Source organism: Medicago sativa, chromosome 6, assembly GCF_051527215.1.
Source record: "Medicago sativa cultivar Bolivia chromosome 6, Bolivia_mono, whole genome shotgun sequence".
Classification (NCBI taxonomy): domain Eukaryota; kingdom Viridiplantae; phylum Streptophyta; class Magnoliopsida; order Fabales; family Fabaceae; genus Medicago; species Medicago sativa.
Genome location: NC_140754.1, coordinates 34,194,094 through 34,331,483, shown reverse-complemented (window position 1 = coordinate 34,331,483; position 137,390 = coordinate 34,194,094). Strand labels below are relative to the sequence as shown.

General features: G+C 36.1%; 2 protein-coding genes, 6 long non-coding RNA genes, 2 other non-coding genes and 2 pseudogenes across 11 annotated transcripts; 11 read left to right on the top strand and 1 right to left on the bottom strand.

Moving 5' to 3' along the window:
- Positions 1–2,263: 2,263 nt before the first annotated feature.
- Positions 2,264–3,178, top strand: LOC146914721 (uncharacterized). Its single transcript, XM_085721124.1, has one exon. It carries the CDS (start codon positions 2,264–2,266, stop codon positions 3,176–3,178), a length of 915 nt encoding a protein of 304 aa, XP_085577250.1.
- A 4,957-nt stretch (positions 3,179–8,135) lies between these two features.
- LOC146914720 (uncharacterized) lies at positions 8,136–11,003 on the top strand. The gene is made up of 4 exons (XR_015013138.1): positions 8,136–8,526; positions 8,840–8,905; positions 9,613–9,876; positions 10,731–11,003. It is a non-coding gene; the product is annotated as an uncharacterized LOC146914720 (long non-coding RNA).
- Positions 11,004–39,861: 28,858 nt separating this feature from the next.
- LOC146914719 (uncharacterized) lies at positions 39,862–42,260 on the top strand. The gene is made up of 3 exons (XR_015014372.1): positions 39,862–39,926; positions 40,905–41,007; positions 41,537–42,260. It is a non-coding gene; the product is annotated as an uncharacterized LOC146914719 (long non-coding RNA).
- A 6,823-nt stretch (positions 42,261–49,083) lies between these two features.
- Positions 49,084–49,172, top strand: LOC146914718 (small nucleolar RNA snR60/Z15/Z230/Z193/J17). Its single transcript, XR_015016915.1, has one exon. It is a non-coding gene; the product is annotated as a small nucleolar RNA snR60/Z15/Z230/Z193/J17 (small nucleolar RNA).
- Positions 49,173–53,672: 4,500 nt separating this feature from the next.
- LOC146914717 (uncharacterized) lies at positions 53,673–58,500 on the bottom strand. 2 transcript variants are annotated; one of them, XM_085717482.1, is made up of 3 exons: positions 55,638–58,500; positions 54,100–54,262; positions 53,673–53,996 (listed from the first exon to the last, which is right to left on the bottom strand). In XM_085717482.1, exon 1 carries the CDS (start codon positions 58,491–58,493, stop codon positions 57,573–57,575), a length of 921 nt encoding a protein of 306 aa, XP_085573608.1. In that variant the 5' UTR covers positions 58,494–58,500; the 3' UTR covers positions 53,673–53,996; positions 54,100–54,262; positions 55,638–57,572. The 2 variants fall into 2 exon arrangements, with proteins under 2 accessions (XP_085573608.1, XP_085573607.1); XM_085717481.1 differs by having other exon boundaries at positions 54,100–58,500.
- Positions 58,501–60,920: 2,420 nt separating this feature from the next.
- On the top strand, positions 60,921–64,197 carry LOC146914716 (uncharacterized). Its single transcript, XR_015014371.1, has 4 exons — positions 60,921–61,055; positions 62,122–62,208; positions 62,368–62,605; positions 62,765–64,197. It is a non-coding gene; the product is annotated as an uncharacterized LOC146914716 (long non-coding RNA).
- A 1,247-nt stretch (positions 64,198–65,444) lies between these two features.
- LOC146914715 (uncharacterized) lies at positions 65,445–71,146 on the top strand. The gene is made up of 7 exons (XR_015014370.1): positions 65,445–65,459; positions 66,260–66,868; positions 67,297–67,361; positions 68,274–68,328; positions 69,125–69,316; positions 69,454–70,858; positions 70,964–71,146. It is a non-coding gene; the product is annotated as an uncharacterized LOC146914715 (long non-coding RNA).
- Positions 71,147–71,611: 465 nt separating this feature from the next.
- Positions 71,612–74,262, top strand: LOC146914714 (pentatricopeptide repeat-containing protein At1g11630, mitochondrial-like; annotated as a pseudogene).
- A 426-nt stretch (positions 74,263–74,688) lies between these two features.
- Positions 74,689–90,686, top strand: LOC146914713 (pentatricopeptide repeat-containing protein At1g11630, mitochondrial-like; annotated as a pseudogene).
- Positions 90,687–97,723: 7,037 nt separating this feature from the next.
- Positions 97,724–99,869, top strand: LOC146914712 (uncharacterized). The gene is made up of 2 exons (XR_015013137.1): positions 97,724–97,841; positions 99,646–99,869. It is a non-coding gene; the product is annotated as an uncharacterized LOC146914712 (long non-coding RNA).
- Positions 99,870–103,871: 4,002 nt separating this feature from the next.
- On the top strand, positions 103,872–106,017 carry LOC146914711 (uncharacterized). The gene is made up of 2 exons (XR_015013136.1): positions 103,872–103,989; positions 105,794–106,017. It is a non-coding gene; the product is annotated as an uncharacterized LOC146914711 (long non-coding RNA).
- A 7,481-nt stretch (positions 106,018–113,498) lies between these two features.
- Positions 113,499–113,592, top strand: LOC146914710 (small nucleolar RNA snR60/Z15/Z230/Z193/J17). Its single transcript, XR_015016917.1, has one exon. It is a non-coding gene; the product is annotated as a small nucleolar RNA snR60/Z15/Z230/Z193/J17 (small nucleolar RNA).
- Positions 113,593–137,390: the final 23,798 nt, after the last annotated feature.

The window sequence follows — 137,390 nt, the reverse complement described above, 5'->3', positions numbered from 1 at the left end:
TTGAGATAGATAAAAAAAAATCAAATTTCTTCAATGATCCATTATTATTTTAATTTCCGGGCTTCAATTGTAAGCCATACGAATTGAATTTTGAACATGTTCTCCTGCAGAATGATTTGTCACTCTACTAACCCGCTGGACCATGCATTTTGATTTGTTGATCTATTAAATTCTTTTCATTTTAAAAATTTCTTTTATCAACATCATATATATCCTGTTTTAAGGTGTTTCCAATTGAGTATTAGACAACGGTAATGTTTTGTGAAACTTAATACATGATTATCACTATTGTGAATTGAAACAAGTATCTGTTTTCTGCAGTGTAACTATCGGTTTTACTTCTTCGTAATTAGATGATCGAGATATGCATTTAACCATTTTTCAGCAAGCGGAATTTTGAAAAACTATAACATTTTGCTATTATTCCTGACTCAACAAATACGAATGGAGAACGGCTTCACATAGATAAATTGAATTTCTTTAATGATTCATTCTTAATTGTTTCCACTTTCAAGCTTTTGATTATGAGAAGAATTGAAATGTGAACATGCTTTTTCTGCATATAGAGCCTTGAGTAAATAATAACCTCCTTCAGAGTTTGTCTAAATAATAACCTCCTTCAGAGTATATAGAGCCTTGAGTATTCAATCATTGTGTTATTTTTCGATATAACTATTGATTTAATAATAGATCCATTTATTCATTGTACTGCGTGCAGGGAAGTCTTGATATCTAGATCACTTGAATCAACGGACAAGAACGGGGAATAGCATCTGATAGATAAATGACTTTTCTTCAATGAGTCCTTTCTTAATTTAATTTCTGGTCTTTGATTGCGAGGCATACGAATTGAATTTTGAACATGTTTTTCTGCCAGCACAGTCTGTCAAGCTAATAACTTTCTTCGCAGCATAGAGCCTAGCGTTTTTATTTGGTGATATCTATCATAATCTTTTTGTTTTCAATATTTCTTGATTCGTTACTCTTTGGTGTTGCAGGATCAATTTTTTGTGAACATATGGTTTCTTACGGTTCTATCTAACATTCTCTTGTTTTAACCTCATGTGATCTATTCTTACTCTTTCAAGTTGATTTCTCGATATATTGTTTAGTTTGTTTGGGTCCCAATGGATTGTTCTCTAGACAGATGTTGTTTTGTGTTTATGGTATTGCTATTTGAGTAATAGGTAGTAGTGTTTTGCGGAACCTTGAAAACATAGCTGGAGCTCTAATAGGATTTTTCTGTTTTGGATGTTGCCTATTGAGTCTTAGAAAATGGCAATGTTTTCCAAAACTTGATACATGATAATCATCCCTGATGGAATTGTGAATTATTAAGTGCAATACCAAGGATATATTATTAAATAATATCTTTACTAAGATTTATTTGAATAATATCTTTATTATATATTTCTAATGTAATATCTATACTAATATTTATTTAGGGAATATCTTCTTACTCTCTCTATTGGTACATGTTTATTTTTCCACACACTTCATTTCATGTGTAAATCGTTTTTATGTTGGGATTTGGGATAGAGGGGTCCTCTGATGTTTTTGTCAGGAGTGAGTATGAAGAGTGTAAGAATTCTGGACTGGTTTGGCACTTTAATTTGTTGATTTCTCCCTTCCTCTGCTATAAAAATAAGAATAAGAATTTTTTCTTCAAAATCGGTATTCCTGCTTAATGGAGCTCCGGAATCTGCAATTGGCTGCTGTTTTTAAGCTTTCATTTCCCTTATCTTTTTTGTCGATTTAGTTTTAGTGGATTTCTCGTTCCTTCCCGACTCCCTGTGTTTGTTTCTGGGGTTTTTTGTTGTGAAATTTTCTCAGCTTGTGTTACTGGGGACATGATGTACTGTGATTTTTAAGCTTCATCTAACCTTAATATTGCGAAAATGCAGAGACCCTTGGATATACACTTAATGTAACTTTTCTTGCAAAAAAATTATTTGTCATCTGTCAAGAATATCAAGTTTACTAAAAAGAATGTGCCACTATATGTGTTTGTAAAATCTCAATCATGTTGCAAAATTCTTCACTACATGGTTCTGATGGTAACTTTACTATAAAAAAGTCGGGGAACATCTATAGATTTCTTACGAATACTCTTTTGGTTCAAGAAATTATTATTAGAGTATAGTGAGAAGATAACTTGGAGAGCAAGCAAGTTAGTTAGAGTTAGTTGCTCCAACTCACTCCTATAAATACCTCACTCTTGTACTCATTCATTCATATCTTTTATCAATCTATTGATTCTCCTATGAGTCTCTATGGTTATTTTCCTCATGAATACAACTATGCACTCTTCCTTGCCGATCATTATGACTATTATCCTTGGGATTCTCTGATTCGTAACATGGTATCAGAGCGATACCCTAGGGATGAAGATGATGATGTTGCTTCCGCTTCCGATTCTGACATTGATGAAGATGAAGTTTCAGATGTCGCAGCTTCTGCTTCTGCACTTCCAGAACCTTCAGCTTCTCATGATCGCATCTTTTTCGGTAGTTTCGAGTCTCCAATTGCTCCGGTTTCCAATCCTGTAATCAAACCAGAATTTGATGGATTTTCCATCAAGATTGGGGAGATTTCCTGTGTTCTTGTTCCTTCTTTCAGCAACATCATTGAAGATGAAGATTCTGTGTTCGCTGTTGAGAAAGACGAGAAATTGCAATCTGTTTTCGAACCTGAATTGAAGACTGACGAATCTGTTTTCAGTTTCTCTGAAGCTTCGGAACAATTCATCACACACACTGCTCCGGTGAGATTGAGTAGCGCTGTTTACGGCGTCGCCGCAGCGAGACCTTGTGTCTTGTGGTTGTTCGTCGGAAAACGGTCTGAACAACTTGCTTCTTCCATCAAGATTCAGTTTCAGTTTCTCAAGTTACATGATGAACCAATCATCAATTTCGATCCCGGCGGAAGAATAGATTCGTTCTTACTGTTCTCTGTTTTCACAATTCTCCAACAAATTCGATTACGCTTATGGTGGATACCATGGGATCGAGGCAAGAAAGGTTTGTCCTCATTCAAATCCATTGACGTTCGTCTCCTTCTTCTTCTATACATTGTGAATTCGCTTTCTGTTCTGATATTCCTTGTTTGCGGCTTCATATTGTTATCTGATATCACAAATTCGTGTTTCAATCATCTCCGATTCATCATTCGAGTTTGAAGTAGCACTTTCCGGTAATTGCGTTTTACATAACAGAACCGTGTTTCTTGTTCAGAAGCCTTACATAAGCATTGTTTGAAGAAGTTATTTTGAATCGGATTTTGGACGAACGCGTTTGTTTGAAGTGGTTTTGATTCAGTTCAGAATCGTGTTTGGATAATCACAAGAATCCCAGAAGTGCGTTTCCGAATTTCGTTTTTTGGAAAAGTTGTTTTCAACATCAGTTTGTAGAATCATGTTTTCAGCAGAAACAAGAGAAGTGCTTTTGAGATAAGCTGTTTATGGTTCAAATTGCGTGATTCAATAAGCTGGTTTTTGGGAAAAGCTAGTTGAGGATTTTCTTTAAAGAAGAAGAAGAAGAAGATAGAAACGCGTTTTAGTTTCCAAGTTGCTACACAGATTCTCCAGCTTTCTCAACGCTCTCAACTGGGCTTCCTTAGTTTTGCTGTTTTTTTTTTTTTTTCATTTACTTTACCCCCCCCCCCCCCCCCCCCCCCCCCCTAAATTTACTTAGTTACTTAGTAAGAATAAATGGTAATTTTCATTGTATTTCAAACTCAAATTGGTGAGTTTTCCCACTTTGAGTTTGAGGGGGACTATTAGAGTATAGTGAGAAGATAACTTGGAGAGCAAGCAAGTTAGTTAGAGTTAGTTGCTCCAACTCACTCCTATAAATACCTCACTCTTGTACTCATTCATTCATATCTTTTATCAATCTATTGATTCTCCTATGAGTCTCTATGGTTATTTTCCTCATGAATACAACTATGCACTCTTCCTTGCCGATCATTATGACTATTATCCTTGGGATTCTCTGATTAAAAAACAATTATAATTTACTATATCTGTTTGGCAATAAAATTTTAACCGCTAATATGATAATTTTAGCATCAACGTTAACAATGCTGGTTTGATTGAGCCAAATCGAGTGACTGCATCTGAGGGCTGAGTCTTTTTTTGTTGAATGAAGATATAGTTGCTATTTGACAACCCTTTGTACTAAATCGGAAATTGCAAAACAATAGCGGTTTGTTCAATTTTTGCTATGATATGGCGCTATAGCCACTATTTGACAAATATGATTTCAATTTGACCTATTCCATTCCAGTTAGGAATTTACACCATTCTCTGAATTGATGGTACCATTGTTGGAGAAAGCAGCTTCCCCCGATGCATGTGTTATTACAGTGTCGTTATAACATTTTCTCACTTATATATTTTTAGTCTAGTGTTTGATGATGTGACAAGTGAGATATTTATGTGGCAATTTAATTGGTAAAGTTGTATTGTTTAGGTAGATTCTTACTTACCAACTAACTTTCATTTTATCAGAAGTACATTAATCAGTATCACAAAATCAATCAAATTGATATATAATGAATTCTAACTTAATAACTCGTTTCCATGGCATCAATTCAGTAGTTAGAAAAGTATCTCACCCGTCATAACATTAAAAATCAACCCCTAATGTATAGATAGTGAAGAGTTGTGCCATAGAGGAGATAAACAACATGCTAGAAAAAATGAACAACGAAAATAATGTCGTAGCATTTTCAAAGGTTTGAAACTGCTAAATCTATATTTTCAGAATGTTTTATCTTGGTTTTCGGGTGTCAAACATTGATTACATTTGAACCTTTTTAACCGGTGATATCTTATTTTTTCTTGGGAAGGGAAAAAGTAAGCAAAACCCTTTGAGAATCGAGGTCCGGGAGTTGTTTTCGCTACGGGAAGGTGTTAGACACCCATAACGACTATAGTATCCTATAGGAACCGTCTTTACTTTCTACGCGCGCGCTTTATTTTTAAATGCTATTTTGAAAATGATATTAAGCCTAAAGGTTTTCTAAGTGAAGAATTGGAGGGAGAAGAATGTGTTTTAATTTTTGTTTTATTTGAATTGAAGGAATTTTGTTCCTTGCCTACGTACCCGTTTAAGGGATCAAATCCACCGTAGTTCTCTTCCAAAAATGTTTTTTGTTTTTGTTGGTTGATTTTAAGTTTGAAAATTGGAGTTTGAAGAATGGAGATTGAGAGGCCTTAAAGGCATGAGATTATGAAAAGAGTGGGGTGGAATTAGTTAATTGCAAAAAGGTCTAAGTATGATTAAAATTCTTTAAGATTTTGTTTAAGAAAAGAAAAGGAAAATTCAATGGGATTTTGATCCCAAGGTTTATTAAGAAAAAAATATTTGAGTGATGTTGTTTATATTTTTTTTTGGAAAATTGATTTTTTCTAAGTGTAAATCCTAAGCATTCATCTAAACATACAATCCTAAACATACATCTAAACATGCACATTCTAGCCATATACCTAAAGTGATGTGTGTGCATGTGTTGGTGCTTGTGTCGGTGTACATCATTAGAGTCCATTGTCCTTATTACATCATGCCCTAATTATATTCTATGGTCTTGCAAGAAATTAAAATCGCATGAAAGTAAAGTACAAAAGTTCCTAAGTTTTTACATTCTAATTTTTGCATGAAAGTTAAAGTGTAAGAAAATAAAAGTCAAGAATGTGAGATGGAAGATGAGATGCTTATGGAATGTATGAAATATGAAATGAAAGGGTTAGTATCACAAGATGCAATAGGATAAAGAAATAAGGCAAGAAAGTGTTAAACAAAAGTGGTAAAATCAACAAGAATAAAGTGTTAAAATATACTAAAAGTTTACCATAACTTCTCAATATGCACATGACCTATAATTCTCTCATCATAGCACTTTTCAAGAGACTTTATTGCAGCCACAATGTGGTAATTATAGGCACATATTCAATCCAAGAATTATGACACACTTTTAAGCACATTTCACACTCTATTTTCACAAACAATTATTTACATGGCTTGTAAAACAAGTAACTATCCACAACACATTGACATTCAATAGAGACACATTAAATGCAGGTATAAGCTCATCACAAATTCACATATCGCAAAACAATAGCATGTGCCAAGAATTAGAATCAAGATCATGCAAAAATCTCACAAAAAATTAGCAAAAAGTAACACAAAATCACAAGAAAATTCCACATATATTTTTACCAATTTTTTAACATGCCAAAATGTTATGAGAAACAATTTTCAAGTATCAAAAATAATTGCAAGAGAGTTCACAAGTTTTTGGAAGTTTTTAACAAGATTTTGACAAAAAATGAAAAAAGAATTGAATTAACAAAGAACAAATTATTTCCTCCTAGCTTTGATCGATGTTTAACATGTGAACACATCAAGATTCATCAAAAATATCAAGAAAATCATTGGACAATTTTTAGGAATTTTTTTTGAAAGGCTTTTGGCATCACAGGGGTGTAATTAGCAAGAAATTAACTAAAACGTACAGAAAAGGGGGGTGTAAACAGCATACTGGAAAAAAAGAAGGCATTTTGGGCTGCAGGATGGGACCAAGGAAAGTTGGACCGGTTCAGGAACGGGTCGGTTCAACCGAACCGGTCCAACAAGAATAGCATACCAGCAGCGCTGCTGCTCTCCCTCTCCTTTCATTCATTCTTTTTTTTTTCACCAAAAACATGTTCATGCTCAAAGTTCCCACAACACATAGATCCAAACATTCAAACTCAGCACTTTTGAAAACAAATTCTTGAACGAAAATCACAACAAGGAAAGGATTAACATGGTTACCTCTTACACAAATTGGAGAATACTTCTTGCTTGCTTTGCCGGTTCTTCCTTCTTCTTCGTATGGTCCGATTCGTTCTCCTTCCCCTTTCACGAACAAGAAGCCACGCGAATTCTTTCTTTCCGGTTCGCTTCTCTTCAAATCTGTTCGGACTTGTTGTAGTTGGTATTATTCGAATCCGACGAGTTTGAATCACTACTAGAAAAAAGACATTTAACATCAGAGATTCCACATCAGTGGGCCAATTACTTGATGGCAAAAGCAACACGGTGGCATTTTTGTAATTAAAGTGAATTCTCCAAAGGGTTTTCCCATCAGTTAAGAAATACCTGAAGGGGAAAATAATTATCAATGAATTTTGACATCAGCAGATATAATACCTGATGGGAAATCTATCACACTTTTAACTTAAAACTTTCCCTTTTCTCTTTCTTCAAATCACGTTTCTTCTCTTTCTTCAGATAGCGTACGCTTTCTTCTCTTTCCCTCTTAACCAAAACCCTAAATTCTCCACCACCAAATTCCTTTAATCAGCCACCACCACAAATATCCTTAAACTGAGTTTATTTTCAATTTCGTTTAACAAGGTTAGAATGATCGATTGAGTTCCCTTCCCTCTTGTTGGACCAAAACCCTAGATCTAGAAGGCTTAATCTAATTTGGTCTCAAATCTCTGGTCTTCTCTCAATCTCATTATAATAAGGGGTACATACAAGAATATTGAAATGTTATCGGAAGTTTATTTTTGTTCTTTTCCTTGTGGGTTGTTTTGAAGATGTCGATAGTTAATAGTTTGGATCTATGGCCGCAAGATGTTTTATTCTCTGCAATGGTGAAGGTGCAAGAATCGATTGATACGTACGTTTCTCAATTCCCCTTTTCCACTCACGGTTTCTCTTGAAACCCTTTTAATTTTATTTCATTTTTAGTTTTTTAATGTTTATTTTTTTGTTGTTTCCGATTATAACAAAAAATCTGATGAGAAGAAAAATGAAGACAAAAAAGAGGTTCTGTTTTTCTATTTTTGTTATATATTTTTCTAATTTGTTTGCCTGCAATAATATATACATTTACGCCAAAAAAATATAGTTAGTTCTTCTTTTTTTTTAACATTTAACAAGCTTATAAAAAAACGGTATGATTTAATAATATATATTCTGTTTAAATTTACTTACAGAGGAGCCAAGTACACCATGCAGGAAATGATGTTTCCTGCAAATCAAAAGAAGAACATGTTAATTTGTTAGTTTTTTTAAATAAATAAATTGTTATAAATAAAACTATAGGATATATTAATATATATTATAGGTTGCAAGGTTGAGGTAGTTCAATCTAAGAAAGACAAGGAAGGTGGTGGAGAGAAGGAAGAAACTGAAGGAGGAGGTGGGGGAGGTAAGAAAAAGAATAAGGAGGGTGGAGATAGTAATAACAATGAAGGAGGAGAAGTTAAGATAATGGAGTATATGGTTCAACAACCCTTTGGTTTTGGTTATGGAAATGTAAATGTTGAAGGGTATAATGCACAAGTCTACCAAGAGATGTTAAATATTCATATGCAATCACAACCACCACAAATGTTTACTGATGAGAATCCTAATGCTTGCATTGTCATTTGATGTGTGTGAGTGAGTTGCACAAGTCTACCAAGAGTTGTCACTATGTCGGTGAATTTTGTGTCTAATGATCTTTGGGATTGAACTGATGTTTTAGGTATGTTTGCAGCTTTTTTTATTGTTCAGTGAAACAAATTTGATGTTGTTGCCCTGTCTTAAGCTTTTTTCTATGAAGTTCTCATTTTCCCCTGTTTTCTACGGGACAAAAGAGAAACTAGTTATTAATTTGAATTTATATAGTTTAAAATTGGTTAATAATTAGTTTAGTGTATATGTCTTAGGTAGTTGTTGAACTAATGTGGTTCTTTCTTTTAGAAATAGACTTGAGATTTCTCTAATCTTTGCTTCCTGTCAAATGACTTATGAATGAATGTCTTTCAATTTTATTCTAAATTAATTTTGTATGGTAGTTCACAATATTGGTAGGCAAGACTAAATACTCCACCATGTGATACACGCTTTAGGATAGGTTAGAGGTATGATTCTGGACAATTTTTATTATTATTATTATTATTATTATTATTATTATTATTATTATTATTATTATTATTATTATTATTTTTATTGTTATTGTTATTGTTATTGTTATTGTTATTGTTACAAGTGCCTTTATGGTAGTCATTTTCATAACGTTTGGTTTTCTTAGATTAAATTTTAATGGCCACCCTTATATATATATTTTTTTGCTATGTTAGTACTATCATGTTTGCCTGGTGCTGTACTGCTATAAGGTTTAATTTATCCTGGCTATTAACTCCCTTGAGTTCGTTCTAGCTGTAGACTTAATATTATAGTTATTGTAAGCTATACCTTTGGACTTTGGTAGTATGATTTTGGTGTCGTTGATTGTGTAAAATTGAATAGCAATTGATCAAAAAGTAGCAAGTCAAATGCCTGTGCAGCTTGAGGACCCACTTTGAATTTTATCTTTTGTTTGTTCCTTGCTTGGTGGAGGCCCATGTAGCAGCTTTGCTATATTCCCAACACCACACATGTTCTTTTTTTTTTTATTTTTTATTTGTAGAGTGTGTATTAGTTAGACTTTTCCACGTTGCAGTTATTCCTTGTATGTCTCTGTGGCTTGGGCAAGTAGTGTGTTATCCACTCTTATGCTTCATTTATTGTATGGTTTAAAAGAAAATACTTCCTATAGTCCCATAATATGGTTTTTCATTCTTTTCAGTCCCACGTTCTTTCAATTCTAGATCTTCTTCAGTTAGCAATTGTCTCATCAGAAGCATTTTTTATCCTTGATGGTATTGTGAATTTGGAGACATTACAATGCTTCTCATGTAGTTTGCTCATGGCTACTTGGATATATTAAAAGTTTTTGAGCAATTTGGGGCTGGCCTACTATCACTCACTTCTACACATTTGATGTGGCAGATATGCAGAAAATGATCATGGAAAATGTAGAAATGGCAATTTGGAGGAACCATCACTAAAGGTATGGAACCGTCATGATTGCTATATTTTAAAATTTTAATGTAATAGCAATATTATCAAGTATCAACTGTTTCATCATCTTCTGTTATATGCTATGAAGCAGAACTCCAACATGCATACCTGACACGACATTGATACTGACACATCGACACTGTAAAAAACTTTGGACACCGACACCGCTACACACATTAATTTAATTTATAATAATTAAATAATATTAATACTATTATTTATAAAGGATCTAAATTCAGAATCACTTTGTTAATAACTAGACTCTTTACTTTGTGATTGAATCACTTTGATTTTTTTTTTTAGTTGAAATTATGTTGATCATGTGTAATAATGCTTGTGATTTTGCTTCATTATTTTTGTTGCTTGAGAGTTGTGTGCAGTGATTTGAAGTGTATTGGTTTTAGTGTTGTGTTTGAAGCGGAAGTTCAATTCTAAGATTGGAACTGGCTTTTGAAATTATTGATTTTATTTGAAGTTCAATATATATTTGTGTTTGCGATATCTGAGATTATGAACTAGGAAATAAGAGCAATGGTAGTATAATTGTGATTTGGTGAGATATAGAAAACCATGAGTGAGTAGAGTATTTTTTGTTTTGTGGCTTGTAAAAATTATTTTCGGGATTGTTTCTTTGTTGTTGAATTCAAATCTTGACTTAAGATTGTTGTCTTTGAATTGGAGGCTCAGTTTTAATCTGAATTGGCTTTTGCGGTCATTGATTTTATTGTAAATCCAGTATATGTGCAATATCTTGTAATCGTAATTTGGAGAGATATGGTCTTTGTTTTTGACTGCAGATCTTGACTTGAGAGTTTGATTAGTTGTCTTCCTGTTTTATTTCAGACGATAGTTTGGGATGTCAGTGACGGCACTTAAGGATCTCAATACTACTCTTGCAACTGAGAGGAAGAGTGAGGACTCTGATAAGGTGTGTTTGACGAAGCCTCGTGTTAACAGTGTTAATTAAGAGATTAAAGAATGTCAAAAGAGGAAAAATAGTTCCTCTTTGGTTTCCCAGCATGTTAATGGAAATCAGTTTGTGTCTGCTTATTCTTATGTAGAGATTGGAAGTGTAGAAATAGAATACTTGAATTTCAAAATTATGATATTTGCTGACATTTGTGATATGAACTCATTAGGAGTATTTTTTATTCAACAAAAACTCTTTAGCAGTTTGCATTTGTGAGTGTATGTATATAAGACAATTTTCTTGTTTTTAATTGAATTTATTAAGTTTTTTTGTTATATGAATTTGTCGCATCAGGAAAATGAAGTTAATGAATAAAAATTTATAATTTTTTAAATAAAATGGATTTCACATCGGGTTCAATTAAAGATGATGTGGAATATGTAGATTTCACTTCGGGGATGTCAAATATGCCGTTGTGAAATACATCTTCAGATTTGGAAAAAAAGCGGTTTCGCTTCAGTTGAATCAGAAACTGATGTGGAAAACTACTTTTCACATCGGTTCCTTACCCGATGTTAAATGTCACGTACATACAACCTCACCTTTAGTTACATCGGTTGGGACCCGATGTGAAATGTCGATTTCCACTGATGTGAAATGTCATTTCTGTAGTAGTGAATGAACGTGGTGTGGTGTTTGTGAGAGGAAAACGAAATTGAATTTGTTGTGATTTGAGGTGTTTGAGTGTAAATCTGAGTGTTATTAATCATTTTTGGATTAATTTGTGAATTGGTGATGAATTTGTGGAGGTTTGAGGTTGTGGAGGATGAAGGTTGTGGTGGTTTATGGTTGTTGGAGAGAGGTTGAAGATGAAGTTGAGGTGGTTATGGAGGATGAGAAAGTTTGTTATGGTGGAGGAAGTGGTGGTTATGGATGATGAGAAAGTTTGTTATGGTGGAGGAAGAAGAAGGTTGGTACGGTTAGGGAGAAGAGGGAAAAGGAAGAAATTGATTTTTTTATGATTTTTGTGTAAATGATTGAATGTGTGGACTTTGACCTTGACTTGGACTTATTTATAGATGACATGGTAAGCTTTGGGCCAATTGGAGTGGGACATGTGGCACTGGGACATGTGGCACTGGACTCTAACAAACTTTTGTGGACTAATAGCATTTGGACACGTGGCACTTGGACTTAACACACCTAAAAGGGATTAAAATGCAAATAACAAAAATGCAAGGACAAATATGAAAATTAAAACTAAAATTGAATTGAAAAAGTAAATTGAAAATTAACGTAAAGCGAGACGATTAAAAACAACACAGCAGATTAAAATGAATCAGAAATATTATGTGAAATGACCAAAACGCCCCTAGGGACTAAAATGACTCGAAACGACTCAAATGCAATTTTAAAATGATTTTTTAACAAGGGATTAAAGCAAGAGTTCATACAAGCGAATTAAAAGACTCAGAGACAATTTTTAGAATTAAACAAAGTTTTAACACATGAAAAGACTAAAATGCCCCTAGGGGCTAAACTGACTCAAAATGACTTCGAATGCAATTTTTGAAATGGATTTTGACATGAAATTGAAATGAAGATTTATTCAAACTACTTGAAAGGACTCACACAATTTTTCAAAGATTGAAAGAAATTTTAACATAGGAAATGACTAAAATGCCCTTTTTCATGAATTTTGCAAATAATATTGAAATAAAATGCAGAGAAAAATGCAACTGATCAGAGACATATCAAATGACTTGAAATGCAAGAAAAGAAGAATTGAGCTAGTATTTTTAGGTCCAAAATTAGGGTATAACAGCTGCCCCTATTTAAGTTTCTTTGTCCGGAGAGTCAAGAGACGAGGTCTTTGACCTGACGGGACGAAGATACTTAAATATTAACATTTGCACTGTTTTTGGACATAAAAATACACTCTTAGATTTCCAAAACACGAATGCCATGCAACATTTTGATTATGAATGCAAGACAAGCAACTGGAGTCTAACAGAGCATGTCATATCACCGGGGATTTAGGTAGACATTGACAGGGTAGACAAACCAGGGGACGAAAGATAGGTACAAGCTGTTCTTTGGATCGAACCTGCCACTTGACCGAGAGTTACAAACAAGAGATGGGTACAAGCCGTTCTTTGGATCGAACCTGCCACTTGACCAAGAGATACAAACAAAAGATAGGTACAAGCTGTTCTTTGGATCGAACCTGCCACTTGACCAAGAGATACAAACAAAAGATAGATACAAGCTGTTCTTTGGATCGAACTTGCCACTTGACCAAGAAATACAAACAAGAAATGGATACAAGCTGTTCTTCGGATCGAACTTGCCACTTGATCGGAGATATAGACAAAGGGTAGACACAAGTTGTTCTTTGGATCGAACCTGCCACTTGATCAATACCACAACATGTAAGTAGGTGCAAACTGTTCTTTGGATCGAACTTGCCGTTTGACCGATAACAAAACATAAGCAAAGGGTACAAACTGTTCTTTGGATCGAACTTGCCTTTTGACCGGAAAGATAGGCGTATAAGCAGGTACAAGCTGTTCTTTGGATCGAACTTGCCACTTGACCGATAACAAGATACAAATTGGAAGTTGGATTTAGAAGGATTCAAATTGAGAGTAAGTTGACATTGATTTGATTTGAAAATAGACATGACCATTTTTGTTGGCCCAAAAGCAAATTGAGAGTGAATTGACATTGATTTGAATTGAATTGAAAGTTGACATTGAAAGGGGGATTGGAAATTGAGATTGATAGACATAGACATTGAATTGAGAGTTTTAAATTGAATTGAATTGGAGATTGAAATTGAATTGAGTTAAATTGACATTGAGATTGGATTGAAAGTTGAGATTGAATTGAATTTGACAGTTGAAATTGAAATTGAGATTGGATTGAAAGTTGAGATTGAAATTGAGATTAATCAGAGACATAGACATAGACATTGAATTGAGAGTTGAAATTGAATTGAATTGGAAATTGGAATTAAATTGAGTTAAATTGACATTGAAATTGGATTGAAAGTTGGGGTTGAGTTTGAATTTGACATTTGAATTGAATTGAAATTGAGATTGGATCGAAATTGGTGACTGAGTTGAGTTTGAAAGTGAAGATTGAGTTGAATTGGGAAATTGAAATCGGGAATGCAACATGTTTGTATGGTATAACAAGATTATTGAATGTAGGAGCGTATAAAATGCGTGATTATGCATGTATGAATGCTTGAAATGCATGATTGGTTTGTAGTCTGACAGAGAAATTTCACAGAGGCAGACGAAACATTGGAAGATTGGGCACGTAGTGGCTCGTGCTGCAACATATTCACATAGAAATCCTCTTTGGAGAGATCGACGTTGAGAGACGTATCAAAACCATGGATGAGGGCAATAAAACTTGCAGAGGAGGGAACCTTGGGAGATTCTTGGATACAGGTCGCCGTTGCTAGGCGTGTCAGTGCTGGGTAAACATTGGATGTTCGTATCTGTGGTCAATGCTTTTCAATATTTCATTCTTCCATTCTTTCATTTTTCAATCCCATTTTGCCTGAACCGCCCTTTCGGGTTTTCGATTCATCGGGGAATAAGATTCTTTTCATTGCCCCATTTTTGCCTGAATTGCCTTCATAGGTTGTCAACCAGCGGGGTGCTCATTTTTGCCTAAGCCGCCCTTTCAGGTTTTCAACTTAGCGAGCTTTTATTTTCATTTTCCACTTTTCATTCTGTTTTTTCATTCTTGCCATTGACCACAGATCATCCTGAGGAGTAACCTGCTTGTAACACGTATTGAAATAGACATTGACACTCATTTATTCATGCATGTTTCATTGAAATGTACCCTATTGCTCAGGTTTGCTTTCAAAATAGACAGAAAAAGATTTTTTTTCAATTTTCAAAAAATGTTTGTTTCGTACATTGACATTATCAAATAGAAAGAAACTATTTTGTATATAGCATTGAAAGTAGAAAGAGAGATAGAATTTCAAACAATAGCACAGGCTCAAATTGATGTAGAAGAGTGAAAATTAGCCGAAGGCATAACTCCACGGATTTACAAAGCTTGGAAAATGGTAATTTTATTGGTTGGTGATACATTGAACACGATGGCCGCTACATTTCATAGAAATTTTGAATTCACAAGTACAGAAGCTTCTGATGAAGATGATCATTGACAGTTGTAGATGCCCCAAGGGGTGATGGTGATTTGCCAGATATAGTTACTTGTCTTTTATTGTCAACCTCATTTTTGCATGAACCGCCCTTTCGGGTTTTCGGCTCATCGAGGCGCTCATTCTTGCCTGAGTTGCGTACAATCTCAGCGAGCTTTTTCATATTCATTTTTTGTCCCTAACTTTTGCCTGGATCGCCCTTTCGGGTTTTCGATCCACCGGGAAGCGCATTTTTGCCTAGGCCGCCCTTTCGGGTTTTCGACCTACCACGCTGTTCTTTTCTTTCTAGACAAAGTATTTCTTGACTATATCGGCATTAACAGGATTTGGGAGTTCAACACCATCCATGTGTGTAAGAATCAAAGCACCACCAGAGAAAGCCTTCTTGACAACATAAGGTTCTTCATAATTAGGTGACCACTTGCCCCTTGGGTCGGGTTGCTGACTTATCCTTCTTTTCATGTCCACTTGCCTTCTTGATCAATACAAGTTCGCCTTCCTTGAATTCTCGAGGTCGGACTTTCTTGTCGAAAGCATTCTTCATTCGTACTTGATACAACTGTCCATGAGTCATAGCATCCATACGTTTCTCTTCAATCAGATTCAATTGATCGTACCGACTTTGACACCATTCAGCCTCGGTTAATTTTGCTTCCATGATCACTCGAAGAGATGGAATCTCCACTTCCAGAGGGAGAACTGCTTCCATACCATATACCAAAGAGAAAGGTGTTTCCCCGGTTGAACTGCGCACTGTAGTACGGTAACCATGCAAGGCAAACGGTAACCAGTCTTTGTAAGTAGTGACCATCTTCTGATCAATCTTCTTGATGTTCTTGTTAGCAGCCTCAACTGCACCATTCATCTGAGGTCTATAAGGTGAAGAGTTGTGATGTTCGATCTTGAATTCTTCACATAAAGCTTGCATCATGCTATTGTTCAGATTGGAACCATTGTCAGTGATGATCTTGTTGGGAACACCATATCGACAGATGATGTTATTCTTGATAAACTTCACTACCACTTGCTTAGTCACATTTGCATAGGAAGCGGCTTCAACCCACTTGGTGAAATAATCAATTGCCACTAGAATGAAACGATGTCCATTGGAAGCTTTTGGTTCAATTCTTCTGATCATATCAATGCCCCACATAGAGAAAGGCCATGGGGAAGTCATAACATTGAGAGCATGTGGAGGCACATGAATCTTATCAGCATAAATTTGACACTTGTGACATCTCTTAGCATGTTTGTGGCAGTCACGCTCCATAGTTATCCAGTAATAACCGGCTCTTAACAGCTTTCTTGACATGGTGTGGCCCGAAGCATGGGTCCCAAAAGTACCATCATGTACATCATGCATCAATTTTTCAGCTTCTTGTTTGTCAACACATCTCAACAAGACCATGTCATAGTTCCTCTTGTATAGGATTTCTCCATCTAGAAGGAATTTGCTAGCCCATCTTCTTAAGGTCTTCTTATCCCTGTTGGAAGCACCAGGTGGATATTCATGATTCTGCAAGAATTGTTTGATGTTGTAATACCAAGGCTTTTTATCATTCACATCTTCATCAGCCCGATCTGGTACATTTTCAATGGTAAACACATGAGCGGGTCTATCAAGACGCTGCACTTTGATTACGGGCACATCATTCCAATGGTTCACACGAAACATGGAAGACAGAGTAGCGAGAGCATCAGCCATCTGATTTTCATCCCGAGGGATGTGGTGCAGCTCGACCTTGGTAAAGTATGTCAACAGACGTCTTGCATAGTCACGATAAGGGATCAGCTTCTCATGATGAGTCTCCCATTCGAGCGGTGAAAGGAATGTGGTTCCCCTGTGGAGTTACAATGATGGCTCCAATTCCTTTACCATAAGCATTAACAGCACCATCAAACACCAATCCCCATTTGCTATTGGGGTCCGGCCCTTCATTGATCAGTGGTTCTTCACAATCTTTTGCTTTCAGATACATAATCTCTTCATCAGGGAAATCAAATTTAATTGGCTGGTAATCATCAAGAGGTTGACAAGCAAGATGCTCAGCAAGGACACTTCCTTTGATTGCTTTCTGAGCTTTCTACACAATATCATATTCAGACAACAACATTTGCCACCGTGCAATCTTTCCAGTGACAGCAGGCTTCTCAAAGATGTACTTGATTGGATCCATTCGGGATATCAACCAAGTTGTATGATTCACCATATAATGACACAGGCGTTTGGCAGCCCAAGCTAAAGCACAACAAGTCTTTTCAAGCATTGTATACCGAGTCTCACAGTCGGTGAACTTCTTGCTCAGATAGTAGATAGCATGTTCTTTCTTTCCAGTCTCGTCTTGTTGACCGAGGACACAACCCACAGAATCATCTAACACTGACAGATACATAATCAAAAGCCTTCCTTCCACTGGTGGGACAAGGATAGGTGGTTCCAACAGGTATTCTTTAATGCTATCAAAAGCTTCCTGACATTCATCATTCCATACAACAGGCTGATTCTTTCTGAGCAATTTGAAAATTGGTCCACAGGTAGTAGTCATGTGAGATATGAATATTGAAATATAATTCAGACGTCCGAGGAAACCTCTAACTTGCTTTTCAGTTTGAGGGGCCGACATCTCTCTGATGGCTCGGACTTTGTCAGGATCAACTTCAATGCCTCTTTGGCTGACAATGAAGCCTAACAACTTTCCAGATCGTACACCGAATGTACACTTGTTAGGATTCAACCGCAACTTGTACTTTCTCAGTCTTTAAAACATCTTTTTCAAATACACAACATGCTGCTCTTCATCACTTGACTTCACGTTCATATCATCAACATATACTTCAATTTCTTTGTGGATCATATCATGAAACAGAGTTGTCATACCTCTTTGATAGGTAGCACCAGCATTTATCAAGCCAAACGGCATCACTTTATAACAGAATGTTCCCCACGGAGTGATGAAGGACGTCTTTTCTCTATCTTCAGGTGACATCTGTATCTGGATATAGCCAGAGAAACCATCCATGAAGGAGAACACTTTAGATTGAGCAGTACTGTCAACAAGCACATCAATATGAGGCAATGGGAAGTTATCTTTTGGACTGGCTTTATTCAAATCTCTGTAATCAACACACATTCGAACTTTCCCATCTTTCTTTGGTACGGGTACAATGTTGGCAATCCACTCAGGATATTCAGCTGTCATGAGGAAACCCGCATCAATTTGCTTCTGCACTTCAGCCTTGATCTTAAGAGCCATGTCTGGACGAGACCTTCTCAATTTCTGTTTGACAGGAGGACATTCAGGTCTTGTCGGTATCCGATGTTCCACAATCTTGGGATCTAGACCCGGCATATCTTCATAGGACCATGCAAAGACATCTGGATAATCATGGAGAAGCTGAGTTATCTTCTTTTTCACTTCTGGCTCGAGTGCAGCACCGATCTTGATCTCTCGCTTGTTCTCTTCAGTACCCAGGTTGGTAAGCTCAATCTCTTCCTGGTGGGGCTGAATGGCTCTTCTTTCTTGCTTAAGCAGTCGAGTGATCTCATACGGTATCTCTTCATCATCTTCCTCATCTTCAGCTTCATATACAGGGAATTCAAAATTTGGAGGAACCATAGGGTCACTGTGTTTAACGGGTTTATTGTGGTTCAATCTGCATAATATGATTGGGATGATTTTAGAAAAATGTTTTTTTATGCAGATTTTTGAAATTAATAAGAAAATACAGATGTTTTGGTTTTTTCTGGCATTACCATTATTTCCAAGAAAAAGGCACTAAAAAGTATAAAAAACAAAGAGTCGCGGAAAAGACGACAACTTTTATTGATAACGGCAATGCCGAAACAAACATGCCCTTACAATGATGTCACTTTTGCCTTGGGCAGAGCGATAGGATTGTTATTTTGAAAACAAATAACATGAGCAACAAGACACATTACATGGAAGCATGCATGACTAAAGGAACATCAATAGCCTCCCAATTTCTCACAGTGCCTCCTGGTACAACAAATGTAGGCACATAACTACTCTCTGTAGCATCTTCAGCAATAGCATTGATAAACCCAGCACTGTAGAAAGTTCCTGTTGAAACGCTTGAGGTCGGGGAGAATCCAAGGCCCTCTTTACGCTTGTTTTCCAAAATCCGTATCACTTTGCCCCAACCAACAGCTTGCCCTTCTTGAACAGCCTTCTGGGCGTCTTTCAATGAGGCTATAACAGTACCAGCTCTCCAGGGTTCTGCACCTTCAACAGTCAAGCCTTGAAATGACGTCCCTTCAGCGGACCCTGCTTCAACACAAGAGAAAGATGACACTTGGCTAACCAGGTATGCTTCTTCACCATGCACAGTGACAATCTTACCATTCCTCAAAAACTTGAGCTTCTGATGCAGAGTAGAAGTTACTGCCCCAGCGTCGTGAATCCGTGGTCTCCCGAGGAGACAACTGTAAGAAGCATTGATGTCCATGACTTGGAAAGTAATCTAAAACGTCTCGGAACCAATGGTAATTGGCAAGTCTACTTCCCCAAGAACATCTTTGCGAGATCCGTCGAAAGCCTTAACCAAATAGCTGCTTCCCCTTAGGGAAATTCCATGATGACTCAACTGCCTTAGTGTAGACTCAGGCATTACATTCAAGGATGATCCAGTGTCCACCAGCACATTGGATATCATGTCAGACTTACAGTTCACCGAGATGTGCAGAGCCAAGTTGTGGTGTTTTCCTGCTTCGGGGAGCTCATCATCACCAAATCCCAAGTTATTGCAAGCAGTAATGTTACCCACTATTCCGTTGAACTGATCCACAGAGACTTCATGATCGACATAGGCCTGTTCCAGTATTTTCATTAGCACTTTCCTATGAGCCTCTGAGCTCAGGAGCAAAGATAAGATGGAGATTTTTGATAGAGTTTGCAGCAGCTGGTCAACAATCTTATAGTCACTCTTTTTAATAAGCCTCAGAATTTCGTCCAGATTAGCCTCTTCAATAGATTGGCCTGATGGGCCAGGGTTCTTGTCAACAGGAGGAGCCACCGGTGGAGTCACTGCGGCAATAGGCGTAACCACCTTCTTTTGAAACAAGGGTGGACGGACTTTTCCGCTTCTCAGAGCTGTAATTTCCCCTGCAACATTATCAACCGTAGCTGGAGATACTAGAGGCACTTCCACTCCATTCTCAATCATGGTTGCATTGTACTTGTAAGGGATTGCTTTTGTAGAGGCGTAAGATACTGGACCAGGTAACCTGATCACTAAGGGCTCAACATTCCTTGTCTTAGAGGCACTTTCAGCGGTAGAATCATGAAACACTGGCACAATCACACATACATCACTGGCAATCAAGTACTTGTCATCCATCAGGCTCTGGATATCATCTCGTACCACACAACAGCCCATAGGATTTTGAAGACATTCTGAACAGGAAGCATGATCGTGATTAAACAAAGAAGCCTGGCAAAGTTTGACATGTAGCGGTACCAAGGGAGTAGCAACATTGCGGACATCCAACATGGGAGCCTCTCTAGGAACAGGAACTCTTTCAAAAGCTTCAATCATGTTAACAGCAGCATGGTTTGGAAGTGGATTGTCGAGAACATGAGGAACACTATTCTCAAAGGTCAGCCTTCCTCTGTCTATCAGATCCTTCACAACATATTTCAAAGCATAACAACCTTCAACATCATGGCCTTGAGCGCCCTGATGGAATTCACATGTAAGATCCTGTCGGAACCTAGGAGGCAAAGGATTAGGCGGAGGCCTGCTTGGTCTGGTGACACAATGTCCCTTAGCTCGAGGACCCTGTTGTTGCTGCTGTTGTTGTTGAGCAGGAGGCTGTTGTTGTACTTGTTGAGCAATGGCATTAACGGGCACTGGTGGTTGACCCGGTGGCAAAGGATATTGCTGGTAGAATGGTGCGAAGAAGGGATGTTGAGAGTACTACATATATTGGTAAGGCAGAGGCAACTGAGTAGCATTAGCAGGTGTAGATTGATTACCAGATACCATCCCTACTTCGGATTCTTTCTTCTTATGGTGGCCATTACCATACTTCTTAGGTGCGCTAGTTGAGGATTCACCCTTCTCAAGAACAATAATACCCTCTCTGACAGTCTCCTCTAGACGAGTTCCCATAGTAACCATGTCGGAGAAATTATTTGGAGCAGAGACTATTATTCTTTCAACATATTCCTTCTTCAAAGTCTTCAGGAACGTCTGTGTTAATTCCTCCTCATCAAGCCGAGGAGAAACACGGGCAGCTGCCCCTCTCAACCTCTGAGCATATTCACGGAAGGTTTCATCCGACTTCTGAGACAAGGACTTAAGAGAGTCCCTATTTGGCTTCAAGCGGGTATTGAACTCATAATGACTTTCAAAAGCAGCAGCAAGTTCCTCAAAAGTATGGATATTGTCTTTGCTTAAACCAGTGTACCAATCTGCCGCATCTTCCATCAAGTTATCCTGGAAGCAGTGGATCATCAGCGCATCATTATCTACGTAGTTGGCCATCTTTCGGACGTACCGAATGACGTGGCTATGTGGACAAGAATTTCCATTGTATTTGTCAAAATCCGGCACTTTGAATTTCTTAGGAACCTCAAATCGGGATACCAGGCATAGATCACGAGCCTTAGAAGAAACGCCGTTCCCACGGTTAGCTTTAACCTCACGGAGTTCTCCAGCTAACTCTCTCAACTGTCTTCTCATAGCTTCCATTATAGGGTCTTGTCCACGCGGAGTGTCAACATCAATCACCTGTTGCACAGTGTGTACAACAGGGTCGGTAACAACAGTAGTCACTTGAGGCATAGAAGTACTTGCACCAGCAAAAGTTGTCATAGGAATCTGTCCTTGACCAGCAAAACCAGAGACACCAGCAGCAGTATTAGGAGAATAGAAAGCTGAGAGTCCATAAGGATGCCCATTGGGCATAACAAAACGAGCATCAGTAGCCACAGTAGATAGTGGGATAGTCGGGATCCCTTCAGTAGAAACTGGAGCAGATGTGGCAGGTTGTTCTTGTGCAGCCATCATAGTGGACATAGCGTCATGAGCCTTAGCCAAGTCTTCTTTCATAGCAGCCAATTCGGCACGGAGCTGAGCATTTTCTTCTTCAAAGTTAGCCATGATTCTTCTCTTGTAAAATCTTGTTTGATGAATTCTATCTGGTTGGTAAACTTTACGAGCACGAGCCACCTTTCAGACTGCGGCGGATAAAACCAGGAGGCAATGAGCACGAGAGAAGTCTTTTGTGACCAATGAATGCATATGATGCATGAAATGTGTAAATGCATATGCAAAAAGATTCTTTTTATGTTATCGAAGGGTTTTAGACAAATTGGAGCTCTTGTAAACATTACTAAACAACAATTAACATAAACGGGAAACAAACGACCAACATATAGTTTTACAAGACGATTCCCTTTGAAATGCTAAGCCAAGGGATAGACTTTGAAATGTAAAACAACATAAACAAATGGAAATAACAACAGGAAATGGAGATCCTCAAGCATAGGAAGTGGAAGCATCATCCTCAGACTCAGACTCAGACTCATAAATGCAGTATCGGGCATAGAAGTTACGGGCACCCCTAGCCCTCTTGGAATCCCTCATAAGCAACCTATCTTTTTCTTCAATCTCTCTCCTAGCCTTAGCTAACTCTTTCTTCAGTGTCATCACCTCATGAGTCTTCTGCTCATCCTTTCCATCCAAAGTCATGATCAAGTTCTCAGCCTCATAGTATCTAGTCTTCCACTGATGCTTCTCCCGACTCTCCATAGCTAGATGCTCCTGATACATCTCCTGAGTAGGTGGGAGTAGAGGCAAAGGCATGGTGGGAATAGATGCAGACACATATCTCATAGAGGGGTAAGGCATACCAATCTCCACAGCTTGGTTTATCACCCACTGTGTATAGGCCTCATGAGCAACACCGGACCTTACACCCATGTGCTTCACCTCTTTCTTCCGAAGCTTGGACCAAGCTTCCATGAAATCCTCTCTTATTCCCGTGGGAGCATTGGAGTAGTGGAAGAAGTAAGGAGCTGTAGCAAGATTGATGGGCTTTTCTTTCATCGGGAAACCAAATTGTCGCAAGGCGAGCTCCGGGTTATAGTTGATTCCACCCCGGGTACCAAGAAGAGGTACATTAACAAACTTCCCACCACCAAAGATGATTTCCTTGACTCTTGAAGCTGGAGTGAGCCAAACCACTTCATTAGGAGTGAGAGCCATAATCCTCTGCGAGATAGACCAATTCTCCAGATTGTCGTGGAAAGACTTCGGAAGGTGCGAAATAAACCACCTATAGAGAAGAGGCACACAACAAAGAATGTATCCGCGACCCTTGCCGGATCGATCGTGAATAGCATGGTATGTGTCAGCTAGCAAAGTAGGAACCGGATTCTTGGAGTGGAAGATCATAATAGCATTCATGTCCACGAAGTCATCAAGATTTGGAAAGAGAATAAGCCCATAGATGAGAAGTGCAAGAATAGCCTCAAGAGTGTCCTGACAAGTGGTATTGAGGTTGGCTTTCCCAAGTAGATACTCTGAAGTGAATCCTCGGATACGTGCCTTAGTGACTAGATTCTTGGAGACATCGGTGGTCTTGAGATAGAGATCTTTAGCAATAACCAATGGAGTAGGAGGATTCTCAAGTCCCGCAAAGGGCACCCCCTTAGCAATAGATAGACCCATCAAAGAAGAATAAGCCTCTAGAGTAGGCACCAACTGAAAGTCGGGAAAAGTAAAGCACCGATACTCCTGATCATAGAATTGCACTAGAGTGTGCACAAGCTTCTCATCCACATTAGTCTGGAGAATAGTAAGTAAAGCCCCGTAACGATGTCGGAAACCAGTCGGATCCTCAACCTTGAGTGCCAAATCTCTCAAACTAGCCAAATCCACTTCCTTGAACTTGTAGGACTTAGTCTTCTTCATTCCTACAATGTTTACAAATTCAACTTGTCAAAGCCCTTTGATAACAATGCATGGAAAAAGTTTGTACATGTATGCATGTATGTATGAATGCATGATTATGTTCAAGTTTGGAGAAAACATGGTGGGTTGAAGTTCAAAGTCGAGGAGTCACGGGTGGACACGGTGTCCGGTGAAACTAGGGCTTTAGGATAATAGTAACCGGGTTCTAAAAAAGGTTCCCAAGTTGCAACCTCTCCGACGTATATCATGGTGTCACGAGACAACACTCGCTCCATGATTATACATAAGAAGGTCTAGCTTGAGTGTAGTATCGCGTGACGACTAAATCTCGAGACAACACTCGGTTTAGCCTCCGCACTACATCCTAGAAAATGGCCATGGATGGGTTTGGTTATCTACGGTTCATAGCGTCATAGAACAATTAGAAGTAAAGTGCCTAAAAGCGACAACACGCGCCGACAACATCACCCCTAAAATGTCTCAGCTATGTGGGATTGATCGCGTAATCCAAAACACGAGGCAACCCCCTGAATGAATTGTCGATTATATCCCTCCTAAATCCTAAGTTCACTCAGCTCGGGTGTAGGACTTTTGATATTCTCACCCCACATGTTTCCAAGAAATTAAACATTTATTCACATAGGAAAGCAAGTAAAAGAAACAAGTAAAAAGAGCGCAAGCGTGGAAATAAAGACTAGGCGTAACTCTCGAATTTCCCCAGTGAAGTCGCCAGCTGTTTTATCTTGGTTTTCGGGTGTCAAACATTGATTACGTTTGAACCTTTTTAACCGGTGATATCTTATTTTTTCTTGGGAAGGGAAAAAGTAAGCAAAACCCTTTGAGAATCGAGGTCCGGGAGTTGTTTTCGCTACGGGAAGGTGTTAGGCACCCATAACGACTATAGTATCATATAGGAACCGTCTTTACTTTCTACGCGCGCGCTTTATTTTTAAATGCTATTTTGAAAATGATATTAAGCCTAAAGGTTTTCTAAGTGAAGAATTGGAGGGAGAAGAATGTGTTTGAATTTTTGTTTTATTTGAATTGAAGGAATTTTGTTCCTTGCCTACGTACCCGTTTAAGGGATCAAATCCACCGTAGTTCTCTTCCAAAAATGTTTTTTGTTTTTGTTGGTTGATTTTAAGTTTGAAAATTGGAGTTTGAAGAATGGAGATTGAGAGGCCTTAAAGGCATGAGATTATGAAAAGAGTGGGGTGGAATTAGTTAATTGCAAAAAGGTCTAAGTATGATTAAAATTCTTTAAGATTTTGTTTAAGAAAAGAAAAGGAAAATTCAATGGGATTTTGATCCCAAGGTTTATTAAGAAAAAAATATTTGAGTGATGTTGTTTATATTTTTTTTTGGAAAATTGATTTTTTCTAAGTGTAAATCCTAAGCATTCATCTAAACATACAATCCTAAACATACATCTAAACATGCACATTCTAGCCATATACCTAAAGTGATGTGTGTGCATGTGTTGGTGCTTGTGTCGGTGTACATCATTAGAGTCCATTGTCCTTATTACATCATGCCCTAATTACATTCTATGGTCTTGCAAGAAATTAAAATCGCATGAAAGTAAAGTACAAAAGTTCCTAAGTTTTTACATTCTAATTTTTGCATGAAAGTTAAAGTGTAAGAAAATAAAAGTCAAGAATGTGAGATGGAAGATGAGATGCTTATGGAATGTATGAAATATGAAATGAAAGGGTTAGTATCACAAGATGCAATAGGATAAAGAAATAAGGCAAGAAAGTGTTAAACAAAAGTGGTAAAATCAACAAGAATAAAGTGTTAAAATATACTAAAAGTTTACCATAACTTCTCAATATGCACATGACCTATAATTCTCTCATCATAGCACTTTTCAAGAGACTTTATTGCAGCCACAATGTGGTAATTATAGGCACATATTCAATCCAAGAGTTATGACACACTTTTAAGCACATTTCACACTCTATTTTCACAAACAATTATTTACATGGCTTGTAAAACAAGTAACTATCCACAACACATTGACATTCAGTAGAGACACATTAAATGCAGGTATAAGCTCATCACAAATTCACATATCGCAAAACAATAGCATGTGCCAAGAATTAGAATCAAGATCATGCAAAAATCTCACAAAAAATTAGCAAAAAGTAACACAAAATCACAAGAAAATTCCACATATATTTTTACCAATTTTTTAACATGCCAAAATGTTATGAGAAACAATTTTCAAGTATCAAAAATAATTGCAAGAGAGTTCACAAGTTTTTGGAAGTTTTTAACAAGATTTTGACAAAAAATGAAAAAAGAATTGAATTAACAAAGAACAAATTATTTCCTCATAGCTTTGATCGATGTTTAACATGTGAACACATCAAGATTCATCAAAAATATCAAGAAAATCATTGGACAATTTTTAGGAATTTTTTTTTAAAGGCTTTTGGCATCACAGGGGTGTAATTAGCAAGAAATTAACTAAAACGTACAGAAAAGGGGGGTGTAAACAGCATACTGGAAAAAAAGAAGGCATTTTGGGCTGCAGGATGGGACCAAGGAAAGTTGGACCGGTTCAGGAACGGGTCGGTTCAACCGAACCGGTCCAACAAGAATAGCATACTAGCAGCGCTGCTGCTCTCCCTCTCCTTTCATTCATTCTTTTTTTTTTCACCAAAAACATGTTCATGCTCAAAGTTCCCACAACACATAGATCCAAACATTCAAACTCAGCACTTTTGAAAACAAATTCTTGAACGAAAATCACAACAAGGAAAGGATTAACATGGTTACCTCTTACACAAATTGGAGAATACTTCTTGCTTGCTTTGCCGGTTCTTCCTTCTTCTTCGTATGGTCCGATTCGTTCTCCTTCCCCTTTCATGAACAAGAAGCCACGCGAATTCTTTCTTTCCGGTTCGCTTCTCTTCAAATCTGTTCGGACTTGTTGTAGTTGGTATTATTCGAATCCGACGAGTTTGAATGAACGTGGTGTGGTGTTTGTGAGAGGAAAACGAAATTGAATTTGTTGTGATTTGAGGTGTTTGAGTGTAAATCTGAGTGTTATTAATCGTTTTTGGATTAATTTGTGAATTGGTGATGAATTTGTGGAGGTTTGAGGTTGTGGAGGATGAAGGTTGTGGTGGTTTATGGTTGTTGGAGAGAGGTTGAAGATGAAGTTGAGGTGGTTATGGAGGATGAGAAAGTTTGTTATGGTGGAGGAAGTGGTGGTTATGGATGATGAGAAAGTTTGTTATGGTGGAGGAAGTGGTGGTTATGGATGATGAGAAAGTTTGTTATGGTGGAGGAAGAAGAAGGTTGGTACGGTTAGGGAGAAGAGGGAAAAGGAAGAAATTGATTTTTTTATGATTTTTGTGTAAATGATTGAATGTGTGGACTTTGACCTTGACTTGGACTTATTTATAGATGACATGGTAAGCTTTGGGCCAATTGGAGTGGGACATGTGGCACTGGACTCTAACAAACTTTTGTGGACTAATAGCATTTGGACACGTGACACTTGGACTTAACACACCTAAAAGGGATTAAAATGCAAATAACAAAAATGCAAGGACAAATATGAAAATTAAAACTAAAATTGAATTGAAAAAGTAAATTGAAAATTAACGTAAAGCGAGACGATTAAAAACAACACAGCAGATTATGAATCAGAAATATTATGTGAAATGACCAAAATGCCCCTAGGGACTAAAATGACTCGAAACGACTCAAATGCAATTTTAAAATGATTTTTTAACAAGGGATTAAAGCAAGAGTTCATACAAGCGAATTAAAAGACTCAGAGACAATTTTTAGAATTAAACAGAGTTTTAACACATGAAAAGACTAAAATGCCCCTAGGGGCTAAACTGACTCAAAATGACTTCGAATGCAATTTTTGAAATGGATTTTGACATGAAATTGAAATGAAGACTTATTCAAACTACTTGAAAGGACTCACACAATTTTTCAAAGATTGAAAGAAATTTTAACATAGGAAATGACTAAAATGTCCTTTTTCATGAATTTTGCAAATAATATTGAAATAAAATGCAGAGAAAAATGCAACTGATCAGAGACATATCAAATGACTTGAAATGCAAGAAAAGAAGAATTGAGCTAGTATTTTTAGGTCCAAAATTAGGGTATAACACAAAATTTGTAAAAGAAAATGGTGAGTATCTATTAGATCTATATTTTTTTCATAGTTATTATTTATTTAATTTTTAGAGGGGAAAAAGAGTTGACTCTTCATAGTTATTAGTTGATTGAAAATGAAAACAGAAATCATGAGAATAAACTGGCCCTTATCAATGGTTAACAAAGAGAGAAAAGTAAACAATTTCACACAATCCTAATGATATTTTCCGGTCAGAGCCATCTTTAACACCTATGACAACCACGATAGGTTCCACCAACATAGCTTTGGTTCCACTCGCACTCATTGAGAGAAAAAAGCGACCAGTGCGTCTACCAGGGAACCACTTCCAAGAGGGGAAATGAATCCTATGTAGTAGATGCTCAACCTCAAATGTCTTACTCGCCAAAGTAAGATTATTATGAGCCTTCCAGAGAGTACATAGACGCATGTTAGGGAAATTGCTCTTCTCCCATTTGTTTTTGCTCATCCACTGATCTTAAAGTTTGTTTTTGCTCATCCACTGTTCTTAAAAAGTGTCGGCATGATGTAACTCACGCTATGCTAAATTAAGGGAATGAGCAATTTTGAAAGGGAGAAAAGCAATTTTGGCATGCTAAATTAGAATAAAATAAATAAAACCTACTCATAACCCTCTCACCAAAAATAAATCTAAATAGAAATACTATGGACAAACTATCTGAAACACTCTTTTGATCACCCTATTTATCGTCATCATGTTTTTAAAATCCATTACTGTTATCTTGTACGTTTACACACCTTTTTTTTCCTGAACTAAAATAAAAATTCGCACCGTCAGCAACACATACATACAGAAGTCCACCGTCACCACTTGAAACAGTACGTAGCACAATCTCGTAAGAAAATTTGTGCTCATCATCCTTGTGTCTAACTGCAACAACTGTGATTTATGCGTCGATCCCGATCGACCAAGTCCTAATACCAAAAAATGATACATCACAAACATAAGTGGAGGAGTTGGGGTTCTAACGCTGATCACGTTGTTTGACATATCATTTTCAGCATTATACCCGTTGAACTAGGCATTATTGTTTATAATAGCCATGTTTAAAAGTTGTTTATTTAAAGGAAACGTAGTTCTTGTTTATAATAGTTAAGTTAAAAAGTTGTTTATTTAAAGGAAACGTAGTTCATTTGTTTACATACTTAATTTAAATGATAATATAAATATAAATAAATAATAATTAGATAAAACAATGCGGAGGAAGACTACATAGTAGAAAATAGGAAACACATGTTTTTCATCCCGCTATGAATGGCATGCAATTTTGAAAATTCAAAGTATAACTTCGTTTCCCTATTCCTACGACCATGACACACCACACCACCACTTTCCAGTCCATGATCTAGTCCCACTCATTTAGGAAGGAAGTTAGTGGAAGGGTTGCTCCCTATAAATAACTATCGGTTCCTCTCACACTTAGAAATAGAAATATAAAGCAAACTTTGAAGGAACATGGAAAGCAAAAGTGGTAGATACAAGATGAAAGATTCAATCTTTAGAAGTCACCACCCAAATCCTCAACAAGTAAGTTTATTAACCTTTCAACTCATGATCTTATTATTATATGATGTCAAATTTCAATTGAAACCTCTTCATCAAATAAAATTATGTTTTGAATGTTCTCTAATTTTCTAATGGAATCTTATTTTTAAGACGTGCCATAGCTATTCTCTGTGTATATATCGACACTCTATGAGCTACTATTTGGCTATTCTTACAAAAGCATTTGGTTATGTTTTATGTAAATTATTTTGAATTTGTCAATAGTATTTTTGTTTATTTATAATTATTTAATTTTATATAAAATATGTTTCTAATCTAACACGTTTGGTTCTTATGTTGCAATGAATAGTAGAATTATAATAGTAGAATTTTTTTCTTCTTAGAAGTATAAATTTTTTTTATTGGGAATCTATGATTATTTTTTTTTTTTGACGTTCTATGATTACTTACTAATAATTAAGTAGGAGTTGGTTGAGAATCATATTTTAATCAAATCCAAGCCTAGTGAAGATTTGAAACTAACTTAGTAAATATTAATTGAGAAGGTATAGAGGTAGTGAAACCAAAGGATGAGTTTAAGAACTGCTATTGCAAAGGTAAGGTCATTACTCCATACGCTTTTTGAGTGAAAGCAAGTTTATTTTGTTTGTTTGATTGGTTTTTCCAACAATCATTTTGGACCTATATTGTCTTTATTTCTTATAATTCTGAATTTTGAAAAACTCATAAGATTAAATTTGTGTGTGTAAGAGACCTTAGTATCATGATACTTTGAAATTGAAAACCAAATCTATAGAAACTAAATGCAAATAACTGCTACGTATTTTTCATTAGTCTTAACACGTTTATCGAAATCGAGAATGTAGAGAAGTGGTAGTTTTCTATTAATTGCTTATTGCTTATGGAAAAAGAAATTAGCTTTCACAGTGAGCATTCTTTCTGAAATTTCTATTTCAATGTTGCTAATCAACGTTCAGTATTTGTTGTTATATGCTAATCAATGTTACCCCTATTTGTAGTTTTCATTGATATTATGTCTTTTAATCAATGTATCAATTCTGGAAAATAGTTGTTCTAATTATACTATGCTGATTTAATGTTGCTATGGTGTTATTAATTTTTTTTTTAACAGCAAAATTTAGTAATAACCAATCTCTACTCAAGGTGAATAGAGACGAAAAGCACTTGGGTGACATTGGGTTGGTGACATTGGTGACATTGACCAACCACAATCTCACAAGTGGCTTTATTCTTTCTCTTTCACAAGGTTATTTTGTTCTTTTGTACACTTATGACATTGTGGTTGGTCAATGTCACCAATGCCACCAACCACAATGTCATCCAAGTATTATCCGAATAGAGACTGGCTAATAAAAACAACAAACCAAAGGCGTCGTATATAGGCGGTATTCCCAAATGAAAATTCTTAAAAACAAAAATACAAAGTTAACACCTAAGTCAAATCCACACCCCCACACTTTCTCGTGAAAGACCACATAAAAAACTCAATCACCCATCGTTATAAACCCTCCAAAGAACTGCCTAACCAATCAAACCGCTGCTTACCTCAAGCTCTCATCACCATCGATGAGCCCAATTAAACACCTAGAAACAACCTCCAACACTCCTTCAGGTTCCACCACCACTCGACCCCCAGTCTGGTGGAGAAGACACCAAAACAAGCTATGGTGTTATTTGACAATGCTTTTTCACTAAATCACTTATCGGAAAACAATAGCAGTTTGTTCAAAATCCACTATTACGATAAACATACTTTTAATTTAACCTATTCCATTACAGGTTTGAGTTGAACTTTGATGTCAATGTCCGACGTAATGGTACCATTATTGGAGAAAGCTTCCCTCGATGCACACGTCATTCAAGTTGCTCATTTTGGAATGTATAGCAATCCCTTGAGGAAAGATCAACAGGTTGATTTATGATCATTTCAGCCAAATCACTCACATTTATAATATTTTAGTATAATTAATCTGTTATGTACCGGTATGCGAGAAACTTTAATCGAACTAAACAATATGCTTGAAACAAGCATGTGCGGGTCAGTTACTCAAAATACTTTTTTTTTGTCTTGTATTTTAAAGTAAATTAATCAATTGCAATGCCACAATGATCGAACGAACGGTGATGAAATATCGAGTGTCTTGCCTCACTTTGGGTTGTATCAAATTGCTGAACAACATTGTTAATCTCTTAAATCAAGCCTTAAGAGATTGTTTGATGCTGTATAGACCCTTGCCAAGACAGAAAACTAGCCTCAGAGATCATGCAAAATACGATGTTCCCATAGTTAAAATTCTCTTCTCCATAGTTAAAACTCTTCGGTATTTTCTCTCGTCTTGACTTTATCTCGTCGTCCAAAACTATATTGTCATATGTGATTCTCTATTTTTCCAAATTATCATCCTCTTATATCGGTGATACTATTATTGTTCCTTTGAAGTTGGCATTCAATATCGGGGATATGAAAGTGGAAGAAGGGGAAGGCAGATTTATGAAGAATTATGTCGCATGAGGTTTCTAGGAAACATTGACTCCATTAACCATCTTTATTTTCTTGGTTAATGGAGAGAATGTTATCTGGAACCTTCATGCTTGCATAAATCTTCATAAAACCACCTTCACCATCTTCTGCTCTTACATCCCATATATTGAAAGATAACTTTTGAGGAACAATAACATTGTGAGATATAAGATCAAACCTTTTTCCAACCATAATAATTAAGTTCTTTTTAAACCTCGTGACGACCTGGGCCTGGAACAATCCTTGGCCGGTTGGGATTATACCTTAGGAAATCAAACCACATGGAGTTGGCGGGGCCACTATATAGACTATTGAGAAGGTGTATGTAGTGTTTAAAGAGTAGTGAAGAGAGGAGTTCAAGGTGGTAAAGGTCAATGCATTTTTGGTGGAACTCCCCAATCATATTTAATCATTAGAAGTATTCGTCTATGTTTCATATCAAGATTAGAGGAGATGAAATTACTTCTGCTAACAACCCCACCCCTATTAGTCTATGTTTTGTATCACAATTAGAGGAGATGGAATTAATTCTGCTAACAATACCACCCCTCCCCCTCCCCCAAGTTTCAGCTTGTCTTCAAGTTGAAATTTGGAAATTGGCGTGCTATAAATCCAATGATTCTCAAGTTGTCAAAAGTCCTTCCATTGAATTAATACTTCAGCTTTACCTAAAAAGTTGTTCCAATTTTCTTTCACAACATATGGCTCTACTAGGAATTTCAAATCTTCTGTCAACATTTTTTATAATGGTTGTGGTAGCACTGCCAAAGCTAAAACTTTCTTAAAAAGAGACACATGAAAGACTAGATGCATTCTAGTTTCTTAAAAAAATATCGTCTCGAGTTAAGAGATTGACTTGTTTCATTGTTGATGATATAGTGGTCCCTTTGAGTCACTATGGAGGATTTCTACCGTAGAGGGCCTTGAAGAGTTTTAATTTGGTTGAACTATGATAGTGAGTTCTGTCCACTTGACGCCGCAGTTAATGAACTTATTGCTGAAGATACAAGATCGTGGCATAGGGATTTGGAATTCTAGAAATAATGAGGTCTTCAATATTTAGAAATAATGTTCCTTTGTCCCAACTACGCGTGTTTAGTGTTTGCAGATGAATTTAACAAAATTAATCCGAAGAATCAAAGGACTGTGTGTAGAAACCAAGTGGTCCGGTGGGATCCTCTTGATGCTAATTCACTGAAAATGAATGTTGATGCTGGGTGTTTCGAGGAAGGGGAAACAAGTTGTGGTATGCTTATTCGTAATCATAGAGGGCATGTTTTATTAGCTGCAACAAAGGTTGAAGAAATTCACATTTCTCCAACTTTGGCTGAGGCAATAGGGCTCAAATGGTGTCTTAACTTGACAAAGGAACAAAGGTATGAGAACCTACACATTGAACTTGATGTTGAGGTTGTTGTCAATAGGGCTAAAATAATGTTTTTGATCATTGTCTGTTTTTACTGTGAAACATATGTAGCTAGAGTAAGCTACATAGGTAGAGCTATGAACATAGTTTAACAATTTAACAATTTTAACAATTTTGTAACCATAATTTTCTTCTTTTAAAACGTGTGATGACCTTCGCCATGAACATCTTTCTTGGCTTGCTGGGTTTTTGCAACCATATTTTTTTTTTCTTTTTAAATGTCATGATACCATCTGATACCTAGAGCTTCGGCTAATGCTGGAACAGTTGTCATCATTTCTTTGTCACAGACAGGATTTTGGCACCAGTGGAGTCTTTGAACACACAACCTGCAGTGGTGAATCCACCAGGAGCATAAACCTGAACAATGTAAGGCTTTGGAGGTTGATCTATAGGGGCAGGGCTGTAACTTGATTGTGCTGCAAATGAGGCTTTTTCGAGGCATAACTTCGTTATAGTCACTAACAAATTCCAAAGCTTCTGCAGCAATTATATGAGGGATAACATTCTGCTGTTTAAAAATAGTCAGCTTTAGTCACCTAATAAATTGCAATCAAAGTTTTATACTTATTGGATTTTCGATTTGGATTGCGCAAGACTACACCGTAATTGATTGCTTATGATTTTTTTATTTTTTTTATCTTTCATAAGTAAAAAAGAAACAAATTTTGTTTTTCCCAAATAAATTGAAATGAATTTTGCATACTTGATTGAATTTTGATTTTCTAATGTGCATGCGTAAACCGAAATTTCGTATTTGTATAGTTTTTATCCCTCACTACTGTCTTCAAACTTTCTTTTTTTTTTTCCATCAAGCAAACAAAAGCAATAAAAGCAGGAGACGGCCTGAACCCAATTACAAGAAGGTCAACACATCGCTGTTCGAACAAAAGATCTGCCAAGACTGTCCCTATACAAAAAGGGGATAATAAAAGGAGGGGGTGAGTCCCACCATTGGGAGGAAAAACTAGATAAACCATGACCATTTTTGGCTAAATTATCAGCAACTTGGTTTCCTTCACGGTGAATGTGGGTGCAAACACAGGAGCGCCGGTGAACCAGAGAAAGACAATTGAGCCATCTCGTTCTAAGCCTCCAAGGAACCTGCACAGAAGAGGAGAAAGCATTTATCACAGATGTGGAGTCACATTCCACCCAAATATAACTGTAGTTCAGCTCCACTGCTTTTTCTATCGCAAACATCACAACACAAAACTCGGCATCTAAGCTAGTAGCGTGAACAATATTATGAGAAAAACCTCCAATGAATTGGGCCAGCCAATCTCAGAATACCCCACCGATGGCACCACAAGCTGGCAAGCCAAGGGAGGAGCCATCAACATTAATTTTAACACAATTTTGAGGCGGAGGGAGCCACTGAACCTCGATAGTTCTGCTGATAGGAAAAGGGAGGGGGCTGGTGAGATAGGCCAAAAAATTGCATAATTTTGAATTCTGCCACAGAGTTGTTACTTTTGACCTTCATCAATTTAAAGCTCAGTATGACCTCTGAAATCACTCTGTTAAGAATACGATTTATGGTGCAATCCGTGCCCTGGAAAATTCTGGTGTTTCGTTCCACCCACAAGGCCTAGACCGTGTGCAAAACAGCAGCTGATAAAACCTTGTTAATCAAACTGTTACCATTCCCAACGCAACCGTTCAACAGCGCAGACCAGCTAGAGAGATCAAGGAATTGATCAGTTCCCAGATAAATCTTGTTCCAAAGAGTTACCGAGAACAGACAGGAAAGAAACAGATGAAAATAGCTTTCCCGTTGCTGTCTGCAAAAAGGACAAACCGAGGCTAAGCTACACCCACGCCGCTGTAAGTTTGTCACAAATAATGGCTTGATGCCTTTCTCATTGTTATTCTTGTGTATATATAGAGGTTACAAGGCTATCCATATAATTACACTAAATAATATATAATTACACTAAATAATTACAATTATTGGAAACAAATCAATTTCTGATTTATCTAATAAATATAATAAGGAGAACAGGTCAACTCCTTATTCACATCCCCCCTCAAATTGATGCGGCTGGTCTATGAGCATCAATTTGCCAACAAGAAACTGATGACGTGGGCGCGGAACAGCCTTGGTAAGAATATCTGCAATTTGCAACTGAGTACTGACATGAGGAAGGGATATTAGTCGGTCATTATAGGCGTCACGGATTGAATGACAATCAACTTCGATATGCTTGGTACGATTGGAGACCAGCCATGGAAATCAAATCTGTGGCATACTTGTGTTGATGGAGGAAGATACCCTTGGATGTAGAATGAACCTCAAGACCAAGAAAATAATGCAGGTTACCAAGATCTTTCATATGAAAGGAGGCATGTAACTGATCTATAAGTCTCTGAATGGAAGCATTATCAGAACCAGTAATAACCATATCATCAACATATAAGAGAAGCAGGACAATTCCTGTAGACGTGCTTTGAATAAATAGAGAAGAATCATATTGACTCTGACTAAAAGAGAACCCAAGTAGAGTGGAGCGGAATTTTTCATACCATCAGCAATTCAGTTTCACAGAATACAAGTCAATAACTATAGAAGGAAGACGATTAATCAAGAACACAGCTGTGGAAAACAAGTCAACTCCTTATTCACAAAGTTATCGTCCGTTGGCAGCTTTCCAAGAGCCAAACGCCAAGAAATAAAAGATCTAGAGGGAGGGACAAATTTTTGCCAAAAACCGTACACCAATTAGGCTAAAGAAAAGTTCCCTTAAAATGCTTATAAGCCAGCTTGCTAGATAGAATCCCATCTGTGGAGCTGGTCTCATTGGTTGTTTCCGTTTGTTTATTAAACATTACACACTGTCTCAAATTAAATGTATAAATTGTGTTATTTTGTGATGCTTAACTATTATTATGTTAAATCTTTCAGAAAAACTATTATTATGTTAATATAGGAAAAAGACTAAATGTGTTTCATCTATTAGGGCTGTTGGATTTTGTTTGTTGTAAGTTTCATTCGTCTTATTTAGTAAGCTTCCCTCTCATTGTGTATGCTGACAGATCAACTCCTCATTGGTTTACATAAATATCAGGTTTAATGTTTGAAATGGAATAAGCTAAATTTTGAACTCAGATTGTACTAAGTTCACTTTTTTTCAATTTGCATATTCTCTGTTAAAAGAAGGAGCTTATCAATTGTGATTACCATTAATTTAAGCGTGCATCATCCTTGCTAGTTGCTAGTTCCATTAATTTAGGCGTTTTTCCTATCTCAACAAAAAAGTAGCCCTTTCGACTTTCTCAATAAAGGAGTCTTTTGACTTTTGGCCATATGTAATATCTTTTTTAACTTCCAACATGCTCTTATGAAAATTAAAAGCAATGGTCATGATTAGGAGTAACTCAAAAGACTAACTCCCGGAGTCAACGGATCCTGACAATTTAGAAGACAAAATTCATCATTCCCCCTCAAAGGCCTTGGATTTCTTATAATTAAATGGCATCCCCACTACAAGGTATACTGGTGTCCAAGAAGCACAAAATTTATGATTAAAATGACAAGCAATACTTCCTAAAGTATGAAATATTCAAAGATCATTGCTATTTATCTAGAGAGTTTTTATCAAGAATTTACCAAAAAAATGTCTCACTCAATTAAATTTATTATTTAGCGCAAATCAAGGGAGGTAATGGTGTGTGATTAAGGAAAGGTATTAGCAAATCAATTTTCTTGATAAATTTTGTCACTGTATCTATCATTTCCCATATACAAATTATGTGTACTGGAGAATAATAATGAGACAAAATAATATATTTTGAATTAAAGGCCCAAAAAAATGAAGTAACTGCTACATAAACGTGATAATTGTCATCAAATTAAGCAAGTGTAAATCATAAAGTTTTTGTAAATCATAAACTTCGTTTGTCTTAAGAATTGAACTCAAGTAAAGAAATGTAGGAAAAAAGTGACAAGTTTCAATAGCACCAAGTTACTATGATCTTGGTGTTGTACTTTTAGAGTTATCGACTATTTATATACTATCCAAAAATGAATCTTTTACATGTTTATTTTTTCCACAATTTACCAACCTTGCCCGATTTTTCTCACCTGAAAAACGGTTTTTACCAACCCTTCCTTTTTTTTTTACTACGATCTGTGTATGCAAAACACAAAAAAGAAAACTATTACCTCTTCCAATTTTCCATTCTTGGTTACATCTCTTGTGATCTCTTAGATAAGGAGGAAGTATTTGTTTTTTTTTTAAGGAAGGAAGTATTTGTTATGGACTAAGAGATTTCGAATCAAAATGATTTATCAATCTTTCTATTAAAATTACAAAAACAAACTTTGTTTTTTGTTAGTTATTTGGATTTTTAAATGTGTCTTTAGTTAGTTAATTTAATTTTAAATATATTTGTCACTAATTAATTTGGTCTATACAATGAATAACAAAACAACTATTTGAAGATGTTGTCGTAGTTTTGATAAATAACAAAACAAATATTTTAGTGAAAACGCATCACGCATTTAAAGACCAAACTGACGACTCTAAATTGATATCGACCTCTAAATTAGTATTGTACATTGACGTCTAAATTGTTTACGATGACCCTGCTACAAATTAGAATAGGGTTTCCAAATTATTTAAGATGACGCTGCTACAAATTTAAATATGCATTGTCCCCACTATTCAAAGTTTCTGGCTCCGCCACTGATTATACATACATATAATTTTTGTAAAGGAATTAGGACGATTTTGCTGAACAAATGAAGAGTTTTTTTTCTTAAGACACTAGGATTTTTTTTCTTCAAGTATTGCATTATTTATTTTATTTTATTTGCACTTATCTCAATTCTTGGTTGAATTTATTTAGGTGCATTTGGGTACATCCAATTCATGGTATTGAACAAAATAGGTGCTCAATGGCGACCAAGACATTGTCGAAGATTATATGAATAAGTATTTTTAATAAAATGTTTATTTATTTTATCACATATTAAGCCATAAGATCCGTGTGTCGCACGGGTCGGCAGACTAGTTGGTTAACAAAGAGAGAAAAGTAAACAGTTCACACAATCCTAATGATATTTTTCGGTCAGATCCATCTATGGCACCTATGTCAACCACCAGAGGTTCCACCAACATAGCATTGGTTCCACACACTCTCATTGAGAGAAAAAAATGACCAGTGCGTCTACCGAGGAACCACTTCCAAGAGGGAAATGAATCCTATGCAGTAGATGCTTAACCTCAAATGTATTTCCCGCAAAAATAAGTTTATGATGGGCCTTCCAGAGAGTCCTTACAGACGCATGTTAGGGAAATTCCTCTTCTCCCTTTTGTTTTTGCTCATTCACCGATCTTAAAAAGTACCAGTGCAGGTTAACTCACGCTATGCTAAATTAAGGGATTGAACAATTTTGAAAGGAAGAAAAGCAATTTCCGTAGATTAGAATAAAATAAAGCCTACTCATAAAACCTCTCACCAAAAATAATCCTAAACAGAAACACTGTGGACAAACTATCTGAAACACTCTTTTTGATCACTCTATTTATCACTAGTCTATGTCATCATGTTTTTAAGACCCATTACATGTTAACTTGCTATACTGGTTTACACACATTTTTTTTTGCTCAACTAAAAAAAAAAAAGTCACACCTTCATGGACACCAAATGAAACTTCGCCAATACATAGATGCAGAAGTCCGCGTAGCATAAACTCGTAAGAAAATTTGTGCTCATCATCGTTGTGTCTAACGGCAACAACTGTGATTTATGCGTCGATCCTGATCGACCAAGTCCTAATGCCAAAATATGATAAATAACAAACATAAGTGGAGGAGTTCGGGTTCTATTGCAGATTATGTTGTTTGACATATCATTTTTAGCATTTTACCAGTTGACCTAGATATTATTGTTTAGGGTCTTTTTAACCGGTGCCCGGGGCACTGTTTAAGAAACTAAATATAGAAAGAAAAGACAAATTTGCATTGAAAAAAAAACACATTTTCAACTTTCCAAAGTTATAATACACAATTTCCGAAGTAATATTTGCTTTTATAATTCTTTAATTTTGTCATTCATCTATCTAATATGAAACACATGTTTGGTTACTAGAAAATAGGAAACACATGTTTTTCATCACGCTATGCATGGAATGCAATTTTGAAAATTCAAAGTATAACTTATTTTCCTATTCATACGACCACGACAAACCAATTTCCACATATTTAGGAAGGAAGTTAGTGGGAGGGTAGGGTTGCTCCCTATAAGTAACTACCAGTTCCTCTAGAAAAAGAAATATAAAGCAAACATAGAAGGAACATGGAAAGCAATAGGGGTAGAAGTCACCACCCAAATCCTCAACAGGTAAGTTTATTAACCTTTGAATTCATGATCTTATTACATGATGTCAAATTTCAATTGAAAACTCTATACCTTCAAATAAAATTATGTTTTGAAAGTTCTCTAATTTTCTAATGGATCCTATTTTTAAGACGTGTCATATTATTTTATGTGTGTTAAACCATGAGAACAATTGGTCCAATTAAAGGTCATAGCTATTCTCTGTGTAGTAGCTAATATATCGACACTCTATGAGCTACTATTTGGCTAGTCTTATAAAAGCATTTGGTTATGTTTTATGTAAATTATTTTGAATATCTCAATAGTATATTTTCATTTATTTATAGTTGATTAATTTTATATAAAATAAAAAACTATTTTATTGGGTATAAAACCCAAGCCTAGTGAAGATTTTAAACTAAGTAAATATTTAATTGTGAAGGTATAGATGTAGTGGAACTAAGACCAATACCATTGAATGATGAGTTTAAGAAGTGCTATTACAAAGGTAAGGGCATTATTCTACGTGTTTTTCTATGTAATTTATGTGTTATACATTGGTGTTGTGATAATTGACATTGTGATGATGTGTTACATGAATACTATTTTTTTTAAATAAAATGGGTTATTTTATTGGTGATTCACGGTTACCAAAGGCTAGCACACAATATAGGTAGATCCAAAACAAAATTCATTTCTTTTTCTTAGAGTGAATTATTTTGGGCTTATAATCGGTTATATAATTTGATTCTTAGTTTGGGATTTTATTGGGTATTGGAACCTTATGCTTGTTTAAATTTGATGTCTATTCTTTTAAATTGAAAATAATACTGTGTATAAATTAAATTACTTGTGAGAAAGCAGGACACAAAATACTTCCCCTACTTTAAATATGTGCTAAATGAAAAACTTCTGAACTTTTTTCTTATGCTAATGTGAAAAACCTTTTCCAACATTATATAGTCATGATCATAATCGTTTTCCTACAAATGTTATGTTTAGGTGATTCGGGCTGGGAGGCATCAGCTGGCAGCATGCCGAACAATGCTGCTGAAATATAAATCGGTTTATGTGATGATTGATCATTTGCAAAACCAACTCATAGGTAATTCATCATTAATTACGTTCCTACAAGTGAATTTGTATAATTAATTTTATATGAAAGAATTATAAACCTTTAAAAACTGGTTTTAGTCCTTATTTTTAGTATTGTATTAGTAAGATAACTGGAAAAAAAAATGCACTTTGTTTATCATATGTTAAGAGCATTTGTAAGTGAAATATTTTCCAAAAAAGTGCAATTTTATAAATTATTTCTTTCCATTTAAAATTGGCCTTGTACTGGCAATATATATTATTTTCCTGCTTGATTTTTTGTGTCTGTTGGTCTTGATGCTTTTGTGAAGACTTTGGGAGTTTCCACTTTTGTTTTGTTTGTTACATAAATTGGGTTGTAGGCTTGTTGTTGGTAAAAGTATTATTTCAATTTCGAGAGTCAACTATAGTTTGTTGGTATACGAAGAGGAGAGAAGACATAGAACTATAGTATGTCTTTATTTTGCTACTTTATTTGCTCTTCGGATTGTTTTTCTTCATTATTTTCATATGTGATTAATTTATGTTTTGGTGTATAGGTTTTGAAAGGAAACTTTCCTGATTTTGCGGGAGCATGGAATAAGCTACAGAAGAGTGTTAAAAAGTATTTTGATATTGATGTTGTATTTGAAGAGAAAGAGGAATCCAACAATGAAGGTAATTTCTATTTAAGATTGATTAATTGAAGTATTTAGGAAGAAATTTAGGGTTGTTCACCATAACATACTATGGACCTGCAATCGAACACTTATGGGTGGTTCACCATAATGTACTATGGACCTGCAATCGAACATTTATAGTCATCTTAAAAATATTAGACATAATAAAACTAACTACGAGGACCAAAATAGATAACGGCATAATACATAAGGGACCAATTTGAAACGTTTTTTTAGTTAAGGACCATTGTGAAGTAAAGAATTAAGTTAAAGGATCGGAAGATCAATTAAGCCAAAAAAATAAGTAATAAAAATAAAAATAAGATAATGATGTTGTTTGTAATCTCATGAACACAAACAACAATACGAAAACAAAATAACCAAAAGCATAATACCATCAAATAAATAATATAAATTGTCAACTGAAGATGTTCTTATTATTGAATAACGGTTGTGGCTATGCACGTAAGAACTTAGTCGGAATGCAATAAGTGGAACTATGGGCTAGCTTTTCATAAAAATAATGCTTTCACATTAAAAATGGACATGATAACATAAAAATCCTAACAGTTACATTGGAAGTCGGGGCAGATCCCAAAAATTATACTGACAACCACAAAAAACAAAACGCCTAGAACTATAACCTTGAACTTCAAACTTTTATCGTCGTACCACAACTGCAAAATAAAAAATACATGACTTAAAAACAACATTGAGTCATATATATTTTATTTTGTACTTGTGGTATGAAGATAAAACTATGAAGTCCGGGGTTATAGTTCTAGGGGTTGTATTTTGTGTGGTTGTTAGTATAATTTTCCAATATAACTGTTAGGTTTTTTGTATTATAGTGTCCTTATGTAATGTTAGAGCATTATTTTTATGAATAATGTCCATGGTTCCACTTATTGCATTCCTACTAAATTTCTGTGAGCATAGACACAATTGATATTGAATATTAAGAACATGTTCAATTAGCAATGCGTATTATTTAATGGATGGTATTATGTTTTTGGTTATTTTGTTTTCTAATTGCTGCCTGTGTTAAAGTGACTATGAACACCATCATTATCTTATTTTTTATTACTTATTTTTTCTGTCCATTTTTTTATATCTTTCATGACTGTAATGTCACAACAACACCTTCTCTGCTTCTTTATTCTCTAATCAGACGGTGTGTTTGTTTCCCAACTTAAGACTTTCAGGAAAAAAATACAAAGGTATACCAACTAATTCTTCATTTTATATCTTTCATTATAGGGATGTTTTGTAGTTTTGAAATCTGAACTTTTTTGTGTTATAATAGTTTAGGACCTTAAATTTTTTAAATTACCTTTAAGTGTTACTTTGCTTAAAGCAAGTTACATTTTAAATAGGATGTTAAAAAAGTTTTTGAACTTCAAAATCTTACCTTTATAAAATCTACGAAGAAGTATTAGTTAGTTTAAATCTCCAGGCCTTTTTACAACTCATTTTAGTGAAGTTTTTGAACAATATCAACTTTAAAAACCGAAATCTTTCAACTATGTAAAGTCATACTTAGTTTAAAGCTTCATTTATTTTTTAAGAGGAGTTTAAAGAGAAGAAAAAACTAATATGGAAGGTCAAATTTGACACAAGTTTAAATATTCATGAGATGTTTACATGTAGTATCTGCAATCAAGAAGTATATATAGTGAAAACAGCTTACGCTTGATAAAGCACCTTAAGCTCCCCCATTTTATTGAAAAAAGTTTACAAGAGGTTGAGACACTGTTAAATAAATTGACAGTCATGTTAATTTCGATATGGATTTCGACTTGCAGCCTTTTACCTTTTGTAATGGCAATGGCAATGACAATGAAATTTTTTAATTCATTTCCTCACTTCATATTTACATTTTATAGAATTTTGAATTGTGGGTGTTTCAATGGTGATCCAACTTATCCACGTTGGAGAGATAAATATAAACGTGTAAAAGATTTTCCATTTATTGTGGTAAGCAGAGCTACACAAAATCTTAAATAACAATCTAGGTCAAATGATTTTTATAGGCTGAAACTACTTATGTCTTTATAACATTTGTTTATTATTTTCAATGTATAGGAGAAATTGAATTTTGCAGGGGGTTTGAATTTTGTTGTATTCTCAGTTTCTCTTACCTTATATAGCATCATGTTTTCATTCATTCAATAAGATTATTGAATTTATGTAATATATGAGAAGTCATTAGTTTTTGAACTTGTTTTTATCTCTATAGATTTTTGAAATATACACACTTCATTGATGTGCAACCCACAAAGTGTAGATATTTATTGTCACTGCGATTTCTCTCGCTTAACATGTTAACCCTACGAGTTAAAGCTTTGGACACATATGGAATTGTCATCCATCTTTATGCCTGCATAGAGCCGACTCTGATGTGTCAGAATTGTGAAGATGGATACCGTCTCGTGACAGATGGCAACCAAATCAAGAAACAAAGTAGCCATAGCCTAGGCCATGATAAACAACAGCGCCGAAAAGGTTCCTCTCCTCCAATGATGCATTCTCAACTAAACAATGACGATGAAAGTTAGATAGATCCTTACAGTGGTTTGTTTGATGATGACAAAAGAAGATTAAAGAGCTACTAGAAGATATTTGCCATGTTTGGTCTTGAATAATTGTTTTCATTATTAATTATTTGAAATGAATGATGAACCTTGCTTATGTTTTGTTTTTATATATAAAAACTTTCAGTCTGAAGAGGCTTGATATTTGTTATAGTGATTATAACCTTGATTCTCCCACAAGTTGCTACACAACTTGTTGCACCTGATGATTCTGCTGCAGGTAATTATTTGGTTTCCTCATGGTCTCTCAGCTACAACCTTAATTTATCACATTCCTTCGAATGTTAGGAATGTATCCTCTATCATAATAAATGAAAAATTCAATTTATTTGTATCTTTAATATATAATATATGGAATCCTTACAAACATAACACATACTTCACATGATAATCTTCAAAATTTGACACGAGATCTTAACTCCTTCCTTGTTTCATTTTTTTAGATTGGTTTTGGTAGTGGAAGTGAGAAAAACCATGTTTATGTTTGATTTAGATAATGTATCGGAACAGTGTATATTCAAAAAAATTATTCACAAGTGTATATGGATATGCAATTGGAGTGGTCTGTCTTTTGTGCGGAATTGTGTACGGAAGATTTTTGCTAATCACAAAGTGTTATTATAAGCAAAAAATGGAAGAGAAAGAATGAAGAAGGTATTTCCTTGTAATTACAAGAGTTGTTATGTTTTACTAACTCCTTTTACCATGTTTCTCATGTTAATAGTCATGTAAGGTATATTTTCTTTTTACATTTGTCCTTCACCTAGACTAAGTTAAATGCCAAACCTGAAAATGCATAACAAAAATATACCATTTGATAGGCACTGTTCCTATTTTTCTGTGAATTTGGACTTGCAGCCTTATACCTCTGGAAATGGCAGTGACAATGTAAGTTTCGACTTCATTACCCCACTTCATATGAATTCCATCATTTTTTACTCATTATTTATGTTACAGCTACTTTTGAAATTTCAACTATATGCCATTATTGGGCATAGATATGATCTACACTTATTACGGGTGTTACTTTCGCTTTGTGCATTCTACTCCAGACAAATGACATTTTACGGATGACTTTATGGTAATATATTTATATAGGTTATGTTTGAAAATAGGTTATGTTTGAAAATAAAAAGTTATGGTATAAGAACTATTGATTCATTCATATATAATTTTGCATGCTTTTTATTGACTTGAATCTGATCATATGCTGCAACAGATCTTTTTTTTGAGTTGTAACAATCACACATAAGTGTAGCAGTCAAGTGATTCAACAATGGGGAAGAATGTGGGTCTGAGTTGTGAAGTGAATTGTTGCAAGTTGAATTTGAATAAACTTTGTTTTGACAGAAAGGCTCCACTAAACTTGGTGATAGTGTTAGTGTGTTTTTATGCAAAATAACTAGAAAAAGCCTAACTGCATGATCAACACTTCTTCCATGTAGACAACTGCTTGTCTCCCACGTTTCCAATGAGGAAATCGCTTCTCTTTGAAATTCGAAATCTTCTCGCCTCAACAGTAATTGCTTGGCTTCGACAGTCTTGCATTCCTGACTCACGTCTTGTCGGACTCTAGGGCGTTTAGACCCTTTCATGCTAAGTCCACATCTCGTCGAACTCCTCAAGTAGAAGGGAAATACTTCGATTCGTGCACACATAAAAGTCAACTAATGTTGACCACATTAAATGAGCCTGTTGAAATTACATGCTAACAGCAGGCGGGAGACTTTCTAAAATGATTTCACAACTGCAAACAAGTTAATTTGTTCTGACACTTGATTTAACAATGGTAGTGTAAACTGAACAAAAGAACAAGCTCCTTAGGATTTCTATGATATAAAATTGAAAATAAATCCGAAGTGTTTTACGCTATTTGATTTGACAGAGATTTGACACAGAAAAATAGCAGAGTCTTATTACTGCTTCTTCTTCAGGTCTTCATTCCTTTTATAGGAAGTGATTTGAGAGACGTTGGAGAATAGTGCCACCACAAATAGAATCGTTGAGAAGCTTTGATCAAGAATGCTGGCCCTTTGCCTGATATGGATAATTTCGTTGGAAAATCCTTTGTATTTCATTTGCTGAATGAAATATTATCCGTTGTATTCTTTTTGTTCTTGAGGATGCTAAGTATCAAGGTCCCATGGAAAGATAGAATTGATAATAATGCTCTCTAAGAGTCATCACAAAGAAACAATTGAATAAAAGATGATTAAAATGGTACATGAGTGTTCCTATATATAGAGATCATTAGTTAAGTAACTAACTCTAAGTAACTCTTAACAAAGCTTCTCAAACACTCTAACTAACTATAATGTAGTCTAACAAACTATAATATAATACATCTCTTAAGGTATCCCATTCTTTTTCACTTGCCAAATCTAAAGTGAAAGGAATGGGGTACATTTAAAATGTGTTGGATCTCATTATCTATAGAATTATATTATTCCCTAATATTTTGGTAATTTTGTAGACTTTACTGCTATCGATGTTCTTCCAACAGTCAGGCAAGTTTGAGAGAGTCCAGTTCCCGCGATGCATACAAATGTGTGTTATTCTCTTCATATTCGACACGAAAGGAAAGATGGAATAATAATATGTTGTCTTCATGTGGTGTATATGTTATTTATATCTCACGTGTTCAAGAAATATTGTACTTAGAAAGTCAAAACTAATCTAAGATGGGCTTAGAGTATCACAGATCCCAAAAGAAGGTTGAATCTCATGGTATTCACGAAAACAACGGGTGTAATTTACTGCTGTGGGAATTTCTCAAATGTGCCCTAATTGGGACCAAGGGGGTGTAGTAATTATAATCCAACTTTAGCCTTGAGACAAACTCGGATATCCCATAGTAAAAAAACTTGCTGATGAATTCTGAAAGTTTTTGTTTTTTGCGTCATGCAAAGTGGAGACCCAAGTGTGTTGAAAAGGATAAGTAGAGTTTGGGACACGATCATCAGAAAATCAAGGCAGGAACTCGATGGTAGAAATTGTGTTGCAAAACAACCTTACCAGCAATGGATTAAAAATCGAGTTTTTGAGATCAAATTGCCCTACCTTTTTACACCGTCAAGACAACCATAAATACTTGAACCTCCTCCTATTAAAAAACAAGAGGTAGAAGATCTTATTGCAGAATTGTTCATATCTGAATAAGAGAAAAAGGAATTACAGTAAAAATTAGAAAAAAGAATATCTCAAGAGATTAAGAACTTGCAGTATGAAAATAGAAGAAGACAAAAAAAGTGTGATAGAAGATGCTTTAACAGGTGGGAATGAAGTGATAACAATGCATAATCAATAGTGAGATGCAATTATAGATGAAGTTTACAAGTGGAAAGGTTATTAGGGATAGGTTATGACCCTAAAAAGGGTGTGTAAAATGAGCTTGAAGATTTTAAGAGGCAACTCAAAGAGGTAACAACTATAAGAAATATTCCAGAGAGCAAGATTAGATGGAGAAGGGCCGGGCAGACATATGTGAATTGAAGAATTATACTTAATACCTAGAGACAATGGAAGCGATGTACTTAATTTAATGTGTGATAGAGCGATATCAGATGCATAAAAGAGACCTGCACTTAGTGTTCAATGAGTTGGAGAAGGTGAATAATAGAGTTCCTAGAGTAATTTTGTGAGGGAAACTATAGAGAAGAAAGGGGTTAGAATTACTTATATTAGAGCTATCCAGGACTAATGCAACTTCGACTAGTGTGAGGATGCATGTTGAGGCTACCGACGATTTTCCCATAACAATAGGCTTGCATCAAGGGTCAACCCTAAGCCCTTACCTTTTTTACTTTAGTTTTAGATGTACTTACGAAACACATCCAAGAGTTAACATCAAGATGTAACTCTTCCAAACCAGTTCATTACTGACTACATTCTTGACATCCAGCCTAAAGATAGTCTTACCCCTCTACGATGTTATTTCTTTCCCTCTTTTAACTTGTCCCTAAAATGCTTAGGCTTTCTTATCCCCCTCCCTAAAATGCTTAGGCTTTCTTATCCCCCTCCACTCACTACTATGTTTTCCGGTATTTTGTTTCTCACTCTTCTATTTGGAATTAATGCACCAAGTTCTGTTCTTAATATGATCTTAATGTTGTGATTTTTAAGTTATTTTATTTTAAAAGTTAATAAAAATTTAGGCTATCCAAGAAATGAATTTTCTTTAACGTTTAATTTTTCCCAAAATTTACTGACCTTTGCCTTATTTTTCTCACCTGATAAACGGTTTTTATGCAAGTCACTCTTTCAAAAGCTGAATATTTCACGAAATATTAGAATATTAGCTGAATATTTCACGAAATATTAGAATATTAGAATAAGTCTTGCCCTATTTTTATGCTTTAAGTGACTCATTCAAAGGCTGAACTTTTCACGTGTATGCTAAACCCTAGCTCTCACTCGCTACTCTTTATAAGCACCTCTCTATACTATGCCCTCACTCGGATTAGGGTTTCTCCCATATCTCTTTTCGTTTTCATCTTTGTTCAAACTAATTTCTTAAAACTTTATTGAATTTGAAGGTGACATTGACGATTCTAATTTGGTCTCGTTCGTCGTAATTGGCCAATTTGACCTTGCCGACAAATCCAGTTATCCAAATATTTTATAATTTCATTTCAGTTTTGTTTTCTCCTTTTCTTTCTCATTGTTTCGTGTTTTCAGTTGGCCAATGATTATAAATTATTCAATAGACAAACATATGTCTGAATTAATTCATGTTGAAAAATCTGATATTCTCTATGAGGCCATTTTGTTCACTTTTATTTATTCTTTGATCTCAATATGCTTTTGATTTTTTTTTTTACTTATTGTACATTGGAGAGTCAAATGATGATTAATAGCATAGTTAAAATGATCAATTCGTGATTATTCAAATTTTAGTCTTTCGCTCCTATCTGATGACTCCATAATGTTCAAATTGTTGCATTGGTTATTTACATGTTGTGTTTGTCAAAGTTTTTTTCAATTGAATAATGGTAAATATTGATCGCATTTGGAATAGGACATATCAAATGTATTTGTAGTCTATTATCATTTGAATTGTTTGAATTGTATCGATGGAACTATTACATTTTTGTCAGCTTTAGTTTTATCAGCTTCTTGTGCCTATAAAAGTGATATAAGCAACACACTGAGTAGAGAAAAAAGATACACCCACGGCCACGACAAACAACAAAACCATTTCCTCTTCCAATTTCCCATTCTAGGTTACATCTCGTGTAATATCTTAGATAAATTTGAGTTGTTCCGATGTATCAGGATTATGTGATGATTAATTATTTTCCATGTTTCATTTTAGTTATTTCCAGAAGATGTTATTGGAACCATGTCGATGGCTATATTCTTCAACACTATTAAGGACAGTACTTGATCTCTCTCCCTCTCTCTTATTTTTGTTTTCAATGATTTTTTGCGAGCTCATTGATAAAAGAAACACAATGATTTGAACTTATTGACGGATGCAGTGCCAATTGTTGAATCAAAAAGGATTTTCTTCATTTAATTTTAAACTACAAAAAAAAAAGGTGAAATAACATTTGATACATTTGATGGCAGGTTGCACTAATAGAAAAGTTTGCCAAGCTTCTCAAAATTGTATGTAATGCTTGTCCTTATATATATCTTCTGGTATTTTCTCTCGTCTTGACTTTATCTCGTTGCATTGTATGGCATAGAAAACCTATAGATTATAATTTTGTATAGATTGGTGTTTACAATCATTCATAGGCAGAAAGTATCAAATGATCAAGGTTCCTTGAATTTTATTTTTTGCTATTTATATTTTGCTTAATTCAGTCAAAATTTTCTCACAAAGGGAAGTCGATTCTTGCATTGTTCATAGACCATACATACGGATAGCTCAAGATTGTTCATAGACCATACATACGGATAGCTCAAGATTTAGAATAAAATAGTCCATACAACATTTAGTCGTTACAAAAAAAAGTGGTTTATAAAATGAATTTCTAGTTATTGTCGCTGTGTTTATATAGTCTTTCTAATACTTGATGCATTTTGAATTGATGACTAAAGTCCTCAACTTGTAAAATCTCACAAGTGAATAGAGGATTTAGGAAACATTTGGTCTTGACTTTATCTCGTCCTCTCCAACATACGAAATAATCCTGTCCTCTACAACATACAGAAATCTCTCCATTCTATCTCGCCCTTAATCTGATCATCTGGTATTTTCTCTCATCTTTATTTTATCACGTCCTCCAAAATTATATCGCCATCCATAATTATCTACTTTTCCAAAATCATATCCCCTTAATTCGGTGATAATGTTATTATTGCTTTGAAGTTGGCCTTCGATATCAAGGACATTAAAGTCGAGGATGGCGAATGCAGTTTTAAGAAGATTTATGCCACATGAAGGTTCAAGAAAATATTGACTCCATTATCCACCTTCGATATATGGGTTAATCGAGTCAATGTTGTCTGGAGCTTTCATGTTTGCATAAATCATCATAAAACCGCTTTCACCATCCTCTGCTTTGATGTCCCATATATCGATCGATAATTTCCGACAATAATAGCCATGTGAGTTTATACCCCAGAAAATCCAACCCGTTGGAGTTGGCGAGGCCGCTATGAATACAATTGAGAGGGTAAAGTTTGTTAGGTTTAAAGAGTAGTGGAGTGAGGAGTTTAAAGTTGTAAGGTCAATGCAGTTTTGATAGACCTCCCCGATCATATTTAATCATCAGAAGTATTAGTCCGTGTTTCATTTCACGTTTAGAGGAGTTGAACTCGATTATGTAGGTGTAGAATTAATTTTGAGATGCTTTAATTTTCTTGAGTATAATTGATTTTACCGATAAAATGGACTTTGTCTTGAAGCTAGAATTTAGAGTTTTTATCTCTAACATCGATTCTTGACCTTGAATTTTTTGTTTAAATGTATCTAAATATAATTCATGTTACAATAAACTTTCTTTCGTATGAAGTCAAATTTACACAATCAATTCATTCAAAATCCACTATGTCACCGCAGAACTAAATACAAACTTAGATTTTCATAAGTTTTTGTATTGTATTAATTAAGCATATGGTTCATTATACTTTCCACAATTTAGTTGTTTCAGAGAGTAATTGTTTTCCCGTCCTTTTATATTCATCAATATCAGTATTTTCTTGTATTGACTCTCTCTCATCCTCTCCAAATCAAGAAATCTCTGCATTCTGTCACGTCCTTCATGTGGTCATCCAATATTTTCTCTCGTCTTGATTTTATCCCGTCCTCGTAAGCTATATCGTCATTCATAATTCTCCATTTTTCCAAAGGATTATCCTCTTATATTGGTAATATTATTATTGTTTCTTTGAAGTCGACATTTGATATCTGGGATGTGATAGTCTAAGAATTGGTAGGCAGATGTATGAATATTTATGTTGGAATGAAGGTTCCAGAGAACATTGACTCCATATATTGGTTAATGGAGTTGATGTTATCGGGAATCTTCATAGTAGCATAAATCATCATAAAACGACCTTCACCTTCCTTTGCGCTTACATTCCTTATGTCGAAAGACAACTTTTCAGGAAGAATAACATTGTGAGATATAAGATCAAACCTTTTTCTAACCATAATTATGTTCTTTTTAAACCTTGCGATGACCTAGGCCATGAACATTTCTTAGCCGGTTCGGTTTGACTCCAGAAAATCAATCCGCATTGACTAGCCAAGCTAGCCTCCCCGCCATGAGTTGTTCTTAATTATTTTAATTTTTATTGGAAGGCATATGAATTGTATTTTGAACATGTTGTTAATTATTATGCATCTTGGTGGTTTGTCAAACTAAGCACATATTTGATTTATTGATCTCTGTGGTGATACACGAGAAATAATCTATGAAAAAATTTAGAGAATTATGTATGACGATATATTTTCATGCTTTGTATAATTTTTCCCGTCTGGTTTCATGTTTGTGAGGTTTCAATCTTGGTGATTGTTCTTTATTAATTTTAATGCAAGACATAAAAACTGAATCATGAACTTTTTTTTTTCAGCCTGGTTTTGTAATAACCTCCTTCATAGCATAGAACCTCAAGTTTTTCTCTGTTGCTCATTATATAGTAAATCATCTTTCTTTAAATCTTTATTGATTTTAAGAACAAATAGTCCATGATTTTGTTATTTTTTCAGCTGAGGTCAACATATTCTTGATTCAAAAGTTGTTTTTATAATTTTTGGAATATTATTCATCAATCGATAATCTGGTGACTGATCTATCCATCTTGCAGTGAGTTTTGAAGTCTTCATTATCTACAACATTTTTATACACCGGACAAGAACAACGGCTCGAGATAGATAGAAAAGAAATCAAATTTATTCAATGATCCATTATTATTTTAATGTTCGGGCTTCAATTGTAAGTCATACGAATTGAATTTTGATCATGTTCTCCTGCAGCATGATTTATCACTCTAATAACCCGCTTCATAGCATGGAGCCTGCATTTTGATTTGGTGATCTATTTAATTCTTTTCATTTTACAAATTTCTTTTATCGATATATATATATATATATATATATATATATATATATATATACCCTGTTTTAAGGTGTTTCCAATTGAGTATTAGACAATGGTAATGTTTTGTGAAACTTAATACATGATTATCACCATTGTGAATTGTAACGTGCCTTGAAAATAATACTATAGTATCAAGCATACATGTTTATTTCAGAACTCTTCATTTCATGGTGAACTGGATTGTAGATATCAAGAATTTCATAGATCTCTCTACTTTTCTTTTATGGATCGTTTTTTTAAGAATTATATGTTTATTTTCAAACTATTGGTTTTACATCTTCATAATTAGATAATCATATGTTTATTTTCAAACTATTGGTTTTACATCTTCATAATTAGATAATCGAGATATGCATTTAACCATTTTTCACGATTGAAGATCTGAATCCTCTATATAACAAGATTAGTTGATAGAGATTCTACATCTCAAAGTATGAGTAATTATTACTTGTGTTTGTCAATTGGAATCCTTAAGATTGAGATCCACCTTTTGTGATGCAATATTCATCAATATTATAACAAAGAAGAAACTTTGTTTCTGGTTTGAAGAACAAGTCTTAACCTCAATGGTGGTGAAGATTTGTAAACAATGCTAACGGTGGGAGACATAATTGTTAATTAATTAGAGCTTTTAATCTCAGTCTTTAAATCTTGATCTAAAGGTTGAAAATTCATTCTCACATAAAAATATCATTCTCATATGATATGTCCTATATATACATATTAAATTTGAAGCTATTGACGAAATAATCACATTACTGTAGTGGGCTGGACATGTTTTGAGATAATAATAGCTGGGTCCCATGCTATAAGGCTCTACTTTTAGTGATTTTGAATGATTTAACTTTAAATAAAACACTACTAATGTACTTTGGAAAAGTTAAAGAGTAAACTATATTAAATAATATTATAGCAAATAAAATGAAAAGTTGTGTCTTTGGGTGCATAGAAGAGAGAGACTTGGTGCAATGAAGGTGCAAGGCCTATACCTTGAGGGGCTTCATATAGAAAAACATAGGGTAATTAGGGTGAAATAAAAAAAACTGAGGGGGTTAAGCTGCACCCCCTGGACAATAGGTGGCTCCGCTCCTGCCCAACCATCCTCACAAATACACATAGAATCAATACACACCAAAGGACAAATAGTCCGATACCCCATACAATCTTTGTCGGTAGTACATCCATTAAATGCTGTAATGAAAAAGAGAATAAACAAATGTTGTTAAAATGAGAAAAAGGATTTCACATAAAAATCGAAGTAAACAAGAATGTTTGAAGGGCAAAGAATTCTTACCATCAACGTTCTTTGCAGCAAGAAATAGGAAAAGAAAGAAATTTATGTATGTTAGCATAGTTGAAACAAATTTCTGAACTGCACCCATGTTTTCCACCCTTTTTTTTTTGTAACAAAGACAACAAGATTTGATCATTTTATAAGGTGTAAAGCTACCGATCTCCTAAAATAATTAAAAAATTCGTACTTATAACATGTGAAAAATATCTTCCAAAAAAAAGAATCATATTATTAAATGTCTCTTAAGTATCATTAAAAAAAAATGTCTCCTAAGTAAATCATAGGAATTCATAATTTTTAACCAATTTAAATATTTTTTAACCTTTCATAATAGGAATGGGAATTCATAATTTTTAACCAACTTAAATATTACTTAACCTTTCATGATAGGAAAGGGAAAAATGTTCTTGAACCATGGAAAATTTATCTGTATGAATAATGCACGAACGAGTGAAAACGTATTTATGCACAAGTTCCAAAAGTAGAGTATGATCACTTTTTGTTCTAGAACATATAAAAGCCCAATAAGATAAGGACCATTAAGCCAGACCCAAGACATTCATGGCAAATGTGTTGAAGGAGCATGGGAAGTTGATGGTCAGATTAGGTAAGTGTACCAAATCGTTTACCAAGTAATAAAGTGATAAGTGTGTATCGTAATCACAGGGATTATCGTTTCGTCCAAACAACTTTGGTTACTTATTTTAAGTTTGATGATAAAAAAAAGAGATAAGGGTTAAGAGATTCGCAATTTTTATTTGTTTGCAACAGAGCAATTGACCTGTTTTTGGTTGTAGAAATATAACAGTGGTTAGAGGATTATTCGAATCCCGCCGATTTATTATTTGGATATTAAATTAACATACATGTCGCATCTAGTTATTCTAAGTGAAGTATCTATGTGATGAAGCTGTGGGATTTTTCTACTCTAATCGGTCGTCAAGTTGCACCTGCTGATTGCAAAGTCGTCATTACATGCAGGGTCTCACTCTCCTAGTTGATTAAAGGTTATCCCTCTGATGGCTAACTGCACCTGTGTTAGCTTGTATTTTCGACAGGCTACAATAAATGCAGTTGTTAGCCTATAATTTCGACAGGCTCATTTAATATGTTCAACATTTGTTTGACCTTTAACTTTGCAGGAATCGAAGGCTTTTTCATTTCCATTGGAGGATTTCAACAAGACATCAAGCCTACCGCGCATAGTCAGAGTCTCGACAAAACAAGGCTGAATGAATGATTGCGTCGAAGCCAAGCATTTAAGACGGGAAAGCTAGATTTCAAGCTTAAAGACAGTTTCCTTGGTGGGAACCTGGGGACAAGCGGTTGTCCAAGATGGAGGGAGTACTGATCATGGGGTTAATGATTCGCAGTTAGGTCTTTAGTATAAATAAGTGTTTCCAAGTCGGAAAATGGGTCGCAAATCATTTATAGAATTCTACAACACTCAAACTATTGGCGTCTAAGGAAACCAATTATACATAATGTATGTAAATTGATTTGTAGACCACCTTTATTTTTAATGCAATGCATTTTACCTTTTCCTTTGAGTTTACGTGCGTAAACTTTTTACCTTTTCCTTGTTTTATTTAACTTTATATTTCTTTGGCTTGCAATCTCAAACCTGTCGAGAGACAGTGCCCTTTTGATTCTAAACCCGTCCTACTCTCTAAGCAACCTGAGTGCATCTCGTGGCCCTTTTTTCAAACTCTTTCTTCGATAAAAAACCTTTGCACAACGTGTCCTGAGATTTCTAGTTCGATCTAGCTTTTAATAACTTGTGAAAAATAACTTCCAAAAAAAAGAATCATATTATTAAATGTCTCTTAAGTATCATTAAAAAAAAATGTCTCCTAAGTAACTCATAGGAATTCATAATTTTTAACCAATTTAAATATTTTTTAACCTTTCATAATAGGAAAGGGAATTCATAATTTTTAACCAACTTAAATATTACTTAACCTTTCATGATAGGAAAGGGAAAAATGTTCTTGAACCATGGAAAATTTATATGTATGAATAATGCACGAACGAGTGAAAACGTATTTATGCACAAGTTCAAAAAGTAGAGTATGATCATTTTTTGTTCTAGAACATATAAAAGCCCAATAAGATAAGGACCATTGAGCCAGACCCAAGACATTCATGGCAAATGTGTTGAAGGAGCATGGGAAGTTGATGGTCAGATTAGGTAAGTGTACCAAATAGTTTACCAAGTAATAAGGTGATAACTGAGTATCGTATCCACAGGGATTGTCGTTTCGTCCAAACAACTTCGGTTACTTATTTTAAGTTTGACGATAAAAAAAACAGATAAGGGTTAGGAGATTTGCAATTTTTATCTGGTTGCAACAGAGCAAGTGACCTGTTTTTGGTTGCAGAAATATAACAGTGGTTAGAGGATTATTCGAATCCCACCGATTTATTATTTGGATATTAAATTAACATACATGTCGCATCTAGTTATTCTAAGTGAAGTATCTATGTGATGAAGCTATGGGATGTTTCTACCCTAATCGGTCGTCAAGTTGCACCTGCTGATTGCAAAGTCGTCATTACGTGCAGGGTCTCACTCTCCTAGTTGATTAAAGGTTATCCCTCTGATGGCTAACTGCACCTGTGTTAGCTTGTATTTTCGACAGGCTACAATAAATGCAGTTGTTAGCCTATAATTTCGACAGGCTCATTTAATATGTTCAACATTTGTTTGACCTTTAACTTTGCAGGAATCGAAGGCTTTTTCATTTCAATTGGAGGATTTCAACAAGACATCAAGCCTACCGCGCATAGTCAGTCTCGACAAAACAAGGCTGAAAAAATGATTGCGTCAAAGCCAAGCATTTAAGACGGGAAAGCACGATTTCAAGCTTAAAGACAGTTTCCTTGGTGGGAACCTGGGGACAAGCGGTTGTCCAAGATGGATGAAGTACTGGTCATGGGGTTAATGATTCGCAAAAGGCACAACTTTGATTTCATCAAGTCAAAGCTACCAAACGCCAGGCGGGTGCACAAGACTCCCCAGTCATTAAGTCACTTCGTCAAAATAATGACTGCGGGGGGGTAGCCCGTCCCGCTACACTCAACTTAAAGAACTTTGCGATCCAAGAGCAGACAAGTTTGAAAGTTGAACAACTAAGAGCATACGAATTATTGCAATCTGTCAAAAACACAAGGCAGATAGATAATCCGCTCTCGACAGCAGCTAAGAGCGTACGAATTGTTACAATCTGTCAAACATACAAGATAGATAGATAATTCGCTCTCAACAAGTACTTCAAACAGCAGTAAAGCCTCACACTACGAGCATGCAAAATTCAAAACATCATACCAGAAAATAAATCATGCATTTTGGAAACAAATGTTTAAAGGGAAAATAAACATACGAGCCACAAAGGACCGTATAATGTCAAAGGCACGAAGGCCAGTCAAGCAAAAGCAAAATATATTACAGGGCAACACAAAGCCCGGGCTTTTCAGACATGCCCCTCGTCGTCTTGGTCAACAATTTCACCATTCCGCACATACTTCAGAAAGCTAAGCCCGTCCTCACAGAGCTGTACGCCAGGGTTCACTACCTTGAGTTTCTCGATAGCGTTGTCAAAACCATGACGAGCAGCACCAACAAGGTTCCTCTCCAGTTCTTCAAGTCTGTACACCAAGGCAGGATGGCCCAGCACCGCCGTGTCCTCGGTCTCGTCCTCACCAGGCTGGGTTGCATCACGAAGAGCATCTTCCAGAGCCCTCTTCTCTGCAGCAAACTTGGCACGGACCTCGGTCAGTTCACGACGGCAGCGAGACCCCACTTCGGCTTTCTCCTCCAGAAAGGCTATTAACTTGCCATTCTCAGAAGCGCTCGCTTTCAGTGCGGCCACTTCCGCCTCAAGCTCAGCTATTCTCTTGGTCGTCGCCCCCCATTCGCGAGCAAGAGCATCTGCTCGAACAACTTCCTCCATGGATGAGTTGTTGAGAAAGACGGCGACCTCCAAGGCCCTCATAGCACCTACGACCCCCTCGGTCACATCACAAGTCTTGCCAGCGGTCCCCAAATCACGAATGGCTTTCAATTCAGAGTCACCAAGGTACAAGGAAGCCTGAGGACCAAAGCGATCCGACTGAGACCACACCTTCGGCAACTGGAACATACCTTCACCAGCAGGAGGAACACCCCGTGAAGGAGCAGCATCCTGAACCTGAACCTGCTTACGCTTGGCAAGGGCAGCAGTCCTTCTCCTCTTCAAGGGGGCTTCCTCCTCCTCCACTGGATCATCTGTCAAACGAGCAGGGAACCTCGCATCCGCCGTCCTCTCCCGCTGCTCATCTCTCTTTCTGCTGCCACTACCTTGCCCGGTTACTTTCTGGTTAGCCTTGTTCACTAGGGAACGGATATGGGACATCTTTCCTGCACGTGAAAAACAAGGACGAATCGTTAGTCAGAAAACTCAAGGAGACAAGCAGTAAAGAAAACACAACAGCACTAGCATACCTAGAAGAGCTAGAGGATCCTTGGAAAACACCAAAGAACGGGTATCAATCAATCGGGGTTTGGTAACAGGATTTCCTCGCAAATCCATCACCGTATCGCCGCCATCATCGACCACCACCGATTGAGAAAAAAAGTTTACAAACCTCACTAGTTTGGCGAAACTATCTTTGCCCGGCTCGGTCAACTTGTCATGGCTAATCCTATACATGGTGAGCTCATGCTTCAGATGGTCGCGACTCTAGTTAAAACGAATCTGAAGGACACACACGGGCACGACACCACCCTCCCCGCTGGGTCGGTCAACAATCTTCAAGACACTTTGAAGTGCTGCTTCTGTCTGAGGCCTCACCAGGAAGAACCTCTCGCAAAAATCGGCAACACCAGCACTGAAAACATCAAAGAGAGAGGTACGCTGATGAAACGACACCCAGCCGCAGCCGCCATCTTTGTCCAAATTTCGCCGGACAGCGAAGATAGCAAAGAAGAGGTCTTTTGAGACGGGAAGTCGGAGGAAACGACATACCGACTCAAAAGCCGACATATAGACGAAGCAGTCGGGTCTCAACTGGGAAGGACACACCTCCAGCCACTCTAGAACGCTGACCTGGAAAGGGGAAAAGGGAAGCCTAAAACCCACTTCCTTAAAAGTTGATTCATACATGGGAAAACGATCTCTGGGGAAGCGCGAGCACACTCGGTCCGCTACTTTAGGTAAGAGGATCTCCCAATCTTCTTTCCTCCCTATTGGACAGCGCGGTGCTACCCCAACGCCGTCCGTTGCGAACTGGGACGCCGCTCCTAAGATCATCCCGCTTATCCAGGAATCAACGGACATTGCTCTTCTATCCTTTCCTAGGTTTCTCACCACGATCAGACCTGGAAGGAGGAAAATACAGAGAAGGTCACTATCGTCTCCTCCAGAACCATGAGGTTCCATCACGAAGAAAATCTAAGGGACAGGGAATACGCCAAAACCTACGATATGGCTAACCCTAACCCTAGAACCTAAGCCTGTCGCCAATGTTTCTCTAAACGCTAAAAAGAAAACAGACAACATACCTACAAAACTGAACCAACGGCGGAAACCACCGAGTCAAACTACTTCTGCCCTAGAAGCATGCATTCCTACGGTTTCTAAAAGCAAAACAGAAACTAAAATACAAAAGTAAAAGAAACGAGTCTCAGAACTCTACCTGTGAGGAAGAAGAGATTGAAGTTGCAGGTGGGATTCGAAAACTCGGAAGAACTTTGCCTTTGGAAACTTTGGGAAATCTCTAAGTCTCTGAGAAATTCGAAAATACAATGGCTCTCCAAAACAACAGTGGAGCTATTTATACTCGTTGCACGAACCACCCAAAAGTCACAAAGTCTATCCGGTGCATCCCCTCACTCGCTGCTCCTCCTCTAAAGCGCTGCTTCGACGACCCAGATTCAATCATACCCCTTCATCCAAGGGCTATGATCCTTCACTACGTTTCTCCAAACGTCAGGATCCAATCAACGGTGATGATGATACCTCGGAAATACAACCCGAGAACAAGCTGGAAACTATAGGCACTCAAGTGCTACTAACAGCCTACACACGTGTCACTCAGAAACCAAAGGTCATGTCCCCTCAACTTCTCCCTCGAGATGTTGGCATTAATTACGGAATGACATCCGACCAAACTTCCTGACGAGGGAATCTTTCCATCCGATCTCATCGCCGGACATACGTATGTCGGACCCCGCCACATTGACAGGCGAGCTTACATCGTTAGAGGGAGAACAAATGCTTCGAGACAGACGAGCCTATCTGGCCCAAAGTCTCAGCATTCTCAGTCCGCCTCGCAAACAATTTTCCATGTCAAGGCAGGCATAAGTCCGCTAAACGAGATCCATCTCTTCCTCTAGCACGAGGATACGTACCAACTGAATTTTCCTTGAGTTCGGCTCCTGACGAGCAAAACGCCCGCACTTAAGTCATCACTCTTTATCAAGAGCAATGACTTGGGGGGCTACTGTTCTGGATCGGCCAAAGAGATTCTTGGCCCATTTACTTAGGCCCAATATCATTCAAAGCCCAAACTCCATGTTTGGCATTATTGCTCACAACATACCCCCTCGCCTGAAGGGGGTGCACAAAGCAAAGAGACCGGTTCAAACGAACCCCAACGTCTCTCTTGCACGTTGTGCACGTTCCCGCAATAAAATCTCTGGCGGTTACACTTCCCACGATTTCGTAACTGCCAGAGCCAGGTGTGCCTCCTCAACGGCTCTGCAGCCCTCCACCTCTATAAATAGGGGACTCACCGCAGTCCCCAAGGTAGAACTCTATCTCCCTCTAAAAACCCTCACTCTCTGATCTCTACTGACTTGAGTGTCGGAGTGCCTGCAGGTACACACCCCCCATCTGCTCCAAGAAGCATTCAGACGCGTTCCACCACCGTCACAACCACCACATTCAAAGCACCGGCAATCTCCTTCTGATCAGGTACAATCAATTTTCATGATTGGTGGAGACACCCACTTTTGTGTATGGGTGTCATGTAATTTTGTTTTTATTTGTTGGTGGTGGCATCCGTTGGTTGGGTGCCTTTTTTCTTTTTGTATCAGATATTGGGTGTTTCATCATTATTAGCACACCTTTGAGCAATATATTATATTCCATTTTGATTTGTTCAAAAAAAAGATATAAGAAATTAAAAGTGAGAAGTTGATACATGTAAAGGTTAATTTTCTTCAATTTCATAAAGAAATAATATTTGGGATTTAACATATTTTCCATGACAAAATCAAACAATAAAAATAATAATATTTAACATAAATTTTAATGAAACTTGTGCAACGCACGGGTTGAATTCCTAGTTTTCAGTAATGATGATATAAAAAAAATAAAACTACTTCAGCAATGATTGTATATGAAAAAAGCTTCATTAGTTTTCAAGGTTTTTGCCAAAGCTTCACAAATTTTTTTGTTTAAACTAATGAAAGGATAGTTACAAAATTACCCTTACATTTAAGGCTTAATTGCACTTTTGGCCCCCTATCTTTTCAAAAGTTGCGATTTTGGACCCCTAACTAATTAAAATACAAAACAGCCCATTGGATCTTTGGCAGTTTTGGCCCCTAAGACCAATTTTGACTTTGTCTTCGCTGACGTGGCGTCAAAACTTGGCCCCTATGCGGGTGTCACGTCAGCGATGACCAAATGAGTTCAACACATTAATTGGCAATGCCATACAATGAATCACAGAAAGAAAGAAAAAAAAACGTAACTGAAAAAGATAGAGGGTAAACCCCTTCTCTCTACATCTCTTCCACTCTCCACATTAATTCTTTGTTGGCAACCAGATTGTGATGTCAAATTAAATCATAAACAACTCTCATAATTTTTATCCCTTTTTTTTTTTTTTTTTGAAAATTTTTGATGAATTGAAATGATGTAGTTTGTAAAGTGAATTGATTATAGTAGTAGAAATGGGAATCCATTAATTGATTATCAATGCTACGTTAAGTTAGTTTCTGTGCTAACGTAGTGCATTACTTATTTGTTTCAGGATATGAGTAAGGAAAAAATGTAAAGAGAGGAGAATTATGCTGATGCTTCAACCCATATGGCAAGAAGAAAACTACTATGATTGTATGTATGCATGCTTCGAGTTGCCTAGATTTCCTCTTATCCATGACTTTTATCAAAATACTTGAGATTTTTTTTTAGGGATCAAAATACTTGAGATAATACATGAGCCTTATCAAATTGTAAATCCAACCATTAGTGTTTGTCCTAAATTTGGTTACGGCAGAGAGAGAAAGCATCGGCAAAAGGGGGATGAAGTGGTCGTCTCACAATGACGTAAGCACAAGGGGCGATCACGGTAGTTAGACTGCCACCGGCAGCAACGAGAGGGGGCTCATTTCTTCTTCTTTTTGGTTATGGTCATTTATTCCTTTTATTATATTTGTCTCATTGTTTGGTCCTCATTTTCTTCATTTTTTTCCCAAGGACCGGCATGTGATGGAGTAGCCGCATAGGCAATGAAGGTATTCTTCAATTATATTATACAATTTTTCTATTTTACGAATCTATCTATTATATCATTATTGTTTCATTTTTATTTTACTTATACTTTCATTGTTTGTTTATATATATCATGCTTTAAATATTTATTTGTTCTACTGGAAAATGGTCGTTGTTCGCAGAAGGAAGGGGTACACTATTCGAGGTTGACAAATATCTCTCCACCAAAGATATAGAGAAGTTGCAAACACCAACGTAGAGCCAACGACGTGCTTAGCGTTTTGTGGCTGCAGCCAAACACTAAATGCTATGATGGAAATGCATGATTGGCCATGTTTCCCCGATTTCGATATCAGGCTTTGTCCATCATTAGCCCCATTACTTACTAATACTTTAACCATTTTCCTGTTGGTTTAAAGTTAAAATGTTTTTAGATAACCATTTCTTATCATTGATTGTTCTTTTGTCATATATAATCAGGCTTTAATTTGTGTGCACTGCACTGACAGTGTAAAATTATATTACACAAACATCCAATCAAATCATGACACATAAATATTTATGTAGATATTTTTTTTAAGGATTTATGGAGATATTTTAGGAACTAACCAACAAAAATGGGAATATCATGTGATTTGATTGGATGAAGTGTAAAAAATGTTATACTCACAATGTATAGAAATTAATCTCATACAATTATATCCAATTTCAAATATATCTTCAAATTTTAAAAAGTTTAGGCATGCTTTAAATGAACAAGGAATGAATAGTGAGAGTGATATGTTCATTGAAATGATCATGAGGTCTTATAATTATTTAGGAAATGATAACCATTGCCTCATAATAATGATTAATGATAACATGAAGGGGATCAGGTTGAAATTGTGGATCTCTTAATAATTTTCTTCATATTCCAGTTTCAATTGAACTGCTTCATGATGAAAATTACAGCAGTTACCAATAAACAAATTATACAAACAATTGAACGATTTCTCTTTTTCATTTTCTGGAATTTTGATATAGCTTAATGGTTTGAACTTTCAATTTGTTCATGCAGACAAATGATAGATGAAGTTGTATCTTTCTATTCAATGCGGCGGTGCCCAAGTCCATCTCACACTTTAAATTTTCTAATTTTTTAAATTAAAAGGGCCTTCTATTTGCTATTGATGATGTTGTTTTTTTTATAGCCGTGAAGGATCCATTGTACAGTGATGCTAAGTCAACATTTATATCAGTTAGCAATAAAAAATGCCTTGCAGATTGTATGCATTTTTTTTGTTTCTTGAATAAGCATTTTTTTTCTATTTACTTTAAAACATTCTCAACCAAAGGCAGCAAATGGATATCACCATGAAACATGGAAAAGGGACCGAAATTGGCAGATAGAGGTGCATAATCTATTGATAGACTCGCATAATACAATTTTTGGACTATTTACATATAACTGTTTCTATCAAGTTAAGTGACTAATGTTTATTTAAATATATTTTTCTTTTAGATTTTGATGATCATTTTGGATTAAAGGCCAAGTGATGAAGTTGTTTTAACGATATAAGATGAGAGAACCGATTCTTCTAATTCAATTACATGGAAGCAATTAGTATCATGCAAAGTTTATGTGGCTCGACATGTTATCACACATACAAGACTATACAATTATTGTTATGCCTGAAGTGATGATCATAAAATCTTATCTCCGTTTACTTTCAAAACGTATGCTTTTTATTGTCTTGCACAATATAAAAAAAATAATCCAAACTAAACATAGAACAAAATTATTCTTTTGACAAACTTATTTAGAATCAAAAAAATTTATATACAAAAATGTCTCTAAAAATTTCACTGAATAATTGATGAATCGAGAAAATGCCACTACAAGAAATTTGCCATATAGCAACGGTAGCCTTTAGTAATCGCAGTAAAAAACGTTGCTATAGATAAAATATAGCAACTGAATTTCAAACAGTGGTTGCTATAAGTTAAGAGAGAAAAAGCGGCACAAGTTTCCACGAAATATTCAATTGGCTCCAAGGAAGCTCGCTAAAATTTTCACCATTTTCTTTAATTCCCACAACAAAAATTCAAAAAAAAAAAACAAAAAGAAAAGCCCAAATCACACAGGAATGTAACACAAAATCCTAACTTCTCACTCAGAACTCTCTCAGAATCAATAATCCCAAATTGTAAAATCCTATTCACTTTCTTAACACTTCTTTCTCTCCCAAACCCCAAATTCCCTCAAATTCACTCCAAACCTTGTCTCATTCTCTGTGAATTATCTCGTCCTTCCAAATCTCGCTTACCAGAAGGCACTGGAGCCGCTGCTCCGTCACTAGGAGAGAAGTTCCTCGAACGCCAGCAGTCATTTGAAGCAACCAAACTCATCCTCAATCAGAACAACAACAGTAGAAAGAAAGAGAAGCCTCTTAAAACTTCCATTGTCGTCGCTTCTTGCTATGGCTGTGGCGCTCCTTTACAAACTTCTGATAACGACGCTCCTGGATTTGTCCACTCCGAAACCTATGAATTGGTTTGTATCTCCATTATCCGTTATAACATCATTGAATTATGTCATTTTATGTCATTTTTTCAAATTATTACATGTCGGTGTCTGGTGTCCGTGTCTGTGCTTCATAGATTGCTTTGATCCTATCTAGGACCCATATTGAAGACAAATCGCACAGAATCCACTCTCAATGGATCCAAATACAAACCCCCAAATTACTTTCTGAATCATAAATCCCAAATCCATTGCTGCTCAAAACCCCCCAAATCTATTGTTGAACCTAAATCACACAAAATCGATTGCTGCTCAAAACCTCCAAATCGATTTCCGCTTCCTCTTCTGTCGCTCATTACGGTTTCAGACTTCAGGTATTTTCATTCTTCTCCAGTTCTATTTCATTATTAGTTCATTATGTTCAGTTGGTTTGTGTTTTGCATGTTTTTTCTGTGTTTTTGTTTATCATTTTTATTGTTTATTTTGCTTTAGAGTTTGACAAATTCAGTTTGGATTTTACTTGGTGGAAATAAATATTTGATAGCCTGTTGCTTTTGTTTGAACAGGAAAAAGAATATTAATAATTTGTTTTGAATTTCTGATTATGAACTGTCAATTTAATGTTGTAGTAGCTTATCCAGTGTTTAAATTCTAGTTCTATTGTGATTGTAATTTGTGACATGTAAATGCTTGGAATAAATCCAAATGTTTTTTTTTATTAATATATTATTTTAATACTAGGAATAAATCTTAAGAAAATGAATGAAAAAAGTGGAACTTTGAGTGTGTTGTTTGTGACACTGTTGGCGATGAAAAAGAAAATACTGAGAATAATAGAGTTAGAGTGATTGAGTGACTTTGCTTGTGTTGTTTGCTGCGTTTTGAAGAGGTGTGGTGTGTGTTGTGTGTTTATTGAAGTGTGCTTTGAGTCCATGGTTTTTTTTATGAAGCCAAATACTGTGTGTTTGTGTGTATGGCCTTTCTGTTTTAGACATATATTCACTTTCTTTTATGTAATTTTCAAATCAAATTTGTTATTCAACATAAAGCCAAGTAAGATTGGACTTGATGAAATTATTTTACCACAAAAATAAACTGTGTAAAAGAATCAAAGGTTTGATTTAAGTTGTTACTTGTGTGTTCTGGTGTGGTTTTGGCATGTTTGTTTTGTTAGGAGAAAGAGTTGCAACATAGGAGTGAAGTTTATCTAGAGATTGAAGCATAAGCTGTTTGCATAAGCTGCCATAAGTGATTATTGGAAGTAACATGTTAGAATTGTTGTATGAGTAGTTTGGAAACTGTGTATACATGTTTTATTTGCTGCTATAGAATTTGAGCTGAAATTGAATAAGCTAGAAGCCAAAAGCCTAAAGCTGTTTTGGGGTAAGATTAGAAGTTGTTGTGATTGTTGTTCGGAAAGATTCTGTTTTTGGGTCATATCGTTTATTGTGCTGATAAGAATCCCCTTCAATTATGGGATTTATGGACTCTACAATAAATTCCCTTCAATTCGGATATAAGTTTCGTATGTTTTGGATCTGAAACGAATCCGAAAAATGCGTTTGAAGTTGGGTTATTGCTGCAGAAATTTGCTTCCAGGTTTTTACGTAGATTTTGCGGATTAAGCTAAACTACGAGTTTTAGTTGATGGAGTGGTTCCAGAACTGAACCTATGAACTTGGTAGACTTGGGGAGAGTTTGGATCGAAGGTTGGACCAAAATTGGAACTTGAAGAAGCTTCGAAATCGTGTAACTCTTGGACAAGAGGATTTTGGCTACTGAGGTGAGTTCCTTTTAGCTTAGAACCCTCCTTGGGTAGAATTTTGTGAGATAACTATTCAATATATTGCTTGCTAGCTGCCCATTTTTGTCTTAGTATTGTTATGATGATAAGCTGGACTGTTTGGTTGTCTATTTTTCTTTGTCTGATAATCAATTATACTAGCATGGCTTAAAATGAGTTTCTAAACTTGAGCAGCCAGTTGCACAAGCTTCAGCAACCGGTTGCACCATTTGCAAACCTTATAACCGGTTACACTTTATTGTGCAACCGGATGCTATGTTAAAAAAGAAAATGTGATAAAATTTCTCGACTATGTATAATTGATTATTATGGACATCAATTTGTTTGTTAGGATGCATCTATATGGAATTTTAGGAGTTGTGGTGGATTGTACATATTTTATGTAGTAACTATTCAATATAACGCAGGGAACAAAACTAAATAATAGGTTTCTTTGAGCTGAAAAACTATTCATCAACCCTGATCAAACATTGTAAGTTTGTTCATGTCCTAATCCATATATTATGTAAAAAGATATAGGTGTTGTTATTCCTCTGTTATTTATCTGATTTAACTAAAGGCTTACAAGTTCAAATGTGTTTAGAAATAAATCTATGAAAAAGGTACCGACTAAAGCTAGATTATAGATCATTCATTTGATAATGATAATCATGGCAGGTTTGAAATTTTGAATATGTAATCTTCAAAGTTTAAACCATAATGTGATCAGTAATTTATTTTTTATATTTCAAATACGTGCAGATTTTTTAAACAAATGTGCTTTCTTGGTCCGTGAGATTGGTCTGAACTTCGAGAATTAGCCATTATGATGATCCTCATATTTATGCTTGCCCATTCTGTAGATGATGCTTTGGCTTTTTAGCACATTCTTATAGTCTCCTTCATTCTTTTCATACTTTTTAGCACAATTTTGGCATCATCTTGAGAAGTCTGGAAGCAGCTTTACCACATATTTGCAAAAGGTTTGTTTTTGGCTTTTTTTACTTTGGCAAGAAAATAACAGTGATAAGAATAATAGAATGAGGGAGTGTAATATATTAATTCTACCGATTTTCAAGGGTCAAATGAATATGACATGTTCTTTTCGGAGCTACATATATGATTTTATGTTAATATACATTTTGGTTGTACTTGTTCAGTTTTTTTGTTAACTAGCATGAAGAGAAATGATATTATTATAAGATGAGCCCTTTATATTGATGTGAACAAAGCCAAGCTTACATGAATTGGTGTTTAGATAACTCATGACCAGTAGAGAGAACACATGGATTTACAACAACAACTACAACAGCCTAACCTTAATTTAATTCCCTCAGCTATGACACTCAACTTGAATAGTCAATGTTGATCTTCAAACGATTACTACAGAATGTTCTTTTTGCAGAATGTTGCTCATGACTCATGGAGAGAAGCGCTTATATCAGGAGATTCTAACCTGGGTAATTACACACGCTGAGTTTGAAAGACCTTTAGACTCAATTACTACTCTGTATTGTTCTATTTAATTTATGGCCTGTTTTTTTCTGTTTTCAAACATTTAATTAAATTTCTTAGACAATTTATTAGTAGTTTTTCCTCTAAAAAAATATTAAAAAAATTAAATAATAATATGCTATTTTCCGTTAAGGTTATTCTGGATAAAATACTATCCAAGCATTCTAACAGTTCTTATTCAGATGTGTAGAATTTTTCAAAGTGTGTAGGGTTTAACATTGTTATATATATAAATATATATATATTTTAAACGACCAATGTTAGTAATTAGTCGTTACATTAGTTTTTTCCTCTTTCGTCCGGGTTTGAACTCAAGACCTCCAACTCATTTATTCCTTAGCTCGAATCAGTTGAGCTACCCCACACCCCTAGTTAACATTGATATATGCCCTTGTAGAACTTTGACTTTTGAATGTAGTGACATTGCAACTATTACAAGTCCATTCTAGCTGGTTTTTTCCCTTTCATGATTTTGAAATTAAATTTATGTATATGAAGTACTATCTTTCTTTATATTGGCGAACAGAGTAGAACTTCTCTACAGAATGGTAAATTTGTATACATTATTTCAGCAAAATACATTGAATTGTTTGATAACTATATGCATTCCTTTAGTTGTGCCATGTCCCATTTATGCTTTTCATTTGTCAATCTTTTCACTTGGAGGCTTTCAGCATATATACATGATCTTTTCAGATGGTAAAATGATTTGGTATTGATTCTTTATTCTCCTCAGTGCAGCTTCTCAGTATATTCAGAAGGGGTTGCGCATAGATCCTTGTACTCCTGCAGGGTACTCTTATAATGTTGATTCCTGGAAGTCCTCTCCTAGCTCACTAAGTGAAAAAAGTCATTATCATCCCACCGTCCAAACTAGGGGAAACTTTTCGGAGTTCAGATCTGCAGCATTGGTGCTATTACAAAAGGGGAAAGGTTGTACTTTTAGTTTTACTGATTTGTATTGTTAGATTCCCTTTTAATTGAATTGTTTCTCTTCAAGTTGGTTATTTCTTTTTCTTTTTCTTTTTTGAAGAAGCTTAAAGTTGGTTATTTCATTATCACTTTTGCAGAGTCATGTTCTTATCAGCATTGCGACATAGGATCAACTTTTATACCTAAGCTTCAGGGGAAATTTTTGGCTACAGAAAATTTCTTTCACACATCAAAGGTTCTTTTTGTGCTTTATGGTTTATTGGTTAATATGTTAAACTTCATTTAGTGTTGTTTTGTCTACTATTAAGTAGTATGTGTATGCACGTGCATTTCTGTTAGTCTAAAGTAGATGCATTGGAAATGATATTAGTGTACCAAGCACGGACACTCCTCGGATTAGGCGTGTCCCGGTGTCGGATATGTGTCGTGTCCGACACCGACACGACACCGAGACTTGTAATTACACTGAATTATGTCATTTTTTCAAATTATTAGCTGTGTCGGCGTGTCCGTGTTGTGTCCGGTGTCCGTATCCGTGCTTCATAATACCACAAACTCTAGTATTTCTTGAACAACTGGCATGCAGCACACTCGGTTTTACTTTTGGTGATTGATACATGCACTTCACTCAAATAGAAGCAAAAACGAGTTATGTTTGGTATACTCAAATATAAACAAATTCCAAACTTCACCATATTTAATGTTATGTTATCATTGTCAAAGTACCGTCAAATTAATATTATCATGAAACTGGTTCTTGTAGAAAATTGAATGAACAGACAATGTATTAATGCAATACATCCTTTATATTTGTGAATGGTGAAAATTGATGTTCATATCTAAACTACTAGATCAAAATAGGCAGCAAGGGTCAGATATTTTTTTCCTCTAATGGTTCAAATTCTGTTGAAATCTTCAATCACTTATTTACTTTTTTGTTTGGGTTGTTCCAGGCTTAAAGGCGGTCGAGGTGGAAGTCCTGCTATTCTGTTTCAATTGTTCTGGTTCAGTTGTTCTAATTTAATTATGTTCTGAATTTTGTTTTAAATTAATGAACTTTGTTTTGAATTCTGTTCTGAATTATGTTCAATTGTTCTATTTTAATGAACATTTCTGTTATGATTATGACATAAAAGTGACCCTTTTCAATTGTTTTGATTGTCATATTAATGAATTCTATTTTAAAATGTATTCTTATAATCTATATATCTTATAATTTTTCAGGAAGAACTAAACAAATATAATAATGAGGCAGAAACTTCTCAATCGGTTGGGACACAAAGTCATATGCCTTGGAAGAATGACATTTATTCCCGAGTAAAAGGAGCTGAAAAGAGGGGACATGTGCGTTGTATAGGCAATATTCCCAAACCTAAGAAATCAAAAGCTTCTTTGTCTGAAAATCAAGAATTGAGGGATGAACTTAAGAAAATGCGAGAAAGTCAAGAGAGGACAAATGTGTTTATGGCAAATATGATGTCAGTGATACAAAATCGATTATCTCAAGAAGATTTGAATGATATTTTACAAGTTGCAAAATAGGTATATTATATAATTGATATTTTACTTTTCTAGTTCAGATTTCGAATATTATGATAACATGAATTAAGTAGAGTTTGTAACATATTTTATTTTTATTTTTAATAGGCCACAGATGGTGCTAGTACTCCAAACCAGATAAATTCTTAAAGTCGATGCAGTGATGAAGACGGAAGAGAGGAAGATTAGAAATTGTTTCTATATTGGATATGTTTAGGCTCATCTAGTGTTTTTTTGATGTAGTATCTATTTTTGTGTTGGTTATTATATAAAATTGACATTATTTTGTTATTTTGATATGTTTGTAAGACTTACTACTTTGATCATATAATTAATTTTTTTTTATGTTACCTTAAATTTTGTGTAGTGCAATAAAAAAGTATTGCCGAATATATTATTTTTTTGGTCAGGAATTATCGTGAAAATTTTATTATTATTAAAAAATATTTATATTAGGGTGAATTTTATTAAAAAAAAAAACAGAGAGAGAGAACCTATAGCAATAGACAGTTTGATCCTATACCAACGAATATGGAGGTTGACTAAAGCTATTTAATAGGTGTAAAATGTCGTTGCTATAGCTCCAAAATTTATAGCATCAAGCTAATTTTCCGTTGGTATAAGCTATTGGGACGGCATTCTTGCCGTTGGTATAAGCATAGTATCCTAGACGGTAGCAGGTGGGCGTTGGTATAGGTTTTATGACCTATAGCAACGGCTTTTGAGACCTTTACCAACGGTTTCTGCCGTTGCTAAATGGCAAGTTTCTTGTAGTGTGCTTGGTTGTATTGTCGTGTAGCTAAGAAACCGAACAACGATTTGAGAGATATGTCGATAAGACAGTTGTATGGCTGTGTAATGTGTGGCCATGTGTGTGAGAGAGAGAGAGAGGGGAGGGAGAGAGATGGGGATAGAGATAGATAGAGGGAGAGGGAGAGATAGATAGAGAGAAATTTGAATCCTAGGATAGGAAAGGTAGGTACGTGAATGAAAAAAAGGGAAGTGGTGGTTGTAGGCATGGGATTTTCCTTCTATTTCTCCAAGATTTCTCAAACAAGGATATCACTTATATGCCCCAGTTTAATTAACATTCCACTTGCTATGTTACATTGACTTTTTCAATTAAAAATATTGCAAAGTATGAATAAGTGATATGATTAATGTGTGTTATACCCTAATTTTGGACCTAAAAATACTAATCAATTCTTCTTTTCTTGCATTATAAGTCATTTGATATGTCTCTGATCAATTGCATCTTTCTCTGCATTTTATTTCAATGTTATTTGCAAAATTCACATAAAAGGGTATTTTAGTCATTTCCTGCATTCAATTCATTTTAATCTTTGAAAATTGTTTGAGTCTTTTAAATTGGTTTGTATAAGCCCTTGTTTCAATCTCATGTCAAAATTCATTTCAAAAATATCAGTTAAGTCATTTTTTTAGTCAGTATAGCCCCTAGGGGCATTTTAGTCATTTCCTATGTCAAAAGTTCTTTCAGTCTTTTAAAGATTTGTTTGAGTCCTTTCAAGTAGTTTGAATAAGTCTCTGTTTCATTCTATGTCAAAATCCATTTTAAAATTGCATTTGAAGTCATTTTGAGTCAGTTTTGCCCCTAGGGGCATTTTAGTCTTTTCATGTGTTAAGATTTGTTTGAGTCCTTTCAAGTAGTTTGAATAAGTCTCTGTTTCATTCTATGTCAAAATCCATTTTAAAATTTGCATTTGAAGTCATTTTGAGTCAGTTTTGCCCCTAGGGGCATTTTAGTCTTTTCATGTGTTAAAACCCTGTTTAAATTCTAAAAATTTGTCTCTGAGTCTTTTAATTTGTTTGAATAAACTCTTGCTTTAATCCTTTGTTAAAAAATCATTTTAAAATTGCATTCGAGTCGTTTCGAGTCATTTTAGTCCCTAGGGGCGTTTTGGTCATTTCACATAATATTTCTGATTCATTTTAATCTGCTTTGTCATTTTTAATCGTCTCGCTTTACGTTATTTTTCAATTTACTTTTTCAATTCGATTTTAGTTTAATTTTCATTTTGGTCCTCGTACTTTTATTATTTGCATTTTAATCCCTTTTTTAGTTTGTTAGAGTCCAAGTGCCACGTGTCCAAATGTTATTGGTCCACAAAAGTTTGTTACAAGTCAGGTGCCACATGGCATTATCTCATTGGTCCAAGCTTACCACCTCACCTATATAAGTCAAGGCATGGTCAATTTTCAACACAACTAATCACACTAATCATTTTTCTCATTAATCATTTTTTTTACACAAAAATCACAAAAATTCATAATTATTTTCCCTCTCTTCTAACAACTTTTCTCCACCATAACAACCTTCAACCACCTTCTTTCTCCACCATAACTAACTTCCACCACCACCTAAACCACCACAACTAATTTTCCACCACCAAAATTCACCACTATCTCTCTCCATTCTCACATTCTTGCTTGCTCTCTCCTCATTATGGAGAAAGCAGAGTCCTCCACCGCCATTGCTCCCACCTCCGATCAAGATTCAGACAAAACCACCGCACACAACACCGCCTAACACTCCCCTCCGGCCTCCGTCTCCTCAAATCCGAAACCATCCTCTCAATCTGCCGTGCTGCTTCTCTCTCCCCTGACTCCCACCTCAACCGACTTGCTCTCTCCACCGCCGTCTCCAAACTCTCCGCCGGCAAAAACTATGACACTCTCCGTCAATTCCTCGATGAGCTTCTCCAATCACATTCCGATCTCCAAAACGAAAGGTTTGTCTCTCACGTTATCGTTCCTTACGGTCAAGCGAATATGATGAATCAAGCTCTCGATACTTTCAAATTCATGCGTGAGAATCTCAACATTGTTGCTTCTGTTAAATCGCTTAATACCTTGCTTTTGGCTGCGATTCTTGCCAAGAATCATGAAGAGGTAACGAGAATTTATCTCGATTTTCCGAGGATTTACGATATTAAACCTGATGTTGAGACTTGTAATTTGGTGATTAAGTCGCTTGCTGAATCAAGTTCCAGTAATTCTGTTTTTTTCGATTTTTGATGAAACGAAAGGAACAATGTTGAATCTAGTATTGCAACGATTAATAACGAAAGTGGGTTTCATAGTGAGAAGAAGTTTGATGAGGTTGGGAAATCGTTGAATTTGATGAAGAGAGGTATAAGTTGTATCCGAATCTGAGTCAGAAGAGGAAGATAAGAAGAGGAATGTGGCGTGGCTTCATGAGTGTGGGCCTGGGCTTTGTTCTCAGCATTGCTGCATTCTTCTTGCTACCTGCACCCTCCTTCTTGCCAAATAGGCCTCTGTTTGCCTCAAATTGCCCGGTAAAGTTCCTAAAACCTTTCTCGTTGTTCTTCTTGATGATTCTTGATGTGTTTCACATATTAGGATTGCTTAGGAAAATATATGTGTAAAGCGTGATTGATATCGTTACTCCTTTTTTTTTTTTTTTTTTTTTTTTTAGTTCTTGATAAATGCTTTGTTAAAATGTAGATAAAAGTTCCATATGCTTTATTCCTTTTAATTGTCCCTTGATCATTTTTAGGGTTGAATCTCGTTCTTAAAAATGTAAAAAATGTGTATGCTATCTTGTGTTAGTTTCAATTTCCTTTGCAAGTTGTTAATAATGGTCCCTTTTTTACTTACACTGTGTTCGATTTTTCTTGCCTATGAAAAATGCTCCAAAAAATAGACACCACGCCTTGTAAATTTGTCATACCTTTTACTTGTGATTTTGGTTAATTTTTCTACGCTTGAAAATGATCCTAAATGTGTGTTATGATGGAGTTTTTTCTACCCATTGTTTTGGTACTCTTTCGTGCCTTAAAAATACTTCAAACATGTGCTTAATTGCAATATTTTTGTTCCATGACTTGGCTGAAATTTTTGCTTCCAAGATATGTGAAATGCCATATGTGAATTTGTCTCTTGTATTCTCAATGTTTCTATGCTCTTTACCATTTCTTTTATGCCACACTTCCATCATTTTATGCATCTTCCATCATTTTATGCATTTTGGTTCACTAACCCTTTTGTTTCCATCTTGTGGCTATAGCTTTATTTTCTTGCAATTTAGTTTCATGCAAAAAATTAGAGTGTAAAGTTTAGGAAATATTGTAATATTGTTTCCTTTTTCTTATGCAATTTAATTTCTTGGCAAAGAGGCCATAGAATGTATCTAGGCCAATGATGTAATAAGGACAATGGACTCTAATAATGTACACCGACACAAGCACCGACACATGCACACACATCACTTTAGATATAGCTAGAATATGCATGTTTAGATGTATGTTTAGGATTGTATGTTTAGATGAATGCCTAGGATTTATACTTAGAAAAATCATTTTCCAAAAAAATATGAATAAACTTCATTCAAACCATTTTCCAAATAAACCTTGGGATCAAAATCCCATTGAATTTTCCTTTTTCATTTTCTTAATCAAATTCCAATGAAAATAATCATACTTGACTTCTTTTGCAAAATGACTAATCAAACCTCACAATTTCATAAATCTCATGCCCTTGAGGCCTCTTTCTATTCTTCAAAATCCCATTTTCAAACTTAAAATCAACCAACAAAAACAAAAACATTTTTTGAGAGAGAACTACGGTGGATTTGATCCCTTAATCGGGTACGTAGGCAAGGAACAAAATTCCTTCAATTCAACTAAAAAAAATTCAAAAACATTCTTCTCCCTCCAATTCTTCACTTAGAAAATTCTTAGGTTTAATAACATCTTTCAAAATAGCATTTAAAAATAAAGCGCGCGCGTAGAAATTAAAGACGGTTCCTATAGGTTACTATAGTCGTTATGGGTGCCTAACACCTTCCCGTAGCGAAAACAACTCCCGGACCTCGATTCTCAAGGGTTTTGCTTACTTTTTCCCTTCCCAAGAAAAAATAAGATATCACCGGTTTAAAAGGTTCAAACGTAATCAATGTTTGACACCCGAAAACCAAGATAAAACAGCTGGCGACTTCACTGGGGAGATTCGAGAGTTACGCCTAGTCTTTATTTCCACGCTTGCGCTTGTATTTTTACTTGCTTCTTTTACTTGTTTTCCTATGTGAATAAATGTTTAATTTCTTGCAAACGTGTGGGGTGAGAATATCAAAAGTCCTGCACCCGGGCTGAGTGAACTTAGGATTTAGGGGGGATATAATCGACAATTCATTCCGGGGGTTGCCTCGTGTTTTGGATTATGCGATCAATCCCACATAGCTGAGGCATTTTGGGGGTGATGTTGTCGGCGCGAGTTGTCGCGTTTAGGAACTTTACTTCTAATTGTTCTATGACGCTATGAACCGTAGATAACCAAACCCATCCATGGCCATTTTCTAGGACGTAGTGCGGAGGCTAAACCGAGTGTCGTCTCGAGTTTTAGTCGTCACGCGATACTACACTCAAGTTAGACCTTCCACGTATAATCATGGAGCGAGAGTTGTCTCGTGACACCATGAGATACGTCGGAGAGGTTGCAACTTGGGAACCTTTTTAGAACCCGGTTACTATTATCCTAAAACCCTAGTTTCACCGGACACCGTGTCCACCCATGACTCCTCGACTTTGAACTTCAAACCCACCATGTTTTCTCCGAACTTGAACATAATTATGCATTCATGCATACATGCATACATGCATAAACTTTTTGTCATGCATTGTTATCGAAGGGCTTAGACAAGTTGAATTTGTAAACATTGTAGGCATGAAGATGACTAAGTCCTACAAGTTCAAGGAAGTGGATTTGGCTAGTTTGAGGGATTTGGCACTCAAGATTGAGGATCCGACTGGTTTCCGACGCTGTTACGGGGCTTTACTTCCTATTCTCCATACTAATGTGGATGAGAAGCTTGTGCACACTCTAGTGCAATTCTATGATCCGGGGTATCGGTGCTTCACTTTTCCAGACTTTCAGTTGGTGCCTACTCTAGAGGCTTATTCTTCCTTGACAGGTCTATCTATTGCTAAGGGGATACCTTTCTCAGGACCTGAAGATCCTCCTCCTCCATTGGTTATTGCTAAAGATCTCTATCTCAAGACCACCGATGTCTCCAAGAATCTTGTCACTAAGGCACGCATCCGAGGGTTCACTTCAGAGTATCTTCTTGGGAAAGCCAACCTCAATACCACTTGTCAGGACACTCTTGAGGCTATTCTTGCACTTCTCATCTATGGGCTTATTCTCTTTCCGAATCTTGATGGCTTCGTGGACATGAATGCTATTATGATCTTCCACTCCAAGAATCCGGTTCCTACTTTGCTAGCTGACACATACCATGCTATTCACGATCGTTCCAGCAAAGGTCGTGGATACATTCTTTGTTGTGTGCCTCTCCTCTATAGGTGGTTTATTTCGCACCTTCCGCAGTCTTTCCACGACAATCCGAGGAATTGGTCTATTTCACAGAGGATTATGGCTCTCACTCCTAATGAAGTGGTTTGGCTCACTCCCGCTTCTAGGGTCAAGGAAATCATCTTTGGTGGTGGAAAGTTTCTTAATGTACCTCTTCTTGGTACCCGGGGTGGAATCAACTACAACCCGGAGCTTGCTTTGCGACAATTTGGTTTTCCGATGAAAGATAAGCCCATCAATCTTGCTACAGCTCCTTACTTCTTTCACTACTCCAATGCTCCCACAGGCATTAGAGAAGATTTCATGCAAGCTTGGACCAAACTTCGGAAGAAAGAGGTAAAGCATATGGGTGTGAGGTCCGGTATCGCCCATGAGGCCTATACACAGTGGGTAATAAACCGAGCTGAGGAGGCTGGTACGCCTTACCCCTCTATGAGATATGTGTCTGCATCTGTTCCTACCATGCCTTTGCCTCTACTCCCACCTACCCAGGAGATGTATCAGGAGCATCTAGCTATGGAGAGTCGGGAGAAGCATCAGTGGAGAGCTAGATACTATGAGGCTGAGAACTTGATCATGACTTTGGATGGAAAAGGTGAGCAGCAGACTCATGAGGTCTTGACACTGAAGAAAGAGTTAGCTAAGGCTAAGAGAGAGATTGAGGAGAAAGATAGGCTGCTTATGAGGGACTCCAAGAGAGCTAGGGGTGCCCGTGACTTCTACGCACGATACTGCAGCTATGAGTCCGACTCTGAGGACGATGCTTCCACTTCCTATGCTTGAGGATTTCCATTTCCTGTTGTTATTTCCTTTTGTTTATGTTAAAATTGTCTTGTAAAACTATATGTTAGTTGTTTGATTCCCGTTTATGTTAATTGTTGTTTAGTAATGTTTACGAGTTCATAATTTGTCTAAAACCCTTCGATAACCTAAAAAGAGGCTTTTTTGCATATGCATTAACGCATTTCATGCATCATATGCATTCATTGGTCACAAAAACTTCTCTCGGGCTCATTGCCTCCTGGTTTTGTCCGCCGCAGTCTGAAAAGTGGCTCGTATTCGCAAAGTCTACCAACCAGATAGAATTCATCAGACAAGATTTCACAAGAGAAGGATGATGGCTAATTTTGAAGAAGAAAATGCTCAGCTCCGTGCCGAATTGGCTGCTATGAAAGAAGACTTGGCTAAGGCTCATGACGCTATGTCCGCTATGATGGCTTCACAAGAACAGCCAGCCACTTCTATTCCAGTCACTGCTGAGGTGATTCCCTCTATCCCACTATCTACTGTGGCTACTGATGCTCGGTTTGTTATGCCCAACGGCCGTCCTTATGGACTCCCGCCTTTCTATTCTCCTAATACTGCTGCCGGTATCTCTGGTTTTGCTGGTCAGGGACAGATTCCTGTGTCTACTGCTATGCCTCAAGTAACCACTGTTGTTACCGACCCTATTGTACACACTGTGCAACAGGTGATTGATATTGACACTCCGCGTGGACAAGATCCCGCAATGGAAGCTATGAAGAGACAGTTAAGGGACTTGGCTGGAGAACTCCGTGAGGTCAAGGCTAGCCGAGGAAACAATAGTGCTCCTGCTAAAGCTCGTGATCTATGCTTGGTATCCCGATTTGAGGTTCCGAAGAAATTCAAAGAGCCAGAATTCGACAAGTACAATGGGACTTCTTGCCCACATAACCATGTTATCCGGTATGTCCGAAAGATGGCTAACTACGCCGACAATGATGCACTGATGATCCATTGCTTTCAGAGTAGCTTGACAGATGATGCAGCAGATTGGTACACTAGTCTGAGCAAAGATAACATTCATACCTTTGAGGAACTCGCTGCTGCTTTTGAAGGTCAATATGAGTTCAACACCCGTCTGAGGCCAAACAGGGACTCTCTCAAAGCCCTATCTCAGAAATCAGATGAAACATTCCGTGAATATGCTCAAAGGTGGAGAGGGGCAGCTGCCCGTGTCTCTCCTCGACTTGATGAGGAAGAGTTAACACAGACATTCCTGAAGACTCTGAAGAAGGAATATAAGGAGAGAATGATAGTCTCTGCCCCAAACAACTTCTCTGATATGGTTACAATGGGAACGCGTCTAGAGGAGGCCGTCCGAGATGGTATTATTGTCCTAGAAAAAGGTGAATCTTCAAACAGTGCACCAAAGAAGTACGGTAACGGACACCACAAGAGAAAAGAATCTGACGTAGGAATGGTGTCTGGTAACCCATCTGCAGCTGCTACACAATTACCTCTACCTTATCACTACATGCAATACTCTCAACATCCTTTCTTCCCACCACTCTACCAGCAATATCCTCCACCACCGGGTCAACCACCAATGCCCGTCAATGCCATCCCCCAGCAAGTACAACAACAGCCTCCTGCTCAACAGCAACGGCAACAACAACAGGGTCCCCGACCCAAACCTTCTTTTCCAACAATACCAATGCTTTATGGTGAGCTGCTCCCAACTCTACTTGCTAAGGGACACTGCGTCACTAGACCAGGCAGACCTCCGCCTAATCCATTGCCTCCCAGGTTCCGTCAGGACCTCACATGTGAATTCCATCAGGGTGCTCAAGGCCATGATGTCGAAGGTTGCTTTGCTCTGAAATATATTGTGAAAGATCTGATAGAAAAGGGACGGTTGACTTTTGAGAACAGTGTTCCTCATGTCCTTGACAATCCGCTTCCGAACCATGCTGCTGTCAATATGATTGAGGCTTTTGAAAGGATTCCCGTTCCTCAAGAGGATCCCATGTTGGATGTCCGCAATGTCGTTACTCCCTTGGTGCCGTTGCATGTCAAGCTTTGCCAGGCTTCTCTGTTCAAACATGATCATGATTCTTGTTCAGAATGTCTGCAGAATCCTATGGGCTGTTGTGTTGTGCAAAATGATATCCAGAGCCTGATGGATGACAAGTACTTGATTGCCAGTGATGTATGTGTGATTGTGCCAGTGTTCCATGACTCTCCTGTTGAAAGCGTATCTCAGGTAAAGAATGTTGAGCCCTTGGTAATCAGGCTACCTGGTCCGGTATCTTATACCTCTACCAAAGCAATTCCCTACAAATACAATGCAACCATGATTGAGAATGGAGTGGAGGTGCCTCTGGTATCCCCAGCTACAGTTGATAATGTTGCCAGTGAAGTTACAGCTCTGAGAAGTGGGAAAGTCCGTCCACCCTTGTTTCAGAAGAAAGTGGTGACACCTATTGCCACGATAACTCCACCAGTTGCTCCTCCTGTTGACAAGAACACCGGCCCAGCAGGCCAATCTATTGAAGAGTCCAATCTGGACGAAATCCTGAGACTTATCAAGAAAAGTGAATATAAGATTGTTGACCAGCTGCTACAAACTCCTTCAAAGATATCCATCCTGTCTCTGCTCATGAGCTCTGAGGCTCATAGGAAAGTGTTAATGAAGATACTCGAGCAAGCTTATGTTGACCACGAGGTCTCTGTGGATCAGTTTGATGGGATAGTGAGTAATATTACTGCCTGCAACAACTTGGGGTTCGGTGACGATGAGCTCCCCGAAGCAGGGAAACGCCACAACTTGGCTCTACATATCTCAGTACATTGTGGATCTGGCCTGATATCCAACGTATTGGTAGACACTGGATCATCTCTGAATGTAATGCCCGAATCCACGCTAAGACAATTAAGTCATCATGGAATTTCTCTGAGGGGTAGCAGTTATCTGGTTAAAGCTTTTGATGGATCCCGCAAGGATGTTCTCGGGGAAGTGGACCTGCCAATCACCGTTGGTCCCGAGACATTTCAAATAACTTTCCAAGTCATGGATATCAATGCCTCTTACAGCTGTCTCCTCGGAAGACCATGGATCCACGACGCTGGAGCAGTCACATCCACTTTGCATCAGAAGCTCAAGTTCATGAGAAACGGTAAGGTTGTCACCGTATATGGTGAGGAAGCATATCTAGTTAGCCAGGTATCATCGTTCTCTTGTGTTGAAGCAGGGTCCGCAGAAGGGACGTCATTCCAAGGCTTGACTGTTGAGGGTGCAGAGCCCCGGAGGGCTGGTGCTAGCATGACTTCACTGAAAGATGCCCAGAAGGCTGTTCAAGCAGGGCAAACTGCTGGCTGGGGCAAGGTGATTCAGATCTTGGAAAACAAGCGTAAAGAGGGCCTTGGATTCTCCCCGACATCTGCTGTTTCAAAGGGAACTTTCTACAGTGCTGGGTTCATCAATGCTATTACTGAAGATGCTGCTGAAGGTGGTCACGTGCCTGCATTTGTTATACCAGGAGGCACTGTGAGAAATTGGGAAGCCATTGATGTTCCTTTAGTCATGCATGCTTCCATGTAATGTGTCTTGTTGCTCATGTTTTTTGTTTTCAAAATAACAATCCTTTCGCTCTGCCCAAGGCGAAAGTGATATCATTGTAAGGACGTGTTTGTTTCGGCATTGCCGCTATCAATAAAAGTTGTCGTTTTTCTCACGACTCTTTGTTTTTTTTACTTTTTAGTGCCTTTTTCTTGGAAATAATGGTAATGCCAGAAAAAACCAAAACATCTGTATTTTTCTTATTAATTTCAAAAATCTGCATGAAAAACTTTTTTTCTAAAAATCATCCCAATCATATTATGCAGATTGAACCATAATAAACCCGTTGAACACAGTGACCCTATGGTTCCTCCAAATTTTGAATTCCCTGTATATGAAGCTGAAGATGAGGATGATGATGAAGAGATACCATATGAGATCACTCGACTGCTTGAGCAAGAAAGAAGAGCCATTCAGCCTCACCAGGAAGAGATTGAGCTTATCAACCTGGGTACTGAAGAAAACAAGCGAGAGATCAAGATTGGTGCTGCACTTGAGCCAGAAGTGAAAAGGAAAATCATTCAGCTTCTCCATGATTATCCAGATGTCTTTGCATGGTCCTATGAAGATATGCCGGGTCTAGATCCCAAGATTGTGGAACATCGGATACCGACAAGACCTGAATGTCCTCCTATCAAACAGAAATTGAGAAGGTCTCGTCCAGACATGGCTCTTAAGATCAAGGCTGAAGTGCAGAAGCAAATTGATGCGGGCTTCCTCATGACAGCTGAATATCCTGAGTGGATTGCCAACATCGTACCAGTACCAAAGAAAGATGGGAAAGTTCGAATGTGCGTGGATTACAGAGATCTGAATAAAGCCAGTCCAAAGGATAACTTCCCATTGCCTCATATTGATGTGCTTGTTGACAGTACTGCTCAATCCAAAGTATTCTCCTTCATGGATGGTTTCTCTGGTTATAATCAGATACGGATGTCTCCTGAAGATAGAGAAAAGACGTCCTTCATCACTCCGTGGGGAACGTTCTGTTATAAAGTGATGCCGTTTGGCTTGATAAATGCTGGTGCTACCTATCAAAGAGGCATGACCACTCTGTTTCATGACATGATTCACAAAGAGATTGAAGTATATGTTGATGATATGATTGTAAAGTCAAGTGATGAAGAGCAACATGTCGTGTATTTGAAAAAGATGTTTGAAAGACTGAGAAAGTACAAGCTGCGGTTGAATCCCAACAAGTGCACATTCGGTGTACGATCCGAAAAGTTGCTAGGCTTCATTGTCAGCCAGAGAGGCATTGAAGTTGATCCTAACAAAGTCCGAGCCATCAGAGAGATGCCGGCCCCTCAAACTGAGAAGCAAGTCAGAGGTTTCCTCGGACGTCTGAATTATATTTCAAGATTCATATCCCACATGACTACTACTTGCGGTCCAATTTTCAAATTGCTCAGAAAGAATCAGCCTGTTGTATGGAATGATGAATGTCAGGAAGCTTTTGATAGCATTAAAGAATACCTGTTGGAACCACCTATCCTTGTCCCGCCAGTGGAAGGGAGGCCTTTGATCATGTATCTGTCAGTGTTAGATGATTCAGTGGGTTGTGTTCTCGGTCAACAAGATGAGACTGGTAAGAAAGAGCATGATATCTACTATCTGAGCAAGAAATTCACCGACTGCGAGACTCGGTATACGATGCTTGAAAAGACTTGTTGTGCTTTAGCCTGGGCTGCCAAACGCCTGCGTCATTACATGGTGAATCATACAACTTGGTTGATATCCCGAATGGATCCAGTCAAGTACATCTTTGAAAAGCCTGCTGTTACTGGAAAGATCGCACGTTGGCAGATGTTGTTGTCTGAATATGACATTGTATACAAAGCTCAGAAAGCAATCAAAGGAAGCGTCCTTGCTGAGCATCTTGCTTGCCAACCTCTTGATGATTACCAGCCAATTAAGTTTGATTTCCCTGATGAAGAGATTATGTATCTGAAAGCAAAAGACTGTGAAGAGCCACTGATCAATGAAGGGCCAGATCCCAATAGCAAGTGGGGATTGGTGTTTGATGGTGCTGTTAATGCTTACGGTAAAGGAATTGGAGCCATCATTGTGACTCCGCAGGGGCACCACATTCCTTTCACTGCTCGAATAACTTTTGAATGCACAAACAACATAGCTGAATATGAAGCATGCATCTTGGGCATCGAAGAAGCCCTTGACCTGAGAATCAAGCACCTTGACATCTATGGAGATTCTGCACTTGTCATTAATCAGATAAAGGGTGAATGGGAAACTCATCATGAGAAGCTGATCCCATACCGTGACTATGCAAGACGTCTGTTGACATACTTTACCAAGGTTGAGCTGCACCACATCCCTCGGGATGAAAACCAGATGGCTGACGCTCTTGCTACGTTGTCTTCTATGTTTCGTGTCAATCACTGGAATGACGTGCCTGTAATCAAAGTACAGCGTCTTGATAGACCCGCTCATGTGTTTACTATTGAAAATATGCCAGATCAGGCTGATGAGGTTGTGAATGATAAAAAGCCTTGGTATTACAACATCAAACAATTCTTGCAGAATCGTGAATATCCACCTGGTGCTTCCAACAGGGATAAAAAGACTCTGAGACGATGGGCTAGAAAATTCCTTCTGGACGGAGAAATCCTATACAAGAGGAACTACGACATGGTTTTGTTAAGATGTGTTGATAAGCAAGAAGCTGAGAAGTTGATGCATGATGTACATGATGGTACCTTTGGGACCCATGCTTCGGGCCACACCATGTCAAGGAAACTGTTAAGAGCCGGCTATTACTGGATAACTATGGAGCGTGACTGCCACAAACATGCTAAGAGATGCCACAAATGTCAAATTTATGCTGACAAGATTCATGTGCCTCCACATGCCCTCAATGTTATCTCTTCCCCATGGCCTTTCTCTATGTGGGGCATTGACATGATCGGAAGAATTGAACCAAAGGCTTCCAATGGACATCGTTTCATTCTAGTGGCAATTGATTACTTCACCAAGTGGGTTGAAGCTGCTTCCTATGCAAATGTGACCAAGCAAGTGGTTGTCAAGTTTATCAAGAATAACATCATCTGTCGATACGGTGTTCCCAACAAGATCATCACTGACAATGGTTCCAATCTGAACAATAGCATGATGCAAGCTTTATGTGAAGAATTCAAAATTGAACATCACAACTCTTCTCCGTATAGACCTCAGATGAATGGTGCAGTTGAGGCCGCTAACAAGAACATCAAGAAGATTGTTCAGAAGATGGTCACCACTTACAAAGACTGGCATGAAATGCTACCATTTGCCTTGCATGGTTACCGTACTACAGTGCGCAGTTCAACCGGGGCAACTCCTTTCTCTCTGGTATATGGCATGGAAGCAGTTCTCCCCCTGGAAGTGGAGATTCCATCTCTTCGAGTAATCATGGAAGCAAAGTTAACTGAGGCTGAATGGTGTCAAAGTCGGTATGATCAATTGAATCTGATTGAAGAGAAACGTATGGGTGCTATGACTCATGGACAGTTGTATCAAGTTCGAATGAAGAATGCTTTTGACAAGAAAGTCCGACCTCGAGAATTCAAGGAAGGCGAACTTGTATTGAAAAGAAGGATAAGTCAGCAACCCGACCCAAGGGGCAAGTGGACACCTAACTATGAAGGTCCTTATGTTGTCAAGAAGGCTTTCTCTGGTGGTGCTTTGATTCTTACACACATGGATGGTGTTGAACTCCCAAATCCTGTTAATGCCGATATAGTCAAGAAATACTTTGTCCAAAAAGAAAAGAACAGCGTGGTAGGTCGAAAACCCGAAAGGGCGGCCTAGGCAAAAATGCGCTTCCCGGTGGATCGAAAACCCGAAAGGGCGATCCAGGCAAAAGTTAGGGACAAAAAAAAAATGAATATGAAAGAGCTCGCTGAGATTGTACGCAACTCAGGCAAGAATGAGCGCCTCGATGAGCCGAAAACCCGAAAGGGCGGTTCATGCAAAAATGAGGTTGACAATAAAGACAAGTAACTATGTCTGGCAAATCACCATCACCCCTTGGGGCATCTGCAACTGTCAATGGTCTTCTTCATCAGAGGCTTCTGTACTTGGGAATTCAAAATTTCTATGAAATGTAGCGGTCATCGTGTTCAATGTATCACCAACCAATAAAATTACCATTTTCCAAGCTTTGTAAATCCGTGAAGTCATGCCCTTGGCTGACTTTCACTCTTCTACATCAATTTGAGCCTTTCTATTGTTTGAAATTCTATTTTCTTTCTACTTTCAATGCTTCATACAAAATATTTTCTGTCTATTTGATAATGTCAATGTCTGAAACAAACATTTTTGAAAATTAAAAATCTTTTTCTGTCTATTTTGAAAGCAAACCTGAGCAACAGGGTACATTTCAATGAAACATGCATGAATAAATGAGTGTCAATGTCTATTTCAATACATGTTACAAGCAGGTTACCCCCCCAAGATGATCTGTGGTCAATGGCAAGAATGAAAAAACAGAATGAAAATGAAAAATGAAAAAATGCAAATGAAAAGCTCGCTAAGTTGAAAACCCGAAAGGGCGGCTTAGGCAAAAATGAGCACCCCGCTGATTGACAACCTATGAAGGCAATTCAGGCAAAAATGGGGCAATGAAAAGAATCTTTACTCCCCGGTGAATCGAAAACCCGAAAGGGCGGTTCAGGCAAAAGTGGGGTTTGAAAATGAAAAATGAAAAGAATGAAAAAGCATTGACCACAGATGCGAACATCCAATGTTTACCCAGCACTGACACGCCTAGCAACGGCGAACTGTGTCCAAGAACCTTCCAAGGGTCCTCCTTTACAAGTTTTATTGCCCTCAGCCATGGTTTCGATACGTCTCTCAACGACGGTCTCTCCAAAGAGGTTTTTTCCCCTGTGAATATGTTGCAGCACGAGCCACTACGTGCCCAAACTTCCAACGCTTTGTCTATCCCTGTGAAACTTTCTCTGTCCAACGGCCAACCAATCATGCATTCCAAGCATTCATACATGCATAATCATGCATTTTATGTGCTCATACATCCAATAATCTTGCTATACCTTACATACATGTTGCATATCCAACTTTCAACTGCCAAACTCAATGCAAGTTTCAACTCTCCAACTTCAATTCCAATCATGTCAACTGTCAAATTCGAAGCAATTTCCAATCTCCAATGTCAATTCCAATCTCAATTTCAATGTCAAACTGTCAAATTCAACTCAATTTCAATTGTCAAATTCGATGCAATCTCAACTTTCTAATCTCAATTCCAAACTTCAACTGCCGAACTCAATTTCAATTTCAATTCCAATTCCAACTGTCAAATTCGAAGCAATGTCCAATCTCCAATTCCAATGTTGACGTCCAATGACAATGTCAATGTCAATCTCCAATTCCAATGTTGACATCCAATGACAATGTCAATGTCAATCTCCAATTCCAATTCCAATGCCAATTTCCAATCTCCAATGTCAATGTCAATGTCAAATTCCAATTTCAATTCCAATTTCAATGCCAATGTCAATGTCAATGCCAATGTCAATGTCAATGCCAATGTCAATATCCAATGTCAATGTCAAATGCAAATGTCAAATGTCAAATGTCAAATGTCAATGTCAAATGTCAATGTCAAATATCCAATGTCAAATGCAAATGTCAAATGTCAAATGTCAAATGTCAATGTCAAATGTCAATGTCAAATATCCAATGTCAAATGTCAATGTCAAGTATCCAATGTCAAATGTCAATGTCAAATGTCAATGTCAAATATCCAATGTCAAATGTCAAATGTCAATGTCAATGTCAATGTCAAATGTCAATGTCAAATATCCAATGCCAATGTCAATGTCAATGTCAATGTCAATTTCAATTGCCAAGCCAATGTCAATGTCAATGTCAATGTCAATGTCGATGTCAATTCTCAATTCAAATCAATGTCAATTTACTCTTGGGCCAACAAAAATGGTCATGTCTACTTTCAAATTAAGTCAACGACAATTTACCCTCAATTGGTATCTTGTTAAACCAGACTTTCAATTTGTATCTTGTTACTGGTCAAGCGCCAGGTTCGATCCAAAAAAGAACCACTTGTACCTGCTTATATACCTATGCTTCCGGACAAACGGCAAGTTCGATAGAACAGTTTGTACCCAGCTTATGTTCTATTATCGGTCAAACGGCAAGTTCGATAGAACAGTTTGTACCCAGCTTATGCTTTGTTATCAGTCAGACGGCAAGTTCAATCTGAAGAACAGTTTGTACCCAGCTTATGCTTTGTTATCGGTCAAACGACAAGTTCGATCTAAGAGAACAGTCTGCACTCTCCCACATGATGTGGTGATAATCCAACAAGCAAGTTCGATCCAAAGAAACAGCTTGTATCAACCCTTTTGTCTATGTCTCCAGCCAAACAGCCAGTTCAATCCAAAAGAACAGTTTGTGTCTGCCTATCTGTTTGTATCTTCAACCAAGTGTCAAATTCGATCCAAAGAACAGCTTGTATCTGCCTATATGTTTATGCTTCCGATCAAGCGTCAAGTTCGATCCAAAGAACAGCTTGTATCTGCCTATATGTCTATGTTTCCGGTCAAGTGCCAAGTTCGATCCCAAGAGCAGCTTGTACCTGTCTATTTGTTGCCCGTTCTTTCTACCTTGATGTCTATAAATCCCTTGGTGGTGTGACACAGCCCGTAGATTCCGGTTCGATTGTCTTGCATTCATAAATGAAATGTTGCATGGCATTCGTGTTTGTTTGAAAAATCTGAAAGTGTATTTTTATGTCCAAAAGCAGTGCAAATGTTAATATTTAAGTATCTTCGTCCCGTCAACTCAAAGACTTCGTCTCTTGACCCTCCGGACAAAGAAACTTAAATAGGGGCAGCTGTTATACCCTAATTTTGGACCTAAAAATACTAATCAATTCTTCTTTTCTTGCATTATAAGTCATTTGATATGTCTCTGATCAATTGCATCTTTCTCTGCATTTTATTTCAATGTTATTTGCAAAATTCACATAAAAGGGTATTTTAGTCATTTCCTGCATTCAATTCATTTTAATCTTTGAAAATTGTTTGAGTCTTTTAAATTGGTTTGTATAAGCCCTTGTTTCAATCTCATGTCAAAATTCATTTCAAAAATATCAGTTAAGTCATTTTTTTAGTCAGTATAGCCCCTAGGGGCATTTTAGTCATTTCCTATGTCAAAAGTTCTTTCAGTCTTTTAAAGATTTGTTTGAGTCCTTTCAAGTAGTTTGAATAAGTCTCTGTTTCATTCTATGTCAAAATCCATTTTAAAATTGCATTTGAAGTCATTTTGAGTCAGTTTTGCCCCTAGGGGCATTTTAGTCTTTTCATGTGTTAAGATTTGTTTGAGTCCTTTCAAGTAGTTTGAATAAGTCTCTGTTTCATTCTATGTCAAAATCCATTTTAAAATTTGCATTTGAAGTCATTTTGAGTCAGTTTTGCCCCTAGGGGCATTTTAGTCTTTTCATGTGTTAAAACCCTGTTTAAATTCTAAAAATTTGTCTCTGAGTCTTTTAATTTGTTTGAATAAACTCTTGCTTTAATCCTTTGTTAAAAAATCATTTTAAAATTGCATTCGAGTCGTTTCGAGTCATTTTAGTCCCTAGGGGCGTTTTGGTCATTTCACATAATATTTCTGATTCATTTTAATCTGCTTTGTCATTTTTAATCGTCTCGCTTTACGTTATTTTTCAATTTACTTTTTCAATTCGATTTTAGTTTAATTTTCATTTTGGTCCTCGTACTTTTATTATTTGCATTTTAATCCCTTTTTTAGTTTGTTAGAGTCCAAGTGCCACGTGTCCAAATGTTATTGGTCCACAAAAGTTTGTTACAAGTCAGGTGCCACATGGCATTATCTCATTGGTCCAAGCTTACCACCTCACCTATATAAGTCAAGGCATGGTCAATTTTCAACACAACTAATCACACTAATCATTTTTCTCATTAATCATTTTTTTTACACAAAAATCACAAAAATTCATAATTATTTTCCCTCTCTTCTAACAACTTTTCTCCACCATAACAACCTTCAACCACCTTCTTTCTCCACCATAACTAACTTCCACCACCACCTAAACCACCACAACTAATTTTCCACCACCAAAATTCACCACTATCTCTCTCCATTCTCACATTCTTGCTTGCTCTCTCCTCATTATGGAGAAAGCAGAGTCCTCCACCGCCATTGCTCCCACCTCCGATCAAGATTCAGACAAAACCACCGCACACAACACCGCCTAACACTCCCCTCCGGCCTCCGTCTCCTCAAATCCGAAACCATCCTCTCAATCTGCCGTGCTGCTTCTCTCTCCCCTGACTCCCACCTCAACCGACTTGCTCTCTCCACCGCCGTCTCCAAACTCTCCGCCGGCAAAAACTATGACACTCTCCGTCAATTCCTCGATGAGCTTCTCCAATCACATTCCGATCTCCAAAACGAAAGGTTTGTCTCTCACGTTATCGTTCCTTACGGTCAAGCGAATATGATGAATCAAGCTCTCGATACTTTCAAATTCATGCGTGAGAATCTCAACATTGTTGCTTCTGTTAAATCGCTTAATACCTTGCTTTTGGCTGCGATTCTTGCCAAGAATCATGAAGAGGTAACGAGAATTTATCTCGATTTTCCGAGGATTTACGATATTAAACCTGATGTTGAGACTTGTAATTTGGTGATTAAGTCGCTTGCTGAATCAAGTTCCAGTAATTCTGTTTTTTTCGATTTTTGATGAAACGAAAGGAACAATGTTGAATCTAGTATTGCAACGATTAATAACGAAAGTGGGTTTCATAGTGAGAAGAAGTTTGATGAGGTTGGGAAATCGTTGAATTTGATGAAGAGAGGTATAAGTTGTATCCGAATCTGAGTCAGAAGAGGAAGATAAGAAGAGGAATGTGGCGTGGCTTCATGAGTGTGGGCCTGGGCTTTGTTCTCAGCATTGCTGCATTCTTCTTGCTACCTGCACCCTCCTTCTTGCCAAATAGGCCTCTGTTTGCCTCAAATTGCCCGGTAAAGTTCCTAAAACCTTTCTCGTTGTTCTTCTTGATGATTCTTGATGTGTTTCACATATTAGGATTGCTTAGGAAAATATATGTGTAAAGCGTGATTGATATCGTTACTCCTTTTTTTTTTTTTTTTTTTTTTTTAGTTCTTGATAAATGCTTTGTTAAAATGTAGATAAAAGTTCCATATGCTTTATTCCTTTTAATTGTCCCTTGATCATTTTTAGGGTTGAATCTCGTTCTTAAAAATGTAAAAAATGTGTATGCTATCTTGTGTTAGTTTCAATTTCCTTTGCAAGTTGTTAATAATGGTCCCTTTTTTACTTACACTGTGTTCGATTTTTCTTGCCTATGAAAAATGCTCCAAAAAATAGACACCACGCCTTGTAAATTTGTCATACCTTTTACTTGTGATTTTGGTTAATTTTTCTACGCTTGAAAATGATCCTAAATGTGTGTTATGATGGAGTTTTTTCTACCCATTGTTTTGGTACTCTTTCGTGCCTTAAAAATACTTCAAACATGTGCTTAATTGCAATATTTTTGTTCCATGACTTGGCTGAAATTTTTGCTTCCAAGATATGTGAAATGCCATATGTGAATTTGTCTCTTGTATTCTCAATGTTTCTATGCTCTTTACCATTTCTTTTATGCCACACTTCCATCATTTTATGCATCTTCCATCATTTTATGCATTTTGGTTCACTAACCCTTTTGTTTCCATCTTGTGGCTATAGCTTTATTTTCTTGCAATTTAGTTTCATGCAAAAAATTAGAGTGTAAAGTTTAGGAAATATTGTAATATTGTTTCCTTTTTCTTATGCAATTTAATTTCTTGGCAAAGAGGCCATAGAATGTATCTAGGCCAATGATGTAATAAGGACAATGGACTCTAATAATGTACACCGACACAAGCACCGACACATGCACACACATCACTTTAGATATAGCTAGAATATGCATGTTTAGATGTATGTTTAGGATTGTATGTTTAGATGAATGCCTAGGATTTATACTTAGAAAAATCATTTTCCAAAAAAATATGAATAAACTTCATTCAAACCATTTTCCAAATAAACCTTGGGATCAAAATCCCATTGAATTTTCCTTTTTCATTTTCTTAATCAAATTCCAATGAAAATAATCATACTTGACTTCTTTTGCAAAATGACTAATCAAACCTCACAATTTCATAAATCTCATGCCCTTGAGGCCTCTTTCTATTCTTCAAAATCCCATTTTCAAACTTAAAATCAACCAACAAAAACAAAAACATTTTTTGAGAGAGAACTACGGTGGATTTGATCCCTTAATCGGGTACGTAGGCAAGGAACAAAATTCCTTCAATTCAACTAAAAAAAATTCAAAAACATTCTTCTCCCTCCAATTCTTCACTTAGAAAATTCTTAGGTTTAATAACATCTTTCAAAATAGCATTTAAAAATAAAGCGCGCGCGTAGAAATTAAAGACGGTTCCTATAGGTTACTATAGTCGTTATGGGTGCCTAACACCTTCCCGTAGCGAAAACAACTCCCGGACCTCGATTCTCAAGGGTTTTGCTTACTTTTTCCCTTCCCAAGAAAAAATAAGATATCACCGGTTTAAAAGGTTCAAACGTAATCAATGTTTGACACCCGAAAACCAAGATAAAACAATGTGTAAACATTCTTTCACTCTTTTTGAAATGTCTTCGTCCTTTGCAAGATTTGGATGTGTTATCAAAGTTTTGTTCTTATTTCTTCTATTGGTCTGTCGTAGATTTTCTTAATTTTATATTTTGTGACAAACACAAATGGCTCGAGAATTAATATAGAGCATATGCGTACTGGTATTTAAATTGTGTTATAGACGAGAAAGATTTAATGTCTTCATAAAACCCAACCCCATAAATGTCACTCATGTTTCATGCATATTCATCCTCCATAGATAGATTAGTATGCATCAAAAAACTAAGTATATATATTAAGTAACTCCATGTTAAAGAAGTGCATGAATTGCATATTTTACATTTTTTATCGAGTTTGATCCTTCTTTTTTTGATCAAGCTTGATCCTTATTTTAATTCTAATAATTTTCTCCAATATATATCAAGAAAAACTTAACCAACATTGATGTTGAAAAACATATTGTTTATGAGTTACATACGTTAGCGCAATAGAAAGAGCAGACAGACGGGCACGGGAGTGCCCGTATGGACGCTAGTATATATAACAACAACAAATACATGCTTCGAAGGGAATTTCTACATTGAATAACACCAAGAAAAGTTTTTAGGTTGTGGAGGAACGAATTGAAGAGTAAACTATTCAACGTAATTCAAATAATTTTGACTACAAGCTTGGTTTCATGTGAAAAGTTTTAAAGAAAGTCACAAGGAAGATGAAAGTACAAAAATTAGGGTTCTTACCGAAGCAACACAAATCAGAAGATTGATTGAATCACAAAAAGAACAAGTCACGTGAATCGGAAATGTAAGCTTCCATTGGTAGGAAAACAAAGTATAAGGTGCCAATAAACTCGCCATATTGAGCATCAACGAGAATTGAGTTTCTTGGCCATGGCAATGTAGATCGATATGAAAGAGATGAAACCTAGTATATCAGAGAAGTGATGGAGATGGTGATGATCGGCGATACGGCGGAGATTGTGGGAGCGACGACGACGGTGGAAGAAATAATCGAGTTTGGGTTTCACAGGAGTGGGGTGTTGTGTTTCTGAGAGTTTTTTTTTAACAAAAAATTATCTTTTACGGTAATTTATTTAATTAAACATAAAAAAATCAAAATAAAACTAATTTCTATCAAATGGTTGCTAATTTTTTTAATATTCACTACCATTACATTTCCTAGCACAATAATGGTTACAAATCTTATAATCTCTTGTAGTGAAATAACTATTAAAACTCACACAAGTATAACTTGTTTCCCTATTCTTACGACCATGACACACCACTTCCAGTCCATGATCTGTTCCCTATAAGTAACTATATGTTTCTCTCTTTCATTTCTATTGGAAATATAAAGCTAACAAAGAAGAATCTTTGAAAGAAAGAGGGGTAGAAACAAGTGAAAAGATTCAATCTTTAGAAGCCCACTGCCTAAATCCTCAACAGGTAAGTTTATCAACCTTTCAACTCATGATTTGTTATATGATATCAAATTTAAATTGAAAACTCTCCTTATGAATGTTCTCTAATTTTCTAATGGAATCTTATTCATGATCTTATTATATGATGTCAAATTTCAATTGAAACCTCTTCATCAAATAAAATTATGTTTTGAATGTTCTTTATTTCACTACTAAAAAAGCAAAATTTAGTGAGAAAAATTTAGCGAGGGAAAACATGAAATCCCTCTCTAATTCCATCACTAACTTTTGCGACCAAGAAATTTGTGAGGGATTTTATTTTTTCCGTCACTAATTTTCGTCCCTAATTTTGCCTTTTCTAGTAGTGTTTCTAAAACGTTTCATATTTTATTCTTTGTTAAACCATGAGAAAAATTGGTCCAATTTAAGATCATAGCTATTCTTTGTGTAGTAGCTGATATATCCATACTTTATGAGCTACTATATGGCTAGTCTTATAAAAGCATTTGGCTATGTTTAATTTAAATTATTTTGAATATCTCAATAATAAATTTTCATATATTTACAGTTAATTAATTTTATATAAAATAAATTTCTCTAACATGTTTGGTTCTTTTGTTGCCACGATAATAGTAGAAAATTATTTTATTCGGTATCTATGATGAAAATCTTATATTATCTCTGTTTCATTTAATTCTGAATGTTGAAAAACTTGTAAGATTAAATTCTGATTGTTTGTTTGATTGGTTTTTCCAAAGTATCATGCTATTTTGAAATTGATAACCAAAACTATAGAAACTAAATGCAAATAACTGCTACATATTTTTTCTATAGTCTTTACATGTTTATCGAAATCGAGAATGTAGAGAAAGTGGTAGTTTTCTATTAATTGCTTATGTATAAAATTTTAACTTTTACAGTGAGCATTCTAAGAACTTATGTTGAAATTGAAACGCAAATAGAGGAGCGAACTCTATTTCTTCTGATGTTTCTTTCTAGAATTTCTATTTCAGTATTTGTAGTTATATGTTAATCTATGTCACCTTAGTTGTAGTTTTCATCGATATTATGTCTTTTAATCAATGTATCAAATTATACTATTCTGCATAATGTTGCTATCGCTGATATTTGACAAAACTTTTTTACTAAATCATGTATCGGAAAATTATAGCAGTTTGTTCAAATTCCACGACGCTACATCCACTTTACGATAAAACTGCTTTTAATTTGTCCTGTTCCATTCCAGGTTTGTGTTGAACTTTGTTGTAAATCTATCAGGCCCTTACGCCATTACAGTTGCTTATGGTGGAATGTATAGCATTCCCTTGACCAAAGATCTACAGGTTATTTATGATCATTTCAGCGAACTCAATCACGTTTATAATATTTTAGTATTATTAATCTATTTATTGTTCTGAGTTAGAAACTTTAATTGGACTGAACAATATGCTCGAAACAAGCGTGTGCAGGTCAGTTACTCAATAAACTTTTTTGTTTTGTTTTGTATTGTTGAGCAAATTAATCAATTGCAATACCATAATGAACAAATAGTGATAAAATTTCAAGAGGCTAAACCCACTTTGAGTCGTATCAAATTGCTTAACAACATTGTTAATCTCTTAAATCAAGCCTTAAGAGATTGTTTGACGTTGTATAGACACTTGAAACGACACAAAACTAGCCTCGGTGATCATGCAACATACAATGTTCCCAAAGTGAAACTCCTTTCTCTAGGCAATCACTGAAAGAGCATACGGCTCTACTAGGAATTCGAAATATTCTGTCAACATTTTTGGTAATGGTTGTTGCATTGCAAAAGCTATCACTTTCTTCAAAATATACCATCTCTTTAATGTTGGTGTTAAAGTGGTCCCTTTATTAGAGACTAGTTAGTTAGTGCCTATATATAGGCTTAAGGTGTTACATGGTAACTAACTTTCTCATATTGTAACATTTCATTTTCCATCAATAGAAAGAATTTACAAGCTTTTCTCTCCTTCATCAATGGATGCCATGTTTCATAACATGGTATCAGAGCAAATATGGTATCCACCTTGAACAATTTTTCCGCTGCATTTTCCAGAGAAAGTATATTTTTCTCATCTTCATTTTCTCGATTCTTTTCTTGTATGTTCTTCCCTTTCCGTTGATTTTTTTTTCGTATCTCTTCTTCATCGATTCTTGCTCTTTGATTCTCGATATCGGAATCTGATTACTTCTCGTTTCTTATCGATTTCTGGATTGAAATCCATGTTCTGATTCAGTTTCATATTTGATTCCAGTCTCTTGGTCGGAATCTTTCGTTATCGCATTTTCCCCCAAATCTTAGGGTTTGGGATTCCAATTCCAATCCGATTTTGATTTCACTATCTGATCATCTTCAATTTGTTCGAGTCGATTTCGATTCCTTCAATTTCAGTTGAGTTTCCGTTTTGCGATTCCTCTTTCTTCATCTTGTGTTTCGAATTCAGTTTCAGTGCTTGGGATTTCGTTTTTTTTTTCAATTTGATCTCAGTCAATTGTGTGATTCATTCATCTCAATTTCATTTTCCTTCTCGTGTTATTCCCAAATCGTAGGGTTCTTGATTGATTGATGCTTGTTATGAGATTATGGATTCAGTTTTGTTTTGAAACTGAATGTTGTTTACTGACTTTGGTGTTGTGCTTGGTTCTCGATTTAATCTGAATCCATCTTGATTCTTCACCTTCAATTTGCTTTGAGGTTTGAGTTCGACTTCGTCGACGGTGGCTTGTTGATGAAATTGTCGTTGCGAGAGTTGTTTTGTAGATTCAGCTTTCTTGGTTCACTATTGTGGTTTGGTGGAGTCTGGATTACCTTTTCTTTGGATATTTGTTATGCTTCATTCTTGGAAGCATTGGTTTTTCTTGTCTCGGCTTGGCATAGGAGGGCATCACTTTTATCTTTGGAAGCTTGGTCTTGTTGCTTCATGGTACTTTTGGTGTGAAGTTTGTTCAACATTTGACCTCCTTCCATTGTTGACCATGGCTCTTCCTTGCATTTGGTTTTTCTTGTCTCGGCTCGGCATTGAAGGGCATCACTTTTTATCTTTGGAACCTTGGTCTTGCATATGACCTCCTTCCATTGTAGACTATGGCTCTTCCTTGCACTTCTTTCTTGTCTTGTGCTTCTATCTTGAGTGGTTGAACACTCTTGATGGTTAAGCGTTGTGCCTTAATTGGCTTTGTTGATATTGGCTTCTACCGGATGGTGGTTAAGCGTTGCTTTGATGCTCCTTCCTTCAATTGGTTCAACCTTGAGTTGTGGTTGCTTCTTGTTGGATGAGCACTTGTTTGATATTTTTTTTAGCCGATGTATTTCCGGCATCTTTCCTTGTCTTTTCTCATTTCAAGTTGGAAGTGTTTTGAACACCTTCCAACTTGAGGGGGACTATTAGAGACTAGTTAGTTAGTGCCTATATATAGGCTTAAGGTGTTACATGGTAACTAACTTTCTCATATTGTAACATTTCATTTTCCATCAATAGAAAGAATTTACAAGCTTTTCTCTCCTTCATCAATGGATGCCATGTTTCATAACACCCTTTGAGTCCCTATGGAAGATTTCTACCGTAAAGGGTCTTGAAGAGTTTTAATTAAACTAGACTTCCGTCCTATATAATTTGATTCTTAGTTTTGGATTTTATTGGGTTTTGGAACCTTAAGCTTGTTTAAATTTGATGTCTATTCTTTTGTATTTAAAATAATAGTGTGTATCTGTAATATCCCGCTCGTCAGCTAATGGAAATTTTATCTGTTAAATGTATCAGAGGACGAAAGTTCATGGAAAGTAAGTATAATGGAGAATGTTTATTATGTAATGTCAGGTAAATACGAGTCAAGTATCAGAGTCGGATTTAACACGCTTAAGGCAAGGGCATAATGGTAATTGCTCGCAAAAGGGGTATTTAAGTGATTTTAGTTCAAAATATTCATTCTTCATTTGTCTTTCTCTCTCTAGGTTTTGAGAAGAGAATTCTCTCCTCCTTCTCTCTAACCCACGCCCTCCCTCTCCACTCTAAATCATCCAAACTTCTTCCTAGTGTGATTAAAGCATGGTTTTTGGATGAAAGCTAAGGATCAAGATTGAAGCAAAAGCTAGGGTTTGATGCTTGAAGCTTGAAGTTATGCAAGAAACAGGTTTAGGTGAGTTCCATAGATAGTTTACCTTCCTTTGGTTGTGTAAATTCATGTTAGAAAGTAGTGATTTAAGTTTATGAGAGGTTTAGGACCCTAATGTTCTTTTGAGCAATTCTTGTTGTTTATAAGTTAAAATTGCCATGAGATATGTTTAAATAAGTCAATATATGTTGCTGGATGGTTTTAGTGCATTACATGGTCGAATTGGACGAATTTTGGGTCGAAAATGGCGTAAAACCGCGGCCGGAACACATGAAAATGCAAAGTTCGCAGCGCTGCGCCTGTACAAGGGCGCTAGGCGCCCACACACAGGGAGCTAGCGCTAGGCGCCCCGCTCCTGGCGCCAGGCGCCCCAGACAGGACAACGTTCGCGTTGTCTTGCGTTCGGGTGCTTGGGGCCAGTCATGTGGGGGTCCGTAGCGATCGTTTCGAAGTGTTCTTTGACTGTTTTCACTTATTTTTCTACTGGAACAAGTTTGGCTTTATCAAATCATGAAATTTATAAACGGCTTGAAACTTGGGTTTATGGCATTTTCGGTCTTAGAAATTATTGAAAATTGCACTTATTGTCAATCGATCCTTGCATCAATAATCATGGCAATCGTAGCATGTATCACAAGGATAGCTCAAGAGAGTTTAAGCCGATATTACTCGGGTAGCTATGATATAAGAAAGGGAATGAATGTAGAGCCTCGACATAGTGTTGAGAACTAGAATGATAGCATGAATGATAAGTAAGGCAAGTATAGGATATGATTCCCTAGAATGATAAGGCGCGAAGTGTATGTTCTTCGCATATGACCAAGTAAGAATTGGCAAGTATGTAAGCCGTGGATTGACTAGTTAATCTCTCCACCACGATAAGAATGTTTATGAACAAGTTCAAGTTGCCGCAAATCGGATCGATTAAGGTTCCGAGGTAAATATGTATGTATGATTATGTCTAACTTATATGCACAACAAGACCATGATTAATATGTGTAGGTGGCATGTCTCTTGCTATCCACATTAGGGGGATACAAGGGGTTCTCGTAATGAGAACGATTCAAGCCGTAAGGGACCCGCATGTCACCGAGTAAACAAGACGTAGGTGCTCGTGTCTCTTGTTATCCACGCTAGGGGGATACGGGAGGTTCTCGACCTAAGGGGAACGGTTTAAGCCGCAAGGGACCCGCACGACACCGAGGGAGTCCGATGTACGTACATCGGTCATGTATGGGATTGATCTCGGGGTTACTCCACCCGGGACTATCCGTAAAATGAATCAAGATAATAACTGTTTGTTCAACGCTAACCAATGAATGAACTTAGATACGTTTATGTATGATATGATTATGATTATGTTATGTTCATGATTATGCAAGAGTGAATCCATGCAAGTTTATGTTTAAGAATAAGAGCATTAGATGCTACATGACAAGTACAAGGCATGTATTAGAGCAAGGAAAGAACATGATACCGATGACGATCTTAGGTTTCCCCTAATCGTCCAGTTTAGATTAGTGTCATGATATGTTATGTTTAGGCCTCGATACGTAGAGCGTATTCTTGGCAATGCGGTCCTAGATTTCCCCTCAACCGCCATGACACGTATAGGAAGTGAAGCCTATAACAAGTTAAGATAAGACTATGACGGCTCTAGTATGCACTACCGTCTAAGTATGCAAGTCCCCACACACGTATAATCAACCGTCAGGTTGTAATGTAGACACGTGGTGACCGTAGGTTTCCCCTTGAGGTTGCCTGTAGCCTAGGATTTAGGGGAACTCACTGAGACATTATGTCTCATCCCAATCCTTATTTGTTTCAGATAAGCAGGATGTTTATGCATGTTCGGAGCCGGATGGATATTACTTCAAGGGTTCGTTCGTAAAGCTGCAGGACAAATGGACATCAAGGATGTATTTTTATGTATGGATGAGTTGTATTGTATTATAATTTATACGAACGTGACTTGATGTAAATAATATTCATTCGAAACTTTTCTTGTTGTATATTTTAATGTATCCAGTACTAATAATAACGTTCGTGCCAGACTTTCTAGATACGTCTGGTATGGGTGTTACAATTGGTATCAGAGCAGGTCGATTCAGACCGTGCCTTGGGTCATTAAATTACAACTAAGGTAGTGGGACCATTGGGTTCCGGGTAAAAGTTCTAATTGTTGTTGTTAGTTGAGTCTGATCAACTCAATTTAGCATTCAACGATTAGAATGGATGCCTGAGAGCTGAATAGGACCCAGGAGGAATGAAGTATGTGATGGAGATGCACTGGAAAGTGTGAACTCATAAGTAAGAACTCGGATAAGTATTAGTAAGAGTTTGATCGTGCCAAAAGGTGGCCGGTGAACTAATCAAGCACAAGTGTGAATCCTCCGGGAATGTAAGGCATGTTAAGAAGGAACGTTCCGATAAATTCGAGTATGATGTTAGTGATACTTCATGTATCTGTAAGTGAAGAAGTTGGATATATATATCTAAGCATGACCGGAAGCTTCGGTAAGAGTCGTTGTTGGAATGGGATTATAGTATGCAAAGGAAATATACTCTGGAACGTAAGTACAAGACTACAAGTTAAGGATAAGTCGATATGTGTTGATGAAGTTAGTAAGCTCTCAGGGATTGAGATATGAGAACGGAAGATAAAGATTTATATGTTCAGTAAGAATAAGGTTCTAACAATGAATAAGTTGGTAGAGAAATAAGTTAAGTCGTTCTTAGCGGACGAAGTTAAAGTTGTAAGTGGAAGTTTATGTTAAGTGCTAGGATAACAAGATATCAGTTTCTAATGTGCCGTGAATTGAATCGATTGATGTTAATGATTGTCATGCAAAGGTTATAGAATTGTTTTTAAGACGATCGAAAGGAACGATATGCATTGGGATACTTGAGGAAATAAGATTTTATGAAAAATATGATTTTCTGGAAAACTAATTTTTAGGAAATACGCCAATAGCGAAAATTGCGCTAATAGCGAAATAACTCCAGAGGATTTCGCTAATAGCGAACCTGGTGCGAAATTTTCAGTTTTTCTGAAACCTGTCATTTCGTCTCTAGGGTCACTAGTAGCTATTGGGGGTTGTTTTCACAATATTTTATGTAACAAACACTCTTTATAACATCAAGTATCAAATGCACATTACACCCTATGATTTCTAAGAAGGAAAATGCATGGACAACTATTAACGGAATCAATCCGGTTCAAGATAACATTAGAAGTTAACATGGCAAGAACTGGCGAAGAGTATAGGTCAAGAGTTTTAAGGTTTCGGCTTATGGAATGGATTAAGTGGATGCAAAGACACGAGATGGAAAGTAAAGTGGTAGAGAATTATGCGAAGTCACAAGATTTTCAGGTTTTATGAAGTCATGAGTACCCCCGGATCTATGTTTTGTTTAATTGAATTGCTAAAGCTCGTTAAGATGTTGAATTCAAAAGTTTACAAGATTTTTGAAAGGTAGACACATATGGGTGATTGGAGTTGATGTTTATAGATTTTAAAATGGAATCTTGCAGGTACCGGTTGTTACGATTCACGTAGAGTGGGCTAAACTCACTGGAACTAAGGTTTGATGACACAATTGTGCTGTCAACTTATTCCGTGATTTTAGAGCAACGACTGGGGCCAGATTTATTACGTTTTTATATAAAGAGAAATCGTCAACGCCAATGACCCGTGTGTTAAATTATAATGTTTTCTTAAAGAAAGAAATTAACGAGCAAGCATCAATTGATTACGCAAAACATAGTATGCGAGAATACAAGGATGCAAGGAAGTATGATCAAGAAAAGTATGTATGAATTTATGATGTGTCTACTATGGGAATTCGAGATTGCTCGGAGACAAGTTTAAAGTACGATAAGTATATGTCATAAGGTAAACTCAACTAGTGAGAAAGTAAGGTCTATCCTCAAGTAAAATAATATGGTAATTTGACAAGTCTACCGTAAGATCCAATTTTTCAAGGTATGGTGAAGTGCAAGATTATGGTATTGAATGCCACCTGAAAGGTCTTGACAAGAGTTTAAGAAGATGATGTTTATATGTAAAGTTCGGTTGTCTTAATGAATTAGAGTATTGGTTAAGGTCAACTGGTGGGAATCAGAGTGGCGCAACGAAAGTTAATTGGTAGTTGCTAACAATAATCATGGAACATGGAATGTGATAGTAAGAGCTTTCGTTAGAAGCATTATGGGACAAGCGAGAAGTTCTCGAAATGTTAAGTAAGAAAGGAGACTTATGTAGTCAGTCATGAAAAGGGTTAAGGTATGTGGATGTGTTTTCATCTAAGTAAGACAGGAAAAGCTAGAGTCACCACAAATGAAGAGTATGTGCTATGATAAGAGAAATACATGTAAAAGTCGAAAGGTTTCTTTTTGTGACTCAAAGTAATGATTGAATTATCAAGTGTGGAACCGGTATTAAAAGAAGAAGTGTTATGCATGATAAGAAATAATATGTGATCGTTACCAGATACATTGTTCTGAAGGTTCAAGTTTATTGTTTTTGGAACGAGGAAATGATATAATGTTATGTGGGTCAAGGATCCTATATGATGTATGTTATGCAATTATGTGAGTCTCCATGATATGTATGTACGTCAAGAAAGAATAAGAAAGAAGTTACTTTTGAAGTTCAAGAATTTCTTTATGGAAAGAGATACAAATCATGAGTTGTGCACGATGAAATGTAAGCCCTCTTATGTCAAATTTGTTAAATGATCACGATACTTACTATGAAGATTTCGAACTATGATTTAAAAACTCTTAAATTTAAAATGAGTAATGAGAGACTTGGAAACGAAATTGTTTTTAACATGATATTTTTTCACAAAATTCTTTTAAAAGGTTATGTCTTTATTCGTTCCAAGGATCCGAATACTCGTGTTTAGAAAACTCCTTAAAGCCAAGTGTTAAAACGAGTGTCGTTATTATTTAACAAGAAGTGACATTTGAAAGTAAGTGAATGCTATGGAGAGCAAAATGTGTTGAAGTGAACAACAAAGTTTTTCGAAAAGTTCTATGAGGTGTACAAGTATATGTTAAGAGTATTCAAATGCAAGAGGACTAAGTCGGAAATTTTAAGAACATACGAGCAACAATACTGGTTGTCAGATGAAAGATGTATCGGAGTGTATAAATTATGCTTCTCTATGACAAGTTTTATGAGTTACCATGAATTCAAATGCTAAGAGAATGGTTATGAGATCAGAAGGTTTAATAAGACTCTGAAAAGAGACAAGAGATTCGTGGAATCGTCAAGATAAGTAATGTGTAAAAGAGGAGTATGTCTCAAGGTGCTATAAGGAGAATTATGTTTTAACTATGTATATGTATGAAAAGATGTTTTAAAGTTACAAGTAAGCACGGCAGGGCAAACCTGGTTTCTGGTAGGATTCCAGTTAAAAGGCAAATCCTGAGTGTTCATGTTTATGATTGGATACCTTTAGTGATGGTTTATGTTAAGCGGGTAAGATCCGAGCCTGAGACAATAAGTTTATATGTAGCAAGGTAAGTTCTGAATCGTGAAATACTAAGGAAACTCTAAGTTTGAGTAATATTAAGATCAAGAAGGCTATGTTCAGTTACATGTGGATTAAGAAACAAGATGAGGACATGATGCGATGCACCCGTTGGGATATGTATAAATGGTAAGTTTTTGTCATGATGATTTGTAGTCGATCTCTAAATTTCGAGGACGAAATTTTTTTTAAGGGGGGTAGAATGTAATATCCCGCTCGTCAGCTAATGGAAATTTTATCTGTTAAATGTATCAGAGGACGAAAGTTCATGGAAAGTAAGTATAATGGAGAATGTTTATTATGTAATGTCAGGTAAATACGAGTCAAGTATCAGAGTCGGATTTAACACGCTTAAGGCAAGGGCATAATGGTAATTGCTCGCAAAAGGGGTATTTAAGTGATTTTAGTTCAAAATATTCATTCTTCATTTGTCTTTCTCTCTCTAGGTTTTGAGAAGAGAATTCTCTCCTCCTTCTCTCTAACCCACGCCCTCCCTCTCCACTCTAAATCATCCAAACTTCTTCCTAGTGTGATTAAAGCATGGTTTTTGGATGAAAGCTAAGGATCAAGATTGAAGCAAAAGCTAGGGTTTGATGCTTGAAGCTTGAAGTTATGCAAGAAACAGGTTTAGGTGAGTTCCATAGATAGTTTACCTTCCTTTGGTTGTGTAAATTCATGTTAGAAAGTAGTGATTTAAGTTTATGAGAGGTTTAGGACCCTAATGTTCTTTTGAGCAATTCTTGTTGTTTATAAGTTAAAATTGCCATGAGATATGTTTAAATAAGTCAATATATGTTGCTGGATGGTTTTAGTGCATTACATGGTCGAATTGGACGAATTTTGGGTCGAAAATGGCGTAAAACCGCGGCCGGAACACATGAAAATGCAAAGTTCGCAGCGCTGCGCCTGTACAAGGGCGCTAGGCGCCCACACACAGGGAGCTAGCGCTAGGCGCCCTGCTCCTGGCGCCAGGCGCCCCAGACAGGACAACGTTCGTGTTGTCTTGCGTTCGGGTGCTTGGGGCCAGTCATGTGGGGGTCCGTAGCGATCGTTTCGAAGTGTTCTTTGACTGTTTTCACTTATTTTTCTACTGGAACAAGTTTGGCTTTATCAAATCATGAAATTTATAAACGGCTTGAAACTTGGGTTTATGGCATTTTCGGTCTTAGAAATTATTGAAAATTGCACTTATTGTCAATCGATCCTTGCATCAATAATCATGGCAATCGTAGCATGTATCACAAGGATAGCTCAAGAGAGTTTAAGCCGATATTACTCGGGTAGCTATGATATAAGAAAGGGAATGAATGTAGAGCCTCGACATAGTGTTGAGAACTAGAATGATAGCATGAATGATAAGTAAGGCAAGTATAGGATATGATTCCCTAGAATGATAAGGCGCGAAGTGTATGTTCTTCGCATATGACCAAGTAAGAATTGGCAAGTATGTAAGCCGTGGATTGACTAGTTAATCTCTCCACCACGATAAGAATGTTTATGAACAAGTTCAAGTTGCCGCAAATCGGATCGATTAAGGTTCCGAGGTAAATATGTATGTATGATTATGTCTAACTTATATGCACAACAAGACCATGATTAATATGTGTAGGTGGCATGTCTCTTGCTATCCACATTAGGGGGATACAAGGGGTTCTCGTAATGAGAACGATTCAAGCCGTAAGGGACCCGCATGTCACCGAGTAAACAAGACGTAGGTGCTCGTGTCTCTTGTTATCCACGCTAGGGGGATACGGGAGGTTCTCGACCTAAGGGGAACGGTTTAAGCCGCAAGGGACCCGCACGACACCGAGGGAGTCCGATGTACGTACATCGGTCATGTATGGGATTGATCTCGGGGTTACTCCACCCGGGACTATCCGTAAAATGAATCAAGATAATAACTGTTTGTTCAACGCTAACCAATGAATGAACTTAGATACGTTTATGTATGATATGATTATGATTATGTTATGTTCATGATTATGCAAGAGTGAATCCATGCAAGTTTATGTTTAAGAATAAGAGCATTAGATGCTACATGACAAGTACAAGGCATGTATTAGAGCAAGGAAAGAACATGATACCGATGACGATCTTAGGTTTCCCCTAATCGTCCAGTTTAGATTAGTGTCATGATATGTTATGTTTAGGCCTCGATACGTAGAGCGTATTCTTGGCAATGCGGTCCTAGATTTCCCCTCAACCGCCATGACACGTATAGGAAGTGAAGCCTATAACAAGTTAAGATAAGACTATGACGGCTCTAGTATGCACTACCGTCTAAGTATGCAAGTCCCCACACACGTATAATCAACCGTCAGGTTGTAATGTAGACACGTGGTGACCGTAGGTTTCCCCTTGAGGTTGCCTGTAGCCTAGGATTTAGGGGAACTCACTGAGACATTATGTCTCATCCCAATCCTTATTTGTTTCAGATAAGCAGGATGTTTATGCATGTTCGGAGCCGGATGGATATTACTTCAAGGGTTCGTTCGTAAAGCTGCAGGACAAATGGACATCAAGGATGTATTTTTATGTATGGATGAGTTGTATTGTATTATAATTTATACGAACGTGACTTGATGTAAATAATATTCATTCGAAACTTTTCTTGTTGTATATTTTAATGTATCCAGTACTAATAATAACGTTCGTGCCAGACTTTCTAGATACGTCTGGTATGGGTGTTACAGTATCTATTAAATTACTTCCCCTACTTTAAATATGTGCTAAATGAAAAACTTCTGAACTTTTTTCTTATGCTAAGGTAAAAAAACCTTTTGCAACATTATATAGTCAGAATCATAATGGTTTTCCTACAAATATGATGTTAAGGTAATAATGATTTGGGCTCTTTAACTGAAGTTTCTGCTGCAAGGCATCAGTTGGTAGCTGGTCGAACAATGTTGCTGATGTGTTGGAGATTGATCATTTACAAAACCCACTCATAGGTTATTCATCATTAATTATGTTCCTTCAAGTGAAGTTGTATAATTAATTTTATATGAAAAAAGTTCTAAACGTTTAAAAACTGTTTTTAGTCCTTATCTTTACTACTATATTAGTTAATATAAATTTTAATTGCTTAAGGATTTCCTCTGGTTCACAGGTAAGAATAAGATAACTGGAAAAAAAATGCACTTTTTTTATCATATGTTAAGAGTACTTTTAAGTAAACAATGTTTTAAAACTTACACTTTTATAAGGTAAGAAAAAGAAAATGGCCAGAAAGTCCAAAAAAGAAAAGAGTTATTTCTCAAGCCTGAGAATATTATTTTCCTGCTTGATTTTGTGTGGGTGTTGGTCTTAATGCTTTTGTGAAGACTTTGGGAGTTTTAACTTTTGTTTTGTTTGTTACATAAATTAAGTTGTAGGCTTGTTGTTGGTAAAGGTACTGTAATTTCTGATTTTGTTTCAACTGCGAGAATCAACTACAAAGAATAGTCTGCTTGTATTATATTAAGCAAGTTTTTTTTTCTTTGCCCAAACTGCATCTCAGGAAACTTGGTATAGGAAGAGGAGAGAAGACAAAGAAAACTCTTTGAATTACTAACATTTTATTTTAGCTCATTATGAAACCATTCATTGTTTTGGCTCATTTCCTCTTCGCTTATTGTTGGTTCTGCAAGTCTTTATTTTGCTACTTTATTTGCTCTTTGGACCCTTTTTCTTCATTATTTTCATCTATGATTAATTAATATTTTGGCGTATAGGTTTTGAAAGGGAACTTTCCTGATTTTGCGGAAGTAGTGAATAAGCTTCAGAAGAGTGTTGAAATGTATTTTGATAGTGATGTTGTATTTGAAGAGAAAGAGGAATCCAACAATGAAGGTAATTTCTATTTAAGATTGATTGAAGTATTTAGGAAGAAATTTAGGGTTGTTCACCGTAATATACTATGGACCTGCAATCGAACACTTATGGGTGGTTCACCATAATGTACTATGGACCTGCAATCGAACACTTATAGTCATATTAAAAATATTAGACATAATAAAACTAACTACGAGGACCAAAATAGATAACGGCATAATACATAAGGGACCTATTTGAAATATTTTTTTTAGTTAAGGACCATTGTGAAATAAAAAATTAAGTTAAGGGATCGGATGATCAATTAAGCCAAAAAAATAAGTAATAAAACTAAAGAATATGATAATGATGTTGTTCGTAATCTCTTGAACACAAACAACAATACAAAAACAAAATAACCAAAAGCACAATACCATCAAATAAATAAGCTAAATTGTCAATTAAAGATGTTCTTATTGTTGAATATCAATTAAGGCTATGCTCGTAATAACTTAGTAGGTATGCAATAAGTGGAACTACGGGATTTTCATAAAAATAATGCTTTCACATGAAAAAAGGACACGATAACTTAAAAAACCTAACAGTTACATTGGAAGTAGGGGCAGATCCCAAAAATTATACTGACAACCACAACAAACAAAACGTCTAGAACTATAACCCTGAACTTCAAACTTTTATCGTCGTACCACAACTGCAAAATAAAAAATATATGACATAAAAACAACATTTTGTTTTTGAGTCTTATATATTTTATTTTGTACTTGTGATATGAAGATAAAACTATGAAGTCCGGGGTTATAGTTCTAGGGATTGTATTTGGTGCAGTTGTTAGTATAATTTTCCAATATAATTGTTAGGTTTTTTATATTAAAGTGTCCTTCGGTAATGTTACAGCATTATTTTTATGAATAATGTCCATAGTTCCAGTTATTGCATTCCTACTAAATTTCTATGGGCATAGCCACAATTGGTATTCAATATTAAGAACATGTTCAATTAGCAATGCATATTAATTAATGGATGGTATTATGTTTTTGGTTATTTAGTTTTCTAATTGCTGTCTATGTTAAAGTGACTATGAACACGATCATTATCTTATTCTTCATTTTTATTACTTATTTTTTTATGTCGATCCTTTTGTATCTTTCACGACTGTAATGGCACAACAACACATTTTCTGCATCTTTATTTTCTATTCAGACTGTGTGTTTGTTTCCCAACTTAAGACTTTTAGGAAAAGAATACAAAGGTATACCAACTAATTCTTCATTTTATATCTTTCATTATAGGGATGTTTTGAAGTTTTGAAATCTGACCTTTTTTGAGTTATAATAGTTTAGAACCTTAAATTTTGTAAATTACCTTTAAGTGTTACTTTGCTTAAAGCAAGTTACATTTTAAATAGGATGTTAAAAAAGTTTTTGAACTTCAAAATCTTACCTTTATAAAATTTATGAAGAAGTATTAGTTAGTTTAAATCTCCAGGCCTTTTTACAACTCATTTTAGTGAAGTTTTTGAACAATATCAACTTTAAAAACCGAAATCTTTCAACTATGTAAAGTCATACTTAGTTTAAAGCTTCATTTATTTTTTAAGAGGAGTTTAAAGAGAAGAAAAAACTAATATGGAAGGTCAAATTTGACACAAGTTTAAATATTCATGAGATGTTTACATGTAGTATCTGCAATCAAGAAGTATATATAGTGAAAACAGCTTACGCTTGATAAAGCACCTTAAGCTCCCCCATTTTATTGAAAAAAGTTTACAAGAGGTTGAGACACTGTTAAATAAATTGACAGTCATGTTAATTTCGATATGGATTTCGACTTGCAGCCTTTTACCTTTTGTAATGGCAATGGCAATGACAATGAAATTTTTTAATCCATTTCCTCACTTCATATTTACATTTTATAGAATTTTGAATTGTGGGTGTTTCAATGGTGATCCAACTTATCCACGTTGGAGAGCTAAATATAAACGTGTAAAAGATTTTTGTGGTAAGCAGAGCTACACTAAATCTTAAATAACAATCTAGGTCAAATGATTTTTATAGGCTGAAACTACTTATGTCTTTATAACATTTGTTTGTTAACCTATGACATTCTGACTCTTGAGTTCTATTGTTTATTATTTTCAATGTATAGGAGAAATTGAATTTTGCAGGGGGTTTGAATTTTGTTGTATTCTCAGTTTCTCTGACCTTATATAGCATCATGTTTTCATTCATTCAATAAGATTATTGAATTTATGTAATATATGAGAAGTCATTGGTTCTTGAACATGTTTTTCTCTCTATAGAATTTTGAAACACACACACTTCATTGGTGTGCAACCGACAAAGTGTAGATGTTTATTGTCACTGCGATTTCTCTCGCTTAACAGGTTAACCCTACGAGTTAAAGCGTTGGACACATATGGAATTGTCATCCATCTTTATGCCTACATGGAGCCGACTCTGATGTGTCAGAATTGTGAAGATGGATACCGTCTTGTGACAGATGGCAACCAAATCAAGAAAGAAAGTAACCATAGCCTAAGCCTTGAAAAACAACAGCGCCGCAAAGGTTCCTCTCCTAAAATGATGCACTCTCAAGGAAATGATGATGAAAGTGAGATAGATCCTTACGGTGATTTGTTTGATGATGACAAAAGAAGATTAAAGAGCTACTAGAAGATTTTTGCCATGTTTGGTTTTGAATAATTGTTTTTATTATATTTTTTTCTATATATAAAAACTTTCAGTCTGAAGATTCATTGATGGAATTACTGCAAAATCTTGTTTCAAGAGTTGAAGGTGATTGATTATTTTTTTTCTTCTTTTGAAATGGTTTCAAGTTTGCATGTTTGAGTCAATTTATTTTAGGAAAACGCTTTATGACACGACAACTTTTGTCGTACCATATGCACGACACATGAATTCTTGTTTAATTTCTCACTTTCATAAGTCCAATTCCATCCATCTCTCCTACTTTTACTCCATTTAATTTAAATACTAATTGAGTAGTAGAACATTAAGCTTTGGTTACTGCACATACCTTTGATAGTAGAACAATGAAATCACTATGTGATACACTGTACAGTGAGTACCTTGATGGTGTTGCTTTGTTGAATTCACGCTACAATATATTCAAAGGATGATGCTACATATAACCGACCTAGTTTTATACCACTTCAGACTGTTATGTCACAGAAGCACCGCTTCAAACTATATGGAGAATTGGTGCAAACGGTTGGTGCAGAATATTTTGTAGTAATAGATAACAAACATTTCATATTGTGAAAAATTAAATAATTTAGTTTACTTTTATTCTACTTGTGTCAAAAAATCAATATTTTATTTTACTTGTGTTAAGAAGTTGTTAAGCATCTAGCCTGAGGCGTGAATAAACAAGTGGTAAAGGTCTTCGTGCAAATGGTGCGACAAACTTGTCGTGCCATATAGCACTACTCTTTATTTTATTATTTTTTTGTTTTGATGATGATTTGATTTGATTTGATTTGATTCGTGTCGGAGTTTTACATAAGGAAGAGCATTAATCATTTGACAAAACATCCATACAGCGATGTTCACCAATTACTTAAGCTACATTTGTTATGTGCAAGATTGGGAAGTAGCAAGTGAACTCAAAGCCTCAATTTCGGTTCCAAGGGGCTTGATAACTTGGATTCTCCCACAAGTTTCTACACAACCTGTTTCCTCATAGTTTCTACAACTAGAAGCTCAACTATCACATTCCTTCATATGTGAGGAATGCATCCTCTCTCATAATAAGTAAAAAATTCAATTTTATCTATATCTTTAATACATTAAATATATGGAATCCTAACAAATATAACACACACTTCACGTGATAATCTTCAAAATTTAACACGAGATCTTTAACTCTTTCCTTGTTTCATTTTTTGAGATTGGTTTTGGTAGTGTAAATTAGAAAAACTACGTTTTATTATAAACAAAAAATGGAGTATAAAGAATGACGAAGGTGTTTCCTTGTAATTACAAGAGTTGTTATGTTTTACTAACTCCTTTTACCATAATCCTCTTTTTAGTAGCCATGTAAGTTATTCAACCTTGTCTCGATATATCTTATGTAACTATTATATTCCTTTGGCCATATTTCTCATGTTAATAGCCATGTAAGGTATATTTTCTTTTTACACTTGGTCTTCACTTATACCAAGTTAAATTTCAAACCTTAAAATGCATAATAAAAGTATAGGTTTTTTGTGGACCCCACTCCCACAAACAAACACTGCAACTTCTCTACGTATTATTTGTCATTTCTTCATTTCTTTCTCTCTTTGACCACAATCAACAAAATTGTGTACCAACTTATTGCCTTCACTCCTTCCTCTTCACTCTTCTTTCTCCTTTCTGTCACAAGAAAAGCTTCATTATCATTTTTTTTTTTGAACAGCATTAATATATAAGGCAAAACAGCACCTCTCAAGAAGAGAAGGCTGAGGCGCAACAAAAGAAAGTATATATAACCGTAAAAACCACATTTTCTATTCAATCTTTAGTTTTAATAATCGGCAGTGCTATATACAGCGACATATATTCCCACGAATTCTTCACGAACATGAAATCAACAATTAAGAAAGCAACCTGAGTGGAAATCATGGGGGGAGTAATGGAAAGAAGCTGGTCAACAAAATGTGAGTAACTGAAATACACGGTCGCTATGCTTCTCGAAAAACCATTTCGCTACAAATAGCATTATTCTTTAATAATAAATGTTTGTAGTGAAATAATAAGACTCAACTATTATTATTCTATATATTAGTACTTTCATTGATTAAGACTCAACTATTATCAAATAAAATCAGTGCATATAATTAGACTTTTAAGAAGATTGTTTCAGAGAGATTAGAATGCATTGAAAGAGTTGTTAGCCAAATACATCGAGAAATTTTTAGTTGTTCTTTAAATTTTAATCTCATCGCCATCCATGATTATCTATTTTTTAAATTATATCCTCTTATATCGGTCATAATGTTATTGTGCCTTTAAAGTTGGCCTTCGATATCTAGGATATTAAACTCGAGGAAGGTGAACACGATTTTGCAAAGAGTTATGTCAAATGAAGGTTTCAGAAAACATTGACTCCGTTAACCACCTACGATATATGAGTCAATGAACTCAATGTTGTCTAAAACCTCCATGATTTCATTAACCAATATAAAACCGCCTTCAACATCCTTTGCTTTCATATTCTAGATATCGATAGACAACTTTTGAGGAACAATAATATCGAGAGATCATAGCCAAGGAAATCCAACCAGATTGAGTTGTCAGGGACTCTATAAAGACGATTGAGAGGGTAAAATCAAGAGAAATATTTACAAAGTAGAAATATCAAATGTAAAATGTAACTATTAAAAACCAGTTCATTTCTACTACTACATTATTCTTGACAATTGGGAGGACAAAAACACGTGCTTCATTCTTTAGATTAGTTTCCTGCCTCACATCCAGCCTAAAAACAAGTTTACTCCTCCGCAATGTTTTTTTTTAAAGAAGATAAAGTAGCCCTCCGAAATTAGCACCGAAGAGAATCGAACCTGAGACCTTAAGGAGGAGCACACTTTCAGGTTCCAAGTCAATATATACCATCAGACTAACTCAAATGGGTTACTCCCCCCAGGTTCCATAGTTTAGGATGGGAATGGAGGGGAAGAGCTCACTTTTACTTTTTGAAATTACGAACATTATAAAATAATTATTTAAAAATTAAACATTTTAGTGTCTATACATTAAAAAATAAAATTATGCCCTCCACTCTCCTCAACTTTCTAAACCCTCCATCCAAACACACACTGAATTTCTTATATCCCCTCCACCCACTGGTATATTTTCCTAAAGTATTAGTCATTTGAAACATACAAAACCATGTGTATTAGAAAAGAGAATATGAATGAGACATGATAAAAAATGAAGTATTTTATTTGGAATTATTGCACCAAGTTCTGTTCTTACTATGATCTTAATGTTGTGATTTTTAAGTTATTTTATTTTAAAAGTTAATAAAAATTTAGGCTATCCAAAAAATGAATTTTCTTTAACGTTTAATTTTTCCCAAAATTTACTGACCTTTGCCTTATTTTTCTCACCGGATAAACGGTTTTCACGAAATATTAGAATATTAGAATAAGTCTTGCCCTATTTTTATGCTTTAAGTGACTCATTCAAAGGCTGAACTTTTCACGTGTATGCAAAACCCATATCTCTTTTCGTTTTCATCTATGAGGCCATTTTGTTCACTTTTATTTATTCTTTGATCTCAATATGCTTTTGAATTTTTTTTACTTATTATTTACATTGGAGAGTCCAATGATGATTTAATAGCATAGTTCAAATGACCAATTCGTGATTATTAAAATAAAATTCTAGTCTTTCGCTCCTATCTGATGTTCAAATTGTTGCGTTAGTTATTTACATGTTGTGTTTGTCAATGTTTTCTGCAATTGAATAATGGTAAATATTGATCGCATTTGGAATAGGACATATCGAATGTATTTGTAGTCTATTATCATCTGAATTGTTTGAATTGTATCGATGGAACTATTACATTTTTTTCAGCTTTAGTTTTATCATCTTCTTGTGCCTATAAAAGTGATATAAGCAACACACTGAGTAGAAAAAAAAGATACACCCACGGTAAACAGCAAAACCATTTCCTCTTCCAATTTTCCATTCTAGGTTACATCTCGTGTAATATCTGAGACAAATTCGAGTTGTTCCGCTGTATCAGGATTATGTGATGATTTATTATTTTCCATGTTTCATTTTAGTTATTGCCAGAAGATGTTATTGGAACCATGTTGATGGCTATATTCTTCAACACTATTAAGGACGGTACTTGATCTCTCTCTGTCTCTCTTATTTTTGTATTCAATGATTTTTTGCGACCTAATTGCTAAAAAAAAATAACACAATGATTTGAATTTAAGTAATGAGTTTCTTTATGTGCCTTCTTCATCTAATCAAAAGGGATATTTTAATTTAATTTTAAACTACAAAAAAAAGGGTGAAATAACATTTGATACATTTGAAATGGCAGGTTGCACTAATAGAAAAGTTTGTCAAGCTTCTCAAAATCGTAAGTATGGCTTTATCTAGTTGCATTGTATGGCTTATAATACCTTTAGATTATAATTTTGTGTAAACATTGGAATTTAAAATCATTCAGAGGCAGAAGCCATGAAATGATCAAGGTTCCTTGAATTTGATTCTTTGCTATGTATATTTTGCTTAATTCAATCAAAATTTTCTCACAAAGGGAAGTCGATTCTTGCGTTGTTCACAAGATTTAGAATAAAATCAGTCCAGACAACATTTTTGCTTTTAGTCGTTACAAAAAAAAAAAGGTGGTTTATAAAATATAATTGTCGCTGTATTTATTTAGTCTTTGTAATACTTACTTCATTTTTTTTTTTGGTACATATACTTAGTCCATTTTTAATAAAATATAATTGATAGCTAAAGTCCTCAATATGTAAACACTCAAAAGTCATCCTTTGCAACATACAAATTTATCTAGTGTTGACTTTTTCTCATCCTTTCCAACATACAGAAATCTCTCCATTCTATCTCGTCCTTAATCCGATCATTCGGTATTTTCTCTCGTCTTGACTTTATTCCGTCCTCCAAAATTATATAGTCATCCATAATTCCATAATTCTCTGCTTTTCCAAAATCATATCCCTTTTATCAGTGATAATGTTATTATTGCTTTGAAGTTTCCCTTCGATATGTAGGATATTAGAGTCGAGGATGGCGAATGCAGTTTTAAGAAGATTTATGCCGCATGAAGGTTCAAGAAAATATTGACTCCATTATCCATCTTCTATATATGAGTTAATGGAGTCAATGTTTTCTGGAGCTTTCATGTTTGCATAAATCATCATAAAACCGCTTTCACCATCCTCCGCTTTGATGTCCCATATATCGATCGATAACTTCCCGGCAATAATAACAATCTGAGTTTATACCCCAGAAAATCCAACCCGTTGGAGTTGGCGAGGCTGCTATGAATACGACTGAGAGGGTAAAGTTTGTTAGGTTTGAAGAGTAGTGGAGCGAGGAGTTTAAGGTTGTAAGGTCAATGCAGTTTTGATAGAACTCCCCGATCATATTTAATCATCAGAAGTATTAGTTCATGTTTCGTTTCAAGTTTAATGGAGTTGAACTCGATTATGTAGGTGTAGAATTAATTTTGATATGATTTAATTTTCTTGAGTATAATTGATTTTACCTGCAAAATGGACTTTGTCTTGAAGCTAGAGTTTAGAATTTTTATCTCTAACATCGATTCTTGACCTTGAATTTTTTGTTTAACTCACCTTTTATATAAATGTATCCAAATATAATTCATGTTACAATAACTTTCTTTCAGATGAAGTCAAATATACACAATCAATTCATTCAAAATCCACTATGTCACCGCAGAACTAAATACAAACTTAGACTTTCATAAGTTTTTGTATTGTATTAAGCATGAGGTTCATTATACTTTCCACAATTTAGTTGTTTTTGAGAGTAATTGTTTTCCAGTTCTTTTATATTCATCAGTATCAGTATTTTCTCGTATTGTCTCTCTCTCTCTCTCATCCTCTCCATCATCAAGAAATCTCTCCATTCTTTCACGTCCTTCATCTGGTCATCCAATATTTTCTCTCGTCTTGATTTTATCCCGTGCTTGTAAACTATATCGTAATTCATAATTCTCTATTTTTCCGAAGGATTATCCTCTTATGTTGGTGATAATATATTGTTTCTTTGAAGCTGGCCTTCGATATTTGGGATGTGTAAGTCGAAAAAGGGGTAGTCAGATTTATGAATATTTATGCAAGATGAAGGTTCTAGAGAACATTGACTCCATATCTTGGTTAATGGAGTCGTAATTATCTGGAAACTAGATGCTTGCATAAATCATCGTAAAACTGCCTTCACCTTCCTCAGCTCTTGCATTCCATATGTCGAAAGACAATTTTTCATGATGAACAACATTGTCAGATATAAGATCAAACCTTTTTCTAACTATTATTATGTTCTTTTTAAACCTTGTGATGACCTAGGCCCTGAACATTTCTTGGTTGGTTGGGTTTAACTCCAAAAAATCAATCCACATTGACTAGCCTACCAGCCATGAGTAGTTCTTAATTATTTTAATTTGATTGGAAGGCATACGAATTGAATTTTGAACATGTTATTAAATATTATGCATCTTGGTGGTTTGTCAAACTAAGCATGGATTTGATTTGGTGATATCGGTAAATATTATTTTTTTAAGATATATTCAATTTTCTTTATGTATTGAATCATATATTTGATTTGTTGATCTCTTTGGTGTTACACGAGAAATAATCTATGAAAACGCGATTTCTTCTGATTGTATCTTTTTTACTCTTATTTGGCTTCCATGCTTTGTATAATTTTTCTTGCCTGGTTTCATGTTTGTGAGGTTTCAATCTTGGTGATTGTTCTTTATTAATTTTAATGCAAGACATAAAAATTTAATCATGAACTTTCCTTTTCAGCATGGTTTTGGTAATAACCTCCTTCATAGCATAGAACCTCAAGTTTTTCTTTGTTGGTCATTATATAGTAAATCCTTTTTCCTTAAATCTTTATTGATTTTAAGAACAAATAGTCCATGATTTTGTTATTTTTGCAGCTGAGGTCAACATATTCTTGATTCAAAAGGTGTTTCTATAATTTTTGGGATATTATTCTTCATTTTATAATCTGGTGATGGAATTATCCATCTTGCAGTGAGTTTTGAAGTCTTCATTATCTAGAACGTTTTTATACACCGGACAAGAACAACAGCTTGAGATAGATAAAAAAAAATCAAATTTCTTCAATGATCCATTATTATTTTAATTTCCGGGCTTCAATTGTAAGCCATACGAATTGAATTTTGAACATGTTCTCCTGCAGAATGATTTGTCACTCTACTAACCCGCTGGACCATGCATTTTGATTTGTTGATCTATTAAATTCTTTTCATTTTAAAAATTTCTTTTATCAACATCATATATATCCTGTTTTAAGGTGTTTCCAATTGAGTATTAGACAATGGTAATGTTTTGTGAAACTTAATACATGATTATCACTATTGTGAATTGAAACAAGTATCTGTTTTCTGCAGTGTAACTATCGGTTTTACTTCTACGTAATTAGATGAACGAGATATGCATTTAACCATTTTTCAGCAAGCGGAATTTTGAAAAACTATAACATTTTGCTATTATTCCTGACTCAACAAATACGAATGGAGAACGGCTTCACATAGATAAATTGAATTTCTTTAATGATTCATTCTTAATTGTTTCCACTTTCAGAGAAGAATTGAAATGTGAACATGCTTTTTCTGCAGCCTAGTTTGTCTAAATAATAACCTCCTTCAGAGTATATAGAGCCTTGAGTATTCAATCATTGTGTTATTTTTCGATATAACTATTGATTTAATAATAGATCCATTTATTCATTGTACTGCGTGCAGGGAAGTCTTGATATCTAGATCACTTGAATCAACGGACAAGAACGGGGAATAGCATCTGATAGATAAATGACTTTTCTTCAATGAGTCCTTTCTTAATTTAATTTCTGGTCTTTGATTGCGAGGCATACGAATTGAATTTTGAACATGTTTTTCTGCCAGCAAAGTCTGTCAAGCTAATAACTTTCTTCGCAGCATAGAGCCTAGCGTTTTTATTTGGTGATATCTATCATAATCTTTTTGTTTTCAATATTTCTTGATTCGTTACTCTTTGGTGTTTCAGGATCAATTTTTTGTGAACATATGGTTTCTTACGGTTCTATCTAACATTCTCTTGTTTTAACCTCATGTGATCTATTCTTACTCTTTCAAGTTGATTTCTCGATATATAGTTTAGTTTGTTTGGGTCCCAATGGATTGTTCTCTAGACAGATGTTGTTTTGTGTTTATGGTATTGCTATTTGAGTAATAGGTAGTAGTGTTTTGCGGAACCTTGAAAACATAGCTGGAGCTCTAATAGGATTTTTCTGTTTTGGATGTTGCCTATTGAGTCTTAGAAAATGGCAATGTTTTCCAAAACTTGATACATGATAATCATCCCTGATGGAATTCTGAATTATTAAGTGCAATACCAAGGATATATTATTAAATAATATCTTTACTAAGATTTATTTGAATAATATCTTTATTATATATTTCTAATGTAATATCTATACTAATATTTATTTAGGGAATATCTTCTTACTCTCTCTATTGGTACATGTTTATTTTTCCACACACTTCATTTCATGTGTAAATCGTTTTTATGTTGGGATTTGGGATAGAGGGGTCCTCTGATGTTTTTGTCAGGAGTGAGTATGAAGAGTGTAAGAATTCTGGACTGGTTTGGCACTTTAATTTGTTGATTTCTCCCTTCCTCTGCTATAAAAATAAGAATAAGAATTTTTTCTTCAAAATCGGTATTCCTGCTTAATGGAGCTCCGGAATCTGCAATTGGCTGCTGTTTTTAAGCTTTCATTTCCCTTATCTTTTTTGTCGATTTAGTTTTAGTGGATTTCTCGTTCCTTCCCGACTCCCTGTGTTTGTTTCTGGGGTTTTTTGTTGTGAAATTTTCTCAGCTTGTGTTACTGGGGACATGATGTACTGTGATTTTTAAGCTTCATCTAACCTTAATATTGCGAAAATGCAGAGACCCTTGGATATACACTTAATGTAACTTTTCTTGCAAAAAAATTATTTGTCATCTGTCAAGAATATCAAGTTTACTAAAAAGAATGTGCCACTATATGTGTTTGTAAAATCTCAATCATGTTGCAAAATTCTTCACTACATGGTTCAGATGGTAACTTTACTATAAAAAAGTCGGGAAACATCTATAGATTTCTTACGAATACTCTTTTCGTTCAAGAAATTATAATTTACTATATCTGTTTGGCAATAAAATTTTAACCGCTAATATGATAATTTTAGCATCAACGTTAACAATGCTGGTTTGATTGAGCCAAATCGAGTGACTGCATCTGAGGGCTGAGTCTTTTTTTGTTGAATGAAGATATAGTTGCTATTTGACAACCCTTTGTACTAAATCGGAAATTGCAAAACAATAGCGGTTTGTTCAATTTTTGCTATGATATGGCGCTATAGCCACTATTTGACAAATATGATTTCAATTTGACCTATTCCATTCCAGTTAGGAATTTACACCATTCTCTGAATTGATGGTACCATTGTTGGAGAAAGCAGCTTCCCCCGATGCATGTGTTATTACAGTGTCGTTATAACATTTTCTCACTTATATATTTTTAGTCTAGTGTTTGATGATGTGACAAGTGAGATATTTATGTGGCAATTTAATTGGTAAAGTTGTATTGTTTAGGTAGATTCTTACTTACCAACTAACTTTCATTTTATCAGAAGTACATTAATCAGTATCACAAAATCAATCAAATTGATATATAATGAATTCTAACTTAATAACTCGTTTCCATGGCATCAATTCAGTAGTTAGAAAAGTATCTCACCCGTCATAACATTAAAAATCAACCCCTAATGTATAGATAGTGAAGAGTTGTGCCATAGAGGAGATAAACAACATGCTAGAAAAAATGAACAACGAAAATAATGTCGTAGCATTTTCAAAGGTTTGAAACTGCTAAATCTATATTTTCAGAATTTGTAAAAGAAAATGGTGAGTATCTATTAGATCTATATTTTTTTCATAGTTATTATTTATTTAATTTTTAGAGGGGAAAAAGAGTTGACTCTTCATAGTTATTAGTTGATTGAAAATGAAAACAGAAAACATGAGAATAAACTGGCCCTTATCAATGGTTAACAAAGAGAGAAAAGTAAACAATTTCACGCAATCCTAATGATATTTTCCGGTCAGATCCATCTTTAACACCTATGACAACCATGAGAGGTTCCACCAACATAGCTTTGGTTCCACACGCACTCATTGAGAGAAAAAAGCGACCAGTGCGTCTACCAGGGAACCACTTCCAAGAGGGGAAATGAATCCTATGCAGTAGATGCTCAACCTCAAATGTCTTACTCGCCAAAGTAAGATTATTATGAGCCTTCCAGAGAGTACATAGACGCATGTTAGGGAAATTGCTCTTCTCCCATTTGTTTTTGCTCATCCACTGATCTTAAAGTTTGTTTTTGCTCATCCACTGTTCTTAAAAAGTGTCGGCGTGGTGTAACTCACGCTATGCTAAATTAAGGGAATGAGCAATTTTGAAAGGGAGAAAAGCAATTTTGGCATGCTAAATTAGAATAAAATAAATAAAACCTACTCATAACTCTCTCACCAAAAATAAATCTAAATAGAAATACTATGGACAAACTATCTGAAACACTCTTTTGATCACCCTATTTATCGTCATCATGTTTTTAAAATCCATTACTGTTATCTTGTTATACGTTTACACACCTTTTTTTTCCTGAACTAAAATAAAAATTCGCACCATCAGCAACACATACATACAGAAGTCCACCGTCACCACTTGGAACAGTACGTAGCACAATCTCGTAAGAAAATTTGTGCTCATCATCCTTGTGTCTAACTGCAACAACTGTGATTTATGCGTCGATCCCGATCGACCAAGTCCTAATACCAAAAAATGATACATCACAAACATAAGTGGAGGAGTTGGGGTTCTAACGCTGATCACGTTGTTTGACATATCATTTTCAGCATTATACCCGTTGAACTAGGCATTATTGTTTATAATAGCTATGTTTAAAAGTTGTTTATATTTGTCCCGTGAGCTTAGCTCAATTGGTAGGACAATGCATTATTATATGCAGGGGCCGGGGTTCGAACCCCGGACACCCCACTTATTCACCTTATAAGGTGAATTCTATCCAGTAGGCTACTTGACCAAAAAAAAAAAGTTGTTTATTTAAAGGAAACGTAGTTCATTTGTTTACATACTTAATTTAAATGATAATATAAATATAAATAAATAATAATTAGATAAAACAATGCGGAGGAAGACTACATAGTAGAAAATAGGAAACACATGTTTTTCATCCCGCTATGAATGGCATGCAATTTTGAAAATTCAAAGTATAACTTCGTTTCCCTATTCCTACGACCATGACACACCACACCACCACTTTCCAGTCCATGATCTAGTCCCACTCATTTAGGAAGGAAGTTAGTGGAAGGGTTGCTCCCTATAAATAACTATCGGTTCCTCTCACACTTAGAAATAGAAATATAAAGCAAACTTTGAAGGAACATGGAAAGCAAAAGTGGTAGATACAAGATGAAAGATTCAAACTTTAGAAGTCACCACCCAAATCCTCAACAAGTAAGTTTATTAACCTTTCAACTCATGATCTTATTATTATATGATGTCAAATTTCAATTGAAAGCTCTTCATCAAATAAAATTATGTTTTGAATGTTCTCTAATTTTCTAATGGAATCTTATTTTTAAGACGTGCCATAGCTATTCTCTGTGTAGTAGTTTATATATCGACACTCTATGAGCTACTATTTGGCTATTCTTACAAAAGCATTTGGTTATGTTTTATGTAAATTATTTTGAATTTGTCAATAGTATTTTTGTTTATTTATAATTATTTAATTTTATATAAAATATGTTTCTAATCTAACACGTTTGGTTCTTATGTTGCAATGAATAGTAGAATTATAATAGTACAATTTTTTTCTTCTTAGAAGTATAAATTTTTTTTATTGGGAATCTATGATTACTTTTTTTTTTGACGTTCTATGATTACTTACTAATAATTAAGTAGGAGTTGGTTGAGAATTATTAGAAAACTCAATGAAAGGAATAGAAATGATTCTTATTATTCAAATGAGAGCTTACAACATGTATTTATAGTAATATTTGTACGTACGCTAAGCTACCATGCATAAGCTATAGAGGAAATGAACTCTAGGGCACAGTTACTTGCTGCGCAAGTAACTACTATCTAAGTGATTTTGTTATCAGCTACATCACTATGTAATATCCCCCCACAAGTTGGAGGCTGATATATATCAATCAGACCCAACTTGGATAAAAGTACATTGAAAGTCTTAGGAAGCAATGCTTTAGTAAAAAAATCTGCAACTTGATCCTGGGAAGAAACAGGAAGCAATTTGAGGATGCCAGCTTGTAACTTCTCTCTGATCAAATGACAATCAATCTCCAAGTGTTTGGTGCGCTCATGAAAAACAGGATTGGATGCAATGTGAACAGCACTCTGATTATCACAATAAAGAACTGGCAGCTTGGAGCATGAAACTTGCAAATCTCTGAGAAGATATAGAATCCATTGCAACTCACAAGTTGCTGAAGCTAAAGCCCTATATTCAGCTTCTGAGGAGGACCTAGAAACTGTAATTTGTTTCTTAGTTCTCCAAGAAATCATGGAGCTGCCCAAGAAAAAGCACTGGCCAGAAATGGACCTTCTTGTATCAAGGCAACCAGCCCAGTCTGCATCAGAGAAACCTTGTAAAGTAAGAGAAGAGTTTCTAGGAAAGAACAATCCTTTGCCTGGGCAACCCTTAAGATACTTTAAAACTCTCAATGCAGCATGATGATGAGTTTGTGTAGGCTTGGACAAAAACTGACTCAACTGCTGAGTAATGAAAGTGATATCAGGTCTTGTAGTATTAAGATAAAGCAGCCTACCAACAAGTCTCCTATATGCAGCAATATCATCAAAAGGAGGACTTGAATCATGATAAAGTTTGATGGAAGAATCAGAGGGAGTGGAAACAGGTTTAGAATGAAAAGTGCCTGAATCTGCAAGCAAATCCAAACAATATTTTCTCTGGCATAGTGAAATACCCAGCTGAGAATGGGCAACTTCAATTCCTAAGAAATACTTCAACTGCCCTAAGTCTTTAATCTTGAATAGAGAATCCAAGACAGACTTTATGTGATGAAATTCACTCAAAGAATTTCCTGCAAGAAGAATATCATCAACATAAACCAGAAGGATAGTAAATGATGATGATGTTTTCTTGACAAATAGGGAATGATCTGAAGCAGCTTGGGAGTAATGTTGAGCCAAGAGAGTAGAGGTCAATCTTTCATACCACTTTCTACTAGCCTGTTTCAAACCATAAAGGGACTTTTGTAACTTACAAACTTGATTGGGCTTATCAGTTTGGATGCCAGGAGGAATCACCATGTAAACATCTTCCTGAAGTTCTCCATGGAGAAAAGCATTGTTGACATCAAGTTGATGAAGATGCCAACTGTGAATAGAGGACAAAGCAATGACAAGCCTGACTGTAGTGAGCTTGGCAACTGGAGAGTAGGTATCAAAGTAATCCAAACCTTCAATTTGGTTATACCCTTTGGCAACCAATCTTGCCTTGTATCTCTCAATAGTGCCATCAGCATGAAATTTAATCTTGTAAACCCATCTGCATCCAATAGGCTTCACATTTTGTGGTAAATCCACAATCTTCCATGTACCAGTTTTCTCAAGAGCCCGAAGTTCAACTTGCATAGCATGCTTCCAACAATCAAATTTACTAGCTTCAGCATAGGTTTTGGGCTCAGGTTGGGAATGCAGAGACATAACAAAAGAAGAATGATTGTTAGAAAGCTGATGATGAGAAAGATAATGAGAAATAGGATAGGTGGAGACATGAAGATTATTACAAACATAGTCATTAAGGTAAGATGGAGGGGTAATGTTTCTGGTAGAATGTCTAGGAGGTATAATAGGAGCAGGTGGAATGTCATTGACAGGTGCTGAGGGAATGTCAATGACAGGAGTAGAGGAAATAGGAACAGATGAAGTAACAATGTCATCAATGATGGGAGGTGAATAAGATGCTTTGTTAGAATCATTAACAGGTAAAGAAGAAAAAGAGGAAAAATATTGCCAATTGGGAGAAGTGGAGGATGAAGAATGAGGATAAGGAAGATGGTTTTCATGAAAAGTAACATGTCTAGAGACAAATATCTCCCTAGAATTGAGGTCATATAGAGTAAAACCTTTGTAACCTGACCTATAGCCAAGAAAAAGAGACTTTCTGGCTCTAGGTTGCAATTTAGTTCTGTGGCAATGCAAAGTGGAAGCATAACACAGGCAACCAAAGACTTTGAAAAGGGAAATATTAGGGAGTTTTTGATGAAGAAGGAAATAGGGTGATTGGTTTTGTAATATAGGTGTGGGAACTCTATTAATGAGAAAGACAGCATGCTGAACAACATAAGACCAAAAAGAGGGAGGTAACTTGGATTGGTACAATAAAGCTCTACCAACATTTAAAATATGTTGATGTTTCCTCTCAACCCTACCATTTTGTTGAGGAGTCTCAACACAAGACTTTTGGTGAATAATACCATGAGAGTCATAAAAGGAAGACAACATGAACTCAGGACCATTATCTGTTCTAACAAATTTGGGAGTGGTTTGAAAATGAGTTTGAACCATGGTAATAAAGTTTTTAACATGATGAGGAACTTCTGCTTTAGTTTTAAGAAGAATGATCCATAGGAACCTACTATGATCATCTAAAATAGTTAGAAAATATCTGTGGCCATGTACAGAGGCAATAGAAAGAGGACCCCAAATATCCATATGTATGAGTTCAAAATTAGCAGAAGCATATGAAGTACTTGAATCAAAAGGCAAATGTTTATGTTTAGCAAAATGACAAAGATCACAAGAATCATTATTATTGATAACAGAAATAGCAGGATACAACAAAGACATTTTATGCAGTCTCTGATGAGACAAATGACCAAGCCTGAAGTGCCATAAGGCATGATCAGGAACATATTGATCAGTTTTATTACATTGAGAAGGTAAAATAGCATTACAAAGACTATTTGAGAAAGCTAAAGACTCAGAACTAGATGATTTGGAAGATGGAAAGAACTTGTAAAGGCCATCTAGCTGCTTAGCCAAACCAATCATCTTCAAAGATTGTTGGTCCTGTATGAGGCATTTTTCAAGAGAAAAATGAAAGAAACAAGTTAATGATTCACAACATTTGGCAACAGAAACAAGATTAAGAGTGAAATGAGGTGAATATAAGACATGACTCAGGTGAAACTTGGAATTAAGAGAGACATTACCAGCAAAATGAGCAAGTACTAAATTACCATTTGGTAAAGAAACTGAAACAGGTTTAATTCTATAAAATGAACTGAATGAAGCAATATCACAGCAAATATGCTCATTAGCACCAGAGTCTATGAGCCAAAAAGAGGGTTTGCTTGTGGAATAAGAAACAGAAGCAGATATACCTGCAGAAGGTTCAGAGGTGGAAATACTGGTGGAGGCAATGTGATTTGAGGTAGCTTGAGAAGGAGAGGGAGCTGAAACAACTAAATTTGATTGCTGAAGCATGGATACAAGTTGAGCTAGTTGTTCTTGAGAAAAACCAGTTGAAGAAGAACTTGTAGAAGCACTCAAACCAAAAGAAGATGTTGCACCAGTTTCAGAATCTTCTTGAGAAGCAGCATTAACCCTTGAGGGAGGTTTATTAACATTGGGATATCCATGCTTCATGTAACAGAAATCAACAGTGTGGTTTGTACGGTTGCAAAAGGTGCAGAACCTTGAAGGTTTAGATGAAGAGAAACCTTTACCACGTCCTTGAGATTTTCTATTATCAGCAGCATTAACTTGAACTGAAGTATCATCAGAAACACTCAATTGAGTGATAGAAGCATTGTTACTTTCTTCTTGAACAACAAGAGAATAAACTTTGTTCAAAGAAGGAAGAGGATCAAGAAGAAGAACTTGAGTTCTTACAACTGAGAATTGATCATTCAATCCTGTAAGAAATTGCATGATTTGATCTTCATTTCTGTGAATTTTTGCAACTCTAGATGCAGCACAACGACAAGGATGAATGCATGAGCAATTAGGAATAGGTCTTTGTGAAGACAACTCTTCCCACAAAGCCTTCATTTCAGTAAAATAATCCAAAACAGATTTTGATCCTTGCTTCAAGTTATTGATAGTAGAACGCAAGTTTGCGATACGAATACGATCAATCTTAGAGAAACGTTCCTTCAGATCAAGCCAAACCTCAATAGCAGAATCACAGAAAACAATAGTTTGTGCAATTGACTCAGAAACTGAATTGATAAGCCATGATTGCACCAAATGATTGCACCGTTCCCATGCCGCGCGATTCAAATCGTCTTCATCAGGCATAGGAATAGATCCATTGATGAATCCAAGCTTGTTCTTCGTTCCCAAAGCACGTTCAACCGTGCGACTCCAAGCAATGTAATTAGAACCGTTGAGTTTTGGAGTAATTGCAAGAGAATTAGGACCTTCACTAGGATGAACAAAGTACACTGATTCAGTATCAGGTGAATTGTTCCTTGGCGCCATGGATGCAGCTCAAAGTTCAGAAAAACAGAGTAGAACAAGAACAGAAAATGATGTTGAAGAAATTCAACAAAAATCAAAAGTGATCGAAGAAAATCAATCAAACCGAGAAAAACAAGATCAAGAAGAAGAATCAAGGTGTGAAATCAAGAAGATTTACACACAAACAACAAGAAATTGATCTAAGAATGAAGATCAATGAAGAACAGAGCACAGCGGAAAAACGGTTACGAAACCGTTATGGATCGTAACAAACTCTTTCTCTTGTGAAAGAGCTCTTGATACCATATTAGAAAACTCAATGAAAGGAATAGAAATGATTCTTATTATTCAAATGAGAGCTTACAACATGTATTTATAGTAATATTTGTACGTACGCTAAGCTACCATGCATAAGCTATAGAGGAAATGAACTCTAGGGCACAGTTACTTGCTGCGCAAGTAACTACTATCTAAGTGATTTTGTTATCAGCTACATCACTATGTAATAAGAATCATATTTTAATCAAATCCAAGCCTAGTGAAGATTTGAAACTAACTTAGTAAATATTAATTGAGAAGGTATAGAGGTAGTGAAACCAAAGGATGAGTTTAAGAACTGCTATTGCAAAGGTAAGGTCATTACTCCATACGCTTTTTGAGTGAAAGCAAGTTTATTTTGTTTGTTTGATTGGTTTTTCCAACAATCATTTTGGACCTATATTGTCTTTATTTCTTATAATTCTGAATTTTGAAAAACTCATAAGATTAAATTTGTGTGTGTAAGAGACCTTAGTATCATGATACTTTAAAATTGAAAACCAAATCTATAGAAACTAAATGCAAATAACTGCTACGTATTTTTCATTAGTCTTAACACGTTTATCGAAATCGAGAATGTAGAGAAGTGGTAGTTTTCTATTAATTGCTTATTGCTTATGTAAAAAAAATTAGCTTTCACAGTGAGCATTCTTTCTGGAATTTCTATTTCAATGTTGCTAATCAACGTTCAGTATTTGTTGTTATATGCTAATCAATGTTACCCCTATTTGTAGTTTTCATTGATATTATGTCTTTTAATCAATGTATCAATTCTGGAAAATAGTTGTTCTAATTATACTATGCTGATTTAATGTTGCTATGGTGTTATTAATTTTTTTTTTAACAGCAAAATTTAGTAATAACCAATCTCTACTCAAGGTGAATAGAGACGAAAAGCACTTGGGTGACATTGGGTTGGTGACATTGGTGACATTGACCAACCACAATCTCACAAGTGGCTTTATTCTTTCTCTTTCACAAGGTTATTTTGTTCTTTTATACACTTATGACATTGTGGTTGATCAATGTCACCAATGCCACCAACCACAATGTCACCCAAGTATTATCCGAATAGAGACTGGCTAATAAAAACAACAAACCAAAGGCGTCGTATATAGGCGGTATTCCCAAATGAAAATTCTTAAAAACAACAATACAAAGTTAACACCTAAGTCAAATCCACACCCCCACACTTTCTCGTGAAAGACCACATAAAAAACTCAATCACCCATCGTTATAAACCCTCCAAAGAACTGCCTAACCAATCAAACCGCTGCTTACCTCAAGCTCTCATCACCATCGATGAGCCCAATTAAACACCTAGAAACAACCTCCAACACTCCTTCAGGTTCCACCACCACTCGACCCCCAGTCTGGTGGAGAAGACACCAAAACAAGCTATGGTGTTATTTGACAATGCTTTTTCACTAAATCACTTATCGGAAAACAATAGCAGTTTGTTCAAAATCCACTATTACGATAAACTTACTTTTAATTTAACCTATTCCATTACAGGTTTGAGTTGAACTTTGATGTCAATGTCCGACGTAATGGTACCATTATTGGAGAAAGCTTCCCTTGATGCACACGTCATTCAAGTTGCTCATTTTGGAATGTATAGCAATCCCTTGAGGAAAGATCAACAGGTTGATTTATGATCATTTCAGCCAAATCACTCACATTTATAATATTTTAGTATAATTAATCTGTTATGTACCGGTATGCGAGAAACTTTAATCGAACTAAACAATATGCTTGAAACAAGCATGTGCGGGTCAGTTACTCAAAATACTTTTTTTTTGTCTTGTATTTTAAAGTATATTAATCAATTGCAATGCCACAATGATCGAACGAACGGTGATGAAATATCGAGTGTCTTGCCTCACTTTGGGTTGTATCAAATTGCTGAACAACATTGTTAATCTCTTAAACCAAGCCTTAAGAGATTGTTTGATGTTGTATAGACCCTTGCCAAGACAGAAAACTAGCCTCAGAGATCATGCAAAATACGATGTTCCCATAGTTAAAACTCTCTTCTCCATAGTTAAAACTCTTCGGTATTTTCTCTCGTCTTGACTTTATCTCGTCGTCCAAAACTATATTGTCATATGTGATTCTCTATTTTTCCAAATTATCATCCTCTTATATCGGTGATACTATTATTGTTCCTTTGAAGTTGGCATTCAATATCGGGGATATGAAAGTGGAAGAAGAGGAAGGCAGATTTATGAAGAATTATGTCGCATGAGGTTTCTAGGAAACATTGACTCCATTAACCATCTTTATTTTCTTGGTTAATGGAGGGAATGTTATCTGGAACCTTCATGCTTGCATAAATCTTCATAAAACCACCTTCACCATCTTCTGCTCTTACATCCCATATATTGAAAGATAACTTTTGAGGAACAATAACATTGTGAGATATAAGATCAAACCTTTTTCCAACCATAATAATTAAGTTCTTTTTAAACCTCGTGACGACCTGGGCCTGGAACAATCCTTGGCCGGTTGGGATTATACCTTAGGAAATCAAACCACATGGAGTTGGCGGGGCCACTATATAGACTATTGAGAAGGTGTATTTAGTGTTTAGAACCACTTGTACCTGCTTATATACCTATGCTTCCGGACAAACGACAAGTTCAACCCAAAAGAACAGTTTGTACCCAGCTTATGCTTTGTTATCGGTCAAACGGCAAGTTCGATCTAAAAGAACAGTTTGCATCTTCCCACATGACGTGGTGATAATCCAACAAGCAAGTTCGATCCAAAGAAACATCTTGTATCAACCCTTTTGTCTATGTCTCCAGCCAAACGGCCAGTTCAATCCAAAGAACAGTTTGTGTCTGCCTATCTGTTTGTATCTTCAACCAAGTGTCAAGTTCGATCCAAAGAACAACTTGTGTCTGCCTATATGTCTGTATTTCCGGTCAAGTGCCCAGTTCGAGCCCAAAAGAACAACTTGTGCCTATCTCTTGTTTTGTATTCCTTGGTCAAGTGGCTAGTTCGACCCAAAGAACAACTTGTACCTTATTTTCTACTCTCTGGTTTGTCTACCTTGTCAATGTCCACCTAAATCCCCAGTGACATGACAGGTTCCACAGACTCCAGTTGTTTGTCTTGCATTCATAATCAAAGTATTGCATGGCATTCATATTTTCAACTCTGAAAACGTATTTTTATGTCCAAAAGCAGTGCAAATGTTAATATTTAAGTATCTTCGTCCCGTCAACTCTAAGACTTCGTCTCTTGACTCTCCGGACAAAGAAACTTAAATAGGGGCAGCTGTTATACCCTAATTTTGGACCTAAAAATACTTGTTCAATTCTTCTTTTCTTGCATTTCAAGCCATTTGATATATCTCTGATCAATTGCATCTTTCTCTGTGTTTTACTTCAATGGTACTTGCAAAATTCACATGCAAGGGTATTTTAGTCATTTCCTATGTCAAAATTTCTTTCAGTCTTTTAAAATTTGTTCGAGTCTTTTCATTTGGTTAGAATAAGTCTCTGTTTCAATTCTATGTCAAAATCCATTTTGAAATTGCATTTGAAGTCATTTTTGAGTCAGTTTTGCCCCTAGGGGCATTTTAGTCTTTTCATGTGTTAAAGCCCTGTTTAAATCCTAAAAATTGTCTTTGAGTCTTTTAATTTTGCTTGTATGAGTCTTTGATTCAATTTCTGTTAAAAATCCATTCTTAAATTGCATCTGAGTCATTTTTAGTCGTTTTTAGTCCCAGGGGCATTTTGGTCATTTCACACGAAATTTCGGCAGAGAGAGGTTACTTTAAAGTACCTCATTTAAGCCATTGGTTCGTTTTAGTCCGTTTTGTCAGTTTTAATCGTTTCACTTTACGTTTGGTCAAATTTACCATTTTTTTAATCCAATTTTATTTTTATTTTCTTTTAAGTCCTCAAAATTCCAAAAATTGCATTTTGATCCCTTAAGTCATTTTATTTTCTTTTAAGTCTTTTTTTTTTTTTTTTTTTTGATTCGAATTTTTTTTTAGGTCAAACTTCTTAATTCTTTTGGTCAATTGCAACTAAGTCCCTTTTACAGTCCAGTCCTCTTTTTTCTTTTTACAAGAATAGTCCATGAATTTTCAATTTTTGCAGATTGGTCCTTTTAGTTCTTAATTTTGCAGAAAGGCCCTTGGGTCCAAAATTTGCCCAGTTTCGAATCAGAGCAAGTCCAGGGACACATGTCAACAAGCCATTGGCCACCAAGGCCACATGGCAGCCTATAAAAGGAGCCAGTTCATCAATACAGTGGAGGATCAATCATTCAACGCCAACTCATCAGAAAATCACAGAAACAGATTATCACTTTCTCTCTCTATTCTGTTACGATCAAAAATCTCAAAAGCTCAAGAACACAAAGAACACAATGAAGAACCCTAGAATTCCAGAACAAAGAATTGAATCGAATTGAAGCAACTCCACTGCAATTCTCAGAGATTCGCATTCGAATCTTCATCATCGAATTGGGGAAACTGCAATTCAAGCACAATTTCAAAGAAATTGTGCGATCACAGTTCGAAGAGAGTGAGAAGAAGAGGAATTGAAGCGAGATCACAGTTCGAAGAAGAAGAAGATCAAAACACCGATTTATTTTCGGTCTCGAAGTTCACCAGAAGAAGCCGAAGCTTGCTCAAGGATCTTACGTTCGAACCTCCAAACAAATCCAGGTATATTCATGAAAAACCTTCTCGTTTTTGCTTCAAAATCATCATCGAAGGTTTGAAATCAAGAATAAACGGTGAATTGAAGAAAGATTTTGAAAAAGATTCGAAGAAGTTCGAACGAAACCCTAGAAAGATGAATCGTCCAAAATTCACCGTTTATTTCATCAATTGAGGTTCAAATCCATAATCAGTGAAGAAAGTAGTTTGAATTAGGGTTTTGTTTCAGAAAAATTCGAAAAAGAAAGATGAAACCCTAAAAAACCGTAAGGATCCAAAATCAAACCTGTGTAAACACGTAGATCGAAACGTTTTGAGCATCTTTCTTCAAAGAACTTATAGATCGAAACGTTTCGAACTCGTTCTCTTCAAAAATGTCAAGATCGAACGGTTTGAACCACTTTCTTCAGAAAGATAGCAAGATCGAAGTAATTCATGTTCATTCAGTGTTAAATTGAGTATTGATTCATAGTTTATGAGCCAAAAATCATGTTTGATGTGTGAAAACCATGAACGGCGCCGTTAGGGTTAGGGTGAGAAGAAGAGAGAACGAGAGAAATCTGAGAGAAGAGAGAGAAACGAATGGTGATAATGGACTGGACCGGTCCAACAGCCTTTGTATAGGTGACTGAACCGGTCTGGTTCAGTCTTGGTTCACCAGCTTTATGTCCTGGCCGTTAGATCTAGGGGTTGATCCAGTTGGATCAATCCAACGGCCTTCTTTGATTCCTGAAGGATCCAGGATCCATTTCCTCCTTGGGCTTGGGTTTGGGCTTGGTTTTCCTGCGAATTTCCCCTGTTTTTTGCTATTTTTGTCACTACTTCTTGCTCTTTGCACACCTTCATGCTCAAAAACTTTGTTAAAAATTCCAATTAATTTTTCATGTGTTTTTGACTAGTTTCTTGACTTTCATGTGATGCTGTTATGTGTTGAATTTGGATAAAAAATAAGTAGCTTTTTTTTCAATTGTTTGTTACATTTGTTAAAACTTGTGAAAATTTTACATGTTCTTGTGATCAAAAACCTAAAAAAGAAATTCCTAAAAAATTCATATAAGCTTCTTGATGATTTTGTAGCATTTTGTGATAATTTTCATATGTTAAAATTGGTTAAAACATAAGGTGTAATTTTCTTGCTATTTTGTGACATTTTGTGCTAAAAATGAGTGAAAATTTGCTTGATCTTAATCCAAATTGCTTGGTGAATTTTGGTGACCTATGCCACTTGATTTGAGGGAGTTTTAGCCACTGTTTGTGTTTGATATTGTTGCATAATTGTGAATCTTGGTTAATTGCTTAGGTTACAAGTTACTTGTGTAAATAAACAATGTTAATATGCTTAAAGTTTGTTTTGAAATGCCAAGTTAATCGTGTTGCCTTAATTCCCATTCCAAGATTTGATTCTAAACCTTTAAAATGTATTGGAATGTGAGAATTATAGGTCATATGGTTCTTGCATTCTATGAACAAATTTTAGTCATGTTTACACTCATTTTGCCTTTATTTTGGTTCATTTTCTATCCTTTATGTTCTAGTACTTCTCTTGCTTTATTTCCTTTGATATTGCTATGTGTTACTAACCATTCCATTTCATGTCTCATATTCATCATAAGCATTCACACTTCATCTTCCTCTCCACCTTATGTCTTGCATTTTAAGTTTCAATTTCATGCAAAAATTAGAATGTAAAGATTTAGGAGCTCTTGTAATATTTTACTTTCATGCAATTTAAATTTCTTGGCAAAGAGGCCATAGAATGTATCTAGGGTATGATGTAATAAGGACAATGGACTCTAATGATGTACACCGACACAAGCATCGACACATGCACACACTTCACTTTAGATATATAGCTAGAATATGCATGTTTAGATGTATGTTTAGGATTGCATGTTTAGATGTATGTTTAGGCTTTAAACTTAGAAAAATCATTTTCCAAAAAATATGAACAAACATCACTCAAACCATTTTCCAAATAAACCTTGGGATCCAAAATCCCATTGTATTTTCTTTTTCATTTTCTTAATCAAATTTCAATGAAAATAATCAAACTTGGGCTTCCTTTGCAAAATGATTAATCAAACCTCACTCTTTTCATAAATTCTCATGCCTTTAAGGCCTCTCTCTTATTCTTCAAATTCCATTTTCAAACTTAAAACCAACCAACAAAAACAAAAACATTTTTGGAAGAGAACTACGGTGGATTTGATCCCTTAAACGGGTACGTAGGCAAGGAGCAAAATTCCTTCAATTCAACTAAAATAAAAATTCAAACACATTCTTCTCCCTCCAATTCTTCACTTAGAAACTTTTAGGTTTAATAAATACTCTTCAAATAGCATTTAAAAATAAAGCGCGCGCGTAGAAATTAAAGACGGTTCCTATAGGATACTATAGTCGTTATGGGTGCCTAACACCTTCCCGTAGCGAAAACAACTCCCGGACCTCGATTCTCAAAGGGTTTTGCTTACTTTTTCCCTTCCCAAGAAAAAATAAGATATCACCGGTTTAAAAGGTTCAAACGTAATCAATGTTTGACACCCGAAAACCAAGATAAAACAGCTGGCGACTTCACTGGGGAGGATTCGAGAGTTACGCCTAGTCTTTATTTCCACGCTTGCGCTTGTATTTTTACTTGTTGCTTTTACTTGCTTTCCTATGTGAATAAATGTTTAATTTCTTGCAAACGTGTGGGGTGAGAATATCAAAAGTCCTGCACCCGGGCTGAGTGAACTTAGGATTTAGGAGGGATATAATCGACAATTCATTCCGGGGGTTGCCTCGTGTTTTGGATTATGCGATCAATCCCACATAGCTGAGGCATTTTGGGGGTGATGTTGTCGGCGCGTGTTGTCGCGTTTAGGCACTTTACTTCTAATTGTTCTATGACGCTATGAACCGTAGATAACCGAACCCATCCATGGCCATTTTTTAGGACGTAGTGCGGAGGCTAAACCGAGTGTTGTCTCGAGTTTTAGTCGTCACGCGATACTACACTCAAGTTAGACCTTCCACGTATAATCATGGAGCGAGTGTTGTCTCGTGACACCGTGAGATACGTCGGAGAGGTTGCAACTTGGGAACCTTTTTAGAACCCGGTTACTATCATCCTAAAGCCCTAGATTCACCGGACACCGTGTCCACCCATAACTCCTCGACTTTGAACTTCAACCCACCATGTTTTCTCTGAACTCGAACATAATCATGCATTCATGCATACATGCATACATGCGTAAACTTTTTTCCATGCATTTATCGGAGGACTTAGACAAGTCATCTTTTGAACATCACGGATGTGAACACCAAGTGATACCATCTCAACTAAACTTCTAGTTTTGCTTAAGATCTTCAAATAAAACCGTGTTTCTCCGTGATGTTCACAACCACTTTGACAAGTCTTCTGACAAAAAAAGAGTCTTTTTGCATTTGCATATCATGCATCATATGCATCATTCATCGGTCACAAATGGCTTCCCGTGCTCATTGTCTCCTGGTTCTTCTGCCGCAGTCTGAAAGGTTGCTCGTGCTCGCAAGGTTCACCAACCAGATAGAGTTTATCGGACAAGATTGTACAAGAGAAGAAACATGCTAACCTTGAGGAAGAGAATGCCAGCCCCTCGGGCCAGCCCATTGAAAAGTCTAATCTGGACGAGATTTTGAGGCTTATTAAAAAGAGTGACTATAAGATTGTTGACCAGCTGCTGCAAACTCCATCAAAGATATCCATCTTGTCTCTGCTTTTGAGCTCAGAAGCTCACAGGAAAGTGTTGATGAAAGTACTGGAACAGGCCTATGTTGATCATGAGGTCTCTGTGGATCAGTTTGATGGAATAGTGGGTAACATTACTGCTCGCAACAACTTGGAGTTTGGTGACGATGAACTCTCCGAAGCAGGGAAACACCACAACTTGGCTCTGCATATCTCAGTACATTGTGGATCTGACATGATATCCAATGTGTTGGTGGACACTGGATCGTCTCTGAATGTAATGCCTGAATCCACACTAAGGCAATTGAGCCATCATGGAATTTCTCTGAGGGGTAGCAGCTACCTGGTTAAAGCTTTTGATGGATCCCGCAAAGATGTTCTTGGGGAAGTAGACTTGCCAATTACCATTGGTCCTGAGACATTTCAGATTACTTTCCAAGTCATGGATATCAATGCTTCCTACAGTTGTCTCCTCGGAAGACCATGGATTCATGACGCTGGAGCAGTCACTTCCACTTTGCATCAGAAGCTCAAGTTCATGAGGAACGGTAAGATTGTCACTGTGCATGGTGAAGAAGCATATCTGGTTAGCCAAGTGTCATCTTTCTCTTGTGTTGAAGCAGGGTCCGCTGAAGGGACGTCATTTCAAGGCTTAACTGTTGAAGGTGCAGAGCCCCGAAGGGCTGGTACTGCTATGGCTTCACTGAAAGACGCCCAGAAGGCTGTTCAAGAAGGACAAGCTGCTGGCTGGGGCAAAGTGATTCAGATTTTGGAAAACAAGCGTAAAGAGGGCCTTGGATTCTCCCCAACCTCTGGTGTTTCAACAGGAGCTTTCTACAGTGCTGGGTTCATCAATGCTATTGCTGAAGATGCTGCTGGAAGTAGTCATGTGCCTACATTTGTTATACCAGGAGGCACTGTGAGAAATTGGGAGGCCATTGATGTTCCTTTAGTCATGCATGCTTCCATGTAATGTGTTTTGTTGCTCATGTTTTTTGTTTTCAAAATAACAATCCTTTCGCTCTGCCCAAGGCGAAAGTGATATCATTGTAAGGGCGTGTTTGTTTCGGCATTGCCGTTATCAATAAAAGTTGTCGTTTTTCTCACGACTCTTTGTTTTTTACTTTTTAGTGCCTTTTTCTTGGAAATAATGGTAATGCCAGAAAAAACCAAAACATCTGTATTTTCTTATTAATTTCAAAAATCTGCATCAAAAACATTTTTCTAAAATCATCCCAAGCATATTATGCAGATTGAACCATAATAAACCCGTTGAACACAGTGACCCTATGGTTCCTCCAAATTTTGAATTCCCGGTATATGAAGCTGAAGATGAGGATGATGATGAAGAGATACCATATGAGATCACTCGATTGCTTGAGCGAGAAAGAAGAGCCATTCAGCCTCACCAGGAAGAGATTGAGCTTATCAACCTGGGTACTGAAGAGAACAAGCGAGAGATCAAGATTGGTGCTGCACTTGAGCCAGAAGTGAAAAAGAAGATCATTCAGCTTCTCCATGATTATCCAGATGTCTTTGCATGGTCCTATGAAGATATGCCGGGTCTAGATCCCAAGATTGTGGAACATCGGATTCCGACAAGACCTGAATGTCCTCCTGTCAAACAGAAATTGAGAAGGTCTCGTCCAGACATGGCTCTTAAGATCAAGGCTAAGGTGCAAAAGCAAATTGATGCGGGTTTCCTCATGACAGCTGAATATCCTGAGTGGATTGCCAACATTGTACCAGTACCAAAGAAAGATGGGAAAGTTCGAATGTGTGTTGATTACAGAGATCTGAACAAAGCCAGTCCGAAAGATAACTTCCCATTGCCTCATATTGATGTGCTTGTTGACAGTACTGCTCAATCCAAAGTGTTCTCTTTCATGGATGGTTTCTCTGGCTATAACCAGATACGAATGTCTCCTGAAGATAGAGAAAAGACGTCTTTCATCACTCCATGGGGAACGTTCTGTTATAAAGTGATGCCGTTTGGTTTGATAAATGATGGTGCTACCTATCAAAGGGGTATGACCACTCTGTTTCATGATATGATTCACAAAGAGATTGAAGTATATGTTGATGATATGATTGTGAAGTCAAGTGATGAAGAGCAGCATGTTGTGTATTTGAAAAAGATGTTTGAAAGATTAAGAAAGTACAAGCTGCGGTTGAATCCCAAC

Coding starts and splice junctions, on each gene's coding strand:
- LOC146914721 (XM_085721124.1), top strand. CDS start 2,264: ATGAGTCTCTATGGTTATTTTCCTCATGAATACAACTATGCACTCTTC.
- LOC146914717 (XM_085717481.1), bottom strand. CDS start 58,493: ATGTCCCATATCCGTTCCCTAGTGAACAAGGCTAACCAGAAAGTAACC.